The sequence below is a fragment of the Dipodomys merriami genome, unplaced genomic scaffold (assembly GCF_024711535.1).
Source record: "Dipodomys merriami isolate MVZ:Mamm:240054 unplaced genomic scaffold, mDipMer1.0.p SCAF_14, whole genome shotgun sequence".
Lineage (NCBI taxonomy): Eukaryota > Metazoa > Chordata > Mammalia > Rodentia > Heteromyidae > Dipodomys > Dipodomys merriami.
The window spans coordinates 19,133,817-19,275,209 of NW_027202715.1; the positions used below are offsets into that span (position 1 = coordinate 19,133,817).

Sequence of the window (141,393 nt, forward strand, 5' to 3'; positions counted from 1 at the left end):
AAAAAAAAAGAAGGAAAATAAAAAAAAAGTTCATATTACATAAAAGACTCAAAGAGTTATGTAATAAAAATCTGTAACAGTTGATTTAATTGACTATGATTTTAGTTATTTCCAATAAACCTTTTTGTTTTTATCTAATTTCCTCTGATTTAAAATCATTCTGTAATGAAGGGACATCTTTGTAGACATATCTCAGAAAATATCTCTGTCTTTCTTCCCCAACGTTGAATTCCTAGAAGTGATACAGGTAGATGAGTTTGTACCTTTACAAACATTCAGGTGTACTAAATTCCCTCAGGGAAGTCTGACTGGTTTGCCCTCATACCAGCTGTTTAAGAGAGTGCTCCAAAATCTTGAACATCTTAGTATTAAAGTAAATCTCTGAGCTTATTTAATATGGTTTTTCTCCTTTCTTAGTAATGCCTAATTAACTCTCAAAAGAACTCTGTAACTGCTTCTCAAGCCTCCCTGGTAAGTCAGAATTATCTCAATGGCTTGTTAAAGCCCATTGCTGGGCCCTGTCCCCGGAGATTCTGATTTTCCAGATATGGAGTAGATGCTGAGGATATGTGGTTCTACAAGCTCTTGGGTGGGGATTTGTGGGCTGCACTCATGCTGTTGGATTCACAGCAATGGCTAATGCCCTATGGAACCTGCCTTACTCTGTACTGTAAATTCTGCTAAGCAATCTGCTTTACTCAGAATACAGCTTCCAACCTATCCATTACCATCAGCAGGGGGTGGACTTGATCAGCATTCTGGAGTGAATAAGTATGCAAGGTAGTCCTAAGCACATACTGAGCTAAGAGCTGGAGTGACCAAATACCTCGCTTACTTCATTGTTGTTGTTTGCTTTTAAAAGTGTTCACACACACACACACACACACACACACACACACACACACACACACACACACACACACACCAATTATTCACAGCCGGGCACTGGTGGCTCACACCGGTTGTCCTAGCTACTCAGAAGGCTGAGTTCTGAAGATCACAGTTCAAAGTCAGCCCAGGCAGAAAAGTCCCTACCAGACTTAAATCTCCAATTAATCACTCAAAAACTGGAAATAGAGCGATGGCTCAAAGTGATAATGTGCTAGCCTTGAGCAAAATTGCTCAGGGGCAGTGTTTAGACCTTGAGTTCAAGCCCTACAACCAACAACAAAGTGTTCACTAGTGAAATACAGTAAAACTGTAAGCTAATACATACATGTTTACACTATTTTATAGTAGAATTATTCATAGATGCCAAAAAGCATAAATAAAATCGATGAATGAGTAAAAGATGACATATACGAAAAATGGCCTACTACTCAGCTGTAAAAAGTAGTGAAAGTGATACAACCTTGTATTCATTTTGCAGGCTAGCTCAGTCTAAGCCAAGACCCTGTCAAAAAAAACAAAAAACAAAAAAACAAACTGATGTGTTGCTATGTGCTTCAACATAAATATGGATAAATCTTTTTTTTTTTTTTTTGTCGGCCGTGGGGCTTGAACTCTGGGCCTGGGCACTGTCCCTCAGCTCTTCAGCTCAAAGCGAGCGCTCTACCACTTGAGCTACAGCACCACTTCCGGTTTTCTGGTGGTTTATTGGAGATAGGAGTCTCATGGTCTCTCCTGCCCGGGCTGGCTTTGAACTGCGATCCTCAGATCTCAGCCTCCTGAGTAGCTAGGATTACAGGCGTGAGCCACCAGCGCCTGGCTAGATATGGATAAATCTTAAAGGCATGATGCTAAGTAAAGGAAGCCATAAAATGTCTAAAAACCTTTTGAAACACAAAAGTAGAAGAACTGGAATATAAATCAAGAACCCATTTTCCAAGATGGTATAATCTTATACATCTAGGAAACTAGAATGTGCTGACCCAAGACATGCTAAGTTGTTCTACTGAACATGAGTAGCTGAAGACACAGGAGATATAGCAGTTGGAGAAAAGGTCATCTGAACTGCCCCTGGCTGCTCCCTTCTGCAGCATACCATAGAAGTGCCTTTGAAAAAGGTGCCTTCCAGAATTGAGGTCAAACTACTATCAAAGAAACCTTTCAATGTCTTCTCCAGTACACTTGTTGGTTCCATATTAGCTCTCCATTGGAGGATATAACCAACTGTGGATTAAAAATATTTCTGGAAATACTGCATCTGTACTGAACATGTACAGATATTACTACAAACAATGCAGTACAACAATGAAATATAGTTTGCATTGTATTATATATTATGAACAATCTAGAAATTCTTTCATTTCTATGTATGTAGGAAGTGGCTGAGTGTGCAGAGGTGATAGGGTGTGGATGTGGGCCATGTATAATTTGGTGGTAGGACACTTGCCTAGCATGAAAGAGGTGCTGATTTGGGTGCCAAGTATAGAAAAATATTTTTTTTGTGGCACAGATTTTAACTCAGAGCCTCAGACTTTCCAGGAGGCACTCTGCAGCCCTTTTTCATACTAATTGTATTTTTTTTGGGGGGGGGTCCGGTCATGGGACCTGAACTCTGGGCCTGGGCACTGTCAGCTCTTCAGCTCAAGGATAGCGCTCTACCACTTGAGCCACAGCGCCACTTCTGGCTTTTTTCTTATGTGGTGCTGAGGAATTGAACCCAGGGCCTCGAGCATGCAAGGCAAGTGCTCTACCACTGAGCCACCTTCCCAGACCCTAACTGTATTTTTTTTTTTTTTGTCGGTCATGGGGCTTGAACTCCAGGCCTGGGCGCTATCCCTCAGCTCTTCAGCTCAAGGCGAGCGCTCTACCACTTGAGCTACAGCGCCACTTCCGGTTTTCTGGTGGTTTATTGGAGATAGGAGTCTCATGGTCTCTCCTGCCCGGGCTGGCTTTGAACCGCGATCCTCAGATCTCAGCCTCCTGAGTAGCTAGGATTACAGGCGTGAGCCACCAGCGCCCGGCTCTAACTGTATTTTTTTTATGCCAGTCCTGGGGCTTAAACTTGGGGCCTAGGCCCTGTCCCTTAGCTTTTCTGCTCAAGACTGGTGTTTTACCACCACACTACACTGGCTCTACCAGCTACACTTCTCTCTTTTTGGTGGATAATAAGAGTATCTTGGACTTTTTTGCTCAGCCTGACTTTGAATCTCAGTCCTTAGATCTCAACTTCCTGAATGGCAGGCGTATAGGAATGAGCTACCAGTATCTGAAACTGTGATTCCTTTATGGTTTCTGTATTTTCAATCCTAACCAGAAAGATCTTTGATATTTTAAGATTATTGAGAGGGGGTGGGAATGTGGATTAGTGGTAGAGTGCTTGATTCCTCAGTACCACATAAACAGAAAAAGCTAGAAGTGCTGCTATGGCATAAGTGGTGGAGTGCTAGCCTGGAGCAAAAGAAGCTCAGGGACAATGATCAGGCCCTAAGTTCAAGCCTCAGGACTGGAAAAAAAGAGAGAGAGAAAGATTATGAAGATTCTGTGCTTTCTTTTATCTTTTATTCTTCTAGTACTTCAATAGTGCTATTTAAATGTGTATGGTTTTTTTTGTTTTGTTTTGTTTTTGGGTCAGTCGCGGGGCCTGAACTCTGGGTCTGGGTGCTGTCCCTCAGCTCTTCAGCTGAGTGTCAGCCCCACTTCCAGCTTTTTCTGCTTATGTGGTGCTGAGGAATCGAACCCAGGGCCTCATACATGCAAGTTAAGCACTCTACCACTGAGCCACCTTCCCAGCCCAAAATGTGTATGTGTTTGTGTGTGCTGAAAATTAGACCCAGGGCTCAGGGCATACTAAGCCTGTGCTCTGCCACTGAACCTCACTCCAAGCAGAATATAGGCAAGCCTCTGAATCATTTGGAATTTATTAGATATATTGTGTCATGGGCACAATTTGGCTTTTTGTAAAACCATCAAGTTGCCTCAATCATCTAAATATTATTTAAGAACAAATGATAGAAACATTTAATCTGGGAAAACCTGTTTTATACTGATAATGATCTCTACTTTTTTTTGGTAATCTTTACCATTTTAAAGGTGGGTGCACTGAGACCTGGGGAATTTTTCAGCTTGACCAAATATTTCAACTTGGTAAGTAACATGTGTACCTTTCCTGAAAAGCTGCCTGGGTGCTTTCTTTTTCCTCCAGAGCCACGTAAGCCATCCATGTCTCCTTGTGCTCTGAACTACCATATTTCTTACAGCCAAGCTTCCCTCAGAACCAGTAACCCAAATTGTTAGTTAGCACTGAGGCAGATCTGTTCCTTTTGTGGTTGCAAACTTTGGAGATCCTAGCCCCATAAAATCCCTGATTTGCCCAAAGGTGGTGAAAAAAACCTCAGAATATGGCTTGAACCCTTTCTTTATCTGTGGAAGATTCAAACTCAATATCCAAAAACCTACAGGATGAAGAAGCAGAGAAGCTGGTGAGCTAGCCTATCTAGGTCCTTCTGTATACTGCTAGAATGTTTAGTGCCATTTTAATTTTTTTCTTCACATACTTGAGATGGACTGAAAGAGGCTCATCTGTGTGTGTGTGTGTGTGTGTGTGTGTGTGTGTGTGTGTGTGTGTGTGTGTGTGTGTGTGTGTGTGTGTGTGCGGTGTACTGGGGGTTTGAACTTCGCCTCACGGCTTGCTTGGTTAGTGCTGATATTTTGCTATTTAATTTGAGATAGAGTCCTGAGGACTTTTCTTTCCAGACTGGCTTCAGAGATCTTCTAAACCTAGAGGATCTCGAGTTAGCTATGGTTACAGGTGTGAGCCACCAGAGAGCCCAGCTGGTTTGTCTTTTTTGTGCTGTTTTTAATTAGTAGTGGACACTCTTTATTAGATTTTTTTTGGAGCCTGTTTGTTGCACTACTAGTCTTATATCTTATTTTCTCGTCTGAATTTTAGAAGCAAAAGACACACAAAAGACACATACACACACACAAAAGCGTGGGCACACACAAAAGCGCGCGCATGCACAAAAGCGCACACACACACAAGTACACACACATAGACACACACAGACATACACAGACACACACACACAGACACACAGACACACACACACACACACACACACACACACACACACACACACACACACACACACACACACACACACACACACACACACACACACACACACACGCGCGCGCGCGCGCGCGCGCTCCCTTCAGCCCAGCCCAGCAGTGCCACGTATCGTGTGGCCCGACGAAAGCTGAGGTCCAAGCTCCGCCCCCTAGGGCATACGTCACGCCGTCGGGCCGCCCCCAAAGCCTGAGTGGCTGGTAGGGCGGTACTTAGGGAGACCGCCAGGACGCTACGAAGGGGCGGAGACCAGCACGCGCCCGGAAGTGTGTGGGGAGGTGTGGTGACGTGCATCCGGTGAGTTGCTGGCGGTCCCAGGCGCTGCTGGTCCGTGCGCTGTGAGGGAGGGTCGGAGCCGCCCGCCGCCACCAGAGGAGACCCTCGGGCCGTGAGTCTGGGGGCCTTTCGGAGGAGGCAGCCGGGGTCCGAGGTTCTGGGGTGGGCGGCGGAGAGGGTCGGGGCGGAGGCCAGCCCGGCGGGGGCTGGTGGGGGGGGAGGAGAAGTGACACGCAGGCGGCTTTGTGGGCCCTGGGGCTGGTTCTGGGCGGAGACGGGCCGGCTGGGCCGGGGCTGCTCCTGCGACCGCCGGCCTCGAGGGTATGAGGGCCACTTGCATCTTTCTTGGGGGTCCTTACAGCAGCTGGGCCGGGTAACAGACCGGGCTTGGGTTCACAAAACGGCCTTGCGTCGGTGGTGGGATTCCTCGGTGATTTCCCCCTTGTTTCACAGACCCTGGGAGGGATTGGGGCCCGGCAAGGCCCCAGGCCCGGGCAGCCGGTGAGAGCGCCCCAACCAGGTCGGCAGGCTCCTAGTTCAGGGCTCCTCCCCACGTAAGCTTGCTTGCTCTAGTCTTCTGATGGCCTGTTTCGAACCCTGGCTTTTCTTCTCTCCCTCCCTCTTTCCTTTCTCCGGTGTGCATGGAAAAATTTACTCTTGGGCGTTTGGCATATATTAGTGTTTTCCGCATGATTTATTGGAGGTGAAGATCGCACCAGATTGCCTCTTGCACCCTTGCTCATCCTGCCTTTTCCCTCGAAGGGGAATCCATCTGTTCAGGAAGATACTTGAGGTTTAGGAAGAATTGCTGTAGGGCTGATGACCTTTGACATTTATATCCCCCAAGCCAAGCAGGGTTTGTTAGTTAAAGGCCAGCTGCATTCTTGCCTAGATACTGTCTGGAATGGTGTTTCCAAGTTGCTCTGAGTGTGTGTAAGAAGTAATGTGTAAATTTTTCGTTAATGGTTATTTTGATGTTTATCCTTTATATTTGGTTGAACCAGTCAGTCCTGAAACTTGCAAGCTTTTGGTTTAGGTATAGCAGTGTTTTTGTTGGTCTTCAGAGCCCTTAAGTTTTAGGGTACTCTAACTTGTCATAATGCCATAAAGTGGATGAAAAAACGAAAGTAAGATGCTAGTTATTAGAATATCATTCAAAAAGTGTTTGTTATAAAGGCTTTAGAGGTTATCTGTGCAGTTGGTGTATTATAGGAAGTAAGTTTCCTTTATTTTTTTAAAAGCAATTTTGTAATTTTATAGTAACAGGAAGGGCTTTGACTTTGGTGTTAAAACAGGAGGATTTAAGTCCTAGAACTGTTACTTTGTCAGCAATGCAGTTTGGACAAACTAGCTAGCCTAGGAGTGTCAGCGTCTTCCTCTTGGTAAATGAGGCCAGTGGTCCTTGCTCGGTTAAGTTGCTGTAAGGATGAATTGAGATGTATGTGCAGGTAGTGTACAAACTCTGTCACCACGGATGAGTTGTTTGATATGTTGAGATCTCAAGGATGGAAGAGACATCAAGGCCAGAGGGGATTATAGAGAAAACATTCTTCTATTTACCTACAGAAATGGGAACAGAGATATAGGACCTTTGTAAGTATATTTAAGGTTCTATACTTCTTTTCCTGTTTATTTTTGTTGTTGTTGTTGCTCTTAGTCTTGGGTTTGAACTCAGGACCTCATACTTGTTAGGCAGTTGCTGTACCACTTGAGCCACACCTGGCCCCAACTAGTTGGATTTCTTAACAGTGCTACATTTCCAGATAAAAAAGTTATTTAACATGTCAACTTTTTTTTTCCAAAAAATATTTTCAGTAGAAAAGGGTAAAACAAAACTTTAGTATCTTTTCATGAAAACTTTTTCTTCAATCTGTATCACTACCCATACTCCCACTTTATTTGTTCCCTCTATGATAAGAGCTGAGGAGAGTAAGCAATTAAGTAGGTCCTGTGTTCAGAGGCCACAACACAGACCTGATAAAAACACATTTTTTTTGGATAAAAAGGAGAAAAAAAAAACCCATGTTTACATTCAGTTTCCTCTTTAGCCTGAATTCTTGTGTGTGTGCCTGTGTGCATGTGTTTTTTGTAAGTGCATAGGTGCATGCACCAGTCCTTGAACTCAGGATCTGGGCACTGTCCTAGTGCTGTTTTGTTCAAGGCTAGCACTCTACCAGTTAAGCCATAGCTTCAGTCTGGCCTTTTTTGTGTGTGTGTGGTTAATTGGAGATAAGAGTCTCAGAGATTTTCCTTCCTAGACTGGCTTTGAACCCAGATTCTCAGATCTCAGCCTCCCGAAGTAACTAGGATTGTAGACAGGAGCTATCTGTACTCCTTCCACCCTGAATTCTTCTAAAAATACAGGTGGGGCTGGGCAAAGGGGCTAGTCCTGACTTCAGAGGCTAGGATAGGAGGAGGGCTTGAGCCCAGGAGTTCAGGCCAACCTGGGCAACACAGAAAAAGATAGCAGTTTGTCATAGCTAATTAAAAATCTTGTGTTGAGATGCCCCTGCTGAGGGAGGGAAATGAAAATGGTGATAACGTTCCTTCCCCCCCCTTCCCTAAATCAGATAGAGGCAAAACATTCAATGTGACCAGGAAATGTGCCTGAGAAACCTAAGGAGTCACTAATTTCTCTAGATCCTTCTCTCTTAATTTCACTCTTGAGGCTGTTGCTCAATACCATTGTAGACCTGTTAGCAGTTTTGTACATGGCTTGTCTAGGCCTGTGGAATAGTAGGAAGGGTGATATTAATATCAATACTGTGTTGTACTTAGGAACCTATTGTTTTATTATAATGATTGTGTGTGTGTTTGTGTTTGTGCGCGCACATGTACGCATGCCCCACCAGTATTAAACTTAGAGTCTTGTACTCTTGCTTAGCTTTTTTGCCCAAGACTGGTATTCTCCCACTTGAGCCACCTCCACTCCCTGTTTTTTGCAGATTAGTTGTAGGTAAGAGTTTGTCTGATTTGTTTACTTGGGCTGGCTTCACACTGTGATCCTCAGATCTCAGCCTCCTAGATAGTAGAAATTCAAACATGAGTCACCCAAGCCTGGAATTTTTTTTTTTTTTTAGAACTGTGAACAGTGGTAGCTTAATAGGATTTTCATTCAGGTTAATATGCTTTTCATTTTCATTTCCTACCTAGTGCATCTATTTGGCCTTTTGATCCAGATTATTGATAAGAATGATTTTCTTAGAGGTGTTGTAAACTGGTAGACAGACAACAGTGGTATATCTAGGGAGTGTGAATGAGCAGCTGCCTGGAGGAGCCAGTCACATAGTAAAAGAAGAAAGTATATCTGCTAACTTCTAGTTCTTTGAGTATCACTTTGAAAATTAGGAAACCAGGAACTAATGTAGACTTCAGATCCTAGAAGCTTCTTCCAAGGCAGAATTCTTGTCTTGGGGGGGGGGGGGGGGGCGGGGATTAGTTTGTCTTTGATCAGCCAGAAAAGAGTCTGTAGACATGCATACAGGAATAAAAGTTAACTTCTCTAGAAATATGGTGGCATTCAGAAAGCTAATGTTGCTACTTTAATGTTTTATACAGGTAGTAAGCATTAATAATGTCTTTCATCTTTGAGTGGATCTACAATGGCTTCAGCAGTGTGCTCCAGTTCCTAGGTAAAGCTTTTTCCTTGAACCCTGTTGTAGTTTCAAACGTTGTACGTTTTCCCCAACAATTTACATGTGAGAAGCTTTTGGTTGGGGAGAGACAATTTACATTAAAAAATTATTTTCTCCTTTAGGACTCTACAAGAAATCTGGGAAACTTGTGTTCTTGGGCTTAGACAATGCGGGCAAAACTACTCTTCTTCACATGCTCAAAGATGACAGATTGGGCCAGCATGTTCCAACACTACATCCAAGTAGGTTTCAAAATACCAGGTGACCTTTTTTTTTGTCGGTTGTGGGGCTTGAACTCTGGGCTTGGGCGCTGTCCCTGCACTCTTCAGCTCAAAGCAAGTGTTCTACCGCTCTTTGAAGGTCAATGTGAAACTTGGAGAGTGAATACTCAATTAACTTTTGTTAACTGAGATCCCAGAAGCCAGCTCATTTTGAAGTTACCTATAGGAAATACTCAGGTTGCTTACTTTACCATTATTTCTTCGCACTGCTTCTGTAATGGGACACATCTCCCATACCTGCTTCTACAAAGTGGAAAACATCATAGGGGGACAAGAAATTTTGGAACCTGTTTGGAACAGGTTAATAAGAGTGTTTTTCATTCCTGTATCTTTATCTTTACAAGGAGAAAACATTAAGTTGTATATTAGTGTTACTGTATAGTAATGGTAGTTGGGCCTTTGGTTGGAAAAATTTCTTTCCTCTTCACAATTTTTCAGCATCAGAAGAACTGACAATTGCTGGAATGACGTTTACAACTTTTGATCTTGGTGGGCATGAGCAAGGTAAGAGCTCAGTAAATGTGTATAATGAACTTGTAGTTTTGTTCTCTCTCTCAAAGGAGTGTGTCATTTTATCTTATAAATTATTTGCATTTAGAATTCACTGTATGCTTTCTTTTTCACCCCATTGTAAGGATTAGAAATGAATGGCTTAGAAATTAGGGCTGGAGGCTGGGAATGTGGCTTAGTGGTAGAGTGCTTGCCTAGCATGCACGAAGCCCTGGGTTTGTTTCCTCAGTATCACATACACAGAGAAAGCCAGAAGTAGCACTGTGGGTCAAGTGATAGAGTGCTAGCCTTGAACAAAAGAATCTCAGGGACAGTGCCCAGGCCCAGAGTTCAAGCCTTCAAGCCCCAGGACTGGCAAAAGAAAGAAATTAGGGCTGGAGGCATAGCTCAGCAGTACAGTGCCTGCTTAGCAAATTCAAGTCTTTGAGTTCAAACTAATATTATCTGGATAAAAGAAATATTATAGGAAATTACATATATATATATATATATATATATATACACACACACACACACACATATATATATAAAATAAGGCACTACTTTCATTTACTACCTCTTGTCACAAAACATTTCATGCCTGTAATTCCAGGTGAGGCTGAGAGTTCCAGGTGAGCTTGAGCTACATAAGGAAACCCTGTCACAACAAAAGATCCTAAAAGCATTTCTAAGACTTTATGTTCAATGTGAGAGGTTGAGTGACTGGAACTAACTTGTGACTAAAGATTTTTTTTTGGCAACTAATTTTAATTTTTTTTTTTTTTTTACTGCTTTTGCAAACAAGTGGCTCAGTATGGCACTGGTCACTTAAATGAGTCAGATTGTCAGGGTGTAACACTAGAGAATGGTGGACATTTTGGTAAAATGAAGAACTCAGACTTCATCTAAAGGGGCAGCCACTGTTCACTTCTAGCTGATTGTTGGTTTTTAGGTATATAAGCATGTGATTGCCACCACATGTTGCTATTTTTCAAGGAAGGCAGAAACTCTTGTTAAATTTACAGAAATCAGGGTTAGTGTATGGGTTATCAGCTTGCATCCTGTTGGCCAGGAGTTGGAAATCCATAGGAAATCTAAGGTATTGAGACCATCCAAAGTTTTCCTATTTTGTAGACATTTTCAAAATGTGTTTTTGTTGATACATCTACAAACTTTGTTTTTTTAGCACGTCGGGTTTGGAAAAATTATCTTCCAGCAATTAATGGGATTGTCTTTCTGGTGGACTGTGCAGATCATTCTCGCCTCATGGAATCCAAAGTTGAGCTTAATGTACGTTTTTTGTTTTGTTGTTTTTTTTTCTTGGCCTCTTTTTCTTCTATGATATGTAGCTCAGTAGTGTCTGTGATTAATCATTCCAACTAGCATGTATGCAGAGTTGTAGTCAAAAAGAAAAAAAAATGTTTGAAAATCTGTGACATTGTTTTTCACTGTCCTTAGCAACCTCAGCTTGAACTTGAATAAATTTGATGGTTTCTGTCATAGTGTAATGGTATGGCTAATACTGCTCAGGACACAATAGTTTATGCTTGTTGCCCAAGCATAGTTAGTACTTCTATATTGGCATTGCAGATCTTCCTTCTTGGGTTGTACCTCTCTCCTACTTGCTAGACCTTAACGGTCTATTTACATAAATCCTTTGATATTACCAAGAATTCACTTTATAGGATTCTCTTTGTATCAAGTTTCTCATTTTCTTGGCTTGATTTCTTTTTTATTTCTTCCCCGCTTTTATTTTGTCTGTTGTGGGGCTTGAACTCTGGGTCTGGATGCTGTCCCTGAGCTCTTCAGCTCAAGGCTAGTGCTCTACCACTTTAGCCACAGTGTCACTTCTGGTTTTCTGGTGGTTAGAGTTAAGACGGAAGTTACAGCCTAGGCTGGCTTTGAACTGTGATCTCAGATCTCAGCCTCCTGAGTAGCCACTGGTTCCCGGCCACAAATTTTTTGTGAAGCACGAAAGTCTTTTATTCCTTTTGCTTCTTTTTCTCCAGCATCCTTTCTTTGTATTGGGTATCATCAAATATGTTTCAAACATAGAGAACAACTTACCCTTATCCTTCTTTGGATATGTAGAAGCCATTCCCTGCCTGCTTCCTCCTTTCACCTCCTGTAGCTGTTAAAGTTTTTTCTTTTCCTTGTTTTATACTTCTGAGTTTGAATTGAGAGCCTTGTGCTTTGCTAGGCAGGTTCTCTTAACACTTGACTCATGCTTGCCAGCCTTTTTTATTTTTTACCCTTTTTAGAATAAGATCTGAAGGTCTAGACTTTAATTCACATCTGGACTTACAGTCTCTGTTAGGGAATGCTGCAGCTAACTTTTCCAGAAGGGGGGATGTGGCACCATTTTGTTTACTCACTGGAGGTTGATGTAAGGGCATTAATCTAGCCATGTTATTCTCTGTGTGGCTTCCTCAGTTCTTACCTTGCTGCAGAGCCATTGCTTGTATTCTCCTTTCCACTTATCCAACTCTATACTTCCTTTATACTCTTTATACTTCTGTATATCTTTGCTAAGACTTTCTCCAACCCAAATGTCATTCTCTTTCCCCGAACTTGTTTTAGTATTAGTAGTCTATCCTAGTTCATTGTGAAAGTCAAGTATTACATTTTGTTTTTGAGCTTTGTTAACATGAATATGAACATAGAATTAGGATTTGTCCCAGCCAAGTACTTTGGTCAGATGAGATTGGGTGCATTCAGGGTAGTATGACCATATATAGAATTTAGGATTGGGGGAAATAGGATAAAAAAAATAATAAGAGTTAGGATTTTAAAGAAGGCAGCTCTTTTCAATTATCGGTATCTCTGTCAGTATTGGAGGTTGTGCTTTGTCTGTATTGGCACTGAATGACTGTACAGGAGTTCTTATAACATCCTTGAGTTCTGTAGCCAGAGCATTCATTCTTCCAAGTCTATGCTCAGTGCTTGTTCTTGTAGTTGAGCAAATCAGCTCTGAGTGGAGGTTGGGACAGTTCTATCTTGGGAACAGAGGCAGTTAATGCGAAAGCATTCTTTTAATCAGATTTTCACATTGCATATATGATGCCATATGAAACCAGGAAAAGTCAGAGTTTTCCTTAATCTGTTGGGCTTTTATGGGTTCTTCAGTTAGCGCTTTTTTAAAAAATTTTAAATCCTACCTTTAGGCTTTAATGACTGATGAAACAATATCCAATGTGCCAATCCTTATCTTGGGAAACAAAATTGACAGATCAGATGCTATCAGTGAAGAAAAGCTCCGTGAGATATTTGGACTTTTTGGACAGACCACAGGAAAGGTAAGGGAAAAATGTTTGTGAGTCCTAGGAAGAATATCCACAATGTTTAAATAATGGATGTTTTGCTGTTTGGAATCTACTGTCCTTTCAAAAGTTTAAAATGGGCTTAGGATTTATCTTAGTATGGGTATTTTGTAAGCTCACTATAGGATAGTGCTGGTGATTGAATCCAGGGCCTTACACATCAGGCTACTGAATACCTTCCTATCCCTTTCTTTACTCATTTTCTTGATTTTTTTTTTTTTTTTCCCAATCCTGGGGCTTGAACTCAGGGCCTGGGCACTGTTCCTGAGTTCCTCTGTGCTCAGTGTTAGCACTCTACCACTTTAGCCACAGCACCACTTCTGGCTTTTTTTGTTTATGTGGTTCTGAGGAATTGAACCCAGGGCTTCATACATGCTAGGCAAGCACTTTACCACTAAGCCACATTCCCAGCTGATTTTTTTTTTAATATGGGGTATTGAACTCAGGGTCTGCCTTGTGCTTGCTAGGCAGATATTCTACCACGTGAGCCATGCCTCCAGCCCCATATTACATTGTGGGGCTTGAACTCTGGGCCTGGGCACTGTCCCTGAGCTCTTCAGCTCAAGGGTTGTGTTCTGCCACTTAAGGCACAATGCCACTTTGCAGTTCTTGTGTGGTTAATTGGAGATAAGAGTCTCACTGAGGCCGGGAGGGCTCTGGTGGCTCACGCCTATAATCCTAGCTACTCAGGAGGCTGAGATTTAAGGATTGCAGTTCAAAGCCTGCCCTGGCAGGAACATTTGTGAGACTTCAATAAAACCACTCAGAAAACCAGAAGTGGTTCTGGGGCTCAAGCCTTGAGCTGAAAAGCTGAGGGACAGCACCCAGGCCCAGAGTTCAAGCCCCATGAATGACCAAAAAAAAAAAAAAGTCTCACTGGGACTTTCCTGCTGGGGCTGGCTTTGAACCAATCGTCAGATCTCAGCTTCCTGAGTAGCTAGGATTATAGGTGTGAGCCACTGGCACCCTGGTACATTGGTTATTTTTGAGATAGGGTCTCACCTTTATGCCAGGGCAGGCCTGGGCTGTGCTTCTTCATAGCCCTGGGGATGTCTGGTGCCATCTTAGCCATTGATTGAGTTGGAGTCTCACAAATTTCTTTTTGCCCAGGCTGGCCTTAAACCACAGCCATCCAGCTCTGTCTCCCAAGTAGTAATATATAATTATTTAGGTATATGAAGAATTTAGTAGAAAGGCAATCTTAATCTTTTTAGAATTTTCTGATTATCTTACAAATTGATTCTGAGAAAGAGGCCCCTTCTTGGTTCTTGAAAGACTTTTGTAGCCTAGAAATCCATTTTTGTAAGTGGAGATTTTAGATTATAAACTAGTATTACATCAATTTTGAAGTATCAAAATCAAAGTAAGTATTTGATTATTACTGGTGCTCCGCTGGGAGAAGTAAGAATGTTACCTATTTTGCAGATGAGGAAACAGTCTTCACAGCAAGTTCAATATAAAACCAGAAATAGAACTGGTCTTCACATTAGTAGCTTATAAATTCTCCAGTTTAAAGAAAGGTTCTGTTTAGAAAAGCAGGTTCTGACAGTATACACAGATCAGATATGATAAGTAGGATTCCTAGGCTTATTATTATTTGTTGGTTGTGGGGCTTGAACTTAGGGCCTGGGTTCTGTCCCTGATGTTCTTTGTGCTCAAGACTAGAGTACTACCACTAGAGCCATAGCGACACTTGGGGCTTTTTTTTTTTTTTTTTTTTTTTGTTGGTCGTGGGGCTTGAACTCTGGGCCTGGGTGCTGTCCCTCAGCTCTTCAGTTCAAGGCGAGCGCTCTACCACTTGAGCTACAGTGCCACTTCCGGTTTTCTGGTGGTTATTGGAGATAGGAGTCTCACAGTCTTTCCTGCCCGGGCTGGCTTTGAACTGTGATCCTCAGATCTCAGCCTCCTGAGTAGCTAGGATTACAGGCGTGAGCCACCAGCGCCCGGCACTTGGGGCTTTTTCTGAGTAGTTTATTGGAGATAAGCATCTCATAGACTTTTCTGCCCAAATTGGCTTCGAACTGCAATCCTCAGATCTCAGCCTCCTGAGTAGCCATGAACCACTGGCACCTGGTGACTCTTCTTTAATATTTAAAACCATCTTTTTTTTGTGATCTATGATAACTTCCTTTTTTACATGGTTCTTTAGTCTTGTTACTGTTATATTTCTTTCTAGAAATGCTTACCTTCACTTACAAGTTGTTCAGAGCTGTTAATTTCCTCAGTGCAACTTTGTCAGTGTCCCTTGCTGAATGTTCATCTAAACAGACCTCTAACACATCAAAGAGCTTGTTGGTTCCATGAGTTCCGGTGGCTATTTTTCACTTTGCTGCCATAACTTTCCAATTAATGTCCAATATTCAAAGCAAATGCTTTTCAAGAGATAGTGGCTGGGAATAGAATGGTGTTGCTTATTCTATCCTGAAAACAAGAGGCATGTTTCTACTTAGATTTTCATTTAAGGAAGAGAAGTGATAATAGTGATCATCCTTTCACTCTTTGCCTCTGTGGAGATGCTAACAGGCCTGCCTTGGTTTTGCCTTCTTTAGGGAAATGTGACTCTGAAGGAACTGAATGCACGCCCCATGGAAGTGTTCATGTGCAGTGTACTCAAGAGACAAGGCTACGGCGAGGGCTTTCGCTGGCTTTCCCAGTACATTGACTGATTCTTGGACAGTGAAAATAAAAGAGTTTTACTTCTCTGGACTGATCCTATTCACAGCTTCCTCATGAACTTTTCTAATAGAGCAAGGAAAGCTCTCCTACCATGTCTGGTGTTGAGAAGCCAAGAGTTTCTGTCAACTCTCATCACCCAGTGGTGACATGTGCTCTTCTCCATACTGTTGTGAGGTAACGCTGCCCACCCATGCTGGGTCAGGTCAGTATCCCGGGACTCGGAAGCTGGCAGGATTTGCTGGGTAAAACTGTGTGCCATCATAGGACACCTGAAAAGAAAAACACGTCTCACCACTGTGGTTGATTTCAAAAGAAAGTGATTCTATTTTTTAAAAAAAAGTGTTGTTCATGTGATTGGTATCCCTCCTGTTTGAGTTCAAAATTTACTTGGTCCAGAGTTTTCTATTTTTTTTTTTTAAACTAGTGAATGGCATTTAGATCCTTGGCAAAATTATGAACACATGCACATTGGAGGCCAGAGCTAAGTAGGGTGGGTGAACTTCTGCCTGCTGATATAGTAGGTTGGTGGAGAAGCTCTCCTGCCTCTTCCTAGTTGGAGCTGGCATCAGCTTGTGTACAGAGAACTAGAAAAGGGGCAGAACCCTGCAGTTGTGCAGGTTCCACTGTGGTAAGCTGGGGCGATCCCTCGTCACAGAGTGGATAGTAGATTGTTCATTGTGGAGAAATGAGTTATAGGGTCAGTTATTGGTATTATTTTTTCTTATAACGTTGCAAGCTTCAGCCAGTCTGCTTTCACACTTGTGACATTTCATTTCTCTTCATAGCACCTTCCTTTTTCATTTCCAGTTATAAAAAGTAAAAAGAATTGAGAACGTTTCTTATGCATAAGTGTGTCACTTATTTGTACAGATTGTGGGGGGAATGTTCTGGATAGGGGAACACAGCTTTTAGGGGCTCATTTCTGAGTTGAGGACTGAAGTCATCTGATATTGTAGCACTTGTGTGAACCTAGGAAAGACTTTCTCAGTGGGTTTTAAAGTTTCCACTTGGTTTCTCTTGAGCTGTTCTTTTCTCTTTACTGATTATTTTGTTGGTGTTTTAAAGTAATGGTTAACATCTGTGGCTTAAATTTTTTTTGTATGAAATTGCCTTTCTCCATTGCAGAAATCAGCTGGGACTTCCTGTAGAGCCTCTGGAGGTGCCTCCCTACTGCCAGGACCCCGTGTGAGAGAACATTTTTATAGCATATAGCATTCCATTTTCTCAGTGACACATGAAATTGGATTTTCATGATCCTAATTTATATTCTACTTGTAGCAAAAGATGAAAAATTAAGATGGTGTTAACATGGGAGAATAATTTTCTCTTTTCCCCTACTTAATACAGGATTAGAGGTAGATTTTTCAAAGGTGAAAATTATGCTTCTTAAGTTCAACTCAGTGGTTTCCTCCACCTAGTGGTAGGGTAGGAAAGGAGGAAGCCGTACTCCAGGGTAAGAGTGAGTCATGTGTTCAGTTGGAGTCCTTTTTCTTAGTCTAGTGCACTGACTTGTTGAGAAAGCATCTGCGCCACAGCCAGGGACTGAAGGCAGAGGCTCAGTGAGGTAGGTCTTGGAAGTACATGTACTCACTGTGTTTACAGCAGGCATAGCTGGTTAAGACAGAATTGTCAGGTTGGAAAGGGTTTATTAAAGCCTTAAGTGAACAAATCTGTCAGTAAACTAGTTGCAACTTGCACACTTTTTCTTTGGCTCAAGGTTGTCCTTACATCTCTGTCCAGAGACATGAGAAGTATGATGGCTTCAGTGTTAGTTTTTTTTTTTTTCCCCCTCTCTTTCTCCCTAATCACTTTGTAGTAAGCTAGAAAACTGGGCTCTACGTAAGGCAGCTCTTTGTGAAAGTGGTTTATTTTGATCACTGGAGAAAGAGGTTGTTGAGAAGTTGAGTGGCCGCAGTGTGTTTCTTGCCCACAGAACCCCTTCCTAAAGAAGCTGCTGTGAGAAGCTCGACTCCACAGAGGGTCCGAGGCCGAGTCTTTTACAGGAACTCTCATTGAGATTCTTCATTGTGTTTTATCAGAGTGTGCATATGTCCTGTTTCAGCAAAAGTAAAAGTCATTTACAAAAGAAAGTCAATCTGTATCCTAAACGTTTTAATAAAAAGCTAAAACAAAAACTTGGTATTTTTTTTGTTTTTTAAAAATTAATTTGATCTGGGTTTGAGCATATGATGTCATTTGTTTGGGGAAACGTTATTCCTACTTAAAAGACACATTTTGAGTGGATGTGAAAGATGAATTTTGCTACCAGGAGAGGAAAAATGTTGGTAGTAAATTTAACACCATTTGAGTATGTGAGAGGGTACTGTGGGTGTTTGATCATCTCTGCAACAGAGTGCTGATGGCAGATGATTGGAAAGAATCTCTAATTGACATTCTAGCAAGGACAGAGTCCAGTTTAGTTACTTCGCTCATCACTTTACACATTGGAGAGAATCCATGTGAATGTTACATGCATATCAAACAAAGATTCTGTTTGTGAAACTTTCTTTTGGAAAAAAATCAAATGAGATTCCAAAGCTAAATTACTAGAACAAATAGAATGTAAGCAAAGCAACAGGTTCTTAAAACCAAGAATTCCATCATTGGAAGTGTCCTTTTGTTCTTCGTTACTATGAGGAGGTTTGAGCAAAAATTTGTTTTCTTTGAGGCATAGTAGAATGAAGACCAAAGGCTAAGTCAGTGAGCCCCAACCCAACTCACTCATCTTGACTGATTTGGGATTTCTCTGTAATGGGGCTTGCCATAAATACAGACAAACTTTACATGTAACAGTTTGTGCTGGAGGTTTGAATCACTGGACCCTAGAGAGAAAGAAAGTCTTAATTGCTAGGAAGTTGGGGTAAGGGATTTTGTTGTGATCAAACCATCTCTGAGTCATAAAACTAAAAGGTGGTCATGCTTGCTGTGGAAAAAGTCGGTTAACTTCAGTCCTGTGTCATGTATAGTTTCTCTTTCTCAGTGGATTTGCCCTACCAGGTGCTTTGGAAGCTGTGGGGGTACACTAGGTAGCTTTAATTTTATTTGAAGAATTCATGCAGCTGTGCATTGGAGCTCATGCTTATAATCCGTTACTTAGGAGACTGAGATCTGCGGATTTGCCAACTTGGGCAGAAAAGTCCATGAGATTTATCTCCATTTAACTATTAAGAAACTTGGAAGTGGAGATGTGGCTTAAGTGGTACCAGCTTGAGTGGAAAACCTAATAAGCTAGAGCTAGAAGTTCAAACCAGTATGGGCACATATACCAACACAAATTGTATGATTTAAATAGCAACTCATTATTTTGTCAATGCCTACAAAGATATGTACTAATAAGAGTGACATTGATAAATTGGACCTTCATAAAATGTCTAGCTTGTGACGAATGTTTAGTTTGGTGGTATTATGAAGTCCCCCCAAACATGACTGTTCATGTGCACCTGCCTTCAGATACTTCTTTAGGAAACAAGGGAAGTTTTATGCTAGCCAAAAGCCTCAATTTGACAAATTACACGGGAACTATTTGCTCTAACTCAAACTGCCCTTTAAGCTGACCATAATTAACAGTAAAGTAGAACAATTTTGATCATATAGTCCTATATTAGAGATGGCCAGCTACCCAGATCTTTCCTGCTTGCTTTTTTATGGCCTGTGAGCTAAAAAGTTTTTAAAAAATAATTTTAAATGGTTGAATATTTAATTTAATTAAAATTTAATGCAATTTTGTGACACATAAATATATGAAATTTAGGGGCTGGGAAGGTGGCTCAGTGGTAGAGTGCTTGCCTTGCATGTATGAGGCCCTGGGTTTGATTCCTCAGCACCACATAAGCAGAAAAAGCTGGAAGTTGTGCTGTGGCTTAAGTGGTAGAGTGCTAGCCTTGAGCTGAAGAGCTGAGGAACAGCCCCCAGGCCCAGAGTTCAGGCCCCACGACCAACCAAAAAAAAAAAATATATATATATATATATATTTATATATATGAAATTTAAATTGATAAAGTTTTGTTGGAATGTAGCCCCCCACCATTCTTGTTGGACTGCAACTGCAGAGGTAAGCTTTTTAAAAAAAAATACAATTTCATTGTTACTAAGTTGTTGTACAGAGGGGTTACCATTCCATTTCCTCCAGTTTCCTCTTCCCATCCCTGCTCACAAATTACATGTCATTTTCCACATCCACTAAACAGCATGATTACATTTGTTCACTTTTCCTCCCTTTCTGCACATCCTCTTTCCTCCCATAAAAGGAAAAAGAAAACCCAAAGCAAAAACAGGAGAGAAAACATACCATTTTGTCTCTGAGTTTGGCTTACTTCACTTGGCATGATTTGTTCTAGGTCCATCAATTTCTCTACAAATGACATTCTTTGCAATGGATGAGTAAAATTCCATTGTGGAGATATGCCACATTTTATCAATCCATAATCTGTTGTAGGGCATCTGGGATGTTTCTATAACTTGGCTATTGTGATAGTGCAACAGTGAACATGAATGTACAAGTGTCTTTACCATATCCTGTCTTATAGGTAGATGTCCAAGAGTGTGGTACGACTGGATTATAGGGCGGGTCATAGTTGGAGTTCTATGTTTAGTTGCAGAGGTAATTTTTTTTTGTTTGTTTGTTTGACAGATTGTATAACCCACAAAACTTGAACTGTTTTCATTATGGTCTCTTAAAGGAACAGAACTTAGCCTCCAGCCTAACAAATCCTGAGTGTTATTTGGTATGTTTGTACTACAGAATGTATGGCTGTATGATTAAAGTTGTTTTACTTTAGCTACTGTTAATGATGGTCAATTTAAAGAGCAGTTAAGTTTAGGACAAATCATTTCCATGAAATTTGTCTTGAGGCTTTGGTAACAAAAAGCCCTTCGTAATTTTGTGATTCTCATGCCTCCTAGTGGACTGCTTTAGGATTTACTTTAAAAAATGAAAATACATTGTGAATTGGGCAAGGGTTCCTTTGGCCCATATTATCTCAGGGTTCAGAGGCCGAAGGTTACTTAACACCTGTGCAGAGGCTTCATCTTGGTCAAGTTTAGCCACGTCAGTGTTATTACCCTTTCTGGAAACACAACAAACATCAGTGATTAGGCTTGTTGAAATCCGCCCTCCTATCTCACCCCATTCTCCTGGTGAGGCCACACACATGCCCCTCTCCCCGGGCTAGCCCTGGTCGCATCCGCTTGCTTAAATCCCACAGGTTGGGTCAACGAGAGAGGGCGGGGGAAGGCAGGATTAGCAGCCAATCCGGGCTCGGCACCATGCCCAGCCAATCGGGTCGGGTCTGCTGGGGCTCAGCCAATCGGGCTGGATGAGGAAGACCTGAGTCAGTGCTTGCGCCCGTCGCGTCCAGCAGAGACTGTCGTTACTGGGGTCCTGGTCCTCTAGTTTGTCCTCGAGGAGACCCCGAGAGTCAGGTGCTGCAGGCGATGGGGCGGCAGTGGGGGCCCTCCATGAGGGCCGCTGAGCAGGCGGGCTGTGTGGTGAGCGCCTCCCGGGCCGGACATCCCAAAGCGGGCTGGTGGAGCTGCAGCGGGGTAATCCTGAGTCGGAGCCCGGGCCTGGTGCTGTGCCACGGGGGCATCTTCACTCCATTCCTACGCGCCGGCAGTGGGGTCCTGACTGCCACCAGCGCTGCGTACCTGCCGGGCGACAGTTGTGGCGACGATCTGTGCCTCCACGTGCAGTGGGGGCCAACGGCCGAGAGCCCCGCTGTGCGCGCGGAGCCGAGCCACCCGGGGCTGAGTATGCCCCGCTGCGCCGGCCTCGAGCCCCGGGCCTCCACCGCTCCCAGCCGGCCCCGCGGCCGGCCCCTACAGCCCCCGCGCCCAGCCAAGTTGCTGCTGCTGCTGAGCTGCCCAGCTTTCCGAGCACACTTCAAGCGCCTCTTTGGAGGCGAAGCGGCCGAGCACTGGCACTTCGTGAACGCCGCCCCGGACGATGAGGTGTCGGAGGAGGAGGAAGAGGATCAGCTGAGAGCGTTGGGCTGGTTCGCGCTGTTGCGCGTGGAGCCGGGCCCGGAGGCCGAGGAGAGCTGCAGGCCGGCGGTGGCCGTGGCTCCTCTGGGGAGCGTGCCCAAGGGCGCGCCGCTGCTAGCCTGCGGCTCCCCGTTCGGGGCCTTCTGCCCAGACATCTTCCTCAACACGCTGAGCCGCGGCGTGCTCAGCAACGCGGCCGGCCCGCTGCTGCTCACCGACGCACGCTGCCTGCCGGGCACCGAGGGCGGCGGCGTGTTCGCCGCGAGACCCGCAGGGGCGCTGGTGGCGCTGGTGGCCGCGCCGCTCTGCTGGAAGGCCCGCGAGTGGGTGGGCCTTACGCTGCTGTGTGCCGCCGCCCCGCTGCTTCACGCCGCCCGCGCCGCGCTTGCCAGCCTGACCCCCGACTCTGCAGCCCTCACCGCCCTCCTGCCTCCTGAGGTGGGCGCCCCGCGGGGCCTGCCCCTGCAAGACCCTGGATCTCCATGGGCAGCCGCGGCCGTGCTGGTGGAGTGTGGTACCGTTTGGGGATCCGGAGTGGCCGTGGCGCCTCGTCTCGTGGTGACCTGCCGGCATGTGGCTCCACGGGAGATGGCTAAGGTCCAGATTCACTCCACTATGCCCAAGTAAGGCCTTCTGTGCTGCTCCTTAGTGGGGATTCAGGTGGGGATAGTGGAGGACTCAGCCCTTTGGGCTTCGGGCCTGCAATGTTGGTGAGACGTGGGATCATCCTCTCATCTGATATCTAGGTGAGGGGCTCCCAGCCTTCAGGTAGAGCAAGGTGACAAGCTCCAAGCAACTTGGAGTCTGTGTGTCCCGGTCATGCAGGACTGGTCAGCCTGAGGCTCTTCTGGGCAGTCTCTCTGTCTCTTAGCCCTGCACTTTACATCCCACTAACTCCTTTGACCAGATGCCCTACCCTACTCACTTCAGCTCTGGAAGTGGTGTTGAAGTCCCAGGGAGTGATGAGGTAGACCTGATAAATCTTCCACAGGTTTTCCCTAGAGCCTAGCCAGAGCTGCCCTTTTTGCATGAAAATTACAGATGTGGGGTTGTACCTAATTAGATTGTGGTGTTTTCCAGGTAGACAGATGTATTCTGGATACCCTGTATGTGGCCCTGCTGGGCAGCCAGGCTGAGACTTTGGGCCTTTGTTCCCTTTGCAGAGAATGTCACCCTTGCCCTCCTTTACTTGGATTTGCTGTGGAAGTTGGCCTTGACTACTGGTTTGAATTTCTAGCATGTTCTGTTTGCTGTGAACTCTCAGGTCAAAGCTAATACCTTGGTGTTAATGGCTACCTTTCCCCATTTCTGATTCAGCCCAGCCTTGTAGGCCAGCCTTTCAATCTCTCTGCTGAATTCCTTAGATTGACCCAGTACAGCTAACCCAGAATAGTCATGAAAGGGAAAACTGATGAAGAAGTTGGCCTGTGGTGTGACCCTCCCCACAAGTCTACCTTCCCCTCAACTCTACTCTCCCCTCCACTCTGGCCCTAAAGGAAGCCATCAGGTCTGGTGGAATTTAACCCTGCAGAATGTATTCAGGTGCCCCCAGGTGAGCGTGGGAAAGTCACTTAATAGTCTAAGCAGTCTCTCATAAGTTGACATGTATAGTCTTGGACAAGACAGATCCTGGGACATAGTGTGCTATGATGTACTAGCATGGTTCTAAATTCAAGGGTAAAAGCACATGCTGTCCACTCACTGACTGGATTGTTCGGAGTTATTGAGGCAGTGAAGAAGAGTTCTGTGTGCTTGCCCTGACCTCTGCTGCTTGTTTTATGACTTTGGGTAGACTACTTAATCTCTCTGGGCCTCACTTGCAACATCTAAAATGAGGATAATAGCACTGCCTGGCTGACAGGGCTAGGAGGGCACGAGCATGAGGCCTGGCCTTACCGTGCTTACCTGGGGTCGGTTATTTATTATGGTGAGGCAGAGGAAGCTTTGCACAGTTGATTACATTGGTAGAGCATGCCTGCCTAAGTGTCATGCCCAGAGCTGCTGACTGGTAGGTTCCAGATTTCCTGACCTTAAGTCCCTGATTTTATCACCACTCTCATCTCCTTGCTTTCTGTCCAGGGCTAAGGGGTCAGAAAACAAGCTTGTCATTTGTTTCCTTTGCTTCCAGGAATGTTGCCATCTGGGGACATGTGGTGTTTGCCACCCAGGAGACATCTCCCTATGACATAGCGGTCGTGAGGCTGGAGGAAGACCTGGATGGTGTCCCTACACCTGTGCCTGCTGAGCACTTCCATGAAGGTAAAGGACAAGGGGCGTAGTGTGCTGGCGGGCCTGTCTGGGCAGAGCTGGACCCCAGGAAGGAAAATTGATGTTGGGCCCTCTAACCATGCCAGACTAGGCAACCAGCTCCCTGTCCCTCCCCTGCTGAGCTAATGAGCCAGGGTGGCATTGCCAGATTCTTGCTGAGGCTAGAATCTGTGTGCTAGCCTACCCCAGGGCCTACAGCAGTGTGGTGTTAAGGTGCTGGGCCTTTGGTAACACTTGAAGCTGGTTACAAAAGTGTTTGGCACCTTCAAGACTGCCTTGGCATGATTTGGGAAACAAAGCTTAAATTGCTGCCACATAGGTACCAGATGTCCTATTTTATGGAGAGAGAGAGAGAGAGAGAGAGAGAGAGAGAGAGAGTGTGTGTGTGTGTGTGTGTGTGTGTGTGTGTGTGTGTGTGTGTGTGTGTGTGTGTTAGAAGACCAATCTCTGGATTCAGTTTCCACATGTGTTAAACAGGGCTACACCTTGCCCCTGCCATAGTAATGACTAGTCCCAGGAGGAAATGAGTATTAACTCCACAAACATGAGCACCTAGGTGACAGGAACTCCAACAAGTGACTGCCAAGTATAGCAAGGGAATAAGGACTGGGGATCAGCTTGATGCCCCAAAGCAGTGGTTTTGAATGGTTACTTCCTAAGGGCTAAGGGGCTCATGGGAAGGGCTCCCTGCAGGGAGTATCTGAGCAGAAATTCAAAGGGCAGAGAAGCTTGGACCTTTGTGGAGGTGGGAGGTGAGATGGGCAAAACCCTGCCAGAACAGAGTCCCCAGCTGCATTCTTTTTTCCTCTGGCAGGTGAGGCTGTCAGTGTGGTGGGCTTCGGCATATTTGGTCAGGCCTGTGGGCCCTCTGTGACCTCAGGCATCCTGTCGGCTGTGGTGCAGGTGGATGACACCCCGGTGATGCTGCAGACCACATGTGCCGTGCATGGTGGCTCCAGTGGTGGACCCCTCTTCTCTACCCACTCAGGGGACCTCCTGGGTAATTAGCTTCTTGGCCTTTTCTCAACCTTCCCATTGCCAAAGCCTCAGTCCTCCCAGCAGATGCTATAGCCCTGGGAAGACCCTCTGTCGGGGAAGACGCCCAGAGTTAGTTAGCCAAAGTTTTCAGGATGTTCTGTCTTTGAGGGTTGGAGAGGAAGGGATGCTGAGCTGAGAGGAAAGACATCTGGGCCCTGGGCCCTTCTGTGCCACCAACCTACTTCATGACTTTAGGTAAGTCTCTTACGCATTTGTTCTATGAAATCTAAGAGTTAGATTAAAATCTAAGGGTCACAAACTCAAAAGTCTACAGAGGGGCTGGGAAGGTGGCTCAGTGGTAGAGTGCTTGCTTTGCATGCATGAGGCCCTGGGTTCCATTCTCAGTACCATATAAGCAAAAAGAAAAAAGCCAGAAGTGGCGCTGTGGCTCAAGTGGTAGAGTGCTAGCCTTGAGCTGAAGAGCTGAGGGACAGCACCCAGGCCTAGAGTTCAGGCCCCATGAACAGACCCCCCCCCCCAAAAAAAAAAAAAGCCGGAAGTGGCGCTGTGGCTCAAGTGGTAGAGCGCTAGCCTTGAGCTGAAGAGCTGAGGGACAGCTCCCAGGCCTTGAGTTCAGGCCCCACGACCGGACCCCCCCACCCCAAAAAAAAAGAAAAAGTCTACAGAAACTGGCCAGGTGATAACTGAGTGTAGGTGTAGGGCAGAGATCAATGGGTGAGATGACAGGGGATGACAGCTCAGCTGTAGCAGATTGGGGCGTTGTGGGAAAATAGGTCTCATGTCACAAAAAGCCACGAGATTTTATTATTATTACTTTTTGTTTGTTGTGATTAAATTGTCCCCCCTACCTTTTTTTTTTCCTGTGCTGTACAGGGCCTCACAATCTACTTCTGAGTAACACCCCAAGCCCCATTTCTTGCTTACTATTTTTGAGATAGGATCTACTTGTCCAGATATGTCCCTGGATTAAGATTCACCTATTTTAGGTTTCCTGTGGTTATTACGGCGGCACACATGGGCTACTGTGTGCAGCTTCCCTCTATGGAGAGGAAATCTTACAGACTTTGCTGCGTGAGCTCACCTGGAGCTGCGAGCCTCCTGCTTTCACCCTCCTATGTAGTTTAGGACCCATAGTACTGATACAGAGTACTGTGCCATCTATGGGTTAAAAAGGCCTCTTGAATTTTTCTGCCCAGGCTGCGCTGAAAAAGAGAACCTCCCAATAAAAAATTTCAACTTCACTAGTAAAGATTTTGAAAAAAGGGGCTGGGAAGGTGGCTCAGTGGTAGAGCACTTGCCTTGCATGCTCGAGGCCCTGGGTTCGATTCCTCAGCACCACATAAGAAAAAAGCCAGAAGTGGCTCTGTGGCTCAAGTGGTAGAGTGCTAGCCTTGAGCTGAAGAGCTGAGGGACAGAGCCTAGGCCCAGAGTTCAGGCCCCACAACCAGACCCCCCCAAAAAAAAAGAAAAGAAAAGAAAAAAGATTTTGAAAACAGAGGGCTGGAGGGCTGGGAAGGTGGCTCAGTGGTAAAGCGCTTGCCTTGTATGCTCGAGGCCCTGGGTTCGATTCCTCAGCACCACATAAGCAAAAAGAAAAAACCTGGAAGTGACGCTGTGGCTCAAGTGGTAGAGCGCTAGCCTTGAGCTGAAGAGCTGAGGGACAGCGCCCAGGCCCAGAGTTCAGGCCCCACGACCGGACCCAAAAAAAAAAACAAACAAAAAACAGAGGGCTGGACAGGTAGCTCAGTGGTAGAGCTACCATTCACAAGGCCCTGGGTTTAATCCTAGCACCAAAACATAAAGCCAAAAACAAAACAAAACCCAGTCTTTTTAGGTAGCAAAGCAAATTGTGCATTCCTTTGGAAACCTCTAAGGTTCTCTATATACTACTACTTAGGCTGTAGCTAGACTTTGTTATTTCTGTCTTCCCTTATTTATAACTTTTTCTTAGGTATTTAAAAACCTGGCTGTTGCTTTCTATCTATTTACTTCCTTGTTCAACCTTAGTATACAGTTAAAGTAGTTTTAGAATTGCTATTCCCACACCCCTGGGGCACCAACTCTAGCAAGTAGAGTTGAATATTTCTGTGCATTGGTGCATTGTTGTTTTTGTTTTATTTCCCCCTCAGTACTGGGATCAAACCCAGGGCCTTGTATATGCTAGACAAGTGTTCTACCACTGGGCTGTAGCCCTGACTCTGCCTTCAGTGAGGCTGTCATTCCTAGAGTAACTTGTCACAAATCCTAGTTGATAGATACATGAATACAGAAATAAATACAGATGTGTACGTGTAAGTTAGTATACATACACACATCTTTTACCACTGTCTACTGAGAAGGGTAAGGAGCAATGCTGAGCACACTCACAGTCCAGACTGGTTTCTAAATACTGTCCTCTGACCAAGGAACCAAGAATTGGTTGATTGTAGGACTTGGACAAGGAAAATCCAAGATGATCCTGGAGTGTCTTGTCTAGAAAGAAATGTTAACCAGGAGCCAACTGGAAGAGGCTTCTATTGGAACAAGTCTAACAACGAAATAGGTAGCACTAGTATGAGATTACAAACCAAAGAAGAGTAGATATGTGTGAGTCTACACTGATACAAATAAGTAAGTTTAGAAATGGAGACAAGCTCCAGCTCTTTACACAATTTTAATTAATAAATGTAGAGGAAGAAATGAGGGAAGTAGGAAATCACTGTTAAGATACTATGTTCTGGGGCTGGGAAGGTGGCTCAGTGGTAGAGCACTTGCCTTGCATGCATGAGGCCCTGGGTTCGATTCCTCAGCACCACATAAGCAAAAAGAAAAAAGCCGGAAGTGGCACTGTGGCTCAAATGGTAGAGTGCTAGCCTTGAGCTGAAGAGCTGAGGGTCAGCGTCCAGGCCCAGAGTTCAGGCCCACGACTGGACCCCAAAAAAAAAAAAAAAAAAGATACTATGTTCTCATGTAATTGTAACCCCTCTGTACAGTATTTTCACAAAAAAAGAAAAAGATACTGTGTTCTCACATGCTAATACAAAAGGGTAGATAATATAAAATGGTGTGCAAAAGTTAAGTAGAGACAGTATTTATGTAAGCTCAGTGTTTTCCATGGAATACTTAGTGTTTACAAAAGAATTCCTCAAAGCCAGGCGCCAGTGGCTCACGCCTGTAATCCTAGCTACTCAGGAGGCTTAGATGTGAGGATTGCGGTTCAAAGCCAGCCTAGGCAGGAAAGTCCATGAGACTCTTATCTCCAATAAACCACTAGAAAACCAAAAGTGGTGCTGTGGCTCAAGTGGTAGAGTGCTCATCTTGAGCTGAAGAGCGCAGGGACAGTGTCCAAACCCAGAGTTCAAGCCCCACGACAGCCCTCCCCTCCAAAAAAAAGCCTCATTTTGGGGGGAGAGGCCTAGTAGATGCCAGCTTAGCCAAATGATCAAGGTTAGCATCACTAGGACTAAATGGGCTGGGGTTTAGCTCAGTGGTTGAGTATTTGGGTATAGCTCTATGGCTGAGTGTTTGCCTGGCATGTATGAGGACCTGGTTTCAACCTCAGCATGCAAACACTGAGTACTAAGATAGATACCTGATGCCTCCTGGTATGATGCACTGGGAAAGAAACTGCTTCTACAGGGATCTACGTGAGAGCCATTTGACAAAAAGAACTGCCCTGCAGTCTTCCTAGTGTCCAGGCCATAAGATAATAACAGCCTAAGGAGCTGACTTGAATGAGAAGAAATTTAGGAAGGATGTAGGGTCATGAAAGAGAAAGAGCAAAAAACTGAAATCCTAACAAGATCAGTAATCTTGTACCAAAGGGAGCTTTTGGTCCTGATAAGTATTTTGTGATAAACAAAATGTTGCCCAAGGGGAAAGCTAAATGAAAGGCAACAAAAGCAACTCTTTAGGTGCGGCCTCATTAAGTGTAAAATTATCTTAATATACACTGAGCAGGCTGATTCAAACATGTCTGTGATTCTGGTTCATTCATTCAGCAAGTATTTGTTGAGGGTCTACTTTGTGCCAAACAGTTTTCTAGATACAAGGAAGATGCTCATTAGACAGGAAAGAAGGATAAAAAGTGATCAGGACATTAGATCTGGCTGGTATGAAGGCGGTTGGGAAGAGGGCAAAGTATGCAGAACAGATGTCCATGGCAGGGCATTCAGTGTCTGTCTCATGGGGTCCTAACAGGCCCCAGTGACTCTTTATCCCTTGGCTTACTTATTTTTGTTCTTTGACTTTCCCACAGGCATGGTCACCAGCAACACCCGGGACAATAACACAGGGGCCACCTACCCACACCTAAACTTCAGCATTCCTATCACAGTGCTCCAGCCGGCCCTGAGGCGGTACAGTCAGACTGGTGACCTTGGTGGCCTCCGGGAGCTGGACCATGCTGCTGAGCCAGTCAGGGTGGTATGGCGGCTACAGCAGCCCCTGCCCCAGGCCCCTCGGAGCAAGCTCTGAGGCTATGTCACCCTCCGGATGAGAGGGACTATTTTATACTTTGGGAAGTGATATGGAGGTGGTTAGCAGTCATAGGATCTGGGGCCCAGCTGGGTGACTGCAGGTCTCCACCCCTGACTCTAGTCTGGACTTGGGGCTCTGGACCAGGTACAGACTTCTCTTCAGCAAGATGGGATCCACTGTGGGATGCTTTCTTGAGCCCCACTTCTGTCCCCAGCACTAGGCTTACCTATGTGATTTTCCCTTCTGAGGACTCCAGTCCAATCGCATAAAGGCCCTGGTCCTGGTAAGCAGATGCTGGGGGAAGGTGGACTAGCTTTGCTTGGTATCTATTCCCTTGAAGGCCACTAGCCACCTGGAGCAGCTGCTTCCCTGGGACAGAGCCCATGAGCTGCCTGTGCAATCAGGAGTGTCAGGCGATGTGGGTTTGCTGGCAATACATCAGCACAGAGACCCTACTCTTAGGCACAGAGATAAGGGAATGGACAGGAGTGTGTCCCTATAGTGCCACACGTATGGGCAGCAGGGTTCCTGCAAGCCAGGATCTCTGGGCCTTCAGTCCGACACAGTGCCTTCATTTTCTATCCTACAGACTAATCCCAGGCATTCTGGGGAGATAGCATGTATGGTTGGGGCTTGGGAATAAACAATCTTTGTGCTTCTGTATGTTGATGTCTTTTTCTCCAGAGTGCAGTTTGGCTAGAAAATGTCCTTCTGTGCGGATGCCCTGCAGAGGGTCATTGTGTAGGGTGCTCTGTTGGGCTAGCCTGACTAGCTATATTGAGGACTTGCCTGGAACTTGGAGATCCCAGAAAGTGGTGCTCTTGGCCTGGCAGCAGGTGTGTACAAAATGCCTGGAATATGCTTAGGTTTGTGCTGGAGTCTAGCTTGGTGGAAGGGCAAAGAATGAGGGAGTTTGGGAGTTTAACTCTGGGGGTAGGCAGCACTTGCCTAGCATGTGTGAAGCCTGGGCTTCCCTCTCTGGCACCACAAAAACTAAAACAAGAGGGTAGTAGGCCAGAGTAACACTCAGGAGCCAAGACCAAACTCCTCAGGAATGTGCATGGCATGGTACTCTGGGCCCCTGAGAGGGGATGTTCACCAGCCCATTGAATGCCATCTGGAGAAGGCAGGGGCTAATCCAAGCAGGAAGAGCATGGCCTAGGAGTGCTTTATATCTCATATGTGTTGAATGCTCACCCTGGAAAACCACAGAACATTCCTGTGATCGCTTTGTTCCCTTTACAGATTAGGAGCAGGCAAGGTTCCAGTGAGAGAAGGCTTATGGCAAATCAGTGGTAGCTGGGGGGTTAGAGTTTATTTCAACATGTGTGGATAGCAAGGTGCTCACAGGTATTCTGGGGAGATTGGTGTGTCTGTACATTTACCATGGGCACGGCAGCTCTGTGCGTGGAGATTATGTCCAGACACCCAAAGATGGGGGAGGTTTCATCAAGGTGACTCATGACTGTGGCAGGAGAGTTCAGGAAACACCAAACAGACTGGAAATAGGGAAGATGTTCCAGGATGATAGTAGCAAGAGGTAGGACAAGAAAGATAAAACCACTTGGTTTTTCTGGGAGTGGTAGGTAGAGAGAAAACTAGAAAGGAGTGAAACTGAGGCCCTGGGACCAGTTATACAGGCCTTATACAGGGGATGGCTAAGGCAGGACTGGTGGGTGTGGGATGTGGCGTGATGTCACAGATCGGGGAAAGTCTAATAGTACCTGCTTTGATAGTGATGGATGACTGATAAGCGTAGGGGTCTGGAGCCTCAGGTCCACAGGCTGTTAAGATGAGTTAGGACAATGCAGAAAAACATAGACTCCTCATTCTGGTGACGGAAGACAATAGAAATTTACTGTTCATGTAAAGTCTGAAGTAGTATCTGAATAAGGAGGGAAGGTTTGTTCTTATACAAGAGTGATCAAAGGATCCAGGCTCTATTTTTTTTTTCCAGTCCTGGAGCTTGAACTCAGGGCCTGGACACTGTCCCTGAGCTTCATTTACACGAGGCTAGCACTCTACCACTTGACATTACATTGCTGTCTCCAAGAGGCAAGCTTCTGGGGAAGCCAGGGTTCAACTATCACAACCACCACACCTTCCCACTTCTTTTGGCACCCAGAAAAGTCCTTTGTTCAGTAGTTAGCCCTGTTTTTCAATTCCAAAGCTATGGGCGCTACTGGGTGGGCAAAGAGGAGTGAAGTGTAAGAAGCTTTCTGGAAGTGGCAGAGATAGTTGCATGAGACCCTGCCCTGGATCAACTGTCTTCTATCTGCCACTTTGGCTGAGTGGTGACCAGGAAACTTGGATTTCAGGAAGTGGCGCTGTGGTTCAAGTGGTAGAGTGCTTGCCTTGAGCTGAAGAGTTCAGAACAGTGCCCAGGCCCAGAGTTCAAGCCCCATGACAGACCAAAAAAAAAAAAAAAAAAAGTGTTAAAACTTGGATTTCTCCACCCCTGACATGCCATGCTCAGAGGCCGGTGCTTAGCCACCTCACACTTCTCTCTTCTCCCTTCCATCTTTATCTCTGTGTGTACCCCTTGTACTCTGCCAGGTGGATCCTCTTCCATCCAGGCTCAGACCCAGCTCCTCTGAGAAGGCCCAAGGATATCTTCCTTTCCCAAGCCCCAGACCATTTCCCCCTCCCAGGAAGGCTGTTATGTCTCTATTCACCTCTGTGCTACATGGAACTAACTGGGCAGGCGTCACATGTGCTTGATACCACAACTGAGACTGTGCTTTGTCTGCTCCATGCCCTTTAGCTCTCTTAGGGATGACTCCAGCCCTGTTGAAGGACATCCTGGCATCAGGATCATGGTTTCAACCTCTGCTCAAGGCTAACCCCACTGCTTTACTAACTGATTTTCTTAAGTCTGTAGAGGCTTCTGTCTTTATATGTAAAACAGAAAGAAAAACTTACCCTACAAGATCTGTGTGAAAAGGAACTCAAGGAGGTACGCAAACACTTAATGTTCAATAATATTAGCTGTATATTTTCAGGTTTTTTTTTTTTTGTCGGCCGTGGGGCTTGAACTCTGGGCCTGGGCGCTGTCCCTCAGCTCTTCAGCTCAAGGAGAGCGCTCTACCACTTGAGCTACTGCGCCACTTCCAGTTTTCTGGTGGTTTATTGGAGATAGGAGTCTCACGGTCTCTCCTGCCCGGGCTGGCTTTGAACCTCGATCCTCAGATCTCAGCTTCCTGAGTAGCTAGGATTACAGGCGTGAGCCACCAGCGCCTGGTTTAGCTGTATATTTTCAAAGAGTACTGATGGGATCATTTAATGAGAAATAAATGTCCATGGTACACACACCAGTGGTTCCTGCTACTTGGGAGGTGGAGGTAGGAAGATCCTCTTGGTCAGAAGGCAGTCTGGAGGGAAAAATTAACATGCTATCTGAAAAACAAACTAAAAGCAAAGGACTTGAGTTCAAATCCTAGTACACCTCAGCGGAGGGAAAAATAGAATCCTTCTGGATGTCAAGGGCTGGGGCTGGATGAGCCAAGAATGGAGAGCAACTTGTGATGGATATGAGATTTCTTTTTGTGATGATGAAGATGGTCAAGAGTTATATATATAGGAGGTAGTGTTGATTACACAATCTTGAGCTCACTGATTTTTCGGACACAAATTATGTCAATTTAAAAAATATTCACCTGGAAAACAATATTGAATTACAAGGGAACCAGATACTGGAGTCAGTGCCAGGCACAATCTAGCAAAGTGAAGTCTGTGCCCAAAGAGCAGGTCTAAGGTGTCCTCCTTGGTGTCAGTGAAATACCTCAGATCTCAGCTACCTGAGTAGCTAGGATTACAGGTGTGAGCCATTGTTTTATTACCCTGTCTTATCTCTGACCACAGCATGTAAAAAAGTACAAAACTGGGAAGGTGAGAGAGTCAATCTGAAGCTACCAATGAACTGCCAGGACATGGGCAGGCTAATCTGTAATATAAAACACTGGCTATGTATGTGTTGCTGCTGTGTGGCTGACAGCACACAAAAGGCTTCACATAAGTGGTCTCACTGGATACTCCTCACAGCTCTTAAGGTAGGTGCTGATATTTACATTAAGAAGATGGAGATGGTTATCTGTTGCTAGTAGCTCAGGCCTGACCCAGGAAATAGACATCTACAGGATGAAGCTCCAAGTCAGCCAAGGCAAAAAAATCTGTGAGACTACATCTTCTACTAACCAGCAAAAGGCCAAACTGTTGGCATGGCTCAAGTAAGTAGCAGAGTGCCAGCTGTGAGGGCAAGAGCTGAGGCCCTTTTAAGTTGAGATACCAGCTCCATTCCTCCACAAAGAAGACGGGGATGGTTTTAATCTTTCACTGTTAGCTTGAATACTTCTAGATTTAACTTCAAATGTGCTGGCTCGGGATCCTTGTCCGTCCTCTGGATCTTAGCACACAAAAAGGGCACTTGCCTGCTGTCTGCCCAGAGCTGACTCTTCATTCTGGGAGGAAGGTCTTTGCACCTTTCTAGGTCCCTAGTCTTTGTCCCTGCAAGTGACAAGCTTGTTGATTCCTGTGGTTGGTGCTGATTGGGGCTGTCCCTCACACTTGTTTTTCTCTGGGCTTTCATGGCGTCCACCAAAGCAAAAATCGCTTTTGTTTTTAATCTCCATTATCCTATCCCTTTGCCAGCACTGCGCTCGGCATGCAGTAGGTGCTCAGCTAGGTTGGCCGAATAATTACGTATTTTCATGGAGCGAAGAGGCGGTTACGGTACCCAGGGTCGCCACAGCCTAGCGGGTGAGCCCAGAGCAGCTCAACAGGTGTCAACAGAAGTATCTGGGATGGGCTGGGGTAGAGCCGGGCTAGGGGCTGGGCTGGGCTTGTGTGGGTGGAGCAGATGGGGCACTGGCTGGCTAGATCGGAGTTGGAGGGGGCCCGTGTGGGACGGGCGGGACTTGGGCGCAAAATGGGCGGGGCTTGTGGGGGGCAGAGTGGGCGGGGCGCTGGCTGGCTAGATGGGAGTTGGAGGGGGCCCGTGTGCGACGGGCGGGCGTGGCTTGTGGGGCGGAGGGGACGAGGCGCAGTCTGGCCGCGGAGGAGACTTCGGCCTATCTAGGGGGCATTTGTTCCGAAGTTCGAGGCAGTTTGCTCGCGGTCAAGGTCAGTTCCAGGAGCGGCAGGGGCGGGGCGCAGACGGGAAAGGCGGGGCGCCGGGTTCCGCTAGGCCCCGCCCAGGCCAAAGGGCCTGAGGCAGGCAGCTCCGGAAGGCGCCGGCGGCGGTAGCCGGGCGGAGCGGGGGCGCGGGGGCGGCGGGAGGCGGCCGGTAAGTGAAGTCACCGTGCGGACCCTCGTCGCGAGGCTGGGGTCAGCGCCTCGGCGGGACGGGTTACCCCCCCCTCTCGCTTGCAGGGGCGCGGGGAGCAGGGTCAGGCAGACGCCGCGCCCCGCGTGGGGAGGTCGGGTCGTGGAATCGGGGTTTAAGGAGGAGGGGGCCGTTGCCTAGGAAACAGGCTGGGACCGCAGCACCCTGTACCCCATCAAAACGCCGGGAGGAGGGGTTCCCCAGCCGAGACCCCTAAATACCAGCTAAGCTTTCCGAGAAATAGGGGTTCAGGCCCGAAGGGGAGGGGTGGCCCCGACCCTGAGAGGTCTCAGGCGGAATGAGGCCGGTGTCCGAGGGCCGGGTGCCAGTGGACTCGGGGTGCACCAGAAGCCCCGCTTGGCCCCGTGGTGAAGTGGAACTGTTAGTTCAACCGTAGCGGAGCTCCCACGGGACCCTGAAATCCGCTCGTCACTGCCGGGAGTGAGTAGGGGGCCGGTGGGCTTGGGACGGAGCTCCTGCAGGCCGGACCCAGGGCAGAGTCAGACTTAGCTTGGGAGGGAACTTCCAGGCTTCCCAGACGTAAAGGTTCCCGCTAGCACGCGTCCAGGCAACCGCTGCCAGCAGGCTGCAAATGCCCCGGATTCTTCGAGCTCTTAGAGATGAATCGTTTAAGGCGGATTGCCTGTAACCTTCATTTCATCAGGCTAGCCAGAATGGAGCTTTGTCCAGAACTACTACACAGCCCAGAAGTGATGGAGGTCGGGGGCGGGGGGGGGGGGGAGTGGGGCTGTTGGGCTTTGCACTCTAGAGCCAGCCTGGTCTTTGGTGATGAAATGAAGTCAGGTTCCAGCTGCACACTGTGGCAGATCATGAGAGTGTTGAGGGGTCCACAGAGTGGCTGGCTCTGAGGAGGGTGCACACATAGCTTGGCACAGGAGTGGCTATGGCACCTCAGTGAGCCTGTCTGCCTCAGAGCTTCTTTCTCTTGAGGGCATTAAAGGAGACTGTCTCCACTTAAGACAGAGTTCCTTGCAGCAGTTGGTCTCTTTGGAGGGCATATTTAGGGTATGTTCCCTAGAGGGTTGCCCATGGAGTACCCATTCTTCAGCTGGCCACTTGTGTTCAGGGAGGGAGGTTGCTACCCTTCCCCTTCTACCAGGTGTTAGATGGGCATTCATAGCCCATTGAGTCACAGTAGTGGCTCTCTTGCATCTTGGCCACTCTGGATACATGGCTGCCCAAAGGACCAATGTTGAAATCTACCTTCTGCGTAATACATGACGAATTGAAAGGCTGTGTGTTCTGTTTGGAATTCAGAACTCACATGGTTCCTACTGTGGGTCTTCAGAGGCCTGACCTCTCAACAAGTTCTGGCTTGTCTGGGTGATTCTTGAAGAAGAGTCCCCCTGGGATCAGGCTGGGTATTTAGGAGAAGAAACAGGACTGACTGAGCAGATTCAAGTGCAAACCACATTTTGTGTGTTGGGGGATTGGGTAGAGGTACAATGACTTAGGAATTGCTGGACAATTAGGTTTCTGTTCTTTGGGCTTTCTGAGGTACTATTCCTGAATCTAGGCAGATATGATTGGGATTGCACTCCCTCCCTGGGAGGTCTCAGAAAATTTCAACCTAGTTACCATATGGCTCAGCTATTCCAAGTCATGTCCACATGTTCATAGTGCATTACTCACTATAGATGGACACAGCCTGAATGGTCATAGCTAAGAATGAAAACAGAATGTTATATATTCAAGTTGGGTGGTATTTGATACCAATTCCATGTGAAAATGTAGTAAAAGTGCCAGGAATGCTAACTGTGGTAGCAGTTGTATGTATGTTTGTTTCAGTACTAGAGTACCATTATCTTGTTGCCTATAAGAATAAGACAAAGTGGCTCAGTGGTAGAGTGCTTGCCTTGTATGCATGAGGCCCTGGATTGGATTCCTCAGCACCACATAAGCAGTAAAAGCCAGAAGTGGTGCTGTGGCTCAAGTGGTAGGGTGCTAGCCTTGAGCTGAAGAACTCAGGTACAGCGCCTAGGCCAAGAGTTCAGGCCCCATGATAGGCAAAGAGAAGAAGAAGAAGAGGAGGAGGAGGAGGAGGAGGAGGAGGAGGAGGAGGAGGAGGAGGAGGAGGAGGAGGAGGAGGAGGAGGAGGAGGAGGAGGAGGAGGGAGGAGGGAGGAGGCGGCGGCAAGTTCTATTGCTTGACCTTTTCTCTTTCTCTCCCTCCCTCCCTCCCTCCCTCCCTCCCTCCCTCCCTCCCTTCCTTCCTTCCTTTCATTCATTCACTCTTTCTTTCTTCTTTTTTTGTCAGTCATGGACTTGAACTCAGGGCCTGAACACTGTCCCTCAGAATTTTAGCTCAAGGTTACCACTTGAGCCACTGTGTGACTTCTGGTTTTCTGAGTGACTTACTGGCAATAGGAGTCTCATAGACTTTCTTGCCGGGACTGGTTTTGAACTGCGATCCTCAGATCTCAGCCTCCTAAATAGCTAGGATTTCAGGCATGAGCCACTGGTGCCCAGCTTGCCTGACCTTTTCATAGACAAACTTTTCATGTGAAAATGTCTTTACCTTTTAAAAAGGAATAGCTATGCTGGGTGCTCCTGACTCACCTGTGCCTGTAATCCTAGCTACTCAGAAGCCTGATATCTGGATAACGGAAATTCAAAGCCAGTCTGGGCAGTGTCTGTAAGACTTATTCTCTAAAATCAGCAGTGAAAAATAGGGCTGGAGGCAAGGTTCAAATAGTATAGTACCAGCTGGGCATCGGTGGCTCACACCTGTAATCTTAACTACTCAGGAGGCTGATATCTGAGCATCTCAGTTCAAAGCCAGCCCAGACAGGAAAGTCCAGTGAGACTGGTATCTCCAATAAACTACCAGAAAACTGGAAGTGACACTGTGGCTCAAGTGGTAGAGTGCTAGCCTTGAGCTGAAGAGGAGGGACAGTGCCCAGGCCCAGAGTTTAAGCCCCATGACTGACAACCCCCCCCCCGCAAAAAAATAGGGTACCAGCTGTGATCACAGGCCTTGAGGTCAAACCCCACCATAAAGAAAAAGAAAAAGAAAAAAAGGCCAAGTGCTAGTGGCTCAGACCTATAATCCTAGCTACTCAGGAGGCTGAGATCTGAGGATCACAGTTTGAAGCCAGTCTAGGTAGGAAAGTCTGTGAAGCTCACCTCCAATTACCTACCAAAAAGCCAAAAGTGGATCTGTGACTCGTGGTAGTGTACTAGCATTAAGCAAAGCAAAGCAAAACAAACAAAAAAAACAACAACTCTGGAACAATATCAAGACCCTGAATTTAGACCTTATGAGAACACACACACACACACACACACACACACACACACACACACACACACACACACACACACACACACACACACACACACACGTGCGCACAAATAGCTATAGAATTTCACTGTATGGCCATATAATGGTTGCTTCCATGGACTAATGGAGTCTCTCACTGAAGTGTACCCATCCCTACTGCCATGTGAGAACACACCAACATTCATTCATAACCTACAGGGTATGCAGCTAGAAGTACTGACACTAAGTCCTTGGTTTAGGTGTCTGGCAAAGTAGGTCATGGCCCACAGAGGGGAATGTGACATCCTTGGAGACTAGGCAAACTTAACAACTAAGAGAGCCAAAGAAAATCTGCTGTCCAAGTTAGGCAATGGCTGCAGTGGGGGGAGGGATGGAATGTAGAGGAGAAGCACTAAGGAGAGTGTCAGAGGTCAGTGGAGGAGAGAGAAGATTCCAGAAGAGGCCTAGGCAGCTCTCAGTGAGAAAGGGTGTCTGTACTCCTGGGCTTACCCTGGGTCCCCTTAGACCTCCCACTGGGAACCCTAGAAAAGCATTTGCCTTCATGTGCTCTTGGGGGACAGGTCAATGATCCTAGGGACTGTGGGAAATGGGGCCTCATCTCTGGTTTAACCAGGATGCCTGACTGGCCTGCTGGGGTCCCTGATTTTTTTTTCCTCCCAGGGAGGGAGACCCCATGATATGCCAAGGTCAGGCTTGTTTGTTCTCCTGGCATGACAAGACTTCAGTGGTGTCTGTTCTGGTCCCTGTCCCTTGTCCTTGTGGCCTTTCTACCTTTCTGCTACACATGCCCTGGACTTCTCACATTCCCTCCCTTCCTTCCTCTGGGCCTCTCATCTACACCTGACCTCTGCTGGGACAGGTCCTGACCCACCTCCTCGTCAGGGTTCTAGAACTACCCTGATGGTCCAATATGACCAATCCGTCATGGATCATAGTAGTTTTCAAGCTATGTAGCCCCTCTCAGGGCTAGTGTCCAGCCAGCTTGTAAGTGGGATTTTTTTTGATGTTTTCCTGATCTTATCATTGTCTGACAGCCCCAGAAGGGCCCATGCAGAAGAAGGCAGGCGAATATACCCCATCTCTGGCCTCCCAAATTCCCAGGCCCTGCTCAGGCCTCTAAGAAGTCCCTAAGCCCTCCTAGTCCTAACCCTCAGGAGACAGTCTCCTGAGACCCACTTGGCAGATTCAGTCTGACAAATGCTTGGGATCAGTGCTGGACAACCTTGTGAGGACTTGGAGTAGAGAAGGTTACACTGCCTCTGGGGGTCTTGTCTTGGGAACCATCTTGGAGGGAGCCATGTTTTGGAAACCTGTGTATACTAAAACATCCCAGAGCCCCTTCCTCTTCCTTGGCACTAACTATAAAAGTAGCTGCCCTCTCCTTCTGCTCAAAGCATCATGGCTGCCCTCGGACCTCTGGTGAAGCCCAAGATTGTCAATAAAAGGACCAAGAAGTTCATCTGCCACCAGTCAGACCGATAAGTCAAGATTAAGCATAACTTGTGGAAACCCAGGGGCACTGACAACAGGGTGTGGAGGAGATTCAAGGGCCAGATCTTGATGCCCAACACTGGTTATGAGAGCAACAGGCAAAGCACCTGCTGCCCAGTGGATTCTGGATGTTCCTAGTTCACAACATCAAGGTGCTGGAAGTGCTGCTCATGTGTAACAAGTCTTATTGTGCTTAGATTGCCCACAATGTTTCCTCCAAGAACTGAAAAGCCATCGTGGAAAGAGCAGCCCAGCTGGCCATCAGAGTCACCAATCCCAATGCCAGGCTGTGCAGTGAAGAAAAGGAATAGATGGCTCACATGTGCCTTTTATTTGTGCTTAAATGAAGCACAGAAGCTGCAATAAAATAAAATAAAACATCCCAGAAAGTGACTGCAGTGATGATCAGACAATGGGTGGTCTTTCAGTCTTCCCTAGAGGGGCTAGTGTACACTCCCCCATGAAGCCCTGGCCTCCAAGTCCAGGTCTTCCTTCCTTGATGCTTCCCTTTCCAGCCAGCCCCCTTGGCTGCTGTCTGTGTGTGAGCTTTATTTCTCCCCTGGGTACCTACTGCAGGTCCCTTGTGTATGGCTTCCTGCAAGCAGGAGGATGTTTGATCACCTGTTGCTGAAGCCATCATCCCCAGCAAGCCTTCCACACCTGGGGATTTCACTAGGGTTAATTTCCCTCTCTTAGGCTCCATGTTTTCCCCCACATCAGCATCTGCAGCCTGTTTGAAGGCCACAGTGTCCTTGTCTGGGGTTCAGCTGGGCTGGAGACAAGCCCCATGGCTGCAGCCCCAGACCAGCCTCTCAACTTCCTATGGGGGCAGACTCAGGGATACTGTAGGTGCTGTACCAGCCTCCCAGGTATGGTTAGGCAAGCTCTGCAACTTGGCTGCTTTTCCCTTTTGCCTCTAGGCTTAGCAGTTCCGCTGTAGTGACCTAGCCTAGCACTTCCTTCTGTCTCAGATGGCCTCTGCTTCTGGCTGTGGGCCAAGGGTTCCCAGATTTTAGCTCCACTGAGACTCAGCCACTGTTTTCTTTCAGTTTGTTGGGAACTTGTCAGCCTCCTGTAGTTTGGGGTGAGCACGAAGTCCAAAAAAATCAAGAGGGCAGCATATGATGAGGCCCTTCCTGCTGCAAAAGAGAGTGAGACAACAAAGAGATCAAAATTGAAACCCAGAGGCCTTTTACACTCAGCATTAATCCATACTATGGGTGTGGAACCTTCAGGACCCAGGACCCTCCCATTGCAGTCATTTCCCACCACTGCCACATGGTGATTAAGTTTTCAGTGCATGTTTTGGAGGAAACACATATCACAGCTGGCACGCTTGTTCTACTCTAGTTGCTCTCAGCTTTGCACTCAAGCTGGTGAGCCTGGAAGAATCTGGCTGCAGTGTTTGCTTAGCACAGTCTTGAAGCATTTCCCCGTAGAGACTATACACCATTGGTGGGAGTGTCATGCAGTTAGCCACTGTGGAAATCAGCATGGAGGCTCCTTAGACAGCTAAACATGGACCTACCATATGATCCAACTATACTATAACTGTGGCTATATCCAAAGGAATCAAGGTCTGTTTCTGCTTATTCATGTTTATAACAGTGTTGGTCACCATAGCCAAGTCATGGAGTCAGCCTAGGTGCCCAGCAACAGATGACTGGGTAAAGAAAATATGTATGTGTATATACACACATGTATATATGTGAATACATGTATCTTCAGCAGGGTGGCTGGGAATGGGGGTAGAAGTCACATATTCTTCCTTTTGAATTCCGCTAATAAAAGATTTAACCCCTCTCCCCCATTTTTTTAAAATTTCAGAGTAGGCAGTACTAGGGCTTGAACTCAGGGCCAGGATGCTATCCCTTAGCATTTTGCTCCAGGCTGGTGCTCTATGTAAATGCACAATACAGTGTTATCTACCTACAAGGAAAAACACAGTTGTGACATTTATAGGAAAATAGGTGGAACTGGAGATCATCATGTTAAGTGAAATAAACCAGACTCCAATAAATACCACATGAAAAAGGCATGAATATAGAGGGGACTATTTGGGATCAGCAGGGATAGAGTGGGTGGTGAGGGTAAATGTGATTGAAGCATTTGTGTATGTGCATGAAAATGTCAATGAAACCCATTATTTTGTATAATTAATACACTAATTTTCATTTAGAGGTGGCTTGTGCTGGCCAGTTCCCCACAGTCATGACACCATTTCTGTTCACTTCCCTAACTTCCCCTGGCTCTTGACTTTGGACTCTCTCCATTTATAAGAGCAGGGACCTCATACAAATGTGAGGCTACAGGATCCACAGCAAGAACATGCCCTATGTGTTGAATGAACATTACTCCCTCTTCAAAAGAAGCGTATGGAATACAAACAAATTAATGCGTGCAAAAAATTAGTCATAGCCGGGCACTGGTGGCTCACACATGTAATCCTAGCTTTTCAGGAGGCAGAGATCTGAGGATCGTAGTTCAAAGCTAGCCTGGGCAGGAAAGTCTGTGAGACTTTATATCCAATAGACCAACAGAAAACCAGAAGTGGCCCTGTGGCTCAAGTAGTAGAACGCTAGCCTTGAACTGAAGAGCTGAGGGACAGTGCCCAGGCTCAGAGTTCAAGCCCCATAACTGACAAAAAAAAAAAACAAATTAGTCATGACCATAGGTACATAGCATTTCTGGAAGGCGTCACATAGCCTTGACACCAGCAGGTCCCTGTAGAAGGGAGCAAGGTGGTTGGCAACATGGTTGAAATCAGTTACTCTTCCTTCTGAAGTCAGTTCAGATTCCACTAATGAAAGACTTACCTTTTTCTTTTCAGGGTAGGCAGTACTGGGGCTTGAACTCAGAGCCAGGGCACTGTCCCTTAGCTTTTTCTCAAGGCTATTACTCTACCACTTGAGCCACAGCTCCACTTCTGGCTTTTGGTGATTAACTGGAAGAAAAGAGTCTCATGGATTTTTCTGCCCAAGCTCTCTTTGAAACACAATCCTCAAATCTCGGCTTCCTCAGTAGCTGGGATTACAGATGTGAGCCACTGGTGCCTGGCAGATTCACCTCATTTAGAAAGGGAGGCTCATGTCACTCCAGTCCAGGCCTCTCTCCCCTGACTCTAATATGGTCTTTTTCCCAGCCCAGCAGTGTCTGGTTGGAGATGGGGTCCCAGGTGTCAGTGGATACCGGAGCTCTGCATGTTGTGATTGTGGGCGGAGGCTTCGGTGGGATTGCGGCTGCCAGCCAACTACAGGCGCTGAACATCCCCTTCATGCTGGTGGACATGAAGGACTCCTTTCATCACAATGTGGCAGCCCTCCGAGCCTCGGTGGAGAGTGGTAAGGTGGCCTCTCTCCCTTCTTCCTTCCTTTCCTCCCTCTTCCCTTCTCTCTTTGTGGCTGCCTTTGTGAGACTGTTTGTGTCACTACAGAGCATATGGTTTCAAGACTGAGAATGATTTTCTTTCATGGAGAGCAAGTTACCTAAATGCTACCATTTCACTGCTAGATTTAGTTCAGAGAACCTGAAGGTCACTGGTCTTTTTTTTATGAGAATAGTACTGGGATTTGAATTCAGTACTTTGCACTTTTTGTAAGGCTGAAAGCCACACCCCAGTCCCTGATGATTGCTAGTCTTAAGCAGTTACTGTAATAAAGCCCTAAAGTTTTAAAGAGCTTGGGCTTTTTGAAAGACCAAAGGGCTGGATGGCATTTTAGGGGCACGAATGCCTGGTGTACACTGGCTAGCCTAGCTCTGGCCTCTTGGTATATAGCTTAGGGAAGATTCTGCCTAGTTCTATAATGCTACCTTTTCTGTATCTATTCCCCAGGCTTCGCCAAAAAGACATTCATTTCCTATTCAGTGACCTTCAAGGACAACTTCCGGCAGGCCCAGGTGGTTGGGATAGACCTGAAGAGTCAGACGGTGCTGCTGCAGGGTGGTGAGGTAAGCACAGGCTCTGTCCGCTGGTATCAGTGGGCTTTCTGGAGGACTGTCAAGGTGTGAGAGAGCCTTCTGTGCCCTCCCTGCCCTGCCTGGTGCTGGACAGGTGCAGCTTTGTAAACAAAGGCTCCACCATAGTGGCATGGGATGCCACAGCAGGGATTTCATAAATCTCTCCTATATGCCAGGCATTGTCTGATTCATTTATATGAATCTCATTTAATTTCTGCCATGGCTCAGTGTGGTAGGTGATATATTGTCATTTAAAAATATTTTTGTGTTGGGGCTGGGAAGGTGGCTCAGTGGTAGAGCGCTTGCCTTGCATGCTCGAGGCCCTGGGTTTGATTCCTCAGCACCACATAAGCAAAAAGAAAAAAGCCGGAAGTGGCACTGTGGCTCAAGTGGTAGAACGCTCGCCTTGAGCTGAAGAGCTGAGGGACAGTGCCCAGGCCCAGAGTTCAGGCCCCACTATTGGACCCCAAAAAAAATATATTTTTGTGCCCAGATTGGACTTGAACTCGGGGTTTTGCACTCTTGCTTGCCTTTTTTTGCTCAAGGCTGGTGCTCTATCACTTGAGTCACACCTTTCACAACTTCACCCTGGCTTCCCACTGGAGATAAGAATCTCTAGGATTTGTCTACCTGGGCTGTCTTTGAACCTTGATTCTCAGGTCTCAGCCTCCTGAGTTAACTGGGATTACAGGTGTGAGCTACCATAGCCCAGGATAGCTTTGAACTTCAGATTTTCTTGCCCAAATCAACCAAGGGCTGCCATGGCACACACAGCTCTCTTTTCCTCTTCCTTTATCCTTCCCTTTCTTCCTGTTTGATGGGTAGGTAGAGAGATCTTATAAAATGCTCAGGAAATTCTAAACTACGCCTTACCCTGTTTTTTCCCTACCAGTGTTTTCCTGCTCCTTTGCTTCCGCCCTTCTACTCCTGCTGTGCTGCTGGACAGGTTCACCTCCCATTACCAGCATGGCTCTGTGGCCCAGGTGTTTTGCTTCCTTAGGTGGTTCCTGGTTTCTAGTGTCCTCTCTTGACCTCATTGGTTTGGTAATTTCACTTCCTTCCAATGGGGCTGCTTTCCATGTGTCCAGTGGCTTCTCTATCCCTTACTCCTTGGCAGGTTGGGGGCCTGGTGTTGGATGCAGATATCCAGGCATCCTCCCCCCCCCCCCCCCCCCGTTCTCTCCTAACCTTTCTTTTTCTTGTCTTTCACAGGCCCTGCCCTTCTCACATCTTATCCTGGCTACCGGCAGCACTGGGCCGTTCCCAGGCAAGTGTAATATATTTTGCCAGCAGGCTGCCATCCAGGCCTATGAGGACATGGTGAAGCAGGTGAGCTGTGGCAACAGGCGTGGGGGCAGTCAGGGCTGGCCAGAGAGCATCTGGTGTGAATAGCAGCTGGGGGGTAGAGCAGAGAGGTTATGTGGGAGGGGCTCAGAGCTGCCTATGAAGCTGGAGTGCTGAGAGTCACTGGGTAGAAATTCCTGGGGATGTGGCCACTGGCCTGTCACTGGGGCTTCGTGATTGGCGGAGCAGGCTTAGCTCCTGATTGCAGTCAGTTTCCACAGCATTTTTGCAAGAAGGGGAGGAATAGGCCCATTTGGAACCCAAACATAAAGAGTTCTCTAAGCTTCGTAGGCCCTCGGCCCCAGGCAGAGGGTAGATGTGTAGGTGGGTTCCATGTTCCCTTCTTCTCCAGGTCCAGCGATCACAGTTCATCGTGGTGGTGGGAGGTGGCTCTGCGGGAGTGGAGATGGCAGCAGAAATTAAGACAGAATACCCTGAGAAAGAGGTGAGTCTCCCACCTGGGCTATGAACTTCATGTGGCCAACTGCTTCTGCTTTTCCTGATGAGCTTCAGGAGTTTACGCAGGTCTCAGAGGCTGGAGCTCCACATACAGCCAATGTGTTTCCCACCTTGTGTTATAGTGAGATTCTGCAGGACCTTTTCCTAGAGAGCTAGGATCCTACAGCTCCGTGGTGCTGCTCTGAGGTTGCCCTCATCCAGGGAGAGGAGGAGATCAAGCCCCAGGCTGGTCTTTTTTTTTTTTTTTTCCCCCTCACCCATGGGGCTTGAACTCTGGGCTGTCCCTCAGCTCTTCAGCTTAAGGCTAGTGCTCTACCACTTGAGCTACAGCACCACTTCTGGTTTTCTGGTGGTTTATTGGAGATAAGAGTTCACGGACTTTCCTGCCAAGGCTGGCTTTAAACTACAATCCTCAGATCTCAGCCACCTGAGTAGCTAGGATTGCAGGCATGAAACTACCGGTGCCTGGCCCAGGCTTGATGTCTTATAAAGATGGCTATTCATGTCCCCCTAGAATTCTGGTCTTTATCATGAAACCTAGACTTCGATGTCCTCTTCTTGCTGTCAGCCAGTTTGGACAAGGTCATCCTCAGTTGACTTCTTGGTGTTTTTCCTGATGGGCACGTCCTTGCTCTGGAGAGCCATGTGATGGTCCACGCTCTGGTCAGTGGTGGAAGCCCCAGGACAGTCCCTCACTGCCCAAACAGCAGTGCCTCTGTCCTGGCCCTTCTAATGCTTGAGGGGTAGAGAACCTGCATGGCACTCAGAAAGGGAAGAACTGGCCTCCTCTGGGCTGGTGGGCTGTGATGACAGCAAAGGGCCTGCTAGCTGCAGCTGGCCCGCTGCACATGCACACAGCTTCTAAGAGCCACGCAGACACTGTGGATGCTTCTATTCATCCCGAGGGAGTGCTTAGTTTTGAAAGGAAAAAAATCAATCTACACTTAATTTATTTCTATGGCTATTTTCTGACAGATTGTTGGAAATTATGAGCGATTGGTATAGTTAAAGGTTATTCATTTTGATTGATGAGAACTGAATGGGATAAAGCCACAAGAATAACACTGCTGTAGGACTTTTTTACATATCAGTGTTCCAAGAGGAGCTGTGGGTCCTGCAGTTCAGTTCAGCTGTGACACTGAGGAGTTAGCTCCTGACCCTGTAGATCAAGGGCTTCGTTCTATAATATTGGCCTCAAGTCAGATGCCAGCCATGAGTAGTGGTCCCCAACTTAGGTATACTCCTGTCTGACTAGATTCTAATTGAGAATTTTTATGACCCTGTGCTTGGGTGGCTAATGTGAACCTAGGAGAAATGGACTTACTATTGCGATTAAAGAAAGAGGTTTGTTTACAGAATACAAATGGAAGGTCAGGTAAAGAGGTTCCTAGTGCAAGGGTAGGAAGGGTCCTGAATTCAGGGGCTTTTATGCTCTGGATGTGGAGCGTACCATCCTCTTGGCACATGGAGCTATCCAAACCCTGTAGGGAGTTTCTAGAGGCATCGTGTAGGCCTGATGGATTATGAACTTAATCTCCAGCTTTTCTGGTCTCTCTGGAGGATGGGGGAAGGGGATGGTGGGTGTTTATGTGAGCCAGAGACTTGCATTCCCTTTTATCTTCTGGGTCCTTTTGTCCTTAGGTCACTCTCATTCACTCCCAAGTGCCCCTGGCTGACAAGGAGCTCTTGCCCTGTGTGCGGCAGGAAGTGAAGGAGATCCTCCTCCGGAAGGGTGTGCAGCTACTGCTGAGTACGTGTGACCTCACTCCTCCATGTGACCTCACCCCTCTGCCTTTCCTGGTCTGCTAAGGTGGCCCAGGGGCTTGCCCAGGGCTTCCAGCAGCAGGGCCCATGTCTTCCCCATTGTGTGTTGGATTCAGCACAAAGCACAGGTAATAGAGTCAAGCATCAAAGCCAGTGTGAGGCTCCTCATCCAGGAGGTGAAAGTCAACAAGGCAACAGTGCTAATCAGATAGGTGATACCTATTTTCTGAATTAATTTTTTAAAGTGCATCTAAAGGATTTGTCCTGAGTTTTGATGTCTATGTGCAAGCGGGGAGAGGATTGTTGGTTTATATTTTGAGTGGCAGACATTTTGTCCAGAACAGGTAGTGGGAGAAGCATCTAGCATTTTAGAGGAATTCTAATCCCAGCAGTGGGACATCCACGATTAACTCCCTCGTGCTTTGTGTGGAAGAAGGTGAGGCATGTATAAGTCCTTCCCACCCGTCACAACCTTTTTTCCTTTTCTTTTTTTTTTTGGGGGGGGAGGGGGCAGTCCTGGGCTTGAACTCAGGGCCTGGATACTATCCCAGCTTCTCTGAAGCTACCTGCCCTAAAACTTGGTGGGAGGTGTGCTGGGAGGAGAAAGCTGACATCCAGAGTCAGGCTTGAGGCCTTCTGTGGAGTAGTTTTTCCAAGCACTTCCAGGGAAACGGTCTTACTTCCCTCTGGTGACTCTCTGGAAAACTCCCCTCCAGTTGCATCCTCTGGGGCAGGGTATTCACCTGTGTGCTTCCTGGGGCAGGAGAGTGGACTGTAGACAGGACTGGGTGGGAATATGGAGTGGAGGGAGGACTTGTGGGACAGCCCTGGCTTGACTATGGTCAGCTACGGTGTGGTGCCAGCCTTTGCCAGGCTCCTGGTCATGGAACCCCTGACAGGTGAGCGGGTGATCAACCTGGAGGAGCTGCCTCTCAACGAGTATCGGGAGTACATCAAGGTGCAGACGGACAAGGGCACAGAGGTGGCCACCAACCTAGTGATTCTCTGCAGCGGTGTCAAGATCAACAGCTCTGCCTACTGCAGCACCTTTGGTAAGCAGGCAGCCGACTCTCCAGCAATCCTCAGGATGCCTCCTGAATCAACACTTCCTTGCCTTTCCCCCTCACTTCAGAGGCTCACTTGTTTAAATCATGAATGGTAACTTTGAAGTTTAAATGCAAGCCAGAGTCCCTTCTTGTTGAGCTTTCCTCTGCTCTATGATGGCCCTAGCTCAAGGTGACCAAGCACACCAGAATCTTCTAAAGTTAGGGTGCCCCCTAGTGGTAAATCCTGGGTCAGGCCTTTTATGCAAAAGTGTCTTCCTCTCCAAATTTGGATAGAAACATTTGGCTACTTCAGGTTACAGTTTGTAATGAGAGTTTTGGGGGTTGGGGATGGTGCTATAGCCTTATTATAGCCTTATAGCTCAGTGTCTAGCTGCCTGGAGGTGGGAGGGAGTGGGTTGATTTGTTAGAGCAAGAGACTCAGTGGCCAGGTCCTGTGGTTGTTTGGTGTCCTCATGTCCTTGTCATTTATTCCTGAATATTGCTTCTGGGCCAGGAGCTCCTGCTTGCATCCAGCAGGAGTGGGATCAAGGACTAATCATGGACCCAGAGCCTAGAATTAGCATCCCATTGCCCTCATGTGTTTTCATGATAAGTTACTTATCATTTATGAAAGTCCTGCATTTATTGTAAAATTCTGATCTGTGTCCAAAGAGGAATTTAAGACCCAGTTAACTGAGTTTTTCCTGTGTCCACCTGGATTTCCATGCCTGACCTTGCAGGAGGGTGTGAGGTGAGGACTTTGGGCAGGACCACAGCAGGTGGAAAGGTCACCTCTTGAACATGTGCCTCTCAGGTGTCTGGACCAGCACCCAGGACTCGTCCCCCTTGTGGCCTGCTACTGAGTGTGGCTCCTTGGGTTTAATCTGGGTGTGTCTTGTCCTGCAGAGAGCAGACTGGCTGGAAATGGTTCTCTGAGAGTGAATGAGTTCCTCCAGGTGGAGGGCTACAACAATATCTATGCCATTGGTGACTGTGCCGACGTGAAGGAGCCCAAGATGGCCTATCATGCTGGCCTCCATGCCAACGTTGTTGTGGCCAACATCATCAACTCTATAAAACAGAGGCCCCTCAAGGCCTACAAACCAGGTATGGGGAGTGAGCATCACATGGGGAAAATGACCAGCCACTAGACCATAGTGCTGACACAAATAACTCCCTTTAAGGCTCTTTAAAAGTAAATTGCAGCCGGGTGCTGGTGGCTCACACCTATAATCCTAGCTACTCAGGAGGCTGAGATCTGAGAATCTTAGTTCAAAGCCAGCCTGGGCAGGAAAGTCTGTGAGACTCTTATCTTCAATTAACCACCAGAAAACTGGAAGTGGCACTGTGGCTCAAGTGGTAGAGTGCTCTCCTTGAGCTGAAGAGCTGAGGGACAGCACCCAGGCCCAGAGTTCAAGCTCCTCGACTGACAGAGAAAAAAAAAAGTAACCACTAGCTGGGGTGCCATTGGCCTGCCCTGTAATCCTAGCTGCTTGAGGCAGAGATCTGAGGATTGCAGTTCAAAGCCAGCCTGGGCAGGAAAGTGTATGACACTTTTATCTGCAATTAACCACCAAAAAGCCAGAAGTGGAGCTATGGCTCAAGTAGTAGAGCACTAGCCTTGATAACAAAAGCTCAGGCCCTGAGTGCTAGTCCCCAGGACTAGCACATAATAAAACAAACAAAAAAAGTCATGTAATACCCATGCTTGGGAAGCTGAGGCAGGGGGATCAAGGCCAGTCTAGGTTATATATTGAAACTCTAGCTCAAAAAGCAAACTAAGTCCCCCTAAGCCCTAGGATACTGCTTCCCTAAAAATCACACAACTCCTGCCCTGGAGGGAAAGGGAAAAGTATACACTCTAGAAATTGCAGGCCATGGCTGTAAGTGGATTCTTCTCTGTGCTGTGTCTCTGTCCTGCAGGTGCACTGACCTTCCTCCTGACCATGGGCAGAAATGATGGTGTGGGCCAGATCAGTGGTTTCTACGTGGGTCGGCTCATGGTTCGGCTGGCTAAGAGCAGAGACCTGTTTATCTCTACAAGCTGGAAAACCATGCGGCAGTCTCCACCCTGACGGGGAGGCCAGATGGAAGGCTCGGCACTGCTACAGATGGGCAATGGGCCTCTTGACAAAGGGCAGGAGATAATGTCCTGTCTGAAAGAATTACTTGTATGAAACCAAAAAGTTAAGAGAGAGAGAGAGTAGAGAGGGGAACATTAAAAGAATGAATTGTTTGAAGGTCTGTTTGCTGCTCAGCTGGCAAGGTCTTGGGGAAGATGCAGGCAGCTTTCTGCCCCTCAGGCTCCTCTGCAGAGAGAGAGAGAGAGAGAGAGAGAGTGTGTGTGTGTGTGTGTGTGTGTGTGTGTGTGTGTGTTGGGGCTTGAGTGTGGTGTTCAGGGTTGGGCAGAGATCTGTCTGTGAGGACAGGAAGGAGAGCCTGTAGGTGGGACCAGCTAAGAAAGGGAACTGGCCTGAACCCCAAGCCTTTCCCTCAGATGGGTTTGAGGAAGCTCAGACAATAAGCAGGGTGTTAGTAAGCCTTATTGTAAACTCTAGTTTTAAGTTAGTGTTTGTACTTTATATTTTGGACACAATATCTATAAACTGTGGCTCAAGCATCCTCCTGTCTCAGTCTCCTTAGTTGCTGGGGCTACAGGTATATACCGCTGTACCTGACTAGTCTCTATCTTCTTGCATCTTTGTGAGCCTTTCTATTTCTCCTGTTTTCAGTCCTAACTGTGTACCATAGGCATATTTAAGAAGAGCTAGACGCAGTTTGTTCTGGCTAGCCATGGTGAGGTTTTGTGAAGCTGTGTGGGCTGCTGATGTATTTAAGGAAAGGCAGATCACCTGTGAGGAGGTGTCATGAGTGCATTCAGGCTGCTGAGAGCAGCCCGCAGGCTACCCTAATGTTTCTGGGGAATGCAACTCATATAAAAACGACAATGAGGAAGTGTTGAGGGGAGATCAGAAACAGACAAGAGAGACTTACAAGCAAATTTGTATGAAGCTCTAGCAATTCTGGGGGAGGTGAAGAGAATCCCAGGGACTTTTTGGTTTTGTGCTTGTTTTCCTGGTCAACCCCTATCCCTGGTTTGCAGGCTCAGCCTGGTGGTGGTAATGTCTTCCACTGACTTGGCTAGGTATACAAATGAATTCTGTATTTGAGAGGGACCTTCTAATATGGAGAAGCCTCTTTTGGACTGCCTCAGCTAAATGGAGATCATCTGAATAAATTCAGGCCTGGTTCTGCTGATCTCTGAACACTTCTGAGGTGATTCCTGGGACAGTCTTTGGGGACTAGCCCCACTGGTTCTTTGTTCCATTTATATAGATTTTTTTTTCTAATGTAGTAGTGTTTGATGGAGTTTGAACTCAGTATTTTGTGCTTGATAGGATGGTCCAACTGCAGTCCTCTAGAGTTCAGCCTCCTGAGTAGCTAAGATTGTGTGAGTCACTGGTGCCCACCAAGTCTGCCCAGGTCTCAGTAAAACTTGTGCTTCTGTCCCAGAGGCTGGTAGCCCACATGTGGCTTTGTCCACAGCTTTGCCCTGGGGACCCTATCCAGCAGGCTTCTACCCAAAGGCAGGACCCATTGCCAGCGTGTGTGTGCGCGCACGCCAGTTCTGGGGTTTTGACTCAGAGCCTGAGCAGTGTCCTTGAGGTTTTTTGCTCAAGGATAGTGCCCTACCATCAGAACCACACCTTCACTTCTGGCTTTTTTGTAGTTAATTGGAGAGAAGACTCTCATGGGCTTTCCTGCCTGAGCTAGCTTCAAATTTTGATCCTCAGATCTCAGCCTCTCCTGGGTAGCTAGGATTACACCCCACTGCCTTTTGTTATTTACATACAAACAGTCTAGAAGTATCTGTCCAAGGGAACAGTTTTAAGAATGAAGGAAAGCTTGCAATAAAAAAAGAATTTATAATAAGAAAGACACTGAATCTTTTATTTTTTTCCCTTTCATTTTCTTTTTCTTTAAAAAACAAAATGAAATAAACAAGAAAGCCCAGAGCAAAAAAACTTGAGGAGAGTTACAGATATTATAGGGGTCAGAGGTCAGAGGAGGGGGCTCTAAAACAAGAGAAAAGCACCCATGAAATCTCTTTCCTTTCTTCTCTTCCCTGTAGGAAAGAGATAGCCAACAGACCCATGTCCCTCTCATATCATCTTCCCTCAGTAAAAGGAGGAACGAAAGATTTAAGAATCCTGGAAAGGTTTTGTGGAGTGTGTGTGTGTGTGTGTGTGTGTGTGTGTGTGTGTGTGTGAGAGAGAGAGAGAGAGAGAAAGAGAGAGAGAGAGAGAGAGAGTGTAAAAGTCAATGCTATAAATCTAAAATGAGGTCTGTTTTTTTTTTAAAAAAGTTCTAAAACAGGAAGAAAACACATGGAAAAACTCCCTGGTGGAGACCTGGAAAATTATAGCCAAGGCCCTTTGTAAAGACAAGATAATGCAAAGGGCTCCTTCCTTGGGAGGGTCTGCTCCTCCCTGGCTACCCACGACCCCTCATCTGCCCTCTGCTCCCCTGCCAACACCCTTCCCTGTTGCTTTAAAAAATAAAACCCCACTCTCATGAGTCGATTCTCCATCCCTGCTGGTGCTGGAGGCCCTACTTGGTATCTAGCTTGGCCATCTCCTGCACATAGATGCCGATGCTCTCACTGTCGAAGAGCAGGAAGTAGACGTTCTTCAGCGAGGACGCGCTTGAGTCGTCAAAGTGGGCCGAGATGGCTTTGAGGGTCACTTGGGCGGCCGTCTGTTTGGGAAAGCAGTTTCTGTGCCAAAGCAAAAGGAGAGCCATGTCATTTTGTCCCAAGTCCCACTGCTGTAACTGTCCTTAGCCCAGGGGCAGCGCTACCAGGTCCTAATGGTGTGAGGGGCCTCACTGGGAACAGGAGTGATGCTCTCTTCAGAGGTGCCACGTTAACAGATACTATGCCACTAGCCAAGGTTACCAGGCTGGCAGGTCTCCTGACCCAAGTAGGTGCTCCTAAAAACCTCTGGCAGTTCAGCATTGTATAGCTGTGTGCTACTCAGGAGGATGAGACCTGAGGGTCACAATTCGAAGCCAACTCAGGCAGGAAAATCTATGAGACTCTTTGGTAGTTAACTACCAAAAAGCCAAAACTGGAGCTGTAGCTCAAGTGATATCCCTTTAGCCTCAAGCACAAAAGCTCAAAGACAGTGGCTAGGCCCTGAGTTCCAGCCCCAGAACTGGCACAGAAAAACAACATACATGCCACCTCGCCTCTGATCATGGTATCTCTCTGCAGCTGAGAGAAGGCCTCTGGATGTGTGGAAGGTGGAAACTGGGTTTCTCACCCTGTTGCCAGGCTATTGTGCTTGGCTGTGCTAGGCCTTGGCCGTGGGCTCTGGAATGGGCAGAGCAAGGATAAATGTGTTGAGGAGTAGTTGGTGCCCAGCAAAAATGCTGAAGCCATCAGCTCGGGAACCACATCCTACCTGCCGCTGGGGAAGGGCGGGAAGGCAACGGACTTTAGTTTTTTGTCCTCGGCTGCTGACAGGCAGTTTTTGATGGTCTCCTCCAGCTGCTCTTCACATTTGTCGGAGCCCCACTGGGGGATGTGGCAGTGGATGACAAACTTGGCCGCAAGTCCACTGGATTGGCTGATGGCAGCTGGGACATGGGCAAGAAAATAACCAGCAGGTGATTCCCTAAGTGTACTTAAGCCAGGAAGTCAAGCAGAGCCTCACAGGGGCACCTGATAGATTCATGGGGGGACAAAGTGCAGTCTGTGACAATGTCTCACGCTTATGTGGCCACCAATGGGCTCTGGGTACAACTTAGTCCCACATCTGGTTGTGGGGACACATGGAAGTCATGTTGTGGTAGGTTGTTTAGTGACCTCCCCCAAACAATCATGTTCAAGCCCTAGAACTGGCACCAGAAAAAAAGAAAAGAAAAAAGAGAAAGAAAACAGGGATGAAGGTATGTCTTAAGTATAGCCAACTACCACCACCAATCAACCAATTAAACAAACAAAAATTGAGCTGGGCGCCGGTGGTGCACACCTATAATCCTAGCTACCCAGGAGGCTGAGATCTGAGGATCAGGGTTCAAAGCCAGCCTGGACAGGTAAGTCCATGAGGTTCTTATCGCCAATAAACCACTCAGAAAACTGGAAGTGGCGCTGTGGTTCAAGTGGAAGGGTGTTAGCCTTGAGTTGAAGAGCTGAGGGACAGCATTCAGGCCCAGAGTTCAAGCCCCATGACCACCACCACCAACAACAGAAAAACAATGGGGCTGGGAAGGTGGCTCAGTGGTAAAGTGCTTGCCTTGCATGCCTGAGGCCCTGGGTTCGATTCCTCAGCACCACATAAGCAAAAAGAAAAAAGCCGGAAGTGGCACTATGGCTCAAGTGGTAGAGCGCTAGCCTTGAGCTGAAGAGCTGAGGGACAGTGCCCAGGCCCAGAGTTCAGGCCCCACGACCGGACCCCCCCCCCCAAAAAAAAAAAAAAAGGAAAGAAAACAAAACCAAACAACAAAACCAGAAAGATTAATTTGAAAGATACAATGTCCACATAGTTGCGGGCATGGGTGGAGAGCAAGTCTGGGGGCTGGAATCAGGCAGGTAAGTCTATAGCTCCTGGCTTTGCCTGTGCCCAGTGGGTACTGTGTGCAACCAAACAGGATGAGCCTGTCCACCAAATACCAGTGAAGCAGTTGGCATGTCGTGCCTGGGAGGCTTGACTCAGTAACTGTGGAGATTTGTTCGCTAGCAGCACTATGTTCTCGTTCAGAATGAATAGTGATGACGGGGTGGGGGAGAGGGGGACATGGAGGCCTGGAGGCCCCTCTGTGGAGCAGGATGACCCTGCTTGGCTGTGGTTAGCCTCCTTTTGCCAAGCTAACTTTTTCTTTTTTTCCTGCTTCCCTCCCTCCCTCTCTCCCTCCTTCCCTCCCTTCCTTCCCTCCCTTCCTTCCTTCCTACCTTCCTTCCTTCCTTCCTTCCTTCCTTTTTCTTTCTCTTTCTCTTTCTTTCTTCTTTCTTTCTTTCTTTCTTTCTTTCTTTCTTTCTTTCTTTCTTTCTTTCTTTCTTTCTTTCTTTCTTTCTTTCTTTCTTTCTTTCTTTCTTTCTTTCCTTCCTTCTTTCTTTCTGCCTTCCTGCATTCTATCTTTTGTGCTGGCCCTGGAGCTTGAACTCATAGCCTGGGTGCAGTTCCTGAGCTTTTTATTTTCAAGGCTAGCATTCTAACACTTGAGCCACAGCTCCACTTCCAGCTTTTTGGTGGTTATTTAGTCTTTCCTGCCCAGGCTAGCTTTGAACCATGATCCTCAGATCTCAGCCTGCTGAGTAGCTAGGATTACAAGCATGAGCCACTGGCTACCAGCTTTCACATCTTTTAATAAAAATAATTGTTATCAGCCTGCTTAAAGCTGAGTCCTTCTAGACATAAATTACATTTTCTTCTATGTCTCCTGGGGACACTACCAAACCAAGCCCACACTCCATTAATCTGTATGCACGTGCACATGCACACACACACACACACACACACACACACACACACACACACACACACACCAACCCATTGTACCTTTTGGGGAAGAGGTTGCATGTGGACATTGGACACTTTCTAGTCCCCAGAGCATATGACAAGGTCTGCCTGGGCCACTCAAATGGTCAGACAGGAGTCTGATTAGCTCTAGTGTGTTGTGCTGCACATGTGGAATATGTGTATGATGTGTGGAGTGGGGCCCCACTGGGAACAAGGCCCAGGCTCACCCTTACCTTCAGCAACTTCCAAAGGGCCTTGAGATTTGCGAAGCTCCTTTACTGTTTCCAAAAACTCTTTGCCCCCGGCCTTCTCCAAGGCTTTACCTGCAGAGAACAGTAGAGGGTTTGACGGTATCCTGTCCTTCCTTCAGGGAGGTCAGGAAACAGCCAGGACTCAGAGCTTGCAGTTGTTAAACCTGGCCTTCCCATCCTCCCCAGCAGCAGGGGTCTCTGGATCTGTGTGTGATAGACTTAGGCAGCAAGCTTTAGTACAGGATCTTTTTAGGGCCATGCAGTAATTACAACTTGAGCCCTGAGGATTTTTTTTTAAGGGACAGAACACAGGAGTGTTCTGTTCTATATGTTTAGAACCCATATTGAATTTCTATAGTGTTCTCAGCGGCATAGCCAACATATTGTAAGGATTTTGGGTCAAGAGCCAGACACAGGCCCAGAATAGCCTGCCATGTTTCCTTTACCTGGGCCTTAATTATCAGTGGAAAAATGCAGATTTGAAAGGCATATTTCTTTCTCTTCCCCTCCCTTCCCCTTCTCTCCCCTCTTTTTTCTGCACTGGTATGGTCTGAGCTTGAGTGTTTGCTCCAATATCAATGGTTTTTTTTTTCTATACTTCTACTCTGTTACTTTTAAAACAAAGAACTTTTTATTTTTTCCCCCCAACGCTAGGATTAAGAGAATCATGGTTCCAGGCCAACCAGACTGGAAAAAATTCTTAACTAAGAGCTGGGTATGATGGCATATAATTGTTATCCTAGCTACAATGCAGCCCAGGCATGTGTCCAGAGATGAAGACCAGACCTTATCTTAAAAAATAACCAGTGGAACAAATGCCTAGAGGCATGATTCAGTGGTGAAATACCTGCCTAACAAGTATAAGACCCTGAATTCAAACCCCTTTACTACCAAAAAGAAGGAAGTTTTTATTGATTATTATTGCGTCCTCTCCCCCCCACCCCATATCACATGGGAATGTATGAAGCAGGAACAATCTGCTTTGTTTGCAAGAAGCTAGGACACAAATCAAAACAGAGCTTGAGGTTGGGCTAATAGGAGGCGCCCTTCTACAGTGGGAACTGACAGGCCTGGTCTCCTGTGAGGTAATGGGCAGCAAAGTCCTCCCATCTCCTTTTTCAGTTTCTGATGCCAGGAGGGAGTTAAAATGAGCTGAGGGTGGGGTGCGGAGAGGGCTGTTCTGCTATCAAGGCCTCAACTATCCAACCCACAGGCCGGCCTGCTCCCTAGGACAGAGGCTTTTCTTTGTCCACTTTACTTTTCAATGGAGAGTTTAGGGCAGTCAACATGTGACCATGGTGACTTGGCTTGCGTGGTGCCTGTGACCTCCCTGGACAGTTTAAACCACAGCCCTAAGCTCCTCCTTTCCCAGCAACAGCTCTCTCCCCAACTCATGCTGGGAGAGCACTGGTTAAATAAGTCAAAGGGCATAGATTTAAAGATAGCTTAATTTTTTCTTTTTTCTTTTGTTGGTCATGGGACTTGAACTCTAGACTTGGGAACTATCCCTGCACTCTTCAGCTCAAGGCCAGCATTCTACCACTTGAGTCACAGTGCCACTTCTGGCTTTCTAGTAGTTTATTGGAGGTAAGAGTCTCACCGACTTTTCCTGCCCAGGTTGGCTTTGAACCATGATCCTCAGATCTCAGCCTCCTGAGTAGCTAGGCTTATAGGTGTGAGGCACTGGCACCTAGCTTAACGATAGCTTAATTTTTTCTAGGAGTCCTCCCCCATCCTTGTTGTGTTTTGCTTTCTGAGGCAGGATTCTGTTATGTAGCCCAGACTACTCTTCCCTTCTTCTTCCAGTTTTTTTTGTTTGTTTGTTTTTGTTTTTGTTTTTTGGGTCCGGTCATGGGGCCTGAACTCTGGGTCTGGGTGCTGTCCCTCAGCTCTTCAGCTCAAGGCTAGCGCTCTACCACTTGAGCCATAGCGCCACTTCCGGCTTTTTTCTTTTTGCTTATGTGGTGCTGAGGAATCGAACCCAGGGCCTCAGGCATGCAAGGCAAGCGCTCTACCACTGAGCCACCTTCCCAGCCCCCTTCTCCCAATTTTGTGATTACAGGGATACACCATCACACTTGGCTCTGTCCCTTTCCTTTTTTTTTTTTTTTTTTTTTTAACCAATAGCATTCTCAATATGCTAAATACAATATTATGTGAAATTGATGCAAAACATGTTCAACAATATTCACAGCAATACTGTTTATGATGGCCCAGTCAGTTGTAGAATGAATTCAAAAATGATGGTTTATCCATGCGGTGTAATATACACCAAAGAAAATGGATGAACACAAGTGCACACATGTGCCTGGGCAGATTTCACAAACACTAATCTGAGCAAAAAGAGCATATTATTTCATCTAAATAAAGTTCAAAGCAGATGAACCCCTCTGTGTTGCTAGAAGACGAGGTGTTGGTTTCTTTTGGAGGAGATAATGGCAGTGGTGGGGAGCTAAGGAGTTTCTGGGGGTACTGGGGAGGATCTACCTCCCTATCAAGGGGCTGGTTGCATGGAGATATTCATTTTGAGAAAAATTCATAAAGCTGCACACTAATGATCTGTTTCTATATGACATGACTATGGGGATTTAACAAACCATGAGTAAATATTAACACCAAGTGAGTGAACCTCTGGTAACATCATTGCATTACCTTCAGGGGCAAGATGGCACCCAGCACCCAGCACCCAGCTACAGCCTTCTCAAGACCTTGCCTGGACACTGGGCTATTCACGCACTGCTACGGAAGTCTCCGGGCCTTACCTATGTCTTCCTTGAGGTCAATTTCGGCTGTGGTTGGGTGGACAATGCCCTCCACTCTCATGGAGCCAATGTGGCTGATGTCACTCTGGGTCAGGGACAGCTGCATTAGGAAGAAAATAGGAAAATAGGAGAAACGTTAAATCCCACGGAAAACCCTCATCAGCTCTCTCAGTTATTCTGACCAATTGCCGACTTAAGAGCTGCATGTAGAGCAATGTCCTATGTCCCAGTGCTTGGTTTCCAGTGGGTTCCTACAAGGCTAGGAACATGCAACAAATCTATTTTGTCATTTTTTTTTTTTTTGGCCAGTACTTGGGCTTGAACTCAGGGCCTTGCATTCTCTCTTAGCGCTTTCACTCATGGCTGGTGCTCTACTATTTGGATCACACTTACACTTCCAGGTTTTTGCTAGTTACTTGGAGATAGGCGTCTTACAGATTTTTCTCAGATCTTCAGATCTCTGCCTCCTGAGTAGCTAGGATTTCAGGCATGCACTACCAGTACCTGGCTTGCTATCTCTTTCTTTCCCTTGCAGCTAATGCCTTTAGTTCCCAAGCTGGTGGCTATGGTTTGGGGTGATGTACCCAAGTGGATCTGGGAGGGAGGGGAGCCTAGGACTTGGGGTTGTTAGGACAGGGACTCTTTCCCTGTCCCAGTGTTCTGGAGTAGTAGGGAACTTTGGGAATGGGTGCTGCAGCCAATGATCTTGTTGAAGGGAAGGAATGGGTTGACTCTGTCTTGATGAGCTCTGACTGTCTTGCTATTTGGAGATCACAATCTTGGGGCTGTTCAATGCAGAGCAGAATAAAGAGCATTTTTCTAGAGTCCCCCTGTGTGGTGGAGAACTTCAAGATTCCCTCGGCAAGTTTGAGAGAAAACTAATCATCAGACATAGATCCCTCCTCTCTACTTCCCTGCCCCTAGATCCCAGAGGAGATGAATTAGGAACCTGCCACACTTGACTTCTTAGAACATGCACTTCACAGCAGCTGGAATGGGAAGTTCACTGCATGCACCTGCCAACATTCAGAGATCTGACTCTCTGAATTTCTCTATGTGCAGATAAATTGTCTGCTCAGTAAACTTTATGCTGTGAGGATGAATTATTTACATGTCTGGCCAGGCTGCTTATTGTGTAGCTGGAGACTATTCAAATATACAATTATGTTTGCTTGTGTTTTTTTTTTTAATTCCTGCAGCCCAGAAAGGCATGTACACTGAATTATTGGCAAATAATTCATTTCTCACACCAAAGAGATACAGGAAACATATATTCTGTTTTCTTTTTCTGATGAATTCCATCAAATCATGAAAGCCAGGCTGTCTGAAGCAGTGAACTATGGAATTTTTTTGAGGGGATGGGGTGGGTGTATAAGTAATTGGGACTTGGAGATTTCCCAGCAAATTTGTTGTTGTTGTTGTTGTTTCTGGGGCTTGAAATCAGGGCCTGGGAGCTGACCCTGAGCTCTTTTACTCAAGGCTAGCACTCTACCACTCTACCACTTTGTGCCACACCACCATTTCATTTTCTGGTAGTTAATTGTAGATGAGTTGCATGGGCTTTCCTGCTTGGGCTAGCTTTGAACCTCAATCCTCAGATCTCAGCTTCCTGAGTAGCTAGGATTACAGGTGTGGGCCACCAGCGCCCAGCCCACAGTGCCAAGCCTAGCAAAATATTTAATGCTTATCCTGTCTACTGATGTGGAAGATCCTCTATGTTGACCTTTGGCTGACCAAGGTATGTTGATACTCTTCTTACCTTCTGTCCTAGAACAAGGCTCTTTGAAGACAGGATGGTGAATCCATCCCCTGGCCCATCTTCAGAGGTGGCATTTGAAGTCCCTTCTTTGTCACTATCCTTTGGTTTGGACTGTTGTAAAAATCAGAAAGGCAGATGAAAAGCAACCCAGAGAAAGCCCAGAGTGCCTGTGGAACTCCTTTTTTGGCTGTCTGGGACTTGTAGAAGGAAAGTGTTATATCCTGCTATGTTTTTGTTGTTTTGTTTACAGTGCTAGGGATCAAACCTGGACATCTGTACCTGCTAAGCACGGCATGTCTCAGGCCTATACTCTTTGTAGAGGGTGAGGGAGTGGGAGAGGGGGGAAGGGGGTAGGGAGGAGAAGAGAGGAGGGAGGGGATATTTTCTCACAATAATGGAAAGTAGCCTAATATAGGCAGTGAAAGTGATTTTAATCCAGCATGCTTTGGGTCTGGAAATCTCTAGTACACACTGTTTTGTCTCTCTCTCTCTCTAGTCTCTCTCTCTCTCTGTCTCTCTCTGTCTCTTTATCTCTGTCTCTCTCCTGTAGCTATAGTCTCATAGGTGAGGGATCTGGAGTTAGTCCTCATCACCTTTTACCACTTAGTCTCATTTTTTGTCTGTTTTTTTTTTTTTTTTTTTGGTGCTAGTACTGAGGCTTTAACTTCAGGCCTGGGCACTGTCTCTGAGCTTCCTTTGCTCAAGGCTAGTACTTTATCACTTGAGCCGCAGCTCCACTTCTGTGTTTTTTTGGGGAGTAGTTTATTGGAGATAAGATTCGTACAGACTTTCTTGCCAGGGCTGGCTTTGAACTGTGATTCTCAGATCTCAGTCTCCTGAGTAGCTAAGATTACAGGTGTGAGCCACGGGTGCCTGGCTTTCTATTGGATTTTAACAAGTGAATTCTGGGAAGATGCAATCAATGAGCCTGGGAAGGCATGCATACCTGCATGAAATGTGCTTGGCTTACCTTCTTGGACGTCCGTGGTTTGGCAGCCTTGGATTTCTTGCCTCCCTTTTTGCCTGATGTGGCCTTCCTCCCTCTTTTCTCTGGGGGCGGGGAAAGGATAGTTTCTGACTTGCCTTTGGTCCCTCGTTTTTTGGCCAGCAGTTCAGGGTGAATTCTGGGCAGGACACCTCCACTGGCAATGGTCACTCCTTTTAGCAGCTGGGGAGAAAAATACATGTTTTGGCAAAGAAGTTGCTAGCTCTGGATTTTGTTTTTCAGTGCCGAGGATCAAATCCAGCACCTTGTGCATGCTAGCAGGCACTCTACACTGAGCTTCCTTGCCAGGTTTTGGCTTTTTGAGACAGGACCTTTCCAAGGCTGGCCTCAAAATCATGATCCTCCTGCCTCTCCCTCCCCAGTGCTGGGATTATAGAAGTATGCAGCCATGCCCAGCTTGCTTCTAGATTTGATTCAGTTCTAATTACTGGCAAAGCAAGGCTCGACTCTAGTCATTACTTTCCTCATAATACATAATTTAATTGGTTTTCCTGTCTTTTATTTGTTAGAAAATCATCTCTCTGTAGGTATCAAAGCATGCTATGATCTCATACCAAAAAGCAAAACAAAGCAAAGCAAAATGAAAAGAATTAAAACCAGGGATGCTGCCCAGACACTGGAATTCCAGACAAAACAGAGATAAAGGACTTCATCCATGGGGAACACAGTTGGACAAAACTAAGTTCCAAGGTCAACATAGGGATGAGAGCAGAAAACACAGCAGTGCGCTGCACACTGTGGAGTATGTGTCCTGTCAGGAAAAGATGTTTCGTCATGCACCTCCCAATATATATATATATATCTATATATCTATATATAGATATATATATATATATTCTGGTCTTCTGATATATATATTCTGGTCTTCTAGTGGTTAATCGGAGATAAGAGTCTCAAAGACTTTCTTACCCAGGCTGGCTTTGAATTGCGATCCTCAGATCTCAGCCTTCCGAGTAGCTAGGCTTATAGATGTGAGCCACTGGTGCCAGCTCCAAACTGATATGTTTAATATATATATTTGCAAATAATCCACTTGTATTGATACACTAATATATTCTACATCTCCTAAAGCAGCACCAGGCCGAGTGGTCTCAGAATATGACTCATATGTCAACTGTTGGCTAGGTCACCTGTGACCAGAGAAGCTCAGATATCTTGTATGATAAAAGAACCATGCAAAAGTAAGAATCTGGAAACCTTCACAGCAAATAGACAGCTACTGAATATCTATTGAATCTATTATGTCTTGTAGCCTGTATGTCTTTGCTTTTTACATTTTTCTAAGAATCAATTTTTATTACATTTTTGAAATTATCAGTCTTTGATGGATTGGCAATAAATTCACATTCTTTACCATAGTCTGAGAAGAATGTGGTTCAAAATAAATAGGAGGCAAGTGCAGTGGCTTACTCCTGTAATTCTAGTTATTCTGGAAATGAACATTGGGAAGACTTTGGTTTAAGGTTAGCTCAGGCAAAAAGCTGGCAAAAACCTCCATCTCAACTAATAAAAAGCTGGGCATGGAAGCACGTGCCTGTCATCCTGGCACATGTAGGAGGCACAAATATGACGATTGTGGTCCAGGTCAGCCTGAGGAAAAGGAGAAAACGTCTTTCAAAAATAACCAAAGCAGCTGGGTGCCTGTGACTCATGCCTGTAATCCTAGCTACTCAGGAGGCTGAGATCTGAGGATCGAGGTTCAAAGCCAGCCTGGACAAGGAAAGTCTGTGAGACTCTTATCTCCAATAAACCACTAGAAAACCGGAAGTGGTGCTGCAGCTCAAGGGGTAGAGTGCTCGTCTTGAGCTGAAGAGCGCAGGGACAGCGCCCAGGCCCAGAGTTCAAGCCCCACAATCAACCAAAAAAAAAAAAATAACCAAAGCAAACTGGGGGAGAGCAAAGGAAGGGGTGACATTGTCCAAAAGAGAAATGTTCACATTACCGGAATTGTGACATGATTACCCCTCCGTACAATACCTTCATGATAACAATAAAATTATATTGTTAAAATTTCCAAAGCAAAAAGGATTGGAAGCAAGGCTCACACACATTCAAGATCCTGAGTTCAAACCCCAGTAACCACCCCCCCAAAAAAAGAAATATAAACATTCTTTTTTTGGGGGGGGTCCGGTTATGGGGCCTGAACTCTGGGCCTGGGCACTGTCCCTCAGCTCTTCAGCTCAAGGCTAGCACTCTACCACTTGAGCCACAGCACCACTTCTGGCTTTTTTCTTTCTGCTTATGTAGTGCTGAGGAATCAAACCCAGGGCCTCAGGCATGCAAGGCAAGCACTCTACCACTGAGCCACTTTCCCAGCCCCAAAATATAAACATTCTTATACCATTTTCCCACTACCTGTGTATCCCAGGCTGGAGACTGGGTATGGGGGCGGGGAGCATTCAGTTGATTTTGGAGAGAATTCCAAAATGTAAAGGGTCAGTGCCAATGAATAACTAAGGAAGAAGCCATCCATGAGGTTTGAAGAAACGGCAAGAATGAGGGTGTGCGTGTCTTTCAGCAGCACCGATCTGGTCTTTCATGAGGAAACAAGGTCTGGCAAGATCCAGAAGGCAAAAGAGGTGACCTGATTGTGACTCCGTATGACAGGGATGTCAGGATTTCTTCTCCCCTTCCTGGTTTGCAGTTTTTATGTAGGTGGGACTAAGAACCGCTAGGGGAGTGAGGGTGGTCAGCAGAGTCACCTGCAGCTGTGCCTGGCCAGCCTTTAACAGGTGCTCTGTGCTTCAGACATACCTGGTTGAGCTCTTCATCATTGGCAACAGCCAACAGGATGTGTCTTGGGGCTATCCGGGCCTTCTTGTTGTCCCTTGCAGCATTCCCAGCCAATTCTAGGATCTCCGCTGAAATTACAAAAGGACATTAACATTCACAGATTGGGAGCCGACGGGGGTGGGGGTGGGGTTCCTTTTCTTTAGAGTTAGACATTGTGTTTCATTCATGACTTCTTTCACCTGGGCCTAAAAGAAATCCAGTAAAGCCAGATGCCCATGGGTCACCCCTGTAATCCTAGTTACTCAGGAGGCTGAGATCTGAGGATCACTGTACAAAGCCGGCCCGGGCAGGAATGTCCATGAGACACTTCTCTCCAATTAACCACCAGAAAACTGGAAGTGGCACTGTGGCTCAAGTGGTAGAGTGCTAGTCTTGAGCTGAAGAGCTCAGCACTCAGGCCCAGAGTTCAAACCCCAGGCCTGACAAAAGAAAAAAATCCAGAAAATTAAGAGGAAGATATTTTTAGCAGGACCTTACATATAATCCTGGGGCAAAAATCTTTAATTGTTTATGTGAATTCTGTATTGGCACTTGATTTTCTGTTAAGCCTGAAACTGTAGGACAAAGGCTACACTTCCCATCCTCCTCTGTTGTGTGCTCATGTCACTAAATTCTGACCAATGGGAGACAAGTAGTTGCTCTAGGGTTTCTGGGAACATGCCATCAATGAAGGGCTTTGCCCTTCTTCCCTTCCTACTCCTGTATGGAGGACATGATGGTTAGACTTTGAGTAGCCATCTTTGATAAAAAACAAACAAAACGTAGGAAAGCCAGCTGCTGATGGCTCATGCCTATAATCTTCTTCTCAGGAGGCTGAGATCTGAGGATCAAGGATCAAGCCAGACCAGGCAGGAAAGTCTGAGAGACTCTTTTTTTTCCCCCCTCTTGGTCATCAGGCTTGAACTCAGGGTCTGGGCGCTGTCCCTGAGCTCTTTTGCTCAAGGCTAGTGCTCTACTACTTTAGCCACAGCTCCACTTCTAGTTTTCTGGTGATTAATTGGAGATAAGAGTCTCTTGGGGGGCTGGGAAGGTGGCTCAGTGGTAGAGTGCTTGCCTTGCATGCATGAGGCCCTGGGTTTGATTCCTCAGAACCACAGAAGCAAAAAGAAAAAAGCCGGAAGTGGCGCTGTGGCTCAAGTGGTAGAGCACTAGCCTTGAGCTGAAGAGCTGAGGGACAGTGCCCAGGCCCAGAGTTCAGGCCCCACGACCAGACCCACCCCCCCAAAAAAAAAGAGTTTCTTGGGGGCTTCGGCCCAGGCTGGCTTTGAACCATGATCCTTAGATCTTAGGCTCCTGATTAACTAGGATTACAGGCGTGAGACTCCAGTGTTTAGCTTAAACGTGAAACGTTTATCACATCCATGGTAATCATTTCAAATAATGAGTCTAGAGAAATGCACCAAAATGTGGAAGAGCTGATGAAAAATAGTTTTTTTTTTTTTATGCTGCTGCCAGGCAAGAACACAAGCATAAATTAAAATACTGTTTTTAATCTCACAGTATTAGCTATGAAGAAGTTGAATGGTGTTTTTCCTTCTTTCCTTCTTCCTTCCTTCCTTCCTTCCTTCCTTCCTTCTTTCTTTTTTGCCAGTCCTGAGGCTTGAACTCAAGAATCTGAGAGATCTTATCTCCAGTAAACTAGTGCAAGTATGATTCAAGTGGTAGAGCACCAGCCTTTAGGGAAAAAGCTTAAGGGAGGCCCTGAGATCAAGTACCTGTCCTGGCACAAAATAAATAAATGATGAATGTTTTTTAAAAAGAACTAAGGAAGCTGGGTGCTGGAAGTTCACACCTGTAATCCTAGTTGCTCAGGAGGCTGAGATCTGAGGATTGCAATTCAAAGCCAGCTCAGGAGAGGAAAGTTCGTGAGACTCCTATCTCCAATAAAGCACTCAGAAAACCAGAAGTGGCACTGTGGCTCAAATGGTAGAGCGCCAGACTTGAACTGAAGAGCTGAGGGTCAGTGCGCAGGCCCATAGTTCAAGCCCCATGACTGACCACAAAAAGAAAAAAGACTAAGGATATTGAATCAGAAAAAAAGAACTGGACAGTGTTTTCTAGATTTCCTTTGTATGAAAGTAAAATAAACTCTCTTGCTTAAATTACATTTAGCAGAAGTGAATCCTAACACAGAATCCTAGGACCTAAATTTCAGTCTATAGAGTAGAGCCAAGTCTAGGGGAAAAAAAATAGTGCTGTAGGTAAAGCTGTCTTTACCTCCACCAGAACCTTGTACAGATTCTCCTTTTCCCTTTTGCCCTACCCTAAAGCAGAGTAGATAGGAAAAACTGAATTCACAAACATGCTACCTCCACCAGAACCTTCTACAGATTCTCCTTTTCCCTTTTGCCCTACCCTAAAGCAGAGTAGATAGGGAAAACTGAATTCACAAACATGCTACCCATGAATCCTGGGTAGGAAGGCATGTTGGGGCTCCAGGGTCTCCCACATAACTATCAGGATATATATGACCCTGATTTTATCAAACATGGCACTTGGTAGGTGTGAAAATGCTAACAATGATCTTCCCCAAAGTTATTTTATATGCTATCAAAATCTGGGGGCCATTTTGTAAAAAGCATTGCTTTCTACCCCTCCCCTCTCTCTGTGTCTCTCTCTTCCTCTTCTTCTTCCTCTCCCTCTCTCTCTTTTGGTTGTGGGGCTTGAACTCAGGCCTTGGGCGCTATCCTTGAGCTCTTTTTGCTCAAGGCTAGCACTTTGCCACTTCAAGCCACAGCTCCACTTCTGGTTTTCTGGTGGTTAATTAGAGATAACAGTCTCACGGGCTTTCCTGCCTGTGCTGGCTTTGAACTCTTGATCTCAGCCTCCTGAGTAGCTAGGATTGAGGGGTGAGCCACCAGTGCCTGGCTACTCTTCTCTTGTTATTTTTATATATTCCTCAATTTTAGAGGAATGTCCTGCTGAATTGAGCTCATTTTCCTTAAAAAGTATGAATGGAAAAAACCCCAACAAAACAAGTAGGAATGAATTGGGAATGGTGGTACGATCCTGTAATTCTGGCAGTGGGGAACCTGAGGATGGAGGATCTTAAGTTCAAGGCCAGCCTGAGATACATAGGCAAACTTCATCTCAAAAAGAAAAAAGTATATTGGGCTGGGAAGGTGGCTCAGTGCTAGAGTACTTGCCTTGCATGCATGAGGCCCTGGGTTCGATTCCTCAGCACCACATAAGCAGAAAAAGCCGGAAGTGGTACTGTGGTTCAAGTGGTAAAGCACTAGCCTTGAGCTGAAGAGCTGAGGGACAGTGCCCAGGCCCAGAGTTCAGGCCCCACAACAACAACGACAACAACATCAAAAAGTATGACTTCACCTTTAAGAAAAATTCCTTTTCTTCTTCACTTAGAAATCTAGAAGCAATGTACCAATCGTGTCCCATTGGTAATGGTGGGGGGAAGTGTAGTTATGTGTGTTTGCATAAATGTGTTCTGTTTGTGGGTGTGCATGCAGATACTCTGTGTGTGTAGGCACTGTGTGTATGCATGTGTTTGTGTAGGCACCATGTTTGCATGTATGTTATGTGGAGTGTATGTGTGTGAATGGATGGCACTCTGTGTTTAGCCTTTGTGTGTGTGTAGGCACTGTGTGTGTGTGTGTGTGTGTGTATGCACGTGTGTGTGTGTGTGTGTGTGTGTGTGTGTGTGTGTGGTGTGTGGTGTTTTGAGGAAATCTGCCAGGACAATGGCATAAACCCACAACCATAAATTATCAGGCAATTCTGCAGAAGTCTTTACCATCAACCTAATTTCAAATAAAATAGCACATAAAATTGCCATCATCCATAAAATCTATGTTGATAATAAAAACTTGGCATAAATATGCCATATTAACTAAGCAAATGTGATTAACAAAAAATTAGAATAAAATAAACATTAGAGTTAAATATTTACATGGCATCTCCATAATGAAATGTAGAAAATCAGTGCTAAATCACTGCAAACTCTTTCCCAGATTATTAAGCAATGAATATTATGTATACCAAAAACTCACTTATATACCCAATAAAAGATTGGAGACTTTTGGTTTCAAAACAATGAGCACATTTATTGGGACAATGGGACAGAATGCTATGGAAGTTAGTACAGTATTAAATAACCTGGTATGCTGCATAAGGTTGCTACACAATTTCTTTCTTTTAAAATAATACTGATCAAGCCAGGCATGGTACTTCACACCTGTAATCCCGGCCTTTGGAAGGTTGAAGCAAGAGAATTATGATTTGAGGCCTGCCTGGGCTATGTAGCAAGACCTTATCTCCAAACAAAAACAAAAACAGAATAAATCCCCAAAAATATGCATCAAAAAGCAAGACAGTTATCAGCAGAAAAAATAATGACCAGGCACTGGTGGCTCATGCCTATAATCCTAACGACTCAGGAGGTTGAGATCTTAGGATCCTTGTTTGAAGCCAGCCTGGGGAGGTCAAATCTGAAACTCTTATCTCCAATTAACCAGCAAAAAGCCTTACGTGGAAATATGGATCAAGTAGTTAGAATGCCAGCCTTGAGCAAAAATGGAGATCATGAGGTCCCAAGTTCAAGCCCCTGTACTGGTCCCCCCCCCCCTCTCTCTCTCTCTCTCTCTCTCTCACACACACACACACACACACACACACACACACACATACATGCACGCACATACTTTTCCCTATGTATCCACAGAAACTAAGAACCAGCTCAGCAAGGAGAGCAAAATGAGGATGGTATACTGGCCTCATGGAACCTCCTGAAGATGCTTTAAATGTCCTAATAAATGTGACTTGAGTCGTAGTTTAAATACAGCCAGAAAACAGATGCCTCGTCAGCAATGTGATGTAAAGACAAGACCTTCTCCCCCGTTCACAAAATTCTCTCTGCAGTTTCTCTCCTTCAAGAATTTAGGTAAATTAATTTACATATTTGCATACATCAAGCTTTGGGGGCAGAACAAGAGCCACTTGCATGTGGTTGCCTGTCATATTCGCAATCTGTCCCTCCCCACATTCTCATCTTCCCCCCAGTGCCTGTGGAAGCTCACCTTGGCCCCACAGACCAGGAAAAACCCTGTCACCAGCCACCTGAGCCTTGGGCTGACGGGAGCATCCCACCCCAATCTCTGTGTGGGCAGTGCCTGGGGAGGACGGAGAGTTGGGAGTGGGTGGAGGCCTCTGGTGCTTCTTTACCTGCCAGGTACTCGATGACAGCCGCCATGTAGACCGGGGCGCCCACGCTGATCCGGTACTTGAAAGTCCCTTTCTTCAGGTAGCGCATCAGCCTGCCCACCGGAAAGATGACGCCGGCCCTGGCTGACCGGGACAGCTTGGACATTTTCTTCTTCCCACTCCGCCCTGACATTTTGCCTCAGTTTCCCTCTCAGCTTGCTGACTTACTGGCCTCCTGGCACTAACACAATGCTGGAAAGGAAAAAGCAGGGTTGAGGACAGGTAGCAGGAAATGTGGCACACATGGGCATAGTGGTATGACCCTAGGACATTGCTGCCACTAACACCTGACTGCGAGTGCTAGGTGCTGAGGGCACAGAGCCAGGTAGGGGGGGGTCTCTGAAGGGAATGGGTGGCCCATCCGCAAACCAGTCTCCTCCAGCCAGCAGCTTAACCTTACAGAGGAGAGAAAATTGCCCAGCAGAGACAGGGTATAGTCCTGCAGTCAGCTGCACAATGATCCCTAAATATGAATTTTCTCAGCCCCACAACAGAGCGCGTGGCTTCCTGTGACAAAGCAACTTTGCAAATGTGATAAAGGTAAGGATCTGGAGATTAAGAAGACTATCCCAGATGATCTGGGTGACCTCATATAATTTCCAGGGTCCTCCTAAGAGAGGCAGGAAATCAATGAGGAGTGGTGGGTGTAGGGACAGAGCCCATAGATTCTCCCCTTGGAGCCTTCAGAAGAAACCTGTGTGCCAGCACTTTCTCTGTAGCTCACAGAAGAGATGATGTCAGCTTTCATACTTCAGAACTCGAAGAGACTTTAGTATTGTTCAAAACTCTGAAGCTTGAGGTCATATGTACAGCAGCAGCAGCAGCAACAACAACAAAAAAACCCAAACACTCAAGCCAAGTGTGGTGGTGCACAACTGTAATGCCAGCATTAGGAAGGCTGAAGCAGGAGATTATGATTTTGAGGCCATCCTGAGTTACGCAGTTAGACTGTCTAAAAAAACAACAACTATGTATATATTTATATATGTGTAAATATATACACAAAAAAGGTCTATAAAATTATATAATCACTCATTAAAATTACTTTTGAGCAACATTATTTGGAGCTAATATGCATTTACTGCTTATTTGTTATTTATTCTGAACATCTTTTCCTTTTTAAAAATTATTTTTAATCATTATTACATAGGTGATGCACAGACACAAGTCAGCTAATCAGTACATTTCTTTTTTAAATTTTCGTGGTCATGGGGTTTGAACTCAGGGCCTAGGCACTGTCCCTGAGCTTTTTTTTTTCCCTCCAGGCTAGCACTCTACCACTTTGAGTATAGTTCTACTTCTGGTTTTCTGGTGGTTAATTGGATATAAGAGTTTCATGTAGGGGCTGGGAAGGTGGCTCAGTGGTAGAGTGCTTGCATGCATGAGGCCCTGGGTTTGATTCCTCAGCACCACATAAGCAAAAAGAAAAAAAGCTGGAAGTGGCGCTAGCCTTGAGCTGAAGAGCTGAGGGATAGCGCCCAGGCCCAGAGTTCAGGCCCCACGACCGGACCCCCCCAAAAAAAAAAGTTTCATGGACTTTCCTGCCCAGGCTGGCTTTGTACCATGGTCCTCAGATCTTAGCCTCCTGAATAGGTAGGATTACAGGCATGAGCCACTAGTGCCCAGCATAAGTACATTTCTTTTGGGACAATGTTACCCCTTCCCTTGCTCTCTCCCAGTCCCTTCCTCCCATCCCCACCCACAAGTTGTATAGCTGTTATTTTCAACTGCTGCATTTGTTCACCCTTGTCCCTCCATTTCTGTGCATCCTCTTACCCTCCCCAGACAGACAAATGAACAAACAAGACAAAAAAAGAAGACAAAAACAACAACAAAGAAGAAAAAACTCTTTCGTTTCCATTTCCTGCAGTTCATCTTGATAAATATTATTTCATAAGATCAGAGGCACCTAGGCATTGTGCCTTTGTCCAAACACCTTTTTTAACTTTTGCAATCACATAGCATTCTTGAAAACAGAAGCGACCCAGAAGTTGTAATGGTATGGAATAAGGTACTGCAGAGTAATGACGAGAACTAGCAAATGGTCAGTCAGAATACACCCCAGGCTTCCATGTCACATTTCCTCTCAGCCTCTCTCAAAGCCAGGATGGCAAAGGACCAAGTCTGAGTATGTGATTAACTGCGCGAGGAAAGAAAATACTAAATGAACACATGGCCCAAACTGGAATTTATGTAATCTGGTTTAAAGAGTGAACCTAGAGTTGAATTTTCTGCAATGTTTGGTCTCTGCGTAGTGATGAATCATCACTACATAGCATCACTTTCTCTGCATCACCTAGCCGAGGTGAATGAACGAGCTTGGGGCATTTTACTACATGGCTCACCAGGTTATTATTAACTGTTCAGGAGGATTACTACGCTTAGTTGATATGCCATTTTGCCAACACAGGTTGTTGGTAATCATGAATCAAGGGTAAGCAAAAATAGCCTCTAAATGTTACTGGACAGAGACAAGGGCCAAACAGTGTTGCATGTTGAGAACCTCTGCCACTGTCACAAATGCACGAAATGTGGCCGGAGCCAGCTCTGCACACTAGCACACATGGAGGAGCCTGGAGCCAGACTTCGGTGAAAGCATGGAGCACCTGATGCTGGCCTGCGCTGTGCTAGGGGCTGGGGACACTTTCGGCAATGTTACATGATCCCTGTGCTCACACCACACGTGTATGCTGGCTGAGTGCTGGTTTTCAAAAGGCAAATGGCTCTTAGTAGAGAAAAAAGATCCCAGGCCTGGAAGTAGGAAGCTGGGTATGGTCTGACTTCTACATAACTCCTATGTGATCATCCTGTGTCACCTGCTTGGGCCTCTGGGGCCTCTTCTATACAAGTTGAGAGGGGGTTAAATTGATCCTTTAGGTCCTTCTGGCTTAAACTTTTTGAAATGTGCTTTTAAATGTTTTGGTAAAGAAGCATAGCCTTCTTTTTATTTTTATTTTTTGGTCGGTTATGGGGCTTGAATTCTGTCCCAGGGCTCTTCAGTTCAAGGTGAGCACTCTACCGCTTGAGTCACAGCACCACTTCCGGGTTTCAAATGCTTTATTGGAGATAAGAATCTCACGGACTTTCCTGCCCGGGCTGGCTTTGAACCGCAATCCTCAGATCTCAGCCTCCTGAATAGCTAGGATTACAGGCGTGAGTCACCAGTGCCCAGCTTAGCATAGCCTTCTTGAGAAGTTGTTCTAGGGTTCAGAAGTCCATGCAGGTTTTCAAAGATGTGCTAGTGATTTCACTAAGCCAATTAAGTGCTTTTTGCAGTTCGTGGCAAGTGTGTGTCTGTGTGGGGAGGATAAAGAAGTCTCGTTGCCAAGGAAACCACCTGAGAAGCCAATCACAGGGTACATATGCCCCATGGACGACACTCTGTGTGCTAAATGGTCAGAATTGTGCCCTACCAGTCCAACCCTGCATGAAGTTGCCACATGGTAGACACCCCCCACCCCCCCCACCCCCACACTTTGTGGCAAGCCTTTCCTTCTGTGATTTCAGTTTCCTCTCCATAAGGGCCTGGGCCAGAGCTGGGATGCAGGGCCAGGTGACTGGTGGATGTGCTTTACCTAGAAATAGAAGACACAGTGCTTTTAGCAGCAAGGTGTAGATCTCTTGGGCTCTTGAGGTGTCGGGCTCTGAGACCCCTTTCCACAGTCAGTCTGAGTGCATCAGGAATTCCCAGGGGATGTAGGGGTGGGGATAGGGGACTGATATAAGCTGACATGTTCCACTTAACCTAGCCACAGGGGAAAGGCAGTGCACCTTTGGGCCCACTCAGAAGACTCCAAGTCCCAAGACCACCTCTGCCCCCTGTGCCTGGAGTAAGGAGAAACTATAACCCAAACTTCTATCTCTTCCAGGTAGTTTACCCTTTCCTCTCACTTTATTCAGTCTTGGGAAGCTAGAAGTTCAAAACTTGGGCAGTTTGTATTTGCATCCTGGGAGTTTGAGTATGATGTAGATCTACCATCTAAAGACAAAGCACTCACTGAAATATTATGCATCTGCATAATATTGAAATGTTTACACTTATTTGCCTTCTGTTTTAAGCAATCTTGCTCTGATTAGGCAAAGCTTCAGGACTATAATACATTATGTCTGTTTACATGTTTGAAGAAAGAATATGGCTACATGAAGGTTTGTGTAGTGCCACACATGCATGAGTTGTTTTTTCCCTCCATCATCCTGGGACCTGCCTTCTCTGCTTCTCCATGATCCCATGACTTCTTTCCTATGGTGTCCTTATATACTTTATTGAACTCTTCAGGAACAGAATAGAGAAGTAAACTTTGTTTATGAACAGAACTGCATTCATTGAATGATGCTGGATTGGATTACCATTAAGTAGATATGTACTGACTGGCATCCAAATCATTTTGCTCCAGCCTTTTGCGGCCATTAGTGGGCCCCCTCCCTTCTCCATTCATCCCATGCAGCACTTGGAAGTCAGTTCAATCTGGATCACTTGGGCCTTTTTCTCTATTATCCCCCAGGTTCATATTTACTTTTTCTCCTGGGTTTCCTGTAAACCAGATGTTAAATGTCCTGATTGTGCCTTCAAATCTCTTTTATACCGTTTTCTCTCATTTCTTTGCTCCTTCTAATATCTAATTTAATCATTCTATTGTAAATATCAAGAGCTCTGTTATTTTCTCATAGCATTCTGTTCTTTTATGCGTGTACCATGTCTGCAAACTGCTTAGTAATTAAAGATTACTTTCTGATCTCTAAGTTGTTCTACTTATTTTCATCTTTACCTTTTACATTGGATTTCCTAAGCATCTAATGGCCTTTGGTTATTCACTGGCACTTATGCATGAAGCACATAGTTGATTACCACAGGCAAGTAGAAGAACTTTCTGTAACTAGTATTTAATAGGTAGGCTTTCTACTTGGGGCTGCTGGTTGTGTACGCCAAGCTTGCCAACTAACAGAAATCACCCTAGGGTGTCCGTAAGGAAATGAAGCTCCCACGGCCAGAATGGGGAGATTTGTTTTGTAGAGTCACTCTCATCTTAAAAACTTTAAATGAGCCCTGTAGTTATTTGATTTCTTTAGAGTAGAAACTTCAGATTGTAAGCTTGAGAGATGAGCACTAGGTATTTTTGTTGTTGTTTTAGTTGGTCCTGGTGCTTGAATTCAGGGCTTGAGTGCTATCCCTGAGCTCTTTTTGCTCAAGGCTCAAGGCTAGAGCTCTGCCACTTGGTGCCACAGTTCCACTTTCATTTTTGTTTTTGTTTTGTTTTGTTTTAGGAGGTTTATTGGAGGAGGTAAGAATCTTAAGGACTTTCCTACCAGCTGGCTTCAAACCACGATCCTCAGACCTCAGAGTCCTGAGTAGCTAAGATTACAAGCATGAGCCACCAGTGCCCAGTGAGCACCAGATTTTTAAGTTACTAGAGGCTGAGAAGGAAGAGAAGTTAATTCACCTAGCTACTCAAGGGACAGGCTTTCAACAAGTTCCCACTTGCCATCCTGCCCATCTTTACAACGTTTTGCTTTCCTTCTTTATCTGGAGTCAGGGTTTCAAATGTTGCTCAAGCAGGTCTTGAACTCACCATCTTTATCCTCTCCAGTGCTGGGATGACAGGCTAGTCCCACCATGACTGGCTTGCTTTCACTCTTATCTCTGATCTTTCTAATAACCAACACCAATCCTGCTCTTTTGTTGCTGTGCTTTAAAATTAATTAAATTAACTCATTATGTATAATCCAGCCCCGCTTCAAATTTGAGATAGTCTCTCAAGTGTTGGGATTACAGATGTGTCCCATTAATTACACCATTACACATCTTTATCATTATTTTTGTGGGCTCTAGGGAGGAAGAAGGGGGTATGGTGTGGAAGGACAGCATATGCTCTCAGTCCATCATTTTGAACTGGAAACTAGAAATGTCATTTTCCTTTAACATCTTAACAAACCTTGCTTGGACATCAGCCTAGAAGTGGATATACTGGTGAGGAACAACTGCTCACCCATCTTATAATTAAATAATAATGCCATATTAAAAATTAAGATCACTTCTATCATCAGGTGAGTCATTAGAAACTAACTGATCTGAAGATAATTGGAGATTATAAAATTTCATATCAAGAGATTTATAACATGCATTGATATAATTGACTCCAATTCAGTGTGTCTGTATTTGCATGGTGGCAACATATGGCATTCTTGCAAACAATATTTCAAATTATACTACAATTCCAGGAGGGAGGAAAAAAAGAAAGGGCAAACCCTTAGCATTTGTCCTTACTGTATAAATTGCTTTTGGTGAAGAATGGAAAACTTAATCACATACAGACTGCTTTCCTAAAAAAATGGTCTGGATTCTTTAGACCATTATTTTTCTTGTACGTCAGCTCTTTTTCAAGTATAAAGAGCTGACAAGAGAGCATCAATTTTTTTATGCCTTAAACAACTTCTTGGCACTTCTTTTTAAAACTAAAAAGACACAGCAAATTAGCAAGAAGCTTTCAGTGCCTTGATTTAAATGACCATTTAAAATATCTATCTATCTATCTATCTATCTGGTTGGCTTTTTTTTTTTTTTTTTTGCCAGTCCTGGGGCTTGAACTCAGGGCCTAGGCAATGTCTCTGAGCTTCCTTTGCTCAAGGCTAGCGCGCTACCACTTGAGCCACAGCACCACTTCCAGCTTTTTCTGTTTATTTGGTACTGAGGAATTGAACCCAGGGCTTGATGCATGCTAGGCAAGCACTCTGCCACTAAGCCACATTCCCAGCTCCTGGTTGGCTTTTTGAAACAGGGTCTCACTGTGCAGCCCAGGCTGGCCTGGAACCATGATTTTCCTGCCACAGACTCCAGTGTTGGGATTACAGATGTATATCACCATGTCCAGTTTAATAACTGCTTTTTAATAAAGCTTCTAGAAAAAGACTTTCATTTTTATTTATTTATTTATTTTTGTAGTGCTGATGATTGAATCCAGGATCTCAAGCACAATAGATAAGCACTCTACAACTGACCTACAGCCTGTAGCCCAAAGTTTCCTAAAAGGAGAGAGAGGAAGGCTGGGAAGGTGGCTCATTGGTAGGATGTTTGGCTTGCAGGCATGAGGCCCTGGGTTTGATTCCTCAGCACCACATAAGCAGAAAAAAAAAAAGCCGGAAGTGGCGCTGTGGCTCAAGTGGTAGAGTGCTAGCCTTGAGCTGAAGAGCTGAGGGACAGCGCCCAGGCCCAGAGTTCAGGCCCCATGACTGACCAAAAAAAGGGGGGTAGGGGGGACGAGGGGGGGAAAGAGAGAGAGAGAGACAGAGAGAAAGCCAGAGCCAAAGAAAGAGAGGGAGAGAGAGAGAACAAATATTAGGTTTTGTCATACCAAGGAATAACTTGCCAAAGGATCTAAAATTACGAGAGCTTATTCAAAAGTATTCGTGAGATCATATCCTTCAGTAATATATATATATATATATATATATATATATATATATATCAGAATACCTTCATATATATAATTTAAAATCAAGAAATGAGGCCTTAAATGGATTTTTAATGATAGAAGTAAATTTTTCAAAAATCTTCAAATACTGTTTTTTGATATGGTCATGAGCATGAAATTTACACTGCTGTACCTAATAGACTCAGGTGTGGTATGAACATTTTGGAAATGTGTTCACAGTTAATCTTCACAATGTTTTCTCATGGATACGAACCACCATTAATACACTAGGTACTGCTGTGCTTCAGAATATTTTATATTGTAAATATTTATGAAACATGAAGTAGACACTGAAATGAAGCAGCTTTCTGCTGTCAGTTCAAAACTGTCCTTTGGGAAAAGAAAATGACATGAAATAAAACTAAGTAGACCATTAGGGAATTCAATATAAATATGTTAACTCTGTGGAGAAAGGTATTTTAAAGGGTATGAAGAAAATCTCTTATACAGCTTCACACCTAATAGAATTCTAATATATTTTGATGTATTACCCTAACTACTGTATTAAAATAATAATAATTTGTTAGCATTGCTTGGTAGCTGTAAAAACCATTTCAGTAACACCAGCTAAATCTCTTACTCTATTACACTCCCATTTATGAACTCCAAGAGCAAATCATGATTGCACAAGTAATACTTTCCAAACCATTTTCTTTGAGGGCCACCTTTAAGTGAATGAGAATAGCCAATAATTTTATCGTCATATATGTTAAAACACATTAACAATTTATAATGTAAAGAGCTACATCAAATGCAATTTCATCAAAATGACATGCAGATGAAATTAACCAAATTAACTAACCATGAATTTAAGAACCAAGCATTAATCCAATTTATTTAAATTATATGATGATTGCAAATCATTCCTTTTAAATAAGCCTTTCACTTATGCTGAACAGTAGGGAAGCCTGAACATTTTTTGTAACTCAGAGGCAGAACATTTGTGCTCACTTTAGCCATGCCAGGGGCACTAAGAGATGGAGAATGAGGGTTTTTAGGATTTCTCTGAACTTTGGCACACTGGGACTCTGGGGTGTGTGTGTGTGTGTGTGTGTGTGTGTGTGTGTGTGTGTGTGTGTGTGCACGCACACACGCGCACGTGCATGTGTGTACTGGGGCTTGAACTCAGAGTGCTGTCCTGAGCTTTTGTGCTCATAGCTAGCCCTCTATCACTTGAGCCACAGCTCTACTTGTAGCTTTTGGTGGTTAACTGGAGATAAGAGTTTCATGGATTTTTCCTCCTAGGCTGGTTTCAAATTTCAATCTTCAGACCCCAGCCTCCCGAGTAACTAGGATTCTAGGCGTGCACCACCAGTGCCTGGCCAGAACTCTTCTTTGGCTTGGACCAAAGTTTGTAGGAGCTCTAATATTTAATACACATGAGAGGAGACCTGACCTGGATGGAGAAGGAAGTGCTTGGGACCTGGGTGGTTTTCATGCCCCAGGCTCTGCATAGCTCTGCCTAAGAACATTGCACTTCCTGACCTTCAAGGTCCTCCCAAGCTAGAAAGTTGATACTGTTACAGGAAGATGCTCAATGAACCATTCCTCCTGACCCTGTTACAAGCAGACACAAAGTACCCAGAGAGGAAGCCACACCCAGAGAGCTTGCCTTTACACTCACTAGCTCACTGCCCGTGAAAATCATAGAAAAGAAAAAGTGGGCCCCCAATTCGCCTTAATTTTGCCTCTAGGAATGACTACAGATTGGCTAATGTAAAAATTCAGTTTAATCAATGGAGGGGGTAAATGCTCAATAGGAAGTGTACTCATTACCTTACTCATGTAACTGTAACCCTCTGTATAGTATCTTTACAACAAAAAAACAAATTCAGTTTAATGATGGGACGGTGTGGGGAAACATTTGAGTGGATTTTTTTTTTTTTTTTTTTTTGCCAATCCTGGGGCTTGAACTTAGGGCCTAAGTATTGTCTCTTCTGAGCTTCTTTTGCTCAAGGCTAGCACTCTACCCTTGAGCCACAGCATCACTTTTGGCTTTTTCTGGTTGTTTGTTTTTTGTCAGTTGTGGGCCTGAACTCTGGGCCTGGGCACTGTTCCTCAGCTCTTCAGCTCAAGGCTAGCACTCTACCACTTGAGTCACAATGTCACTTGTGGCTTTTTCTGATTATGTGGTGCTGGGGATTTGAACCCAGGGCCTCATGAATGCTAGGCAAGCACTCTACCACTAAGCCACAGTCCCAGCCCCTTGAGTGGATTTTTACTTTAATAAAATTGCAGAAGAGTCATCAATTTGGAAGTGTACCACTCTGATGTGGAACCCAGTGAATTATCATCCGACATAATGGTCTGTGCTGTCAATGCATAAGCTCCTGGATTTTACCTATGTGAACTCCTCCACTACTATACTCCTTAATTTTATTGAGAAATGGAGGTTGTCAAAAGTACAAGTTGCCTCATTCTCTGTCTAGAGGATTGGTAGGGCCAGCCCAGCATAGACAGGGTCCGGGATCCAGAATAGGTCTGATTTTTATCTTATTATATCTTTGTCCCATTGTCATGGAAACACCTCAAATTTAGGCTTCTAAACTCTACCATTAAGACTGCTGCTCACATCCAGAAATAACCCCCCAATTCTTTGATTGGACCATGTCATATTGTCATTCTGGGTTAAAAAAAATATGGTCACTATTGGGTGCCAGTGGCTTACACCTGTAAGCCTAGCTACTCCAGAGACTGAGATCTGAGGATCATGGTTTGAAGCCAGTGCAGGAAGGAAAGTCTGTGAGACTCTTTGTTTGTTTGTTTTGGCCGGTCATGGGGACTGAACTTTGGGTCTGGGCACTGTCCCTCAGCTCTTCAGCTCAAGGCTAGTGCTCTAGCACTCAAGTCATAGCGCCATTTCTGGCTTTTTCTGCCTATGTGGTGCTGAGGAATCGAACCCAGGGCCTCATGCATGCAAGGCAAGCACTCTACCACTGAGCCACCTTCCCAGCCCCGTGAGACTCGTATCTCCAATAAACTACTGAGAAAAAGCTGGAGCTGGTGCTGTGGCTCAAGTGGTAGAGTGCTAGCCTTGAGCAAAGGAAGCTCAGGGACAGCTCCCAGGCCTAGAGTTTGAGCCCCAGGACTGGCAAAACAAAAACAAAAATATAAAACAAAACAAAAAATGGCCAGTGTAGAAAGCCTCTTGAGCCAACAGTGAGCTGAAGTGAGTATCTAGCTGGGGGTTGGTGCATTTGTCTGCCCACATTCCCCTCACAGTATGGGAATTTTGAATTGAATGACTTACTCCATCCTGGGTCCAAATTGGCAATGACAGTCTAATAAATTGGGCAAAGTATGATGGATGGTGAGGTGGTTAGATGAACAGTAAGGGCTTCAGAGAAACCAAATTTATCTTATTTAATACTTTGTGACAAGACAGTTTAAAGTACAGTGTCATGTGGCTCAATGTGATACTCTTTATCTTTCATTTGTCATGAAAATAAAAATGTCAGGTAAAACAGCGATGCAAATAGGATTTTTAAAAATAAAAATTTGCATACAGCACTATTCCAATGAATGTAGTCTGTAGCTAGTGACTCACAGCAGGCTCTTAGCTTTTCTTTTCTGTAAGATAGGTGTAATAATAGTATCACCCTGTGAGCTGTGGTTGGAATTAGAGTTCAGATGTATAAAGTACTCAAAGCAACATCTGGCTGGCAGTAAACACCTAATAAACACAACCTATTATGATGTGTCCTTTCCACAGAAACCATTATAAGCTGGGTGCTGGTGGCTCACGCTTGTAACTTTAGCTACTCAAGAGACCAAGATCTGAAGATCTTAAATTCAAAGCTAGCCTGGAGTGGCACTGTGGCTCAAGTGGTAGAGCACTTGAGCACAAAGAGGCTCAGGGAAAGCACCCAAGCCCTAAGTTCAAGTCCCCAACTGACAAAAACAAAAAACAACCCTTCCTCCCCCTTCCCCCGACAAAACAAAGCTAGGCTGGGTAGAAAAGACCAGAAAACTCTTATTTTCAATTAACCAACCAAAGCAGAAGTGGAGGGGGTGGCAGAGCTACCACCTTGAGCAGGAAAGTTAAGTTACACTGTGAGGCTCTGAGTTCAACACCCAGCACTGGCACACAGAACTACTTTGTAGGAGGCAGTCTTCTTGTATTTTCTTCATCATGTTTCTCTCTATTCATCCTTCTGTTTCAGAGTCAAGACTAAGATTACTGGGCTTGAGGCTGTGTGTCACAACAGGAGAAACCGAGTAAAATCTTTCATGTCTCTCCTTCACACAAACTACCAGAGCCTGGCAGTGATAATGAAGTTTTCATTTATTTACTTACTTGTGATGCTGAGGCTGGAGTCCAGAGCTTGCCTAGCCCTAGACAATCACTCTATCCCTGAGCTATGTCCCCAATCTGGTACTAGGGAAACTTGGCAGTCTTTTCCTAAGGCTGGTTGAGCACTTCTGGATCCCTCCTCATCGAATCCCATGTTCACCAAAATTCCACCTGCTTGAGATTTACATGCATTGCAATTTGGAGGCCACAGGATTTCAAAAAAGCCTGGGTTAAGTTTGGAAGGGACTTGGCTTTCCACTTTCCTAAAGTCAGCTGAAATGTGAGGTGTGGTTGCAAAGGGGCAGAGGGTTACCTCTGGGAATCACAGTGCCCAACTGGGTGCCTAATTCATTAAGATAACAAGAAATGAAAGGCTAGGTCATACAATGTGGACATCATTCATTTAAGAGTGCCAAACTACTTATCAAACTGGCTCTATCAATATACACTCTTGTTGGTAAATGAACGTACCTGTCTTCCCCTTAGCTTTCCACTACCACTTTTTACCTTATTTTGCATTTTGTTTTCTAGGCTTGAGTCAGGAGCCTAATGGGCAAACAGGGTATAACTTCCTCCCATCTTCTCTCCTACCCCGTTGATGTTGATGATTGTTAACCATACACTCTGTTCAACTCTGGAATATACACTCTGCAAAAGCATTTCTAGAGACTGCAAGATTGTGTCCGATACCTTGAGGTTATTATTGTTATTATTTTTGTGTGTGTGCCAGGCTTGAACTCAGGGCCTCACACTATTCTTGGCTTTTTTGCTTAAGGCTGAAACTCTACTACTTGAGCCACAGACCCACCACTAGTTTTTTGATGATTAATTGGAGATGAGTCTCACAGATGTTTCTGCTTAGGTTGGCTTCTAACTGGGATCCTCAGATCTCATCCTCCTGAATAGCTAAGATTATGGGCATGAGTCTTAAGGGTACCTTCCTTCCTTCCTTCCTTCCTTCCTTCCTTCCTTCCTTCCTTCCTTCCTTCCTTCCTTCATCCCTTCCTCCCTCCCCTTCCCTTCCCTTCCCTGTCCTGTGGCTTGAACTCTGCTTGGGCACTATCCCTGAACTATCAGCACTCTACCACTTCAGTCACAGCTCTACTTCCAGCTTATTTTGTCGTTTGGCAGAGATAAGAATCTCACAGACTTTCTGGCCGAGGCTGGCTTCGAACCATGATCCTCAGATCCCAGCCTCCTCAATATTTAGGATTACAGGTGTGAACCACTGGTGCCCAGCTTAGGTTATTTCTTAAGACTGAAAAGCATTCTTAAGGAAATTGGTTGAGTTTTTGCACACCACTTGCCCTAAGCAATTTACAGATAGCTTTCATTTAAAGTTGCCTGGGACATAAATCCCCTCCTGCTTTGCTGGCAGGAGGCAGAGAAAACAGACTGGTTGTCTCAGACAATAACTAGCAGGGTGTCCCACCTGCTGGGACAGAGCCAACCAAAGGCGCCTCACAAACCCTAGGAACTAGACAGAAGATAGAACAGTGAGAAAGTAGTCAGACTCTTTGGCACATTTGATCCACAGAGGTAAATTCTTTCATGGAGTTTTGAAATAGCACAAGCCAGGAACAATGTCGAGCGCCTGAGAGTAAATGGGTTCAGGTGAGACAGAACAATTAGGATAGAAACAAACAAACGAACAAAAAAAAAGAAAAACAGAAGAAAACTGAGCATCTTTTAAGAAGGATTCTGCATGCTAGAAAGAAAAGTGTTAAAGATGTACATTATGTAGTTCAAGAGATATCTTCCCACTGGACAATGCCTATATTTATTATATGATCATCTTGGCCTAAAGCAGTGCTATTAAAAAAAAATCTAAAAGCACAGTAACAAATCTTGGAGCCCTAGACACTGAATTTGAACCTTAGAACACTGTTCCAAAGAAGTAAGAGAGAACTTTCAATTGAGCACGAACGGATTGAAAATTATGGGTAGCTTTGTTTGGAAACCACAAAAATAAAGACACTCTTAATGTTTCATTTTTCTCTCCTCTCCTGAACCACTTCAATAGCAACTGCACAGAGAGGGTACAATTGTATTCTGATGCAAACACAAGTGAGAAAAGCCAGGCCACCACTTGCAACAGTGTATTGCCATCCGGTCCTCAATGGGGTGGGGTGGTCCTTGGGTCTGTGGGCTCTTGTGTTTAAAATTCACCGAGCTGGACAGGGCTGGCCTGTGTTCTCTGGGACTGCTGTACCCAGGATTGCCCTACCATCAGAGCTGCCAGTGCACCCTATCAAGCACACAAGGACCCATTGGGTTTCTCAGGTCCTTTCCCCCACTCAGGTGCCCCAGCAATCAGACCCCACGGCGACCCATTTCACCCCAGGGACAATGATCTGTGTGAAACCCTTGGAGAAGCCAGCTCATTGGATCCTTGCGGGACCAATGCCCCTAAGGCTATTGTTGGGAGAAACAAAGAGGGCAGGAGCGGAGGGCGCCCCCACGAGGCAAGGCGTGGAAAGGCAGCCTCGGAGCGTCCAGGAGGCTGGTCGGGCTGGCGCTGGGGCACACCTGGATGGCTGGCTGCGAGCCCGGAGATGGCAGGACTGGTCCACCCCCAGGGCGCCCCACGCGCGAGTCCCCTGGTGGCGTGCGCCTGGCACGGGTCTTCACGGCGTCGCAGCCACTTTGCTTCGATGTCCTTTTTCTTTAGAGGATTATTTTTCCCGCGCAAAGCAGGCTTCCGAGACTTCCCCGAGAGGGAAGCGCGGAGGGGCCGCCATTTCCCGGTGAAAGCGCCGCGCCGCCCGCGCGCGCGCGCGCGCGTCGGCACCGGGCGCCCCGGAAAGGGAACCGGAGGGGAGTGCCCGGCCCCGCGCCCTCCTCCCGCCCGCCCCGGGGCGCACGCACGCTCGAGGGGCCGCGCAGCCGTCCGGGTCAGCGCCCGCGCCACCCGCCCGGCGTCCCCGGCCTGACCTTCCCCGGCGCCGCCCGCCCATCCCCGGATCGCGGCCCCTTCCCGCTGCCCCGCGCCCCGGAGCCCCTCCATTGTCAGCCCCCAGCTGCCCGCGCCCAACCTGGGCACCCCCCGAGGCCCCGAGCGGCCCTGGCGCAGCCCCCGCCCCTCGCCCAGTCCCTCCCCCTCCTTCCTCCGCGCCCCAAACTCCGCATCCCCAAGAGCCCGGTGCTCCCTCGGAGGCAGCCGGGCCGGGGGGCCCCGCCGCGGGACCCCGCAGCCCTCCTTCCTCGCCCGCCGTGCCCCGGCCCCTCGCCCGCCGCAGGAATTTCACCTTCTTGAGCAATCTCCCTTTCATTTCCCGACCATGCAAGTTGGGCAGATTGATTTATTAATTTTTTTTCCTCTTGCACAGAGCGGGTTGGTTATGGGGTGCGCCCGTGGGGCTGGGGTGGGCTGTGGCGGGGGGGAGAGGCGGGTGGCTTTCTCCGGCCCCTCACACTGCCCTGCCAAAGCGCGTTTTGTTTCCAGATTCCCCCCCAGAGCTCCTAAACAATAATGCCACCGCCATGGCGGGCTCACCTGGTGCTGCGCCCCCTGCTCCGGGCGCCGGTGCCCTCTGCGCGCCCCTCCCCGGGCGCAGGTTCGGCCCGCGCAGCGCCGGTGCGGGGCAGGACTCTTTGCCTTTCTTTGGGTTTTATCTGTGCGTGTCAATGGCGGCAAGCGGCAGTTCTCTGGGCCGCGGATCGTAGCGGGGGGAGGAGGAGGAGGGAGAAGGGATTGCTCCTTCTCCACATAACCACCTCTAGGAGGAGTCGCTCAGCCTCAGCCCCCGCCAGCCCAAGCTCCGCCACGGGCCTGGGGCTTTCGGTGGGGCTTGATGAGCTATTGTCCTTCAGGGGCATTAATGAGGAAACGGCGCGCGCGGCCTCCGCCGATCTGCCGGGGACTAAGCTGAGCCTTGCCCCAGATCCGAGGACACAAAGGCACTGTGGTCACCACCCAGTCTGCTTTCCTGTTAGCCAAGATCCACCTTGGTGGGAAGAAGGAGGCGTGGGTGTTCATCTGCCCATGCTGGGGACAGCTTTAGAGGATGAACCCGGGCAAGCGATCGAGAGAGAGAAAAGCCACCTTGGAGGCTCCTCTCGTGTCCTTCGATAAGAACAAAACACACCGACGTTGTGTCCACCACTGGGAAGCTAGCCTAGGGCGGCCACAGCTCCGAGAACTGGGAATGTATCTCCAATGCCTGGCCGCTTTTTATAAATTAACATCGATTTAGAATCCGTTGTTGTGTCATACTTGGAATAGCAGATGTGTGTGGATGTGATTTTTAATTGTGCGTTAATTTGTCATCTTCTAAAGGGTACTGAGGTTAGCACAGAGGTATTGTCTGAAGGAGCAATTTTTATTATTTTCTAGGAAACATACCTTTTATGTAGTTGGGCAGGGGCATGGACAAATCCAGGTGTGACAATGACATTAGTAGCTGCTCCATCCCTGGAGGAGATCTTTTGTATCAGGAGAACTGGCAAGAGCCCCTGACTACAGGGCCAAAGGAATGTGTTTATTTTGGGGGGGCAAAAATCCTAACTTGCTGTGGCATCATCCATATTTCCCATTATATCTTCTTAATAAATCAAACGAATATATATATACATGTATATATATATATATATATACATGCACACATATATTTAACATTTTGAACCCACCCAAGTGATAACAATTCTTCACCACTGGCCAAATGGATGCTTTCCAAAGGCATTAACTACTATTTGGTAATACTATATATATATTTGCTACTATAAAGTTGTAACTCTGTGGGCAAAGGGGCCCTTAGGTGACTGAAGTTTATGATTGCATAGATGGGTAGGCAGAGCCCAAATGCGTACAACCTCAGGGGATTTATATGACCTAAGCATGGCAGTGGCTGGCATTTATAGAGCGTGCTTTAGATCGTGTGGGTTTTGTATTATCTTCAAAGAGTTCCAGTGTAACAGGTCCGTGTGTGTGTGTGTGTGTACGTGTACAATTGTCTGTCAGAGCCATTCCTTCCACTATTCTCCCCACCCCACCCATTCCATCCCCACTTGTCTCCTCAAGTTTTCTGGTTCCATTTTCAGATGTGTTCATTGACTATTAAGATTATGTGCATTTGAACTCATGATTTTCTTTTCTTGAAGAATCAGCCATCTTCCTCTCCAGTGTCACCTATATCATGCATACATTAGGCAGCTCTAAATAAACCTCTTGATTAAACCTCACGGCTTCTCTGACTCCCTTGAACCCCATATTCTTAGTAGAGGACACATCCATACTCTTCTTCCTAACCCCTTTTTTTCTACATGTGGCCTCACTGTTCTTTGTCTCCTGAACTACTTGTCAAGTCTAGGCAGGATAAAGACTTCTTTTCCATGAGACATATATTTGAAGGATTTCCAATGAGACCCTAGAGTACCTCCTTGTACCTTCTATTCCCATTTCTAGAGGAAATGCCCACCTCTCTTCTTATTTCTAAAAATCATCAGGCCAACATTCAAGAGAGTTCTGGAGCCTTCTAGGACTGCTTGTCCTAAATATTCCCTCCTATTCTGGCTCTACCCCACTCCCGATCAGCCAGTCTGATGGAAATGCACCACTCTGTGGTGTTAGGCTCATGTTCTCCTTGTAATTTCCTAGTAAAAATGATACACCTAGTCTTTTCTTGTTTGTTTGGTTTGGTTTTTATGTGAACTTTGTGTAACTTGTTTCATTCTAGAATTTGGTTATATGCGATCCCGAGAAAGGCTAAGGGCAGGAAATTTATGAGCCTGCCTTCTCCTGTTTGGTTCAGCATGATTTCTTCAAACGCAGATGCTCCTCCCACTTAGGGTGGGATTATGTTACCAGAAAGACCTTATAAATTGAATTCAAGAAATTCAAGTGCATCTAATCTACTGAGTGTCCTGGCTTGTCAATGGGGTCTGCTGTAGAGAGCCAGCTGTTTTCTGTCATGAATACCTGGCAACCTGCAGTTGCTGCTGAGCTGCTCACATGGTGAGAAGATGACCCTGTATAGGGCTAGCCTGGGAAAAGATCAACAATGCAAACTTCAAGAACATTGTACTACACAGAATGACATTGTTTTTACACCATTGTAGAATTGGAAAATCACTGTAAAGTTGAAAAATCATAAGCGGAACCATTGTAAAGTCAGGTTTATCTGGCAAAGATGTAGTCACAATTCAGAGAATCAAGGGGACCATCAGCTTTATAATACTCTTATACTAGAAGGTGTCAGAGAGGTCACTCTTCTTTTTATGGGAAGAAATCTGGCAGAGCTTCCAAAACATTCCTGGATACCTAATGATAATGGCTGAGGTTCAAGCCCCAGTACCTGTGCACATGCACACATGCATGCATGCACATACACATCTAACATGGAGAGAATAGTAGATAACTAAGATACATTTTAAAATAGTGGACATGATGATAAATTTGCTGGTAATCTTGAATTCTACTGTGATCTCAAAAAGTTCCTCAGGAAATTTCTGTGAAGTCTTTATAAATGGTGATAAGAGCTCACATTTACTGAAAATTTACTAGGTGTCCTTCACCCTTATTAACTCATTTTATCCTTACAACTATTCTAAGGGCTAGGCACTACTTGATTGAGAAACTGAGGCTGAGAGTAGGTGAGAAGCTTGTCCACCGAGTTAGGAGGCAGCAGGTTCATTCTGTCAATCATCATCTTAATCTGACGGTGAGGAAGTGCATTTGCTTTAAGCAAAGGGATTTTGTATTATTTACATGATTGAGAGCCCCCTGGACTCCTCCCAACATATCTGCACAAAGTGAGCAAGCAGCCTAATTATAAGAGGTATGGTTGATTACAACTTCATGGAAAACATTTTCTTAACCTTTGACCTGTGTATGTATAACATGATAAATACATATATTGATTTCGAGTCAGCTCCATTAGCAACACGGATGTCTAGTAAAAGTTTATTGAGATGCAGGATGAATTGCTTCACCATTCAGAACTAGGCATGTAGCATAACTTAGAGATGAGGATAAAAAATGGATCCAATAAGTCAGCCATGCAATTGGGTTCATGTCCTATTGGATCAACTAGTAATTCAAAATCAATACACCTCCAATGTAGCTTTTTAAAAGCAAATAACATACACCAAAAAGAAAAAAAGACAGGAATGTACTAAATAGATAGGTACTATTTAGGATCCTGTGCTATCTAGAGAGGGTGAGTGGAGGGATGGAAAATAAATAGGTAAAAATACTTTATGTACATATGTGAAATGGAAGAATGAAGCTTGTTGAGTTTGGGAAATGAAGAAAAGGAAGAGGGAAGCAATGGAGAAGGAGAGTCTGATCCTGGGACATTGTATGTACATGACAAAATGAAATTCCATTGTATAACTTATTGATAATAAAAATGCAAAGATCTTAAAATGTAGCTCCATAACTTTTGGCCTCCTGTTTTTTCTTGTACTCTTAGAAGTCTTATAATCCATGTATGATATTGTATGAAGTGAGTGGACTTTGGTTTTCCATGATTTGCTCTAATCCAATCACTGTAATGAGATCATATTACCTCTGTAGGATCTTTAGGAGCAATTACCTGTTGATTTCTTACCTTTGCATCTTCCAAGAAAGATTTTGCATATAGATAAGTATTTATATTTGGCATATGTAAGTGTGTGTGTGTGTGTGTGTGTGTGTGTGTGTGTGTGTGTGTGTGTGTGTGTGTGTGTGTAAGAGAGAGAGAGAAAGAGAAAGATATATATTTGTATAACCAGATTAATTTTGTTTGAGATTTTCTGATTTCCTTTGAAGTAACCTGAGATTGCTAGGAGTGTCACAGGAACAGATGGAAGTTATTGGTTCAGCTCTTCTGTGGATGTTAGGTGGGCAACCCTGGATGGAGAATCAAGTCCATTAAAGTATCAAATTACATAACTTGAAATAACTACGTGTGTCTGAGGATTTAAATGCACACAAGCACTAGATTAAACAGCATCTCATTTATTTTTAAAAAATAAATAGGGGTTTCCAACATATCCTTTTTCTCCCCATGTAGTTGAAGATCATCCTGTCTCAGCCTCCCAAGTGCCTCAAAGTATTGTATAGCTAGAAAAATGCCACACAAGCAATCTGATTAATTTTTTAAAACTAGAAGCATGCACATTTTTATGTTGTTCGGTTTTGAACAGTGGATGCAATTAGTGTTAAACTTTTCCTTCCTGGACCAGAACCAAAGGTTTTACAATTTGAATCATTTTTGGAGGAAGATAACACCTGTGAATGAAGGACAGCAATGCCCACTGAGTCTTAACATCTCTGGATGAAATGAATGTTTTGGTATTTTAGCAAAAGAAGCATTTTCCTAATCTTGATTCTGAAAAAAAAAATTATCCTTTGGGATAGTAAACCTTGAGCTTTGCACCAGTGAGTGTTCACAGATGCAAATCTGTGTGTTTGTGTGTGTGCATGACTATGTAAATATTTGATGTGAGTGTTACATTATATATAGTTATAAGATGGACAGTGCCAGAAATTACAGTAGGCTCAGAGTAAGGCTGGTTTTGATCGACAGGAATCTACCAACTATTTAGTATTTAACTGATGAACTGTATTGTAAAGGAAAAGGAGGTATTTCTGGCCTTTAATACACTGTCAGTCCCAATTATGAAAAGTTTGGGTTAGGAAAATAAGGCACATGGTATTATTAAGTTTAGCAGATACAGAACCCAAAGCTAAGGGGCAGGGGGCCAGTCTTGCTCAGCTCAACGATGATGTGCTCTGGGAGATCATCCTGTTATCTCTAGGCAGAGCTCTGCAGCATGTAATGGGAAGTGACGGCATCCAGAGAATCTGGACCTTGGCATCTGTGTTGATAGGTCATGCGATGTGACCTTGCACCTAAACAAAATTGCTCTTTCTAGTTTAGGATCATTTGAAAGAATGTGGGGGGGGGGGAGGAGCAATTGATTTCCCAAATCTACGAATGCAGAACACCATCGTAAAACTATGATTTATTTATACAAATGGTGTGTTTTCACAAAGGCCATCTGTCAGTTGACTCTCTGATCTAAAACAAATCTGTTGGTTCTCCCAGAAGAAATAATATGTCTGTTGAGAAGGGTTTATGGACGACAGGCTGCCCAAGCTACCAGCCGTTGGAATAATAGCTACTATTTATGATATATTTACTTCTAAGGAAGTGCTGTGAGTAGAAACTATTGTAAAGCATGACAATTTTTCATTACCTCAAAGCCAAGAAATGGAGCCCAGTTGTATCCATTAAGACTGCTACATGAGAAACATGTTCCCTTTTGGAAAAAAATACCCAAATAACAACATTTGTTAAACTGTACCAGACATCATGATTCACCTCCTGGATGGGGAGAGGACCATAGGGTGGATCTGAAGCCCTTCATTATTTTCTGGAGTAGAAGATGACAAACCATTCTGAAGGAAGTTCTGGAGGCAAAAGAGTGAGAAGGGGCTCAGGAAATCAGTAGTCTGTTTCTAGCACTTTTGGTGCCTCTTTTGTGATCCTTAGCTGTTCTGGAGTCTGGTTGGATCATCATCTACCTCACCCCAAGGGAAGGATGCCCGTCCCCTGCGTGGGTCTATTCCAGGGTCATCCAGGAAGAAGGAACATTGTCTTCTCTGGAGCCATTGTATCTCTTCATTTGCCTAGTTTTGTTTTTTGTTTTTTGTTTTTTTAGGTCCGGTAGTGGGGCCTGAACTCTGGGCCTGGGCGCTGTCCCTCAGCTCTTCAGCTCAAGGCGAGCGCTCTACCACTTGGGCCCCAGCGCCACTTCTGGCTTTTTTTTCTGCTTATGTGGTACTGAGGAATCGAACCCAGGGCCTCATGCATGCAGGGCGCTCTACCACTGAGCCACCTTCCTAGCCCCTGCCTAGTTTTTTCTTCTGACTCTCCCTCAAGATGGTAACGCATTGTGGTTTTGATTTGTAGTTCACTAAAGATTCATGGTGTTGAGCACCTACTGATGTATCTATTGGCCATTTCTAACTTTTCTTTGGGGAAAAAATGTGTATTTCAGTCCTTTGTCTAGTTTTCAATTGAATGTGTGTGTGTGTGTATGTGTGTGTGTGTGTGTGTGTGTGTGTGTGTGTGTGTGTGTGTGTGTGTGTGTGTGTGTGTGTGTGTGTGTGTGTGTGTATATATGCTGGTACTGGACTTGAATTCTAGGCCTTGTGCTTTTGCTTGGCTTTTTCTGCCACTGGGGATATATCACCACTTTCATCTTTTTGCTGGTTAATTAGAGATTAAAAAAAAAATCTCATACACTTTTTTTGCCTGGGTTGGTTTGGAGTCCCAATTCTTAGATCTCAACCTCCTGAGTAACTAGGATTACAAGCATGAGCCAACAATACCCAGCCAGAAACATTTTTAAAATGAACCACACCATTCTCCTTTGTGACTTTTCTGTCACTGACAGATGTCTAAGAAGAATGACTTGAAGGGAGACTTGGTTATTTTGGCTCATAGGTTCAGAATTTTGGTCTGTCATGGTGGGGAGGTCATGGCCGAGCAGTGCACATCATGATGAGCTGGCGGGGGGGGGTCCTTTTCCCTTTGTAAATTTAAGTTTAAATTTGCTATGTAGCTCAGGATGGCCTTGAAGTTTCCGTGCTTCTCATTCAGCCTCCTAAATGTTGGGATTATAGGTGTGCATACCCAGTTCTTTTTTTTTTTTTAACCTTTTATTCCATCTGGGTCCCCACTCTACCAGGTACTACCTACATTTGGTAAGCATCTCCCCTCTTTAGCTAATTGTCACTGGAAATACCCTCACTGACACATCCAGAAGTGTGCCCAACTAGGCACTCCTCAATCCAAACAAATCGGCAATCCAGATTAAACATTGCATTCTCAATGTCTGAGTTGCTTTTTACTTTTTGCCTTCTGCACATGTGAGTAAAAATAAACATTGACAACCGAGTTGGTTAAATGTTCCCTACTGCTTCAATGTCTTTTATTTCCTTCATTTGTGTAACCCTCCAAATTTATTTAGATAATCAGAATAAAGGGTGCATTTCCCAAGCTCCCTTGTAGTTATATTGCACTGTCTTTCAGTTCTGGCCAGTTCTGCACATGTAATGCGGGTAACTTCCCGGTCATTCTCTCAAAGATAAGGGATACCTGTATTCAAATTCTCTATCCCATTACCTAGGACTTGATCACAGTGGTACTATCCTTAATCTTGCAGAAGAGGGTGCACCTGGAAAGCTGAGCAATGAGGGAGAAGCCATATGGGTCCTCCGCATTATAAAGCCAAGGCTTTCAAATAGTCTTTGTTATAATAGGGGGAACTAAAGTTCCATCTTGTTTATGTCACTAGGAGCAGAACCTGCAGCCAGCACAACCATTGTTCAACCTGCCATGTTGGGAATCTATTACATTACAAATGGAAGCTCCTTTTGTCTTCAGGAAAACAGAAGAGTGATAAGAGTATAAGAAGAAATGTCTCACATGTGGGCAAATAGATGAAACTGTTAGCAGTCTTCCAGTTTATTTCATTTTTATCTGCCTTGTTCATGGGAAGAAGGATGAATTTAGAGGTTAAAGACTCAGTGTTAGCCCAGCTCCTCCAGTGTGTGACCTTTGGCACGTGATGGTGATAATGTGAGTCTTAGTTGCTTCATTTATAAAATGACAATAGTGGGTAAGACAGAGGGGACAGGATGCCAAATTACGCTTTGAAAGTCACATCTTGAAATTTGTTTTATTGTAAAGATGCTGTACAGAAGTATGTCTTTATGTACTGGCTTTAAAATTGGCTTTATATATTGGCTTTAAAATATCTAAACTTGTAACTGTAACCCCTCTGGTACAGTATCTTTACAATAAAAAAATACCTAAACTTACACCTATTGCAGTAACACTAATAGCCACTATTTATTAAACACTTCCCATGTGTTAAGGGCTACAAAGCCCTATTGCCCACCTACTGTATGCCCTGCATGAATTAGCTCCTGTACTTCCAACAGCAATCCCTGGCAGGGATCCGGCCCATTCCTAAGCATCCTGTGCAGAGGAGGAGAGCCCAGCTTGCAGAGGGGCTGCAACTTGCCTAGGACAAGGGAATACACCCATGTGTGGCTGACTCCAAACCTTTGTTCTTAGGCTGATGTGATTCTTTATTCCTCTCCATCATTCCAGGCCATGTGGGATTTCCGCAGCTGGAGATGGGAAGGCAGGATTAGAGGCAGAGCCTGGGGGACCAGAGAACAGCTTCACAGAGAAGCTCTTTGGAATGGCAGTATGAAGAATGCATCTTCCTTCCTTTCAGCTTTTACTGAAAATAGCTCAGACAAGATACACGCTCACTTCATGGCCTCAGAGAGAATCTGTCTTCTCACCTTGTTCTGTGTGTCCCAAATCACATGGCCAGTTAGCAGCCCACTAGGGATCAGAGATTATGCCCAGTGAAAGAGACTGCAGTCTTTCCACCCACCTCACTGCCACAGAGCTCTTGCTTATCTTCATTTCCTATTGGTGTGTACATGTTTGTGTGTGCACATATATGTATATGTATATGTACAGAATGCCCTCTGCATGTGTGGATTCAATCAACATGGAAAATATTAAAATATTTGTCTAGACTTGTCATTATTTCCAAAGCAATATTGTATAGCAACTATTTCTTTAGCATTTACATTAGATTAGATGCTGTATAAGTCATCTAGAGATAATTTAAAGTATATGAGAATACATGCATGCCTAATGTGCAAATATCATGCTACTTTATATCAAGGACTTGAGCATGTGTGAACTTTGGTATCTGTTGAGGATACCAGTCCTGGAACCAGTCCTCTTTCATGACTGACTCTATGTATATGTATATGGACACATACAGTGACACATGCTCACACATTCATATGTTCATGTATATAAACACACATATATGTGCATATACCTCTATGTATACATGTACATATATGTGTATACATGAGATGTAATATATAATAGGTCTCTCATGACCTTAAAGTCCAAAATAGACTCCAAAATAATCAAACCTAAGAATTTTTTTTTTTGTCGGTCATGGGGCTTGAACTCTGGGCTTGGGCACTGTCCCTGCACTCTTCAGCTCAAGGCGAGCACTCTACCCCTTGAGCCACAGCACCACTTCCGGTTTTCTAGTGGTTTATTGGAGAACAGAGTCTCACGGATTTTCCTGTCCAGGCTGGCTTTGAACCGTGATCCTCAGATCTCAGCCTCCTCAATAGCTAGGATTACAGGTGTGAGCCATTGGCACACGGCTTGAACCTAAGAATTTTTGTAGTTATGTTTTATGTGGAGAAGTTAACGTGGCCCAATCTCTTTATTAATAAACATGGTTATTTTCATAAAATGATATTGCTGTGGTCTGAATGTATGTATCCTACCAGATCAGGTTGAAACTTAACCTCCAATGCAATGGTAGGAAGGGCTGAGTTCTTTAGAAAGTGATGAATGCTTGCATGAAAGAGGCTGGTGTGGGGAGCCTGTCTTCTCTTCTGCGTGGTGTGTGGGAAGGGAACCCACCCTAGCCAAACATTGAATCCATTAGTACCTTGATAATAGACTTAGCCTCCAGAACAGTACAAGCGATGAATCTAGTTGTTTATAAATTACATAGTCTAAGGTATGGTGTTACAGCAACTGGAATGGTTTAAAACAACCTTCTTCAAAGAGGTGCATTAAGTAGCTCTACCTAAAACCCTATGGTGTATTACTAGATTGTTAGGGCGGATTGAAAATTTTATTGATAGGTTATCTGTTTAGCACAAAATCTCAGCAGCCTGTCCTTCAGACTGTGATAGGAGACCTGAATACACCACAGAGCAACTCCTTTCTATCTTTCTCTCTGTTAGGCTCTCTATCTCTGTTTCTCACTCTGTTCCTGTCTCTCTCTTTCTGTCTCTCTCTTTCTCTCTGTTGCTGTCTCTGTCTCTCTTCCTTTTCCCCAGCTCCTCAAATGAGGTCACTCTCCACCTGGTTCTATGTTGTGATGAAATTGGCTGCTCCCAAATTATATGACAGATTAGCTTGAGGAACCTTACTTAGAATCAGAGGGGGCAGTCACAATGAAGATTTTTCAACAAGCCATCCTGCAGAGTGGCTCTGACAGCAACTGCTCATTGCGATTAGGATCCCTTGGCTCAGAACCAGCCAGGGCTGAACATCATTACTCTGCTCTGCTCTGCAGTGCTATTTCATCCCATGGCAGCTGCAAGGCAGCCTCTAGGAATCTGCTTTCCATGTGCCCCTGGGGACAGGAGCCATGATGGGCTGTTGCTCCTCTGTCTAGAAATGCTTCAATTCTGTTACACATCTGTGAGTTGGCATAAAGGACTGTCTGTGTGCATTACCCCAGATTGCTGCAGTGATGTGTGTGTTTGCTGGGGTAGCCTATAGGGTCCTTTGTAAGGAAAATTGCACTGGGGATGTTATAGCACATAACCTAAAGAAACTATTTTTTTTAAATTTTTTTATTGTAAAGATACTATACAGAGGGTTACAGTTACATGAGTGAGGTAATGAGTACACTTCCTCTTGAGCATTGTTACCCCCTCCATTGAAACTATTTTTTTTAAAGACTAACTTCTGTACAGTAATGATATGTTTCTATTTTCCAAGCAGAATGAGTATTCAGATAACCTTTAGCTCACAATTACATGTCCTGAAAGTGATTATGTGTATTCATTCAAGAGTTAGTTATAGCTCCCCAATGCCTGTTCTGAAAATAGTTAAATTTGTCCTCCATTTCTTAAAGGTTACACAAAATCCCCATTTTTGAATTCTGTTATTATGCAACAAGCCTTGCATTATACTTAGTGAGAGTTCAGGGCACTTTACATATGTTTTGACATTATACGCTTTTCACATTTGTAAATTTATTTTATGTTATTTTGTAATCAGTTATTAAACAGGTCATTTGTTTTCATTTAGGTGTTGATATTTAGAATGTTGTCTTGGGAAATTCAGGAGAGCTGATATTCAGTGTGGCTAATTTTATGGGGCCCAACCTTAGTCCTTCACAAACACAGATGTTCGGGTCCTGTCTTTTGCTTTTCTGCCTGCTGCCTTCTGCAAGCAATTAGCTTTGAAGTAGGTTGTGTCTCTCTCAGGTCCTCAGAAACCATCAGGACTGATGTTTTCCCAGTGCTGATTCCTCTTCCCTTAGGACTTAGTGTTCTGATGATGTTAACGCTTTGTGACAGTCTTTGTTGAGGCCTGTTCTTGTTTTGGGTATAGATCATGTTGACAGAAGATTTCTGTCAGATAAAATTTAGAGGCACTTTGTTTTTCTATTTAGAATATTGAAAGTGTAAGGGTCTTTCAACGTCATTTGTAAATATACTACCTTGTTTTCCTTGCTTACAAAAACAACTAGAGAATTTTCTGAACCCAAAGCCAACCGCCAACTCTGGCTCAGGGTGATTGTTTTACACCTCCCATTTCTCAGCAGATATTAGTAATTACAACAAGAAGTCTTAATTCAGTTCTTTACATATACATACACACATACCTATATACACACATACACACACATATATGTGTGTGTGTATATATATATATATATATATATATAAATATATATGTTTACTAGATTCTGGTTTCTTGTCTTACAAAGCAATTCAGGAGTTGACAAGACTTAGGTAATCACAACAAAGATATTGAATTACACTCAAAGTTAGGAATTTTGTTCCCAACAAACATATATCCAATTTGTATACAAGGAATTTTCATCTAAAATATCTACTTTTGATTATTTTTCTTGATTAGAAAGTAAATGGTAGTCCTTGGAGACATTTTTGGAAAAAAAATAGTCATTACACATCATCTCACCACTTATACAATAGGCATGGCCAGTTCCTTGTTTTGTGTCCTCCTTGCTTTGCTCCACATGTCTATAAGTTTTACCAAATAGAATTGCTCATTTTATTTTATTTATTTGTTTTTCTGCCAGTATTAGGACTTGAACTCAGGGCCTGGATGCTGTCCCTTAGCTCAAGGTTGGTGTTCTATTACTTGAGCCAGAATCCTAAAGAACTGACAAAATTGAGAACTTTTTCCCTCCCTCTCTTCCTCCCTTTCTTTTTTCCTTCCTGCCTTCCTTCCTTCCTTTCTTTAAAAAAATTATATCAGAATGTTTCTGACCAGTATATTTATGATAAAAGAAATTATTTCTGAGCTGGTTGCAGTAGTAAACATCTGTAATGTCAGTACTTGGGAGACTGAAGGACTAAGTCACTAGGGCGCAGGAATTCAAGGCCAGCCTGGGCATCATAGTGGGACCACATCTCAAAACAAAACAAAGGAAAAGCCGGGCGCCGGTGGCTCACGTCTGTGATCCTAGCTACTGAGGAGGCTGAGATATGAGGATCACAGTTCAAAGCCAGCCCGGGCAATGAAAGTCCATGAGACTCTTATCTCCAATAAACCACTCGAAAACCAGAAGTGGCGCTATGGCTCAAGCAGTAGAGTGCTTGCCTTGAGCTGAAGACCTGAGGGAGAGTGCCCAAGCCCAGAGTTCAAGCCACACGACCACCACCACCACTACCAACAACAAAACAAAGGGAAACAAATAAATAAAAAACTCCAAAACAAGAAAATAATATTGAAAACTGCAAGAGAAAAGCCCCAAGTCATATATATAAAGATAACCCATCAGAATTAACAGCAGATTTCTCAAAAGAAACTCTAAAAACAAGAAATGATATATTCAAGGCATTAAAGAAAATAACTTGCAGACTAGATTACTGTATACAGTGAAACAATCCTTCATAATTGAAGGAGAAATAAATATCTTCAATGACAAAAAGTAAAGGAATTCATGACCATAAGCCAGCAATGCAGAAGATACTTAAAGGAACGTGACAGAGAGAAAAGGAAGATAAAAGCAAGCAGCAAAACACAGGAGAAAATAAATCTTACTGGATAAGCAAATAAAGACTAGGAGAGAATCAAAACAGTACAAAAATAACATAAGAATTTGTTACATACTTTTTTTTGGTCAGTAATTGGGTTTGAACTCAGGGCCTGGACACTGTCCCTGAACTTTTGTACTCAAGGCTAATGTTCTACCACTTTGAGCCACAGCACCACTTCCAGTTTTCTGTTGGTTAATTGGCAGTATGAGTCTCATGGGCTTTCTTGCCCTGGCTGGCTCTGAACTGTGAGCCTCAGATTTCAGCCTCCTGAGTGGCTAGGATTATAGGCATGTGCCACTAATGCCCAGTACATACTTTTCTGAAGGTTAACAATCTTAATCTGCCAATCAAAAGACAAAGACAGACTTGTGGGTTGTATTAAAAACAATACCCTAGAAGAAATGTTCCTCACTGGAAAAAACAAATACAGGTTTAAAGTAAAAGGATAGACAATGATAATCCAGGAAAATGGAGAGCAAAAACAAGCAGAAGTAGATATATTCATATCTTACAAAGCAGACATCAAAACAAAATTAGAAGAGAAAAATATTACTTCAAATTGGCAAATGGAATAATCCATCAAGATGTGGTATCAATTACAAACACATATGTGCTGAATGCAGGTGCATACAATTTCATAAAACAAAAACTACTGGTCATAAAAAAAGCACAGACTCTGATACAATAATAGTGGTTGATTTCAATACCCTATTGTCACCTATAGATAGACCATCCTGGCCAAAAATAATCAACAAAGAAACCTCAGAACTGATATGATAAATCAGGAAATATGAACCAGAAATGATGTGGATGCTGGTGGCTCTGTAATCCTAGCTACTCAGGAGACTGAGATTTGAAAATCATAGTTTTTAGCCAGCCTGGGCAGGAAAGTCCATGAGACTCTTCTTCCAACTAACTACCAAAAAGCTTTAAATGAAGCTCTGGCTGAAGAATGCTAACCTTGAGGGAAAAAAAGCTCAGTAACTGCAACCAGGTCCTGACTTAAAGCACTAGGCCTGGCACCAAACAAGCAAACAAAAACAAACCAAGAAATGACAATGTGAATTGTGACAGAGTTTATTTTTGCATATCAAAGGAATCAGTTAGTAGAACGAAGAGACAAAGCACAGAACTGGTGAAAATATTTGTAAGCTATTCAGTGGACAATATCCAGAAAAGATTTGAAGACCAAAAGAACAAGTAATCCAATTAATAGATTATAACAAATGAATTGAACCGACAGATCTCAAAAACAAGAAAAGGAAATACAAATAGCCAATAAACACATGAAGAAATAGCCAACATCCTTAGCCATAAAGGAAATGAAAATAAAAATGGCAATGTGATTCAATCTCACTCCAGTTGGAAGGGATAGCAGCAAGAAAATAAGCAACAACAAATGCTGGTGAGACTGGGGGGAGGAAGGGACCTGAAGCTAATGTTGACAGGAATGAAAATGAGTGAAGCCACTATGCAAATTAGTGGAAGTTCTTCAAAATCTAAAACTACAATTTGGCCCTGCTCTACCACTTTTGAGCATCTTTCTCAAAGTGTGTAAGCCAATACACAATAGAGATATTGCATGCTCATGCTTGTTGAAACACGATTCACAATAGTTACACTGTAGAGTAAGCCTAGGCACACTACAACTTATGAATGAATAATGAAAAAAATATGAATTATATGCATATATATATACACACATACACACAATGGAATATTATTCAGCTTTAAGAAGAATGAAATTAGGTTGTTTGCAGGAAAATGGATGGTACTGAAGATCATTATATGCAGTGAGATATGCCTAGCTCAAAGTCTATGATCTTATTTCTTCTTTGATATTTGGACTATAGACTTAAAATGATGATGATAATGATGATGATGATGGTGATGATGATGATGATGATGATGATGATGATGATGATGATGACATATGGTGGTAGAATAATGAACCCTCCCAAAACTGGTTCAAAGGAGAATGGAAAAAATTTGAGGGGATCAACAAGCAAAATAGAGGAGGTAAATTAGATCAAAATACATCATATGCATGTATAGAAATGGTAAGATGAAACCAATTTGTGTAATTAATTTACATTAATGGGGAAAAATGAAATAAAAAGTGCTTTGACCTCTTGGAGGTTTTTTGTTGTTGTTTGGTTGGTTTGGTTTTTGGTCATAGGGCTTGAATTCAAGGCCTGGGCACTATCCCTGAGTTCTTTTGCTCAAGGCTAGTGCTCTACCACTTTGAGCAAAGGCTCCCACTTCTAGTTTCCTGGTGGTTAATTGGAGATAAGAGTCTCACAGACTTTCCTGCCCAGGCTGGCTTTGAATTGTTATCCTCAGATCTCAGCCTCCTCATAGGAATACAGGCATGAGCCACCAGCACCTAGCCTTTTGGAGATCTTGAAGTGTAGAGAGAGCAAGCTTCTGAATAATGTGAAAGGAATGGACAGTCTTTTGGGAAATGGACTTTTTTTTGTTGTTGTTCAGTGGGGGCACCTGGCGTAGCCCTGAGTGTGGCTCTGTAGGAGTTACTTCTCTGAGTAGCTCATGTTTTCTACTCTGAATGTTCACAACTTTGAAGGATTCAAAATTTTCCTATAAAAGGGAATTGTCTATACTCCAAATCCCTCAGGTTTATTTTTGTGTAAATTATCCTATCCATTTTCTTGAGTAACTCTCTGTATGGTTTGCCTGCTGCATTGATGTTATTTTCAATGATTAAAAAGCACACCATCTTGGTAGGAGGAAAGGGCTGCATGATGGTTTTAATTCTTCTTCTAATGGAAAGGTTTGACTGGAATCCTTTGGGGATGCAATTATCCATTTAATCTGAATATGTTGTAGGAAGGAGATTAAAAAGCCTTTGTAGATCTCCTTTCTTCAAAGTTGGTTCCAAGAAAATGCCTCTCTAATTCCACACTTTTAATAGGAAAGAGATGTTGTGATACATAAATAGGGTAGATTGAAAAATACTTCAGAGTTGTCTAAAGTAAATTTCTGGAGCCATTTGTTGGTCAAAAGGTCTGTGTTTTTATTGTCACAGAGGAACACTTTGTATTCCAGAGAAGACATTTCCCATATATGTTCTGTTTGTTTCCTACTTCATCTTTTAGATTTTATGTATTCTTTGGGCAATTATAAAGGAAACAGTGACCAAAAAGGAGAAATAAAAAATCATTTATAATTCCATCATCCTACCTCAGAAACATTTTTAAATTGTATTTTCTTTGAGCTACATTTGTTAATTTTGTCCATATGGAATGAGAGTTTACAATGTGGTTACCTGTTTTTTTTTTAATTCCACTTAAAACTGTGAAGAACATTTCCCCACATAACCAGTCTTTCATCTTTTTTATCAACATCATAGCAAGTCTACTTGACTGCTTCGAGAAGACCACCCCAAAGTGCAACAGAAATGCTCTTCCCATTACTCCAAAGACATAAATGCCTTTGGGCCTCTATTTGAGAGAGCTTGACTACTTTTCAGGATGTAAGGTAGAGAAATGTCAGGTGTTCAAGGAGCTTCCTGTCCAGATCAGAGACAAGTTAAACCAATTAGAAAGAGGAAGAGGTGAAGGAAGAGAAAGGGAAGGGAAGAAGGGAAAGGGGAGGGGGAAGGAGGAGAATTAGCGTCCTACAATTGTGTTATTTCCCTCCACTTTTGTTCCTTTTGCTGCTATAATTCATCTCCAATTTGATTTTTTTCTCTTCTTGTCTTGCTTTAAAAAAACAACAACAAGGTGGGTATATGAATGCATTCTTATCAAACTAATCCGTTCACAATGTATTTTTGTACTATATTATTTAGTACTACAGTATTGTCTCTGTTTCTCGCTTTCTCTCTCTCCACCATCTCGTCATATAGCTCAGGCTGGCCTCAAACTCCCCATCCTTTTACCTTTGGTTCTGAGTGCTGGGATTACAGGTGGGTACCAAAGTACTCCATAGACTGGTCTCTAAGCTCCACCTTTTTCTTTTGGTAGTTAAGAACTACATTTCCCAGCTTGCTTTGAAGCTTGTTGTGGTCATGTGAGTTTGTTCAGGTCAATGAGATACACACAAAAGTAATAGATGGGTTTGTCTTGGTTTTCCTAATTTTCTCTATCTTTGAAGACCATACAGTAAGAATGGCAGTTTTTCCACCAGTCCAAATGGCTGCCAGTGGTTCATAAAGCAGAACCCATAGCTTATATGATAGAGATAGAGATATCTATTTTATTATTTACTGAGTCTTTGTCTTTTGAGATCCCTTCCTTAAAGCCCTTTGCCCTCTATTCTACATTTAATACATGCAGCTTTCTAAACATACTGAATATTTATGGTGTTTCTACTATGACTTGCTTGTTCAAACTACTTGTTTATTTTTTCAGTTAGGTGTTGGATCTTTTTTTCATATTTTAATGAATACTTCTCATATATTCTAGAATTTTCTCCATTCTTAAAAGTATTGTCAATATTCGTGCTTTGTTTTTAACTTTATTGTGTCTTTTAAGAAAGAACATTTCAATAAATGAGCATGACTTGTTTTCAGTGAGGGAAATGATGAGCTATTACAAGCAGTTGTAAGGATAATTCAAACAGATATGTTTATGGATTGGGACTATGAAAATAGATGCAAAAATGGAGGGAACACTGACTTCTTGCACAATGGAAGGAAAGCTCTTCCTTGGGTATGATTTATTTTCATGTTTAGTCAGGAATTATTTTCCATCCATATCAGTTATCTCTAACTTGCAGGGCTGTAAAGCAGCTCAAAGGCAAGGGCCTGGCTGTATTCAGATTACCTGGAAAGAGTGTTCACTAATCTGCAGTTTCCCCTGAAATAATGAGAAGTGACTTTTGATAATTACAAAAGTGACCAGTTGCCTCCTTTCTGCTTATTTTTTGTGTATTTCATATCTTTCTTTCCCACCTGGGCATTGCATTTCTTTTTCTGAAGCAAGAATGTTGTTTTATTTTTTGTTTCTTTCAATTTTTGCATATATACTGTTGGCGAACAAAAAAAATCCTGGTACTCCTTAACTATTTAGAAGCATTAATTTATGGTGTCTGATCTTTGTGGTATGTTATCCAATAGTGCACAATAAGAAAATAATAGAGGGCTGGGAAGGTGGCTCAGTGGTAGAGTGCTTGCCTTGCATGCATGAGGCCCTGCGTTCGATTCCTCAGCACCACATAAGCAGAAAAAGCTAAGCTGGAAATGGCACTGTGGCTCAAGTGGTAGAATGCTAGCCTTGAGCTGAAGAGCCAACAGACAGTGCCTAGGCTCAAAGTTCAGGCCCCATGACTGACAAAAAAAAAAAAAAAAGAAAGAAAGAAAGAAAAGAAAAGAAAATAATAGAAAAACCTCAGTTACAAAAAAGACCTTTGGAAGTCCATACAGAGTGAAAATATAAATGCAAATGAAACCAACTCTATAAATCATACATTGTGGTATGTAGGCTTTGAATTTTCTTGGAAAAAATCTGTTAAATTTACAGAATAAGTTTAGAATTTTTAAATCTGTAGCTACATACCTTTATAATTCATGCAAAATGATAACTACTTATTGGAAATTTGGCAGAATTTGTCTATAGAAATATTTGAATATAGTGTTGTTTCTAATGGTAGATCTTTGATGACTTCTTATACATATTTGTTCAGTCAGATCACTACCTGTTATTATGTCTTTTTTTGTGTATGTGTGTCGGTCATGGGGCTTGAACTCTGGGCATGGGCGCTGTACCTGTGCTCTTCAGCTCAAGGCAAGCACTCTACTGTTTGAGCCACAGCACCACTTCTAGTTTTCTAGTGGTTTATTGGAGATAAGAGTCTCACGGAGTTTCCTGCCCGGGCTGGCTTTGACTGTGATCCTCAGATCTCAGCCTCCTGAGTAGCTAGGATTACAAGCATGAGCCACCAGCGCCTGGCTATTATGTCATTTTTATATGACTTTTTTTGTGTGTGCCGGTACTGGGTCTTGAGCTCAGAGGCTGGTTGCTTTCTTTAGCTTTTTTGTTCAAGGCTGGTGCACTACCACTTGGGCCATAACTGCATGTCTGGCATTTTGGTGGTTAACTGGAGATAAGAGTCTCACAGTTTTGTGTTCTTGGGCTGGCTTTGAATTACAATCTTCAGATCTCAGCCTTCTGAGTTGCTAGGATTACAGGTGTGAGCCGCCAGTGCCTGGCCATGTCTTCTGCTTTCAATAAATGTTTTTTTTTTATATAAAGTATGATCAACCTTTGTTAATTTTGTACAGGTTTTGAAAGAAAGCCATATTCTGCTTTGGCAGTATGATGAAATCTGTTGATTAAATTTTAGTGTACATTTGTATTGCTTTGTCTTTGCTATCTTTTCTAAGAGGCATAGATAGACAATATCCCACAGACTGGAGGCATGTCTCAAGTGGTAGAGTGCTAGCTATGAGCAAAAAGCCAAGTGAGAGTTAGAGGCCCTAGTTCCAACCCCAGGACCAGTGCGTGCACGTGTGCTCACAAATACACACACACACACACACACACACACACACACACACACACACACACTCCAAAGCTGAAAGCATGGCTCAAGTTGTAGAGCCTTAGCTAGCTCAAGGACCTGATTTTAAACCCTAGTACAGGCAAAAAATTACTATTATTTTGAATTTTTAAATGTCCCCATTCATTTGCTTGATCATAAAGATTTAGGAGTGCTGGGCGCTGGTGGCTCACGCCTGTAATCCTAGCTACTCAGGAGGCTGAGATCTGAGGATCGCGGTTCAAAGCCAGCCCGGGCAGGAGAGACCGTGAGACTCCTATCTCCAATAAACCACCAGAAAACCGGAAGTGGCGCTGTAGCTCAAGTGGTAGAGCGCTCGCCTTGAGCTGAAGAGCTGAGGGACAGCACCCAGGCCCAGAGTTCAAGCCCCCACAGCCGACCAAAAAAAAAAAAAAAAGATTTAGGAGTATTTTAGACTGAACTTCAGTCTATTAATAAGGAATGTTTCTATAACCCCTTTAAATATGTTTTATCACAGTTTGTGTGTGTGTGTGTGTGTGTGTGTGTGTGTGTGTGTGCGTGCGCGCAGGCACACACTGGTCATGGGGCTTCAACTCAGACCTAGGTACTGTCTCTGAGCTTTTGTGCTAAAAGGCTAGCACTCTGCTACATGAGCCATAGCTCTACTTCCAGCTTTCTGGTGGTTAATGGGAGATTCAAGTCTCACAGACTTTTCTGCCTAGGCTGGCCTTGAACCACAATCCTCACATTCCAAGCTCCTGAGTAGCTAGAATTATAGGTGTGAGCCACTGGCTTAGTTTTTATATTTTCTAGCAATTCTATTTCATTGTTTTTCTTTCTGATAAGTTTCTCCCTAATATACATATAAATATATATATACACACATATACATATATATATACACATATATATGTGCATATAGACTGAAACACACACACATATACATATATATATATATATATATATATATATATATATATATAATTTTTTCTCATTTAGTCTCAGCCTTCTTAGGTCCTCTTTCATTTTAGGAATTTTTCTTTTGAACAACTTTTATCTGGATTTTTTTGTGTGTGGTTCCCCAACCCCTTAATGCATTGTTAGCAATTGCCTATATATTTTAAAGTACTTTTACTTTTAATTTTTTTCATTTGTTTTTGTTTCTGAGACAGAATATTTACTATGTAACACAGGCTGGCCTTGGACTTAAGTTCCTCCCCCTTCAACTTCCTGGGTTGACTGGGATTATGGGTGTGCATCACTATGCCCAGCTTTTAATTTTGTGTTAGGAAGTTTCCTTATGCTTAGGATTTTGTTTTAGGTTAAGTTTTCCTTGTGTTACATTTTTCTTATAATTATTTGGAAGGGTTGTGCCCAATTTCTTCTTTTTGTGGAAGAATGCTTTAAAACTATTCATTTGTCATTTTGATTGAATTAGAACTCACATATTGTAAAGTTAATTTTTTTTTCTGATATTGTGGCTTGAATTTAGGGCCTCACACATTTTCACTTGGCTTTTTCCACTCATGCTGGTACTCTACCACTTGTGCTACACCTCTATGTTTGGCTTTTTGCTTGTTAATTGGAGATACGAGTCTGATGGGCTTTTCTGTCCAGGCTAGCTTCAAACCATGATTCTTCGATCTCAGCCTCTTGAGTAGCTAGGATTAGCCACCTGTGCTCAGCAAAGGGTCCAAAATTGGTGGGTTTTAGCATATCAACAAAATCCTAAGGTTAACCATCACAATGATAAAAAAATTGTCAGAATTAACTTTCTTACAACTCTGACAATTGATGAAAGACTTACAGCCATTGAGTGTATTTATTCAAGAAAACTGGCTAAGCTGGTAAGAACAGCAAGGGTTTAAGCCTCTTTAATTTTCCCTGTCCCTGTGGTCTCTTCTTCACTCAGCAGTAGCCTTGACAATGAGAAAACCTACAGCCTGGCAGCTTCTGGGGCTGGGGTGCTAGTAGCACCTTGGGAGGTTGAACCAGGTTGGAGCTTCCTCTAGCTTAGAAAATTGATAGCATTTTTCTCCTGGCTCAGGGTCCGTTTAATTATGATGTGGCTTTGATCTTTGTTGTTGTTGTTGCTTTGGACTTCTGTTCCTCAGTTTTCCTTTGTCTTTCATGACATTGATAGCTTTGAAGAGTGTAGGCCATGCTTTCATTGCCTCTCCCTTCCTAACACTATCTTTTTACATCCATCCAGTGTTCCCTGAGGGGCTGGACAGGACTGGATTTAACTCAGCCTCTTCCACCCTTGCTTCTCAAAAGGCAGGAGAGATGAACTTTTGGAATCTTCAGTCCTCCAATTCCTTAGGTTCCCTTCAAGCTCAGATTCTTGAGATGCCATTCAACAGCTCCTTTTCTGGAGAGAATTTATTGCTTTCTCCAGTGAGGCACCAGCTAGGAGAGAACTCTTCAAGTGGTTGGAGTTATTCAAGCCAATTTTCCCCAATTCCCACATTACAAATCTTAGGTCTGAGAGATTGTACATTGCCTTTTTCTCCACCATACTTGCAGCTGCCAGCAGCAACAATGCTCATTATCCTATTGAAAATGCCAGTAGCTGCCATATATCTGCAGCCATTGCTATAATCATGCTAGCACCGAGAGAGAATTCGAATTCAATGCCTTCATTTTTAGAAAGGGCATGGGAGATGAAGGCGTGGTGAAGGCCACATAACGTAGTACCACAGCCACATCTTGGATTAATATTCTGATTTATTCATTAAACTTGAAACGATCCGGCATTGCTAGGGAAACCACAGTTTAAGAATGACCACATTAGTTAATATTAGGAAAGGAGGGCAGGAGGGTTTGTGTCTCCAGGACTAAGCCTGTGATCCTGCCAGCTCAGCTGAAAACATCAGGTAACATCAGATGGGGCCTTTAGGAGGCCAAACAAGAGAGGCTGCAATTCATGAATCTAAGGGCACTCTAACTGTCAGCACACTAAATTAAGGGACCAATGGCAAAGAGGTTCTTTCTAGTTAACAGCCACCAATGTGAAGGGTTAGGGCATTTAATACAGAGGAAAGACTCTAGCCATATAAACTTAGAGATTTATTGCTCAGCCAGAGATGAATGCTGTGAGATGAAGAGTTTTCATCCTGTACCACATCTGCTTTTGATCAGCCCTGCAAGAGCAAATTATTTATGTGGCGCTCTTGGCCTCAAGCTATGTGGTGTGGGGAGGGGGAAGACCATGAACAGAGATCCCGGAAGGGCTCAGGGGTCAGAGGTCAGGAAGTTGACACTCATAAAGAGCTCTATCAATATCTTCCCAAAGAGTTCCCCTGATTGCACATTTGCCAACATAATGATGATTTATTTTAATGTCTATGAAACACGTCTGGGTATCAAAGCAAAACATTGCTGTAGGATGGGAGAATTTAATTTTGGGTTTCAGTGGAAAACTAGGCCTTGCCTATAGCAGCATATTATACTCTTCTGGGCTATCAGAGTTGAGACCTTTGTTCTTGGTGTTGGAGATCTTCTGTAGCCCTTCATTTATTGCGGGTTACTGATTGGTATGTACATTCAGTCCTGTCTGATAGTCATAACTGACTTTGTGTCTTCCATTTGTAATTCATCTCCACATTCCTTTTCTCCATATAAATTTGTATTCTTCTGAACTGGTGAAAACCTCTATCTGTTTCCCTCATCATGAATGAAATGAACTCTTGAACATGTGTACCTTTTGCTCTCGTTCATCTTTCTCATTTTGTTTATATTGGAGGAGGGTTTTGTCTTTTCTGAACATGGCTGTTCTGCATCATTCTTCCAGGACCTAAAGCTTGTGGAAAGACTCAGCTATGTCTGTTCCTTGTTTTTCAGTGATCTGGGTACTTACACCAATTCTCTGGAGACTTTGAAACTGGAGCTTTTAAACATCAGTCATCTAAAACCAAACACAGCTGGGATTCTTTTGAAAAATGCTGTTTTCTGAATTGTGGGGTTAATTCATTGGGAAGCACAGGACGGCATTGTAAAATGACTACCTGTTTTACCAATTTTCTCTCTAGGAAGTGCTAGAAGTCCAGCGCTGGCAAAGGAAGAGGAAAATTCAGGAAAGAGAAATCAGAGAAGGTGCTTTTACATGCTTTGCCTGAATGCTGCTGGCTTTTGAGTGAAGGAAAGGCATGGGATCATGTGTAATGGCAGACCCAGGCCTGGAGCCCTGCTTTTTAGAAAAGAGAGCTCACAGAGGTACCTTGGATGCTTACATCTGGATAGAAGAGAATTCAGGCAAGAGAAGAACATAGTTAGGTGACAGGAACATTTATTAGTGAAGCCTGGTAGAGAAAGAGCATGCGGCATACACATGCCAAGGGAAGATAGGCCTTCAGAGAGGCCTTCGAGAGCCATTACCTTCCTCCTTACCAAGCCTGGCTTTGGGTTAAGTAGGGAGAATTAGGGTCTTTGAAAATGGCTTTTTGATTGGTGGATTTCCTTTCTGTTTCCTATAAGGTCCTGACACTGAAGATTTAGTGCCCAGACCTTATTTCCTCATTGTTTTGTCTTTCTTTCTTTTGTAGCCCCCTGCCCCGTTCATTGTCATGACTCTTTAGATGTAAGAACAGGAGAAATGAACTTTACATTCCATGTCTTGTTGGTTTTCATCGTAAAAGTCAAGCGAAATAAAATACAAAACAGAGATTCCCTACCTATGACATCCCAATCCCCCAGCCAATGGGCTCCATGACAGTGAAGCTATAGCTGTTCCCTACCTTTGGGTATAACTTTTTCCTTTCCAAGTATTTTGCTTCGGTTACTTTGTTGAGTTTTAAAACAAGAGCAGCAGCTGTTTTCACTTTTAGGTGAAGTTCTAAAAGGTTAAGTGGCTTCATCAGGGGCCCACACCTGTCAGTGACAGTCAGAACTAAAGCCAGCTCCTCACCCTCTAATCCCTGTCATCTTCCTTCCATTAGTAAGGAATGAAGGCTCTCTTTAATCATGGAAGTCTTTCCCTTCTGAAAGATATTAGAGTAGGAGTTTATGTAATTTCTAAAATTAAAAAAAAAAGAACAAGATGTAGATGACTTGTGATTCACTTCTTGGATCAACTCCCATTTTAGAAGACAGGAGCAAAGTATATATATTTTAACAATTACAGATTTTTATTATTGCTTGGATCAACTTCTGCTTTAGAAAAGGCAAGAATAAAATATATAATAATTAGTATTTACATTTTTACTGTTGTTTGGATCAACTTCCATTTTAGAAAAGACAAGAGCAAAATATATAATTAATATTTACATTCTTTTACAATGGAAAATATATACACCATAGGGAATAAGTAAAAAAAAAAAAAGCGATAGGAAACTCTCGGACAACATAGACAGCAGCATGGACGGTTTTAGCAAGGAATTTTCTGACTAGTTTTTTCCTTGTAACTTAAAGTGCATTAGGTTAACAGTTGCCTGACTATTTTGCTAATTTAGCCAGTTATTGTTTCCTCTTTTAACTCAAAGATTTAGCCAAAAAAGCCTTTGGTTAGTGTAAATAGTAATTGATTTTCCCACATCACTTTCTGGGGTCATCCGTGATCTCTAGGATACCTCTAGGATACCTGATTGCCATTGTCATTGGCTCCTGTGATTTGGGAGGGGCGATAGGACTTTTTACTTGATGTTGTGATTGGGCTCATTTGCTCAAGTCCTTCACCTCTGGGAAGTAGCAAAGGTACAGTTCAAGAAATAGGCTGATTGTTCAGCTAAGTCTTTCCATTAAGAATATTCCAGTGGGAAGAAAGTCTGACCCTGTGTTTTCCAGAACTGAGGCCAGAAAGACTGCTGCTTAGTACAGCAGTGGCAGAGGCAAGATTAGAACTTAAGCCTCTGTTTCTGCACACAGGGACCTTTCTCTGATGTCACACTGCCTGGGCTGAGTTTTTAAGAAAGTGAGGAAGGTCTCTTCTGAACTGAGGCCACACTTTGAACCTCTGTGCCTGCTGCCTCACTGTAGGCAGGGCCTGTGGCTCACCAAGTATTTCCAGAGTTTAAGGTTGAAGCCTACTTAGAGCCGGAGAAGTAGAAAGCAAGAGGTGTAGATTAGCTAGAGGGCACTGTATCCTCCATTCTCCAAACACTGGTGGAAGACTTACAAAGCCCTCTGCGTCAGTGGGAACTTCGGGTTACTCTGACCATGTGGGCAAGTGTTTTTCTTGCCAGTCACTTTTAGCTGGAAAGTTATCAAAAGGAGAAAAGGCCCTCTTGCCAAGATATCTACCTAGCTGTCTTTGACTTGATATATCTAGGCGTTGGCAAATTGAATCACTGGCGACCAAATATTAAATAGAAAACAGGAAGGACAGAAAAATTCAGAAAAATAAATTTTGTTAAAGTAGCACCTGTTAATGAGAAGAAAATCATGTAAGTAGCACTTTCTTTCTTTCTTTCTTTCTTTTTCTTTCTTTCTTTCACCAGTACCAGGGCTTGAACTCAGGCCTTGCACTTTCAGCTGGTTTTTTGCTTGACTTTCTTGCCAAGTTGGTGCTCTATCACTTGAATCACACCTTCAGCCTGGCCTTTTGCTGCTTGTTTTTAAGATACATTCTTTCATTTTATCCTCAGGCTTTCTTTGAATCATAATCCTCAAATTTCAGCTTCCTGAGTAGCTAGGATAGCAGATATGAGCCACTGGTGCCTGTCTATTGGTAGCACTTAAAAGGACTAATTTTCTTCTGGGGAAGGGGTCAGTCATGGGGCTTGAACTTTGGGTCTGGGTTCTGTCCCTCAGCTCTTCAGCTCAAGTCTAGTGCCCTACCACTTGGGCTATGGCACCACTTTCAGTTTTCTAGTGGTTTATTGGAGATAAGTGTCTCACAGACTTTCCTGACCAGGCTGGCTTTGAACCATGATCCTCAGATCTCAGCCTCCTTAGTAGCAAGAATTACAGGTATGAGCCACTGGCACCTGGCAAAAGGACCAATCTTTAAGGTCACCACACTTTTCAAAGAGCTTACAACATAACCAAATCATTTTCCTATATCTACTTTTAAAAATAATCCACACCTTCAAAATATCCAAGGTAATTAAAAAAATCAAGTGTACCAGAAAAATCATCCAAACTTAAGATTCACAACAGAATCATTGTTGTGATCACAAAACAACAGTGACAACAACAGAACTTCAAACACTAAGATAGGTCAAAAGGAATTTACATGTACAAAGTCAGCAATAACACAACATGTATAAAAGGGGTATGACACATTAAACATTATTTGAAGACTAAGAGAAGCAAGAGACATTCTATGCTCTCATCAGGTTCATTATAGAGGCAAATATTACACCTTTAGGTATTGTATATCAAATGCACCAAGTAACAAGAAAAAAGTTTAATTAAAAGAATGAAAAGATCAAATGCCTAGACATTAATTGCTTTGGTAAGTTGGGTTGGTAGAATGATCTGGGATGTGGGAGGCATATGTATACTATGTCTGCTGGGCAGAAAGAAGTTTTAGCCAAAGGGAATGAGCACCTTGTTTGTGGTGTGTTTTGGCAACATTGACATTTTTACTAAATCATTAAAATATGATATGAGATTTTTTTTTTGTGGGGGCAGTACTAGGGCTTAGAACTCATGGACAGAGTGCTTTCCCTTAGCTTTTTTGCTAAAGGCTGGTGCTCTACCACTTGAGCCACTGCTCCACTTCCAGCTTTTTGTTGGTTAATTGGAGATAAGAGTCTCATGGGCTTTCCTGCCCGAGCCGGCTTTAAACTAGGATTCCCAGATCTTAGATGTGAGCCACCAGCATCTAACTTTATGATCTTACTTATAAGAAAAGCTTTAAACACTCTGAATAATTCAAATCCTTTTGGATAGTTAACTAGAGGCCATGAGATAGCTTCGTGCTTCGTGAAGTCTAACTAGACAGACTAGGAATTCTGAGTTGGAGAAAAGCTGTGGTCTGAGGCACAGGGATTTTGCTTGTCAGGTTGTTACTACTGAGAGACTAAGTTTGAGTCCAGAGCTATTGGAAACCCATAACATGACTTCTGTGGGTTACCATGCTGTGGATTACAATCCAGATCATGAGGCACAGTGGTCTAAATTTTCCCGAATCCCCTTCGGCCTGTTTCCCCCGCTCCCCGCCCCCCCCCCCCCCCATGGCCAATGAGCTGGGAGCAGTGTGTCCTTTGAAGTCACTCAGGCAAGCGGCTTTTTCAGACCAAAAAACAATTAAGAATTTACCCTTCCTGGTGGGGATATCTTTGGTTTATGGTTGAGTTAATGTTTGGGCAGGGAACTGGAGGCTGTGCCCAACATAGACCCAGCTGTCCCTGGTAACTGCAGCTTTTGGCCAAATAGAATAATTGGTTCTGCCCAACCTCTGCTGGGTGAGGGCTCAAGGGCCATAAACCAAAGAGGTGTTTGTTGCAGCTATTGTTTGTTTTTTTAATGAAGAAGATTAGTTGTATATTTTTCCCCAAAGACCAGGCTCTGTGTTTTGTTGGTGTCTCCTCATTTATGAGAGACTTAATCTCAGATTTCAACAACCTACACAGTGAAAGAAAACCAAGGGGTTTCCCCAAGAAAAAAGGAAGAACACACCTAGAAGGATCTGGCTGGGCTTGTCTAGCACAGGGGGATTGGGGCCACTCATCCATCTCTTCCATTCAACTTTGGTGGAAGAGGGGCTGGCATCAACTTGGGCCTCAGCCAGAACACTTCTTTAAATGAGAAAAAATAGACACCTACATGGTTAAAAATGAGACCCTGAAGGGCCTAAGAAAGTGTCATAGATTTCCAGAAACCAGCAGAAAAGTTACTGAATTATAGAACCATGGGTCTTAGAGTTTTGCTTATGGCATGAAGCCAGAAAATAAAGAAAAAGCCAAGCATTCCTCTCTAATTACAACGTTGTATCTGATGTATAATAGAAATGAAAAAGAAAAAAAATCAAACCAAATAAAGTGCATTTTTCCCTCTAACAGGAAACATAATGCGATATGTCTGTTGAAGAATGAAAGGCACCATGAGTGTTTGGTGGGACAACAATTTGTCCCAACAAGTTGACAAGACCAGGGATTTTGTTTCCTCTCCCACTCATCCCAGAAAAGTTCCAGGTTGTTGACAAAAGAGCTTTCTGGGGCATATACAGGGTGGCGATGTGACGGGACACTATAGATGAAGAGGTATGGATGTCTCACCTGGGTTGGGGGGGGTGCCCATGGGCACCTCTGAGGCATAGAAGAGCTTAGCTGAAACAACTTTGTTAAAGTCATAGGTTAAAAAAAGAAGCTTGAACCATCAGTAAACCATATACAAATAAATGTCTTCTTGTAGAAATGACCCACTGCCTGCAAATATAGACAGGTCTGTATAAAAAAAAAACAATGAAAATTCCCGGCAGAAAAAAAAATTAAGCATGCTTCCATCATGGAGGGATTGCTCTCAAATCCTTCCTCCTTGCTATTTAACCCACAGAGCCATTCCTACAAACTGGGGGATTTCTTTGTTCTATTCTGAAAATTAGGCCCTCCCTAAATTAAAACAAACAAACAAACATAAAACCCTCAATGAGGGCTGGGAAGGTGGCTCAGTGGTAGAGCGCTTGCCTTGCATGCTTGAGGCCCTGGGTTCGATTCCTCAGCACCACATAAGCAGAAAAAAAAAGCCGGAAGTGGCGCTGTGGCTCAAGTGGTAGAGCGCTAGCCTTGAGCTGAAGAGCTGAGGGACAGCGCCCAGGCCCAGAGTTCAGGCCCCACGACCGGACCCCCCCCCCCCCCAAAAAAAAAGACCTCAATGAGCCAGGTGGAAGTTCCCTGCAACATGCAAGGACAAAATTTTTTCTACGGAGGCACTGAGGTAATGGTTGTAAGCTTAAGACATTAGGTGGGCTGCCAGGGAGTTGCCCATGTGTCTAAGGGGGCACGAGTGGGTATCAACAAGAAGGAGGCCTCCCGGGGAAGGGAGACTGGCTTGGTGTAGATAACACAGATCAGGTTGAATCCAGCAAAAGAGAGAGAGAGAGAAAAAAAACACCTTGTTTAACAAGGAATCTGAATAACTGGAGTCTTAAAGCAAGACTTTTTTTTGTTTTGTTTTCATTTTTAAGTTGCTGACTTTTTTCTTTTAGGAGAAGGAAATTAAAAAACAAACCAACCCCGTGAACACTTAATGAATTTAGCTTAAAAAAAAAAAGCAACTTCTTATCAGGCAGTTCATTCTCATGTCTAGCTCCAAAGGGACTATCATGTCTAACATTCTCCATGTTTATCAACCAGACCTCTCTCTGCATCTCTGAAGCTAATTTCAGAAATGGTAATGCATCATACCTCAAGTGGTTCTCAAGTGGTTAATCGAGGGTTGTCTATAAAGAGGAAGAGTTGTTTTTTTCTCTTTTTTTCTGAGTACAAACACTAACCATGGTGCGGCCCAGCCTTTATGTAGGACTTTTCCTGTTCCAAGTACTTTGGCAGGGGTAGCTCAGTGTCACCCGGAGGAAGGTGGTACTGTTCCCTGTCCAGAGAAGGAAGCAGAGGCTGGGAGCATGGGAGACATTATTTGGCCAAGATCATCCAGCCAGCAAGCTTGCAGCCTTCTTCAATCCCAGCCTGTAGCACTTTGCCCCTGGCACATCTATTCTGGCAGATTTGCCAATAAAGCATCGTCTTTGGAATGAGTAGAGTGTGAGAAAAATGTCTCTTAGCAAGCGGTTTCACTGAATTTCTGATGGGGAGTCACAGAATTGTTGTTTCCCCTGAGAAGGTGGTGGAGATGGCTCACCTTCTCTCCTGCTGGTTCAGGTCAGGTGATGCAGACCGTGGGACTGTGATCTCTGGGATCCTGAGATCATGTGGAGCCCTCTAACCCACTTACCTGTGTGCCATTTTACCTAGGAGAGCAGAGGGTGGAGCAGCTGCTTCACTTGGCTCTGAAGAGCCTCACGGTACTCACGGGGGCCCCCACACTATGTCTGGATCCACAAGCTATGATTTGCTATTTCCAGTTTGGCATGTGTACCCTGGAGTGATTTGTCTGCATTTCTGGGCAGTCGCCTAAGGTAGCCACTGTTCCTATGGGCAATACATCCTCACAGAAGGGATGGCAGTGAAATGATCAAATGAAGACCAGTGTGGGCTCTGCCAGGCTTTGTGGGTTAGGCATAAGGAATGGGGAAAACCCTAAACTTGTTCTAATGCATTTTCTTTAACCTCTCAGGGATGAAAGAAGCTGTTAATGGATTTGAAGTCAGAACCCCAGGTTGAAGTCAAATGACCAGAATGCCCTGGTAACCCTGCTGCTCTAAATTGGAATCGTCTTGGAAGATCTTCCTTTAAGATGTCTGCTTATTCCAAAAGATCTCTTTTCCTTTTGCGTGGCCTTCCACTGAGTAGTCTCCTTGCTGAGGTCTTCTGTGTTCTGGTCTTTTCTCTCTGCTGGAGGTGAGGGGGAGGGGAGACCCAGGCAGCTTCCCTTTGTTCCTCACACAGTGTCCACCTGGCAGATCTTGGCCATGTGAGGCCATCAGTGACGGCTAGGGCTCTAAGAAGGAGGAGGTGTTGGGGTGGGGACTGACTTCGATAGTGGGTCATGAGCAGTGTGACCCACTATTTGCCGGGTCACAGCATAAAGTCTGACAGTGCCATCCTTTGCTTGAAAGTGGCTTGGATTGGACAAGAGAAGGTGGTCTCCACCCTGTTTACTCAAGACGCAGTTCAGATATCATAACAGAGGGAGAAGGGGATCCATTGCCTTCAACAGCTTTGCTAAACAAATGAGGCTCATTCCAGACTCTGAAACTACTCAGTTTGCTACCTTCCTCCATCTGTATTGGCTCAGTTGTAGCTGCAACATGCCAGCGTGTCAGAAGAGACATGAGAGGCTCTTTGCTCTGAGGGCCAGAGCAGGTAGCTAACAGCATGGCCCTGCCTTGCTTGAGACCTTCTCTCTTCTACTACATCGTGTTCCTTCCTCCCAGAGGCCAAGGCTCTCGGCTTTTCCAGCTGTGTACAGGAATTGGCTTAGAATTTTTGAAAGAGCCCGGGAAGGGAAAGAGTTAACAATAGCAGCACCAAAAGACATCACAGGAACGGTGTTTAGAAGGAGCTGGGAGAGGTGACAGGTTTCTGGTCACTGCCTCCTAGAGAGGCTTTCCAAGGTCAAGGCGGACACTATTGACAGTTGTCCAGCAGAGATATCCCTCACAAACCGTAGCTCTCAAGAGGTGGAGGAATCCGGAAGGCTCTTGATATAGCAGCCATGGCAAAGGGCCTGGCTGTGGGTAGCAGCACAATTTCCATAAACCCAAGAACTGGAGGGAGCAGGTGTGGGCCCAGGGCTAGAAGAACTCGCTCTTGGAGAGGGCAGAGCCCTTCCCTCCTGCTGCCACATCCTGATCAGCCCCTCAAACCAGGCCATTCCTCCATCTTTGTCCTCCAAAGGCAAGGTGCTCTGGCTGGCTGGCTGCCTTCATTTCTTGGCCACTAACCAAGGACTCTGGCCCTTGAGGGAGTATAGAGAAGAAGGGGGTGGTTTGAGAAGGAGGCTTGCTGGGGATCGGCACATTTGATGGGAGCCTCTTGAGGTCAGTGATCTCCCCATCCTAGCCATAATCTGACTCCCCAGCCCCTCACAGTTAGGCTCTCTATTCCCGCTCCCTCTCTTCCTCTGCAATGTCAATTAAGAAGCAAGTGGGGGCCCGGCTCACACTCGCTGGAACATTCTATCACAGAAAGGAGAGGACTACCTGCAGGCAGCCACCTGCTCCTCCCTCTTCAGTTTACAGCCAGGCCCTCATGGAGCACGAGGCCTGGAGCCTGGAGCACATGCATACTGTCATTGCTGAGTATCATTAGCTCCAGGAGGGCAGGGCTATGTCCTGTGCTGCAGTGTTCAGTTCCCCCTTCCTACTGAAGCCATCCCTGGGGATACTGGGGGATGTCCCTGGGGAGCCTGTGGCTGATGGCTGAATGTGCTCAGCTCCCACATCTGGTATGGAAGCCCCTCCCCAACTCTAATGTAAGGTAGAGGAAGAAAAGAGTTCCAGGCAATTCCAAGGAGGGAAAACTCCTTCAACTGAGCCTCAAGAGAGACTTCCTAAGGCCATAGGTCCTGGTTGGGCCTTAAGAGGTGGATAGAGCACTGTGGAGGGAAGGGCCTAGCATGAGTGAGTGCAGGGTGGGGGTATAGGGTGAGCAGGCAGACCCTGGAACGCAGGTGGGGCCCTTGGGGAAAGGGCTGAGGGCTTGTCCTCATCAGCCTGATTGCCATCTGTGTCCTCCTTGGACAACTCTGTAGGGCTTGGCTTCTCTAGGTCACTCTCTGTCTTTGGCTTGATCACCTGAGACAGAGTTCCCTTCCTGTGCTGTCCCGACCTGGTGGGGAGCAGCTGTGACCCTGGAAGATTCTAGTCCTCTCCTCCTTAACACCCTGCCTCTTTCTCCTCCATGGTAAGGGCTCCTCTGGGTCACAAATAGGAGCCTGCCCTTCTGTGTGTGTGTGAGTGTGTGTGTGTGTGTGTGTGTGTGTGTGTGTGTGTGTGTGTGTGTGTGTGTGTGCATGCCTGCATGCCAGTACTGGGACTGTAACTCAAGGTGCTGTGCTGTCCCTAAGCTTTTGTTGTTGTTGTTGCTTTTGGACATGGAGCTTGAACTCAGGGCCTTGGTGCTGTCTCTGAGCTTTTGCATTCAAGACTAGATAAGAATCTCATGGGCTTTCCTGCCTGGGCTGGCTTTGAACCATGATCCTCAGCCTCCTGAGTAGCTAGGATTATAGATATGAGCCACTAGTGCCTAGCTACTTGAAATTTTTTTTTCTCAAGACCAGTGCTTTACTACTTAAGCCACAGCTCCACTTGCAGTGTTTTGGGGTTAATTGGAGATAAAAGTCTCACAAACTTTCTTGCCTGGGCTGGCTTCTAACCCATGATCCTTAGTAGCTAGGACTATGGGTGTGAGCTGTTAGCACGGAGCCCTTCTATTCTTTTTAAATGTTACCCTCTCTGGTGCTCAGTGTCTCAACTTGGCTAAAAATGCATCAAAATCCAGGGCTGGGGAGAGGCCAGGATGATGGAGTGTGCAGCATGTATATGGGAGGACGAGTCTTACCACGCCAACTGGTGCTCCTAACCCTTGCGAGAAGCCTGGGGAACCCCTGTGGGCCAGGTGGTTGAGCTATGTTGCTACTCCCTGTTAAGCTCTCAGGGAAGAGACCGGTGTGAAGCAAATCTCTTCTGCCATTCTTGCTTTGGGGGAGCCTAGCCATTCACCCTCACTCCATGCCATGCAGAACCCTTCCTTTTGTCACTCAGGGTTATGCATCACACACATGCCACACAATTTAGTAACACCAACTCCATGCATAAAATCCTTGCAGCCAAGCAACTCTGGGCAGAGGGGCCACAGAATGCCCCGGTGTCGGGGGTTTCCCCCTCTCCAAAACTGAGCTATTTGAGGGCTTCAGGGTGTCAGAGTGCAAAGAATCCATCGAGGTCACCCAACTTGAACTTCCTCCTTTTACTCTTGAGAAACAGGCTTGGGATTAACCAAGGCCAGAGTGCTAGTTTGCAGTAGAGAAAGAACCAGACACTGTGTCTCCAGACTCCTATGGGCTGACCCTGAGTCTTCCAGGCCCATCACACCACATTCTGCTGATGAAATTGGGGTGACAGGAAGGGAGGCAAACAGGCTAGGACAGAGAGGAGGCCATGGGAGCCAGCCTTTCCTTTAATGATTGGGGGAGAGGGTCCCTCCAGCTTCTATAACTAGTTACAGGTCCCCAACCTCAGGAAGTCATTACTGTGGCCCATCCTCAGCCATCCCCGGGCTCTGGGTCAGTCTTTAAGCTGTTTTCATGTCTCTGGGTAAATAGTGAGGGGCAACACACATCACCCCTGTGGCAGAGCAGGGAGCATGTGCCCTGGGACAAGTGGGAGAGTGGTCCATGGGGGACAAAGGCTTGAAGACTCAGTACTTGACAGTTTCTGAGGAACTTTCCCCTGTGTGGCTGGTGTGTCTCTGGTTCCAGGAGCTGCTACCAAGTCCTCCTTCTTCTAACCTGCCTGTTTCTCCCTGGGTTAAGATCTGTGGGGAGAAACCTGGGGACTGGGAGATGGTGTCAGGAGTGTCAGGTGACCAACCAGTCACTTGGGGAGACAATGCTATGCACACAGGACTGAAGTCCACAGGACAGAGTGTGTGGATGCATAGCCAGGCTGACGGTGGCTCCAAGTGATATGTGGGGCTTCCTCAGAATAATAGCAGGGACCTCCTTCTGCCCAGACAGGGCTTCCTGCCACTCTGTCTCCTCTGTCCTTTTTTCTGATGTGTGTGTATGTGTGTGTGTGTGCGCGCGCACCGGTACTAGAACTTGAACTCAAAACCTTGTAGTCTTGCTTGTCTTTTCTGCTCAAGGCTGGTGTTCTTGAACCACACCTCCACTTTTGGCTTTTTGCTAGTTTATTGGAGATAAGAGTCTCTCAGACATTTCTGCCTCAGTTGGCTTCGAACCACCCTCTTCAGACCTCAGCCTCGCAAGCAGCTGGGATTATAGGTGTGAGCCACTGGCACCCTGCCCTATTTCTGAATCTTTGAATCTATTTCTGTAGGGGATTGTGGAACAGGGTGTCCCCAGCCACCAGCATCAGATGCTGCAGTCTCTGGGGGGTCCTGTCAGCATCACTCTATTCAGACATTCTCCCGAGTGCATGGCCTGAAAGGAAGAGTGCCATGGGTTCGGGAGAACCAGCTGCCCTGATTCCCTGGGTCCTCCCAAATAGCCGCGCAAGGACAAATCCAGTCCTGGCTGGACCTACTATTATAGATCCACGTTTCCCTTCTGAATGGAGAAGCAGTGAGTCCCCTCAAAGTGGAAGCATCCAATCTTGGCAGCCAATGGGCTACATGGGGGCAGCTGTCCCTCTTGAGGTGATGGCGATCTGACTATCACCTTGGCAACCTGGAAAGTACCTGGAGCAGCACTGTCCCCCACAGGAAAAGCACCTGGTACTGGCTGGAGGCCCCGGTCTGGGGCCAAGGGGAGGGGAGGCTCCACAGGGATCCTCTCTAGTTCAGCCGCTTTGCTTTTCAAAGGAGCAAACCAAGGCTGAGAGGAGGTGGCGATCTGATTTCAGAAGGGAAGTGGCTATTGTGAGGAAGGACCTGGGTCTGGGCAGCCTGTGGTTCCATGAGTGTGAGTCCGGGTATTAGAGTTTGCATGTTTAAGCTTTGCAAACGCTGACTATGGGGTAGGGATGGGAGTATTTAACTCCTGGAGTTACTTGTGTTTTTCATGCTTTTTACAAGCACCATTTGATGCTGCAAAGCAGCCAGTTGCTGTTCACTACACCATAGTAACACCTACCTAGTCATTAAGATGTATTTCCCAAGACCTTTACAAAGCAGAGTACAACTAATGGATAGAACTACAATTCTCTCTCTCTCTCTCTCTCTCTCTCTCTCTCTCTCTCTTTCTCTCTCTCTCTCTCTCTCTCTCTCTCTCTCTCTCTCTCTCTCTCTCTCTCTCTCTCTCTCTCTCTCTCTGTCTGTCTGTCTCTCTCTCTCTCTCTGTTACTGGAGATTGAATCCAAGGCCTTTCACCTGCCAGGTGAATGCTCTACCACTTGAACCTCTCTCTCAGTCCTTTTTGAGGTAGTTACTTTTCAGATAGTGTGTCTCATTTTTTCTGCCCAGTCAGGCCTTGGATTATTACAATCCTCCCCGACCTCAGAATTGAGATACTACCACGCACTACTACACTCAGCTTGTTCTTTGTCTTGCTGTTTAGCAGGGGTTGGCCTGGAACTATAGTCCTCCTATTTCTACCTCCCAGGTAGGTAGAATTTAAGGCATAAGCTACTGTACTTGATTTTCCTTTCCTTTCCTTTCTCTTTCTTTCTTTCTTTCTTTCTTTCTTTCTTTCTTTCTTTCTTTCTTTCTTTCTTTCTTTCTCTTTCTTTTTTCTTTCTTCCCTTCCTTCCCTCCCTCCCTTCCTTCTCTTCTTCCTTCATTCCTTCCTTATTTCCTTCCTTCCTTCTCTCCTTCCTCCTTTCCTTCCTTCCTTCTCTTCTTCCTCTTTCTTTCTTTCTTTCTTTCTTTCTTTCTTTCTTTCTTTCTTTCTTTCTTTCTTTCTTTCTTTCTTTCTTTCTTTTTTCTTTCTGTATGTGCAAGTTCAAGCATGGGGCTTGAAGTTGGGGCTTGGGCACAGTCCCTGAACTTTTTTTGCTCAAGGCTAGCATTCTACCACTTGAGTCACAGCTTCACTTCTGGCTTCTTCATGGTCATTTGGAGATTAGAGTCTCACAGACTTTTTTCCTGCCTAGGGTTGGATTCAAACTGTGATCCTCAAATCTCAGCTTCCCGAATAGCTAGGATTACAGGTCTGCTGCTTGATTCCTGATTCTGATGATTATTTCTTCAAAAATAAAAACTTCTGGGGCTGGGATGTAGCTCAGTGACAAAGCACTTGCCTAGCAAGTGCAACATCCTGGGTTTGATCCCTAGTACCAAAAAAGAAAAGACAAAAACAACCCCCAACAACTTCTGAACTCCATGTGGCCCAGATCTGGAGGTTGGGGTGGTTCTAACTGTTCTTTGTTGGAATAGAATGGCTGAAAAGGCAAAGTTCCTCCCTGGCTAGTTGTGAATGGATCCACAAATTCATATCAGTCTAATAACGAATCTGCAGTGGCTGTTGCTAATGGCCATTGCACAAAGGTAGGGAGAAAAATAAAAAAAGCAAACAAAAAGCTCTACCCAAATCCCAAAGCAATAGCAAACAGCCATTGCTGGGGATCCTCAACCTCATGTCACCCTAACTGTACAAGTGGCCTTGTAATAACCTTGGGCTGTTACAAAAGATATTGCCTAAGAGAGTCCCCTTCCTGCCTCTTTGAAGCTAACTTGTCCAACATTACTCCATACTTCTGAGGACCCCTGCTTCTGATGCTTTTTGATCACACAAGAAAGAAGCTACTTAATTTGGCAATTAATCAAGATTATGAATTGCTATGTTCCTTTTTTTTGTCCGTCATAGGGCTTTAACTCTGGGTCTGGACACTGTCCCTGAGCTGTTTCGCTCAAGGTTAGGGCTCCACCACATGAGCACAGGACCACTTCCATTTTTCTGGTGATTAATTGGAGATAAGAGTCTCAGTGACTTTCCTCTCTGCGTTGGCTTTGAACTGCGATCCTCAGATTTCGGCCTCCTGGGTAGCTACGATTACAGGTGTGAGCCACTGCACCAGGTGGATGCTCTATTTTTTTTTTTAAGTTATGAAAAGCTGCAATAGTTTAAAATATCCTCCAACACATCTAGTCTGACAAAACATCCTGGGACATTCATGTTTGTGTGAGTGTCCACATAACACAGCAGCATCTTGGTGCTGGCAGACCCTTCCCACACTGAAAGACAATCATTCATTAGGCTTTAAGGCTTAATAGGTGTGCACAAATATCATGCAAGCATTAAGACTGTACTCAAACAGAATGTGTATTAGAGACAGAATTATACAAAACAGCTTGTGAACAAAGGGAAGAGGTTGTTATTTTCTGTACAAAATATGCAGGTTTTTTCCCTATCTCTCTCTCTTTTAATAATCTGTAAGATGCATCATACTTCTGGCATTTTCAAAAAGTGAAAACTGTATAAAAATAAATATTCTATGTACAAACACACACATAGGCCAATCCAAGGTTAGAGGTATCACTGCAAAACAAAAACAAAACAGTGCACAGTTAGTCTCAGAGTTTGGGGGAATGTTTACTGCCTTGTAGGAAGGGAAAGAAGGCAGATCCTGGCCTGGGAAACTGGGGAACCATAAACTCCTCTTGGGAAGAAACTGAGGTGGATTTCCCTCCTTCATGACACTTCCTTCATGACCACAAGAGGGCACTCTCCTCCTATACTAACTAGGAGGCTTCATGATTCACTGGGTTGTCCCAGATGAAATTTATGGTGTGAGGAATAGACAGGAGGCTCTTTACTTACTTCTCCAAGACTTGGTTTTCTTGCTAAGCTCAACTGTTTGTACACCTGACTACCTGAGGCAACTTTGAAGGAGAAAATCCTTTGCTTTGGACATACACTTCTGCCTGGCTCCTGTGGAACTTTGTCTTCTCAAATTGAAAAGAGGATGAGGCTCTGCTTGAGAGGCAGGATCTGTGTGTGTGTGTGTGTGTGTGTGTGTGTTGTACTAAAGCTTGAATTTAGGACCTCACATTCTCACTTGGCTTTTTCCACTCATGGCGGGCATTCTACCACTAGAACCATATCTCCACTTTTACCCTTTTTGCTGGTTAATTGGAGATAAGAGGGACAAGCTTTTTTTGTCCATGCTGTCTGTAAGCCATGATTCCCCTGATCTCAACTTCCTGAATAGCTAGGATTGCAAGGGTGAGCCACCAGTGCCCAGTGTGGGGCGGATTCTTGAGGAGCATTCCCTTAAGGGTTGACTTTTCTTTTCTTTAGTCGGGGTTGATTTAGGTTCTGGGAAACCCAAGTATTCATCCTAGGGTCTGGGGTCATGGTGGTTTCACTTTCCCGAGCCAATTTTGTGAATAGATAGAACTCTGTGTGCAAGAATGCAGGAGAATGTATCCATCTCACTGCAAGTGTGACTGCATCACTGGAAAACAAAACAACACACAGGACCAGTGGAGCTCAAGCTCTTGAGCGGGCTGGGCCTCCAACCTATTTACAAGTACACACAGGCCCCTGAGAATCAAGTAGTGTTGGTGAGAAGTTTGAGTGGGAGATGGGAGGAGGCAATCCATGGCCTGTAGGCCAGGGACTCTGCACTTTGGGGGAGCTGTGGCTGAGTGAGGTAACCTGACCTTGTGATATTAGATGCTTTTTTTCCCCTTTAGTACTGGGGTTTGAATTCAGGACCTTGTGCTTGCTAGGCAGGTGCTTTCCTGTTGAGCTTTCTATCCAGTCACACCTCTATAGAAATCTGCCTATTTTATGCTTCTCCACACTAATAGGATGACAGATGTGTGCCACTATGCCCAGCTTTTCCACTGAAATGGAGTCTTAAGAACATTTCTGACCGGGCTGGCCTCTCACCTAGCTGGGTTGAAAGGTGCACACCACTGTGCTCAGCTATTGGTTGAGAAGGGGTCTCAAATCTATACCTGGGCTAGCCTCAAATTTTAGTCCTCCTGACCTTAGCCTTCCAAGTACCTAGGATCACAGGCATGAGCTACTAGTACCTGATTTCAAACTGTTCTAATGGTAGCAAATACCAGGGCAAGAGTGAATCAGTGAAACTTCATCATTGCAGGAACTCTGGGTTCTAGAGGAGGTCAGGCCATAGGTCAAATGTATACAAGCACAAGGCTCTGATGGCTAAAGTTCATGGGGAAGGGTGAGGGGGTGAGCTGGACAGTCCTTATAAGAAGGTATAGAAACCATGTGAGTTTGGAACTTAAGCTTAACTCAACCCTCTTATGTCATGATGTGGCTTAAATGACATTCCTATCAATGCTGAAGTAGCTACTTGATAATCTCTTCTAATACTTGGCCCAGCCAGGCACTAGTGGCCCACCCCTGTAATCCTAGCTACTCAAGAGGCTGATATTTGAGGATCATGATTCAAAGCCAGCCTGGGCAGGAAGTCCCTGACACTCTTATCTCCAAGTAACCACCAAAAAACCGGAAGTGGAGCTATGGCTCAACGTGGTAGAGTGCTAGCCTTCAGCAGAAGAACTCAGAGACAGAGCCCAGGCCCTGGAAAAATAAAAGACATATCCTGAGGCTCCTGGGAGAGCAGGTATGACACACAAAGTGTAAAGATGTCATCTGCTTGCTGGGTAGCAATTCCATACACTGGGGTTCTGACACATTGAAAATCATTCCCATGTCTACAAGTGTGTACCGTGCCTGGATGTGTAATGGATACCCTGTCTTTGACCTTTCTTGACCTATGTCTTGCTGCCTCCTCTGTAGACAGGAAACTACAAGCTTTATGGCACTTGCTGGGAAGAGGGCTCAGTCCACCTGTGACCCCTGACACCGCCTGGGCTTCTAGGCGGCTTACCTTGTTCCAGCAGCCCTGGACTGGTAAGCCATCTTCACCCTACAAGGAGGAAGGGAGGCAGAGAGCTCAGACCCTCAGGACTGACTGCCCAGCAGTCAGGGCAAGGGGGTCAAGGGCCACAAACACCTTGGGAGTTGGTGGAGATGTGGCCTACCACTGTTGTCTATTTCTTTTCAATGCTCTGAATCAGAACTTTGGACAGGTATAGGAAACAAATGTGGCTGTCTTTTGTTTTTTGGTCAAGGCCACATGTGGCTTAATGCTGTGACCGGAGGGGCTTTCCTGGTCAATGGGAGCAGCAAGCGCTGATGTTCTTGAGTATCTGAGAGGACAGTGTCTGATGCAGCTCTACCAACACACCTAGCACCTGGGCCTGCAGATCTCCCTCTGCAGAGCCTGGGCGAGGAGAGGCGAGCAGTGACCATCCTGGCTTCCTGATCTCTTAAACTTGTCTTCCTTTGTGTGGGAAGAGGCATTCTACACAGTCCCCGGCGGGGCTGGGAGTACAAACAAAGGGACAGGCAATCTCAGGGGTACTGCAACAGGACCCTAGGTTGCCTTCAGCTCTAGGGAAAGGCTTTTTGGCCCAGTTTCAGCCATCCCTGGGAATTTGGGGTACAATGTAATAGCAGATTAGGTTGCATTGTTGGGGGGCAATCCCAGAGCTCCTTGTAGCCACAGGATGCTCTGTCCCTGGGATGGAAGCTTTTTGGGTCTTCTCACATCTAACATCTTGGCCTTTCTGTACACTCTGGGGGGAATCTAGTTATCTTCCAGAGCCACTGTTGGGAAGGTAATGCAGGAGCAAGCTCTGGGTCTCAGGCCAGGTCTAATAGAAGGACAGCCTGGATCTTAGAACTGTAGAAACTGAGCCAGGCACAGGACTTTGGGGAGGAGCCCTGAGGAAGGCTGAAGGGGGGGCTTCTGTGTCCTGTGTCCTGTGACCAACTGTTCCCACCCACAGCTGACACAGGGACCTCCTGGCACCTGACATTCAGCAGGAAGGCAGAAGAAATCTAGTTATCTTGTACTAGAGTGGTGATCAGGGGCTCCCTGTCCTCAAGTCTATAAAAACATAATACAGGAGGCAGAGTGAGACACAAGGTAGGGCAGGGTATATGGACATGTCCACAGACAATAGACAAATGATGCATCATTAGGGAGGTCATTGAGGAAAACATCCCTCTGTGTGAATGATCAAATAAGCAGGATCTTCATTCCCCATTCTTGGGTGGAGGGGGGACAGCTGGGGGGGAGGTGGCACATTCCAATTTCATAGTGACCTTCTTTGTCCCTTTCCTAGACCACCATGCCATGCCACCATGCAACAGGCTGCACACAGACCCTGGGAGGGGAGGAGCCTCTTTGGGCCACCCAGCCTTCCCATTGGCATGTGGGTAGGGCAAGGGTATGAGAGTGGGAGGGGCAAGCAGAAAGCAGAAAGCAGTGTTGAAGGGGCAGGAGGTCTGGAGGGGCTCAGATGGAGGGAGGAGCCAGGGTCCAGGGAAGGCAGGGGTAAGTGAGGAACCTTGGAAACCATGGTCGCCCAGGATGCCACGCTTGCTGTATGCAGAGCTCTTCAGGACTCTGGGCGCTTGCTTATGTCACATATACTAGGCATAAAAAAGCCCCCAGACCTTTCAAGGGCCTTTATGGTCACCCAGATTTCCTTACGTGGTTTTCTCTTAGGTGGGGAATTCTTGACTGATTCCCAGGATGGAGGTGGGGGATGGGAAGCCAGAATTCTGACCTGAAAATTGCTTCCCAAACTCTAACCACAATAGGGAAATGTAGGGCAGGTAGGATCTGTTTGAGCCAAATCTCCTTTCAGTTTTCAGTGTCACTTTGTACTTTCAGTTAGTTAAGAAGGTCTACAAAGGCACCTAGAATGTCCCTGCCTTGAGGGATTCCAGGTTAAGAAGGAACAAATGTGGACTCGTGTTGTGGGTGGGTCTGGAAAAGGAGACCTTGGCACCACCTGCCCCTTCTAAACTACCTTCCTTCCTTCCTTCTTCCTTCCTTCCTTCCTTTCTTCCTTCCTTCCTTCCTTCCCTTCTTCCTTCCTTCCTCCTTCCCTTCTTCCTTCCTTCCTTCCTTTCTTCCTTCCTTCCTTCCTTCCTTTCTTCCTTTTTTGTGGGTCGCGGGAATTGAACTTAGAGCCTGGGTACTGTCCCTGAGCTCTTTTGCTCAAGGCTAGTGCTCTACTACTTGGAGTCACAGCTCCACTTCCAGTTTTCTGGTGGTTAACTGGAGATAAGAGTCTCATGGACTTTGCATCTAGGGCTGGCTTTGAACTGTTATCCTCAGATCTCAGCCTGATGAGTAGTTAGGATTATAGGGGTGAGCTACCAGTGCCCAGATTAAACTACATTCTTAACCTTTCTATTTCTCCTAGGCTTTTCATGGCCAGCCACCTGAATATGAAGTAGAGAGATACCAGAGAAGAGTTTTGTAATGGCTCTTGGGACTCAAGTAAGAAGGACAAGCCTTTTAAGATCTCAATACTAGACCCTAGGCCATCTACTAGTTTCAGTGCTGTCACCTGGACAGTGACTCAGGACCCAGCCTGGAAGAAAATAGGCAAGTACGCTCTCTAGAATTTCTGTCTAGAAGCATGTCCACCGGTCCCCTGCCAAATCATGAGGGGGTGGTGGCAGGGTGGTGACTCAGGTGTATGATTCCATGCTTTGCTAGGTGTTTAGCTGGTGCTGTCAGAGTTAAACTGCAAGGCATAAAGGTAAATGATGGCTGTCAGAGAAAGCTCTTCCCTAGTTTGAGTTCTGGTAGCAGGGATAGCTAGAAGCAGCAGGGGCAGCCCAGACTGGCTTGTGTCAAGGTGAGGGTCTCCAGAAACAGCTTCAGGAGGAAGCCAAGGAAATGCCCTGACAAAGTGCATGCAAGAGGCATGGCTGGAGGCCACAGAACAGCAGGCAGGGCGATGCTTGGCATCGACAGAGTGAAGAAGCAGGCAGTGGAGACAGGGTGGCTGGATCAGGAGGAGCATGGAGGCACACGGCACAAACTGCACACGTGGGTGGCCCAAATTGGCCATCAGGCAAGGGAGGGCGATGCCATACCAACGGGCATGGGGCATCCAGTCCGTCCAGCCCTGGTAACCCCGGCTCCCCTTTCTCTCCTTTAAAACCTCGATGTCCCTGTTCACAAAACCAACCACGAGGATTATTTAGGTCACAGTTAGCCAGCTCCGACTATGGAGTGGAGAGGCCTAATCTCACACTGGCCAGGATGCAGGACCCTTGAGGTAACTACCAATAAGACTAAGTCCCCATTGGCCCCCTTCCCCCCCGCCATTCCCCAAAGACTTCAGCCATGGACCAATCACAGATAACCTTCAACTTCAGGGCACTTGAGAAGCCTGCCAGATGTGCCACAAATCAGGTAATTGTAGAGGCCTTCTGTGGTTGTCTACTGAGTGTGTGTGTGTGTGTGTGTGTGTGTGTGTGTGTGTGTGTGTGTGTGTGTGTGTGTGTGTGTGTGTGTGTGTGTGTGTGTGTGTGTGTGCCTGCCAGTCCTGAGGCTCAAACTCAGGGCAGTGTTCCTGAGCTTTTCCTCAGGTTAATGCTTAACCACTTGAGCCATAGCTTTACCTCTGGCTTTTTAGTGGTTCATTGCAGATAAAAGTGTCACCGACTTTCCTTCCTGGGCTGGCTTTGAACTTCAGTCCTCAGATCTCAGCCTCCTAAATAGCCAGGATTACAGGCGTGAGCCATTGGCACTCAGCTGTCTACTGATTTTTTTTTTTTAATATATCGTGCTCAAGGTCTTAGCTGGTTGGTGGCCACTGAAAGGCTGGGTATGAAAAGGCTCTGTCTGACCTCATTGTGCTAGTGTTGAGTCTCAGTGGCCCTTGGGAGACCCTAAGTCTGTGTTCTGCATCCTGACCAAGTGAGGTTCAGATACTAGAAGTGCTGGCCACACAGTAATGGCCCGGAACAAAGAAGGCAAATCTGAGGCTTGAAACTCGGGGCAGGAGGCTTTCTCCCCAGGCCCAGCTCCCCGTGGCTCTTCCACTTGCAAGCATCAATTGTTCTGCATTTTCAAAGGAAAGGGATTTGGGCAAAATTACTTGCAGCTGTGGTTTTAAGGCATCTCCCCGCCCCCACACAGCGGGGCAGAATTTCCAAAACTCAGGAGGTCCCAGTATCATGATTTGGTTCTCATTTTAGCCTATTTGCCTTCTTTGTTTGCAACTTGTAACACTTAGGGAACAAAACCAGAACAAGACTAAGTGAGAAATGAGAACATACCAACGGACAGGGGGCATCTAATCCAGGTGCTCCTTGGTCTCCCTTATCCCCTTTTGGCCCTCTAGAGCCTTTCTTCCCCCTCTCCCCCTGTAAATAATGGTTTAGTCCGAGAAAAACAAAAACAACATCAAAACTTTAGGATCATTCCTGTGTTAGGGTGAGAGCCAGGAAAAGAGAAGAGGGAGAAGTAGCCACTTAATTAGAATATTTCCCCCCATCCCCGCCCCACCCACTCTCAGTAGAGTCTGGGGTCATTATCCACCTCCCTCCTCTTAAACACCTGGGAATTAGGCCAAGAGGGTAGAAGGGGAGGGGGGTTAGGAAGCTGGAGGCTAGGAAGCCAGGAGGCAAGAGGCTAGAGGCCAGGAGGCAAGAGGTTGGAGGTTAGAGGTCAGGAGGCAGAAGACTAAGGACAGCTGGAAGAGGTAGGGGAGGGAATTGTAGTCTGAAAAGACTTCAGAACAGTTTTGTGGTAGGAAGGTCTGTGATGAGGGGGTGGGGTGCCATCTAACTCTTTGAGGGTCTACTTCTAAAGGGCCTTGAGCTGGCAACATTTTGTCTGCATTTCCATCCTTCTGACAGTCTATTAGGGAGCATGGAGGTTTTGTTTAGAGTCCAGGGCATGTGCAGACAGGTACAGGAATGTAGCATGGGGGAGTACATGCAAGTACACGCCTCTGCACACATGTAATGTGCATGTTCTCCACTAGGCCCTCTAATTTCATGTGTGCCTCTGATTCACTCTGGTCTCCAGTCATAGCTACTGTTTGTTTGTTTATTGATTTATTTCTGGTGTGATCCAGGTTTGAATTTAGGGCTCCACAGTCATGCTCTGAGCCCAGACAGTTACTTTAAATAATGCATCTTATTTTTTATTACAGATAGCTCTGTGTATATGAACATGTTAGTTCAGGGAATTTATTCATCTCTGAAAGGCTTCAGTAAATATCATTCTTCTAAATCAAGTCCTATTTTTTATGTTAGGGTTTATTTAAAGAAGGGCTGTGGGCAATTCATAAAATTGAAAAATCTAGTTGAGTATGAGGGCTCACACCTGTAATCTCAGCTAGTTGAGAGGTAGAGATTGGGAGGACTGTGGTTTGAGGCCAGCCTGGATTAAAAAAGTTATGACACGTGCATCTCAACCAATAAACCAGAAATGTCGTTGTACTGTAATCTCAGCTACAAGGTAGGTAGAGGAAGGAAATTGTGGACCAGGCCAGGCTTGGATATAAACTTGAGACCCTGCCTTTAACAAATGATGAGAGCAAACTAGGATGGAGGGTGTGATTCAAATGGTAGAAGGCCTGCCTGGCAAGCACAAGGCCTTGAATTCAACCCATTGTATGGAAGGGGGGGGGGGAAAGAACTGTGTTGTAATAATAAATTTGAATTTGGACTTTCACACATTGTATTTCCTTATGGAGGCCATATGTGTCCCCAAGGAGTCTTCCCAGGCAGCTTTCTATCTGGAGGACTGGTTGTCTAATGCTTGGGGACTTCCACTGTCCCACTCCTGGATGACAAGAGCCTGGCAGCAGGCAGCATGCTAGCACAAAGGCTCGGAGTCAGAGCAGATGCTGCAATGATCAGTGGCATGCTATAGGAAAGCGATGCAATCTCTTGGCATCTCAGTTCCTTCGGGAGTAAATGAGCTTCACCCATTTGTTGAAAGGCCTTTGAGCACTCAAGTGCCTAATAATACAGTGTCACTCAGTGACAGCTGCTTCCTGCATCCTGCGGTGGCAAGCAACAGGGGGTGTTTGTTAGAAGGAGATGGAGCTAAGAATACTTTTGATGTTTTCTCCAAGTTCTTGGAAATCACCCAAAGTTCATTATTCCAGAGGCCATCTGCAATTGCCAATGCATTGGTGTGTGTGTGTGTGTGTGTGTGTGTGTGTGTGTGTGTGTGTGTGTGTGTGCATGCGTGCATACATATATGTGCATGCAGGTACTGGGGCTTGAATTCAGAGCCTTGTGCTCTTGCGTAGCTTTTTTGATCAAGGGTGGTGCTCTTCCCCTTGAGCCACAGCTCCACTCCCTCCAAAGTATTATTCAAAATGAATTTTTCTAAACCACACCCCCATCCTTAGCAAATAACCTGAATGTAAGAGGAAACATGTGTGCACATATTGGATATAATTTCACCGGCTCCAAGACATATCCACCAATGAGAAGGCCATAGCATGCCAGGCAAACAAAACCACCAGCTGTTGGGATGGGCAAGCCTTGGCAAGCAGTCTCAGGAAGCGTGGTCCTTCCATCTCTCTGGGCCAGGAGGTGGGCTGGGCTGCTCAAGACTGGGGTGATTTTAGGTCTTGTAAGACTTGGTGGTAAGAGAGGATGGCCCCTATGCTAGGCATGCATTGTGGGTCTCTGACATTATGGGGTGCTGTGTTCTGAGGGCTTGGGTGACTCCTCAAATCAGGTGTCTTTGAAGGTATTACGGCAGTAGCTTTATCTACATACTCCGGCCTCCCAGGCCAAGGATACTCAGCAGGGCCTGTGAGGGGGAATTCTAGCTGGTAAGTGGAGAAAGGGACAAATACAATTCAATAGATAAAACTGATTTCAGAAAAAATAAATTGGAAAGACAGAGAAGAAAGGGGGAAAGATGAAGGGCATGGAATTATAATGGAGTGAACATAGCAGGTAGGAAAATAGAAGGATTAGGAAGGACGAGGCAGGTGCCAAGTCAGAGGAGAGTAGAGGAGGGGGAGGCGAGGAGACAGGACTCTGGGAAGCACGGGACAACGTTGCATGCATGCACATGCATATGAACAGGCGAGCATCTCAGAGGTGCAGCCCTGTGGCATGCTGGGACTTTTGCAGTTGGCCGGCTTGCTGGTGGGTCCATATAACACCCAACTTTCCTCATGATCCAATGGCTAGTGCATGCTACCCTTCATTCTTTGGCCAGGTTGTTTGTTTAAATCCTGACTGTGGAACCTAGACCAAATGCATAGGGCTCCTTAGAGACAAAGGGGGGTGCCCTTAGTGACAAAGGTTCCACATGTGTCCTTAGCAAGCTCCCAATTTGGGGCTCTAGGCCTTTGCCCACTGTTATGGGGACCCTTCTCCCTCTATAAACAGGAAGGAAGCTTGGAGAATGTCCTTGGGCCGAACGGAGAAGCTCAACTGGAAGGTTGAAATTTGGTTCATTATAAATAGGCAGAACCAATTTCATGCCTCAAGCATGAAGAGGGCAAAGTTTGGGGGTTTCCCTGCAGGGAGCTACCAAAATTTAGGTGGAGAGGGTGTTTGGACAATTCTACGTCTCCTCTGCAGGAATGTGAGGTTTCTAACCATAGGCGGTCTTAGCCCTCCTGGCATTTAACTTCAGCCTACCTACTCACAGGTTGGATGTCAGTATCTGCCCCTGCAAAATTCCATTAGGGGCTATTGGCATCTGAACGAGGAGGTTCAGAAAAGCTTCTTTTGGCACATTCAGCTAGAAGATATCCTTGGATGCAGATTATAAGCTATTCTTTGGTTCTGAAATCTGCGGTTTGGGATAAGTCAACTAGCTCTTATATGGTGCACTCAAAAGAAGCTTTGTGCAACTTTATAGTTTTCAGAACCCCACTTTGACTTAATGGTATATCCTTACTTATAATGGGATGGGAGACAGTGTCTGAAATACCAGGAAAGGGAAGTGGAGGGAAAAGTTATCCCACTGATTCCTGGGGTTCAGTGAATCATTCAACAACGTGGCCTTCTTTAGCATTGGAGCCACTGGCTTGGCCCACCTCCCCCTCTGGCCCTCTGTGACAAGAGTACCTCATGGCTCCGCCTCCATCTTCAGAGCAACATGGTCACCATCACTTGAAGGCTGATTCTGCAGCCTTCAAATGGGTCAGTGATTCCAGCCAACTGATAAAGTCTTTGAAATAGTTTAAAAATTATTAGGTGAATGTAATTAGACCAGAAAATTTTTATAAATAAGCTAGAGAGGAGGTTAGGATGCCAATGAAGAGGTGGAATGCTCACGGTTGCAGAGATCTAACAGGTTGCCATGGATCTGCCATGGATCCTGGTCTGTGTGTTCTACTGGCTCATCTAACTTGGACTTGCCATGGACAATCTGATAGGGGTAGCCATGCCTACACCCACTCATTAATACAATTTGTGGGACAAAATTGAGTTGCTTTTGAGCGGCTGCCAGTGAAGAGTATTTAAGGATGTAGAAGTGTTCAAGAAATACTTCTTAAATTGAAGAGAATGGAAACAAATTGGTACTAGACACCAAGCATATAGATTCTGCCACTTTCTATCCATGAACATAGTCTACCAGTGTTCAGAGACCAATCATAAGACCTGGTTTCTGGAATCCACATGCTCTGCCTCTAGTTCTCTGGGGGAACTCAGTACCTCCTGTTAGATTATGGGCCATGTTTCACTATTCCTATAATTTCTAAGATACTTGGATTTTATAAGGCATTACAAGACACCCTAGAGCCTTTAGGGGGCGCTGCAGGTAGACAGTGCCTCTGTGAGGAGGTCGCATTGGAGACCTTCTAGGAAGGATCCCAGGGTCATCTCTTCGTCAGCTGTAGTTAAATAATCCTTCTTTGCCCAGAGGTCCAAGACCAGGGCATGTGTTATATATAATCATGTGGCTGTGGGTGCTGGAGCCTGGCAAAGATGGCAATAAGCAAGGGGACTGGAAGGCACAGCTCGTTTTGTAAGCTGGTCATCTCTTTCCTAGATTAACAGCAGCTGTGATAATTTTTTAAGGCTTGGCTCCTTACAGGAGCTGTCTGCTTGTTCTTAGAGCTGGCCTAGAACGCCTGAGAAAACTTAACAATGATGGATCTCAGACTATCACTTAGGGGTCCATTATTGGGGCCACATGGAGAGAGCAAGACACGTGGCTCCTGTTACCAGATGGCAATGCTGGAGTGATGGCCGCTGTGGGATCCTGCCACCCCTCAAAATGTGGAAAAATTGATGCTTCCATGTCAGGAGTAAGTTCCTCACTATTAGAGCCTTTCAATTTAGGATGATTTATCAGGAAAAACTGTCTTTGCTTCGTTAGATCAGGAATCCACACTCGGACATTCCACCCTTCATGAAATCATTAGTAACCAGAGCCAAGGTGCAAGCGTGCAGACTCACCCGGTTTCCTTTGTCCCCGGGTGGTCCATGTAAACCCTGCGATAAATCAGGGAAAAGAAGACATCTTAGAGAGAAAACACAGCGGTCATACATTCCTTCCTTCCCGGTTCAGAAAGCTCTTCATGGAGCCTGCTTCCCAGGAGACGGTCTTAACTACCCCCATCTTATACAATTAGGGCAAGCCAGAGAAATCCTTCAAGGAATTTGACCTAGAGACAAATGGTGAGTGATGGCAAGTGATGCCTGTCCTGGCCTCCAGTGTGGTGTCCTTCCTAGATCTCTCATGTGGATGGGCGCCGGCTTCTGAGCAATCTGTCTTGGCACAGAATGCCCTTAGCAGGGCAGAGGAGTATTCCCATAGCTCTTCTGCCAGGCTTTTGGTAGCAAAAAATCTCCACAAAGCTGGCTACCAGTGGCTCACAACTGAAATCCTGGCTCCTCAGGGGGCTGAGATCTGAGGATCATGGTTTGAAGCTAGCCTGGGTGGGTAAGTCTGTGAGACTTTTCAATTAACCACAAAAAGCCAGAAGTTGTGCTATGGCTCCAGTGGTAAAGTGCCTAGGCCCCTGAGTTCAAGTCCCAGGACACACACACACACACACACACACACACACACACACACACACTAGCCTTCACAGCTTCTTAGACCTACAAAGCCACAAGCAGCTAGCCCATTGGCTCATGTTTTAATAGCTACTTGGGAGGCTGAGATCGGTAGGATCAAGATTGCAAGCCAGCCCAGGTGATATTCAACCAATAGCTGGGTGTGTTATTGTGGGTTTGTCATCTCAGCTCTGGGAAATGCTTAAATAGAAGGGTAGTGGTTCGGCTGGTATGAACATAAATGTGAGATTTGGTCAAAAACATAAACAAAAGCAAAAACAGGCTGTACATGTAGCTGAAGTGTCACAGCACCTGTTTAGCAAGTGCCAAGCCCTGAGTTCAAACCTCAGTGCTGCCAAAAGCAAACAACCTTCACAGGTAAATGTGCTGCAGTTGGAAAGCCAAGCTCATTCCTCAACACCACCTCCCTTGGGAAGGCTGCCTGGTTTGTGGAGATCTCCCATCTGTGAACTGGATTTGGTTCTGTCCTTCCACGAGAGCATGAGCCTTGGCACTTTTACCTGGAGATTCCCATTGCACCTGATATAAGGGCTTGGAACAAATTGTTACCTTCTGTGAGACAGTCCCCATGGCTATACACCTGTCCCTCTGGGGGGTTCTAGCACATTGCCAGTGGCCCCTGGGTGTCTTTCTCTGTCATAGAAATGAGAATTCTCACTGGGTGCTGGTGACTCATGCCTGTAATCCTAGCTACTGAGGAGGCTGAGATCTGAGGAATGTGGTTTGAAGCCAGCCCGGGCAGAAGAGTTGGTGTGATGATTATCTCCAATAAACTACCAGAAAGTTGGAAGTGGAGCTATAGCTCAAAGTGGTAAAGTGATAGAGTACTAGCCTTGAGCAGAAAAGTTCAGGGACAGAACTCAGGCCCTGAGTTTAAACCCCATGACCGACCCCACCCCCCACCCCCCAAAAAAAAAGAAAGAAAGAAGAAAAGAAAAAGAAATGAGATTCTTCTTTGGCCCCAGATCTAGGCACCAGGCTCTGGGCTCTCTGTTGTGACTTCATTTTTTTAGTCTGGGTAGGGGTGGCAGAGAAACTCTGATCCTAGGAGACTCACAGGAAGTCCAGCTGCTCCCATTGGTCCTGTCATCCCTGGATCTCCTTTGCTGCCCTGAAATAAGAGAAAGAAGCCTGTGAACCCTCTTTGCCATGGTGACCCTTTGCCACTGCCATTTCTGGTTTCAGTGCCCAGGAGACCTTCCGGTGACCCTTCAAGAGCCTTGGGACGTAAGATCTGTGGAAGGTGGGGTGTTGCTGGTGTGGACTCTGTTCTGAAGAAACTTTCCCTGTCTCTCTGGCAGAGCCTGTCCCTGCAGGCCTCCAGAAGCACTGGGCAGTATCCTGTGAGTTCTGGCTAGCCCAAGGGAGAATCAGGGGATGAGGGAAAGGAAAAGATTTGGAGCAGCCATCCTGGTTTTTCCCCAGATGACAAATAGTCTCAGGGGGCACGTCCCCGAGTGCCCCCTCTCCCCCCTGAACAGTAAGGGGTGGGTGGAAACAGGGAGCTGCTCATGCAGGCAGGGGAGTATACAGATGTTGCTCAGAACCAGGCTGGAGCCTGCCTTCCAGTGATGCCACTCTCTGGGCATGTGGGACCCAAGGATGCCCGGGAGCAACTCTCCTACCTCCATCACAGGGACTTCCACTGCCTTTGCCTTTGCGCATCTCTGCTCCACTAGGGGTGGGGCTGGACTTTGAGGTATTATATGACATTACTAAAGCCACTCCGCATTGACTGTAGGAGCCACACGCCTAGTGCTCGGGCTATATCACAAAGCAGCACCTGAGGCTTTGCCAAATGGACTGGAGACAGGTTTTAGGAGACCAGCAGGTGGGGATTGCTCCTTGTCTCACCTTTCTATGTCTTTGTCCACTAATTGCCACACACTGGGTTACCCTCCACTCCAGGCCTGCCCAGTACCCCACTCTCCCTGCTCTTCAGCTGCTGTGAGAATGGCCCAAAGTGACAGCTAAGGACAGGGAGAAGGGTTGGTTTGGTGACTTCACTGGGTCCCAGGTCCCAAGTGCTGCCCTCCCTCCCTCCTGACCACCCAAGCTCCCTGCTCCCTAGCTCTCCTCACCCTCTCGCCCTTTGGTCCTGCTGGGCCTGGAACTCCGACTGGTCCTGGAGTACCCTGGGGACATGAAAGAAAGCCAACGTGAGCAGCCAGAGGCTGGGGGATCCCTAGGAATCCCACCAGGTATCTGAAGATAAGTGAGGCCCAAGGCTTGGCTTTCAGAGTTGGCGAGGCCAGGTTTGTTCAGTGTGGTCATTCAACTGGACATGATCATTTTGGGGGGCAGGGTTTGGGAACCTCTCAGGAGAGAGCACCTCCCGTCTTAGAGCCAGATTCGTGCAATGAGAGAAACCCTTTCCCATCACAGCCAAGCTCGCCAAGGCTGAAAACAATAGAACAGTTGCTTAGTTTGCTCCCAGAAGCACTTGAGAGAGAGGTGACCCCTTCCCAGGAGTGGGAGTACTGGGCTAGGACCCCTTTGCTGTCACAGCTCCACATGCAGCGGGAGGGTCTTCATGCCACAGAGACCAATGCGGACGCACACACAGAGGCAGGTGGAGGGGGTCATTCAGCATCACTGGCCCCACCCAGCCCACTGCAGAGCCCGCAGGCCTGGGCCTTGGTAACTGGCTGGGTAGGAGTCAGTTCCTTGGGTGTCTGCACCCTACTGGCCTGAAGGGGGTGCTGGCGCTCTCCTAACCTAGGGTTGAGAGGAGCTGGGGCACTGAAGTCTCAAACTTTGCTTGGTGACAAGCTACAGTCATCAAGGCTCTTCTCCAGGTTCCCCATCTGCAGCCCCAGCTAGGTCAAGTCTGTTTCACCAGCTGCTGTTTGTCTGCCTCCGTGATGGTGTGCCCTACTCAAGTGAAGATGTGGGACATGGGAATGGCGGGCAGGCAGTGTCTGGTGCTCTGAGTGTAGCTGTGAAAGGCAGGGCAATGATGGGGAGATGGCCGGTTTGCTTCACTTTGATGAAAGTCCAGTGTCCCTGAGTGCCACCTTTGCAAAAGTCCAGTGTCCCTGAGTGCCACCTTTGCAACCACGAGGAAGACGGGAGGCTGTGGGCACCCATGACAGGAACATGGCAAGTACTCAAGGGCCCAGATCTGGGTGATAGCTGAGAACAAGGCTCAAAGCCTCAGACACCTCTATGTTGGAGTTCCTCGGCCTGTGTGGGCATCAGGCTGTCCCTCCCTCAGGAGCATGAGGTGGGTGTCCTGAGCAGCTGCTCCCAGGGCTCAATGAGTGGATGCTGTCACCCAGGAAGTATTAAATACTGAGTAATGCTGCAGTGCCATATGCTCTTCCCCAGTGCATTTCCCTTTCAGGTTGTAACACACAATAAAATCTCAAGTCCAAGAAGACAGGAGACATAAAGTTGCTGTGCTTCTCTTTGACCAAGATGAGTGGGATTAAACAATTGAGGGGTGAGGCCCCTCTCCCGCAAACCCTTGCCCAGCACCAAATGAGGTGATGTGCTAGGTGAGGATGATAAGGGTGGGTCATGGAGGAGAAATGAGGCCTTAGAAATGCCTGGAATAGTTGTATGTGCACTGATTGAGAGCCCACCCTTGTCAGTGTGTGACAAGAGGGGCTCACCTCCATTCATCTCACCTCATCTTAAAAACGTGAGATGGGGGTCTAGCTATATTACCTAAGCAGTTGTCTCTTTGGGATGGAGTCTAGCTCGTCTGGAACTTGAGTGCTCAAGTGAGCTTCACCTTAGCCTCCTGAGTGCTAGGCTTACAGATGTGCACTACTGGGCCCTGTATACCTCTTCTTCTTCATGAGGGCACAAAGGAGGCATTCAAAATTAGACAAGGTTCTGACAAGGTCACCTGGAGGTCCCTGTGCCTCTGAAAGCTCTAGGCTTCTCTGTCGTTAGTTGTAAGTTCTCCCCAAGACCCACTCAGAAGATCAACACCCCTCTACCCTGTCTGTCACCCTCCCTTTCCACAAAGGGACCCCTGCAAGTTCTCTTCCACCTCTCACCCTGAGTGCTGCTCCAGCCAGCACCCTAGTACCCTGTAGTCTGGGAAGATTCACATGGCTTGAAAAGTAGCATGTAAAGCGCAGCTAGCCAGGCACACTGGTGGAAGGTCCTGGAGACATGTAGCTCTGGTGTGATTCCTGAGCAGGGAAGTCCAGCCCCCTGGCCCTGGACAGTGAAGGATCCCAATACCATATCAGGTAATGGGCATCAGCCAGGGCAGGCACAGTCCTGCTACTTCACTGGGAGCTTAGGTTGGGAACTGGAGATGGAGGGGGTTGACACTTATGTTTTGGCCTCATGTCACAAGCAGAAGAGCTAGAACTCTCTGGTCAGGAGGTGAGCCCTGTTTTTGTTTAGAATGGAGATCGGAGGATCTCAGTGTGCCTCACTTGGTTCTATACGGAACCTTTTGCTGAGCCACAGGGCAGCCGTGAGGTGTGGTTACAGTGTGCCTATGGGGTGTGGGGCTGGGACTGGCCCCTATGTGCCTATATACTATGACTGGCCTCACCATTCCAAGATGCCCACCCACACATGCCAGGCTGGTGGCTGCACAGGACTGGATACCCTCACAGGCACAAGGCGATAGACAGAGCTCACAGCAGGAAGACGACACAGCGTGACAGGCACATACAGACACTTGTGTTTGCTAGAGATGCATCCTGGCACAAACCCAAGGGGCAGTCTCCCAGGGTCAGAGGTCCTTGAGTACACACTATAGGCAGAGGAGTTTCGATGACCAGCCAGCTGTCTTTGGGAAAGAGGCCTGAAAAAGTATCTCTGACCCAAGCCTGGCTGGCCCTTCTTTTGGTATCTGTGGTGGGACAAAGCAGGACTCACTGGGGGAAACAAAGCCACAGCGGGACAGACAAGAGGGATCACAGGGAGGGGTAATGGAGAAGTGACACTCACCGGTGGCCCAGGCCTGCCGTCCAAACCTGAAGCTCCCTGGACGAAGGGCACAGTTTGACCAAAAGAAGGGGAAGAGAGGAATGGGAGGGAGAAAAAGGGGACAATGGGGAGGGGAGGGGAGAGGTGAGTAAAGCAATGACTGTGGACAGACATAAATGCTGGCAATCAAACACAATGGGAGAAATAAGCTTGGGAGGACAGGGGTGGTATTTACATGGAAACCAACGAGAACATGGAGACACTGAACACTGTGGGCGCCCTGCTGAGCAGTGGGTCAGGGGGCAATGCTGATGGCTGCTCCGAGCTGGGCAGCCTGCTCCCCCCTCCCCTTTGACCTTTCTCGGAAGCCCCTCTCTCAGGGAACTTTAGTGCTCTACCACAAGCAGTGTTAGAGAAACATCGGGAATCTGAGCTGTATACCCTCCCCAGATATCCTTCACATGGAAGAGACACAGGTGTGTGTAGGCTCTTCCCAGACTCCACTGCATACCTGTGGAGACTAGATGGTGCTGCACCAGCCTCGCTGTGGACCTCAGCACCCGGTTTGGAAATGTAGGGAGAGGCTGGCCTACTCTACTTCACCTGGGTGAGAGGAGTTGGCCCCTTCATGATAATACTAATGACCATCTCTGGCATTTGACAGTTTGGAAAGCTTGACACAAACTCCATCCATTCATATGCTCACAGACAGGACTCTTATGTTGCAAAAGGCTTAGGAGACAGCTGACTAGACCGGGATGTCAGCCATGTATTCCTGAGGCAAAGGGTGGACAGGCAAGGAGTACAATTTGGCTCCATGTGACCTGTGGCCTCCCTATCTCTACTGACTCCGACAAACATAGTCTTGCTCCAATGCCAGGCTCTGCAGCTGCTCCCATCAATCACCTAGGACAAGGGGTTGGGGGTGGGGGATAGGAATACAGATTCCAATGGGACAAACCAGGGAGGGGACAGAGGAGGTA

At 45.5% G+C, this 141,393-nt stretch overlaps 5 protein-coding genes across 8 annotated transcripts in view; 3 read left to right on the forward strand and 2 right to left on the reverse strand.

Annotated features, from left to right (window-relative positions):
* Nucleotides 1–5,299: 5,299 nt before the first annotated feature.
* Nucleotides 5,300–17,829, forward strand: Sar1a (secretion associated Ras related GTPase 1A). The gene is made up of 7 exons (XM_070020926.1): nt 5,300–5,405; nt 8,852–8,925; nt 9,051–9,170; nt 9,648–9,713; nt 10,885–10,988; nt 12,863–12,994; nt 15,568–17,829. Exons 2-7 carry the CDS (start codon nt 8,868–8,870, stop codon nt 15,682–15,684), a joined length of 597 nt encoding a protein of 198 aa, XP_069877027.1. The 5' UTR covers nt 5,300–5,405; nt 8,852–8,867; the 3' UTR covers nt 15,685–17,829.
* A 3,190-nt stretch (nt 17,830–21,019) lies between these two features.
* Tysnd1 (trypsin like peroxisomal matrix peptidase 1) lies at nt 21,020–30,064 on the forward strand. Its single transcript, XM_070020927.1, has 4 exons — nt 21,020–22,299; nt 23,805–23,935; nt 24,759–24,944; nt 29,181–30,064. The coding sequence occupies exons 1-4, from the start codon at nt 21,128–21,130 to the stop codon at nt 29,396–29,398; spliced, it is 1,707 nt and encodes a 568-aa protein (XP_069877028.1). The 5' UTR covers nt 21,020–21,127; the 3' UTR covers nt 29,399–30,064.
* Nucleotides 30,065–34,424: 4,360 nt separating this feature from the next.
* On the forward strand, nt 34,425–50,707 carry Aifm2 (AIF family member 2). Of its 4 annotated transcripts, none has more exons than XM_070020930.1 (9): nt 34,425–34,519; nt 42,658–42,856; nt 43,348–43,463; nt 44,685–44,801; nt 45,169–45,261; nt 46,917–47,025; nt 47,939–48,091; nt 48,992–49,192; nt 50,009–50,707. In XM_070020930.1, the coding sequence occupies exons 2-9, from the start codon at nt 42,679–42,681 to the stop codon at nt 50,158–50,160; spliced, it is 1,119 nt and encodes a 372-aa protein (XP_069877031.1). In that variant the 5' UTR covers nt 34,425–34,519; nt 42,658–42,678; the 3' UTR covers nt 50,161–50,707. The 4 variants fall into 4 exon arrangements, with proteins under 4 accessions (XP_069877031.1, XP_069877032.1, XP_069877030.1 ...); XM_070020931.1 differs by having other exon boundaries at nt 42,663–42,856; XM_070020929.1 differs by lacking the exon at nt 34,425–34,519 and adding an exon at nt 34,601–34,682.
* A 420-nt stretch (nt 50,708–51,127) lies between these two features.
* Nucleotides 51,128–84,972, reverse strand: Macroh2a2 (macroH2A.2 histone). The gene is made up of 9 exons (XM_070020933.1): nt 84,653–84,972; nt 69,358–69,588; nt 64,141–64,247; nt 61,351–61,548; nt 60,381–60,491; nt 58,622–58,721; nt 55,842–55,931; nt 53,551–53,725; nt 51,128–52,862 (listed from the first exon to the last, which is right to left on the reverse strand). The coding sequence occupies exons 2-9, from the start codon at nt 69,527–69,529 to the stop codon at nt 52,697–52,699; spliced, it is 1,119 nt and encodes a 372-aa protein (XP_069877034.1). The 5' UTR covers nt 69,530–69,588; nt 84,653–84,972; the 3' UTR covers nt 51,128–52,696.
* A 37,960-nt stretch (nt 84,973–122,932) lies between these two features.
* Nucleotides 122,933–141,393, reverse strand: part of Col13a1 (collagen type XIII alpha 1 chain) — a 77,561-nt gene continuing 59,100 nt past the window's right edge. The window contains exons 32-38 of the mRNA XM_070020934.1: nt 140,432–140,467; nt 137,590–137,643; nt 136,566–136,619; nt 134,885–134,920; nt 128,576–128,653; nt 125,499–125,537; nt 122,933–123,166 (exon numbers count right to left, since the gene is read on the reverse strand). Coding sequence (XP_069877035.1) covers nt 123,164–123,166; nt 125,499–125,537; nt 128,576–128,653; nt 134,885–134,920; nt 136,566–136,619; nt 137,590–137,643; nt 140,432–140,467 — 300 coding nt within the window. The 3' untranslated portion in view covers nt 122,933–123,163. The remainder of the gene's footprint in view (nt 123,167–125,498; nt 125,538–128,575; nt 128,654–134,884; nt 134,921–136,565; nt 136,620–137,589; nt 137,644–140,431; nt 140,468–141,393) is intronic.

Bases quoted from the DNA above. Each gene is read 5' to 3' on its own strand.
- Sar1a (XM_070020926.1), top strand. From the start codon at position 8,868: ATGTCTTTCATCTTTGAGTGGATCTACAATGGCTTCAGCAGTGTGCTC. The intron at 10,989-12,862 runs GTACGTTTTTTG...TCCTACCTTTAG, and splicing joins AATCCAAAGTTGAGCTTAAT to GCTTTAATGACTGATGAAAC. The intron at 12,995-15,567 runs GTAAGGGAAAAA...TGCCTTCTTTAG, and splicing joins TTGGACAGACCACAGGAAAG to GGAAATGTGACTCTGAAGGA.
- Tysnd1 (XM_070020927.1), top strand. From the start codon at position 21,128: ATGGGGCGGCAGTGGGGGCCCTCCATGAGGGCCGCTGAGCAGGCGGGC. The intron at 23,936-24,758 runs GTAAAGGACAAG...TTCCTCTGGCAG, and splicing joins TGCTGAGCACTTCCATGAAG to GTGAGGCTGTCAGTGTGGTG. The intron at 24,945-29,180 runs GTAATTAGCTTC...ACTTTCCCACAG, and splicing joins CCACTCAGGGGACCTCCTGG to GCATGGTCACCAGCAACACC.
- Aifm2 (XM_070020930.1), top strand. From the start codon at position 42,679: ATGGGGTCCCAGGTGTCAGTGGATACCGGAGCTCTGCATGTTGTGATT. The intron at 48,092-48,991 runs GTAAGCAGGCAG...CTTGTCCTGCAG, and splicing joins TGCCTACTGCAGCACCTTTG to AGAGCAGACTGGCTGGAAAT. The intron at 49,193-50,008 runs GTATGGGGAGTG...TCTGTCCTGCAG, and splicing joins CCTCAAGGCCTACAAACCAG to GTGCACTGACCTTCCTCCTG.
- Macroh2a2 (XM_070020933.1), bottom strand. From the start codon at position 69,529: ATGTCAGGGCGGAGTGGGAAGAAGAAAATGTCCAAGCTGTCCCGGTCA. The intron at 61,549-64,140 runs GTATGTCTGAAG...TTTTCTCCCCAG, and splicing joins ATGATGAAGAGCTCAACCAG to CTGCTAAAAGGAGTGACCAT. The intron at 52,863-53,550 runs GTAGGATGTGGT...GCTTTGGCACAG, and splicing joins CCGCCCTTCCCCAGCGGCAG to AAACTGCTTTCCCAAACAGA.